A 144,179-nucleotide genomic window follows, 5' to 3' on the forward strand; every position below is an offset into this window, starting at 1 on the left:
GATAAGTTGGTCCTGTGAGATTGGGACCAATTCCTTAGCAGCCAGGCAAGGACAGGGATTAAGGGAAGGCTCCCCTGAGGCAGAGATGGGCCAGGTCTGACAGAGGGGTGGGAGATGCCAGGGTGAGCGGAAGGGCCAGTTCTTTACATTTTCTGCAGAGCAATCCCTTATCAGATATATGATTTGCAAATGTTTCTCCCATTCCATTGGTTGCCTTTGCACTTTGCCTTTGCTCTTAAGTGATCATTTCTCTGGTTATAAAATTTAGGGATATTAATTACTTTCTCTCAGCACTGAAAATACCACTTTGTTGTCTTCTGGCATCTGTTATCCCCGAGAGGAAGTCAGCTGCCAGTCTAGTTAGTGTTCCTTTGATTACCAAAGGAAATTTGATTTCTATCTCTGGAATCTGAAAAATCCTAAAGATTTTTCTCTTTATTCTAAATGTTTATAGTTTCACTACTGTGTGTCTAGGTTTTAAGGACTTATGTCTCTCTTCAGTTCTGGAATATTCTCATACTTAATCTTTTCAAAACTCATTTCTTTGACATTCCTCTCATCCTCTTCTTCTTCTTATCATAAATGTATGTTTAAGTCTGCCGGTATATCTTCCATGCTTTTCATATTTAAAAATTATTCTCTGTGTTGTGTTCTGGATGAATTAGAACCATCTTCTAACTTGCTAAGTCCCTCTTCTCCAGTGTCCAGATTAGAATCTGTCTATTCAGAGTTTTTAATTTGACAATATTTTAATATTCTGAAGATTTCTAAATAGTTACTTTTAAAATCCACCTGTTCTGGGGCTTCCCTGGTGGCGCAGTGGTTGAGAGTCCGCCTGCCAATGCAGGGGGCACGGGTTCGAGCCCTGGTCTGGGAGGATCCCACATGCCGTGGAGCAACTGGGCCCGTGAGCCACAACTACTGAGCCTGCGCATCTGGAGCCTGTGCTCCGCAGCAAGAGAGGCCGCGACAGTGAGAGGCCCGTGCACCGCGATGAAGAGTGTCCCCCGCTTGCCACAACTAGAGAAAGCCCTCGCACAGAAACAAAGACCCAACACAGCCAAAAAAAAACACCTGTTCTTTTCCCAATTTTTATTATTTTGTTTCAAATTTTTTTGTTCTTTTCAGATGGAAGTTATTTTTTCATTTACCCCTTTGGGCATGCCATATACTGTTTTTATTATTTTATTTTATTTTATTTACTTTCTGGCCACACCACACACCCAGGCCACGGCAGTGAAAGTGCTGGATCCTAATCACTAGACCACTAGGGAACTCGTGCCATATACTGTTTTTCTAAAAGCCTTTGTAAGACTGCTTCATAAAATTATTTTCAGTGAATTCAAGTTCTTTTTTTTTTTTTTGGCCACACCACGCGGCATGTGGGATCTTAGTTCCCCGGCCAGCCCTCCTGCATCGGAAGTGCGGAGTCTTAACCGCTGGACCACCAGGGAAGTCCCAAATTCAAGTTCTTATTGTTAATTTTTTTTTTTTTTGCGTTCTCTCTTAGTATTAGATTTGTGTGTGTGTTTTGGAATTGTGGTTTAATTCTAAATTTATGAGTCTGTGGGGGTTTTTCTTCTTCACTCTCTATATTTATAGCTACGTGGCCTCCGTAAACCGTGTCTAACGGTTCACAGCTACCTCTAGTTGCACTTATACTTCCCCAGCCCTCAGCTCGGAACCAGGACTTAAAATGGCATTTTGGAGTTCCTGGGTGGCGGTGACAGTGGGGACTCTGCAGACGCAGTCCTCAGGGCAGCTGCACACTTCCGGGACGGGGAGCTGCCCTGTGCTCTCCAGGCTCTGTCGAAAGCCACGGTCCTAAAGGAAGAAGCCGTCCTACAAGGCGGTATGGGGGAGCCGCCTTGGCTGGGACATGATTTGTCCCCTTTACATGAACTAGAACACCTGGCTTAGGGCCTGGCAAACAGGCGTTGTCCATCTGCTTTCGTCACTAAAGAGGAGAACGCGTATGGGGAGGTGAACGTCCACGCCCTGGGCAGGGATGAGTGCCTGCCCTTCCTGTGCTCCCTCCGCGGTAAGGTCCATCCCAGAGGCCAAGGTCACGGACTCACTCAACAGGGTCATCTGTCGCCCTTGAAATCTGCAAGCAGCAAAACTTGAAGGTTCTTTAATGATTACAGGCGTTAATGACTACAGCCGTTGTTACGGCCGTTGTTTAGATTCGCCAGGTATAAACAAATTCTGGAAATTTCAGTAGTTTTTGCCGGGCACGGAGAGGGTTGTTACCTTAAATTTGGGTTTCAACCTTAAATTTGGGTTTCAAATCAAACTGACACACTACACGGCTTCCATCCTAAATCACACGCACCTACGGTTTCCATCTCCGAAAACGGAGGGCTTCCGCCCTAAACACGAGCAAATTATTTCAAAGCGCGGGGGTCCCAAGAGGAGAGGCACGTGGGGCCCCTGAGGCCACAGCTCGGGTGGGCGCGGTCGCCCAGCAGGGAGCCTCCCCCGGGCGCCTCAGTCAACCAGAGCCGCGCCACGCCCTCGCCGGCCGCCAGGAGGCGCTGCGTACTGCGCCTGCTTGCTCCCTCCGCTCACTTCCGCCGCCCGCTACCCCGCCCCTTCCGCCGCCCGCCCAGCAGACCTCGCCCATTCAAGCCTCGCCCCACGGCGCGGAGACCCCGCCTCCGGCGGCGGTCGACGCGGACGCAATGCGGGCGGGGCGGGGCGGGGCCGGGCGCGACGCGGGGCGGAGAGGGGTCGGGGCGGAGGCGGGGGCGGGGCGTCGAGCCGCGGGGAGTGCCCGAGTAGACGCCGCTGCTGCTGCCGCAGCCGCCGTCGCCGCTGCCGGGGGTCTGGCGTGCCCCGCCACCCCGGGCAGCTGGGTGCCGAGGCCGCCGGCGGAACATGGCGCCCTGCACGTTCTGGCGCTGCTGCCAGCGCACCGTGGGCTGGGTGCCGGTGCTCTTCATCACCTTCGTGGTCGTGTGGTCCTACTACGCGTACGTGGTGGAGCTGTGCGTGTGTGAGTACCGGGCGGGGCGGGGCGAGGCCCCTCGGCGCGGCCTCCGGCGCCAGGCAGGCGCGCTCGGTGGGCAGGGCGCTCCCCCGCGTCCGCGTGTGTACGCCCGAGCCTGGCCGTGGGGCCCGGTTCAGCCCGTGTGTTTCGGGTCGGCGTCCAACCTCTTAGACACAATGTGCTTCTGAGGCGAGGGAGCGGCGGCCGCTGGGCCCGGCCTCTGTGTCCCGGCTGTTTGCGGAGTTAACGTTCCCTCCGCCTGGGTTCCGAGGGCGTTCTCCTCGGCCCTGGGCCCTGAGAACGGGCGGAGGGTCGCCGCGGAGGGCCCACGCGGGGGCCGTGGTCCAGCCGCCGCTCCCCGGACCCGCCGGCCTCCTCCGCGTCGCTCGGCGTGTCTGCCGCTTGTGTCGGTCCGTGCTGGGAGCTCAGGACCAGAGGCTCCGTGCTGTCGGTAAACCCGGTCCCTTGGTCCCCCAGAATGATGTCGTCTGGGTCTACGCCGAGTCCGCAGTTTTCTGAAGGGCCCAGCAGTGTATACCTTAAGCGGAGAAAAGGCACAGGAGGTAGATGCTAATTGTCTGAATGGGAATTAGTGGCACCACCCACTCTACTTGTAAGGGCAGAATCGGGACCCTCGGGTCAGGGCCCTGCGCTAGTACAGTTCGCGAATAAGTGCTTGGTTAAAACCGAGTTTTGCACGTGAAAGAGACCTCTTTGGCTCAGAAGTTTTGAGGGTAGGTTTTTAAATGAAAATATCCACCTTTGAGAAAGTTATTTTGTACCTATAAAACATTTAATTTTCAGGGAAACTATCCCTGCAAGTAGGTCCAGAATAAATTAGTTGTGGAATACGTTTCCAAATAATAATGGAGTTCATCTGTTGCATATGATTGTTTAGTTTCATCCTTTTGGATACCAAAATGTTTGCCGAAAATGCGTGCATCAATTAAAATTGACCAGATTCAGGTATTTCTTAAAGCTCCTTCCAGAAAGTGATCATGATCATGGGACCCTCAAGAGCTTGTGATGATACTTTACCTTCTTTTTTTGACCGCACCCCTCTGGCTTGCGGGATCTTAGTTCCTCCACCAGGGATGGAAGCCGTGCCCCCTGAAGTGGAAGCCCGGAGTCCTAACCACTGGACTGCCAGAGAAGTCCCATACCTTATTTACTCCGAAGTGGAAATAAGATTTATTCCACCAATCTCATTTAATTCTATCAGAGATTATTCCCTCCCTCTTCTAATTCCATAGTGGTTTTAAAGTAAAGGTTCTGAAGCTTTACTTGAAAATGTGCATTCATGTTGAAACTGCACATTTAACCTGTAGATGGTTATCATACATATCAAAAGGTGACATCAAACACGAAGGGAGGGACTTTCCTGGCGGTCCAGTGGTTAAGACTTCGCCTTCCAATACAGGAGGTGCGGGTTCCATCCCTGGTCGGGGAGCTGGGATTGGATCTCACATGCCTTGCAGCCAAAAAACCGAAACAGAAGCAATATTGTAACAGATTCAATAAGGACGTTAAAAAATGGTCCACATCAGGACTTCCCTGGTGGCGTAGTGGTTAGGAATCTGCCTGCCAATGCAGGAGACACAGGTTCGAGCCCTGGTCCAGGAAGAGCCCACATGCTGCGGAGCAGCTAAGCCTGTGCCCACAATGGCTGAGCCTGCGCTCTAGAGCCCGCGAGCCACAACTACTGAAGCCTGTGCGCCTAGAGCCCGTGCTCCGCAACAGGAGAAGCCACCACAATGAGAAGCCCGCGCATCGCAACGAAGAGTAACCCCGCTCGCCATCTTAAAAAAAAAAAAAAAAAGAAAACATGAAGGGAAAGGAACGTGCGTGTGCTAGTAGAGGGGAACATTCCATGGCTCTCCCCTTTACCCCTTTCATGCCCCTGAGCATAGGTGTCTCTACAGATGAAAGGAATGAGACTGGTCCCTTGGTCGGTTACACAGCTGAGTGGCTGCAGGGGTGTGACCCACATCTTTCCACTCTGCATTTAACTTTTCGTGAGCCAAGAGGGTCACTGGAACTGTAATTGTTCCGTCCACAATGGGGAATTGGGGCGGAGCTAAGTGGTTGCCCTCTTAGGGGATCAGTTAGGCTTTAGGCCCGTCATTTAGAGATCACACCCCCAGGATTTCATTAAGTTAAAACATTCTGCAACAGTCAGGGCCCAAATGCTTGGCAGAATTTTAAAATACTCAGTGGTGACAGGTCTTACATAGGGACTGCGTTTACTGCTTCTAAGTTATCAGACTTGAACTAGGGAGCGTTTGGGAGCCCTGCAGTGTCGCTGACCTACATGGTGGAGCATAAAAGCTCATTCACTCTCACATTAAAACTATCCTTTATGCTACTTATGTATAATTTATGTTTGTATAAGCACAGACCATCCTACTGAGATATATCAGTGTATAACTTTATAGGAGCTTTAAACTGAGTGAAGTGTGAGTTTTATTTAAAGTGCTGTTTCAATAATTTTTACAGAATTTTCTCAGTTTCTGGTGTTCTTTATCAAATTAGATGGGAGAGAATGATAATTGTATCTTTAGATATGTTAATTTATTTAATTCTCATAATAAAAAAAGTTAAGTGATTTGTACAGGGTCATACAACTAGTAAGTGGCATAACCAGAATTGGACCTCAAGTGGCTTGGCTCCAGGGTCCATGCTTTTATATTTAATTACTGTACAAGAGTAGTGTACTTGATTATCCAGATCTGGACACTAAGGGCAGATTTCAGTCTTATCTATAATTATTTATATAAGGTAATTTTTTCCTGAAAGGTAGTAGTAGCTGAAGGTTCCTAGATATCTCAGACGGTAAAAATGCATGGCCCACTGTAGGACATTTGAAAAAATAAATTGTTTATGAGAGGCCCTTGTTCCGGCCTAGCCTCTGTAACTTCTTAATTCTGTAATTACATACACATACACACATATATTCACATACACGTAGAAATATATATAATCAGCAACTCCTATTACTGGTAGGAGTAATATTGAGGATAAAGTTGAGTAAGAAGTAATGCATCTGAGATGGCCATCTCACGGGGTGAAAAGTGGAGAAGTAACTTTGGAGTAATTAGTAATATTGGTCCTTGATTTTATTTTATTTTTATTTTTTAATTTTATTTATTTATTTATTTTTGGCTGTGTTGCATCTTCATCGCTGCTCACGGGCTTTCTCTAATTGTGGCGAGCGGGGGCTACTCTTCGTTGCAGTGCGCAGGCTTCTCATTGTGGTGGCTTTTCTTGTTGCGGAGCATGGGCTCCAGGCACACGGGCTTCAGTAGTTGCAGCACGCAGGCTCAGTAGTTGTGGCTCACGGGCTCAGTAGTTGTGGCTTGCGGGCTCTAGAGCACAGGCTCAGTAGTTGTGGCACACGGGCTTAGTTGCTCCACAGCATGTGGGATCTTCCCGGACCAGGGCTCGAACCCGTGTCCCTTGCATTGACAGGCAGATTTTCAGCCACTATGCCACCAGGGAAGCCCCCTTGATTTTAAATTAAACAGCAATTCTTCATTTTTTTCCTCAAGGCTAATATTCAGACATATGAGTTTAGTTATGGATGGATTGACCGACTTTTCCAGCTTGGTCAAGCTGGTTATTGTTGGGGAAAGTGCTAGTACAGTTTCCTAGGGTTTTATCAGGTCATTGGGAGCTGTTAGTAGTAGATGTGTACCTCTTATTTGGCATTTAGATGATCTGAGACCTTAAAGAGATTTTGGAGATGATCTAATTCAATCCCTTTATTTTACTTCTGAGAAAACTATTACTTGGAGGATCTGTATGGTTTGTTCAAGGATGGATATGCCTTTTATCTTTTTTCAGAGAGGATATGTAGGATAGAACGGTAACCTCTGAATCTATGTATCTAGTAATTCCTATGTCTCCTGCATAGTTTCTTCAGATTTAGAAAGAGACAAGATAAATAGCTTAAACATCAACATTGAGCACACTGTCTTGACACAGTTGACTCCAGTGTATTTTATTGATTTCAAAAGAACCAGCTTTTGATTTCACTTATTTTTCTCTATTGTTTTTCTGTTTTCTATTTCACTGATTTCTTGTCTGATATTATTTCCCTTTCTCTTTTACTTTGGGATTAACTTGCTCTTTTTCTAGTTTCTCAATATGCAAATTGAACTAATTGATTTGAGCCCTTTTTAAAGTGTTTATCCTATATATCTACCCCAAATACTGCTTTATTCACATCCCATGAATGTTGATATATTGTATTTTCATTTAAATTCAATTAAAATTATTTTCTAATTTCATTTTTCATCTCACCTTTGACCCATAGGTTATTTTATAAGTATGCTATATAGTTTGCAGTTACTTGGGGATTTTTCAGATCTCTTTTTGTTACTGATTTCAAATGTAATTCCATGTGGTCAGAGAACATACCTTTATGACTTGTCCTTTAAAATGTATTCAGGCTTGTTTTATGGCCCAGAATGTGGTCTGTCTTTGAAGCGTTCCATGTGCATTTGAGAAAAATGTATTCTGTATTCAGCAGTGTATTTTGTTGTTTGTTGTTAGGTATTCTGTCATAATGCTCCATAAATGTCAGTTAAGGCAGGTTGGTTGATAGTGTCCGAATCTTCTGTGTTCTTGCTGATTTTCTGTTTGTTTTATCAATTAACTACTCAGAGAGGTATAACAATCATTGGATTTGTCTTTTTCTCCTAGTAGTTCTCTCAGCTTTTGCTTCATGTATTTTGCAGCTCCGTAATTAGGTACATAAAATGTTTAGGATTGTTGCGTCCTCTTCATGAATTGACCCTTTATCATTATGAAGTGACTTTCTTATCCTTGGTGCTATTGTTTGCTTTGAAATCTACTTTGGCAGATATTAACATGTCCACTAATCTTTCTTTTGATTAGTATTAGCATGGTATGTCCTTTTACTTTCACCTGTTTTTTATATTTAAAATGCATTTCTTGTAAGCAGCATATAGTTGGGTCTTGCTTTTTTAATCCAGTCTGAAAACATCTGCCCTTTCTTTTCTTTTTTTAAATTGAGCTTTAATTGACATATAACATTCATTTCAGGTGTCCAGCATGAGTCAATATATGTATGTATTGCAAAATAACCACCACAAGCAGATTAGTTAGCATCCATCACCACACATAGTTACAAAGTTCTTTCCTTGTGATGCAAACTTTTAAAATTTACTCTCTTAGCAACTCTCAAATACAACGATAGTCACCGTGCTGTACCATCTCTGCCTTTTAATTGGCCCGTTTTGACCATTTGCATTTAACGTGATTGTTGATGTGGGTAGCTTTAAGTCTTATCATTTGCTTTTTAAAAAATCTGTCCTGTCTGTTCTTTTTTCCCTTTTCCTCCTCGTCCTGACTTCTTTTGAATTAATCAATTTTCAAAAGGTTTTAAATTATTTTGTATGATTCTGTTTTCTCTCCTTTGTTGGCTTATTAGCTGTAACTCTGTTATTTTAGTGGTTGCTTTAAGGTTTATAGCATACATATTTAATCTATCATAATCTACCTTCCATTGATACACCAGTTCACGTACAGTACCCTATAAAAGCGTTGTTCCATTTCTTCCCTCATAGCCTTTATGCTCTTGTTGTCAGCATTTTATATGCTATGGAACTAACACTATATTGCTATCATTTTGTTTAGACAGTTTATTATCTTTTAAAAATATTTAAATAAGTAAACAAATCTTAAATGTTTACCTAAGTAGTTATCATTTCTGGTATACTTCATTCTTTTTTATAAATCCGTATTTCCAACTGGTGTCATTTTCTTCTGCCTGAGGGCTTTCTTTAATATTTATTGTAATGCAGGTCAGTTGGTGATAAGTTATTTCTGCTTGTGTATGTCTGTAAAAGTTTTTATTTTGCCTTTTTTTTTCAAAAAGCAGCTTTATCAAGGTATAATTTACATACCATAAAATTTATTTATTTGTAGTGATTTTTAGAAAACTTAACCAAGTTATGCAGTCATTACGACCATCCATTTTCAGAACATTTTTTATCACCCCAGTCAGACCCCTTGTGACCATTTGTGGTTAATTCCTGTTCCCATCCCCAGTCGCAGGCAACGCTAATCAGCGCTGTGTCTCTCTGCATGCCTTTCCTGGACATCTCACATAAATGAAGTCAAACAGTAAGTGGTCTTTTGTGCCTGGTGTCTTTCACGTGTTTTTGAGGTTCATCTGTATTGTAGCATATATGAGTATTTCTCCCTTTATTCTCTACTTCACATTCTAATTTGTATTTTTCTGTTTCTAAAATGCAGTTTTATTTAAGAATATATTTCTAGTAAGCCTCCACAGATCACTTGTGCATTGAATTAGAATATAAATAAAACTCATACACTTTATTACGTTTAAGTATTTTAAAAATCCCGCTTTTAAGATTTATAGTATGGTTGGGTCCAGTTCATCTTTGTATCCACTAGACTAGTTACTAGTAGACTTTCAATAAATATGTGTTGAATCAAATGGAATCATACTCCTGTAAACTCACTTGAATCATTTTTGAATATGTGGAACCAACATCCACAATAACAATTAAATTATAGTTACCAACATATATTTCAACATTCTTTGGGGTTAAAGGCTACATGATATTGCTTATTGGTTCTGCAGTCTCTGTTTTGGATTTTGAAACAATGATTCTTTGAAATTATGATGATCTGTTTTGAAAAAATCTGGCTCCCTAAATCTCATCCTCAATAGAGGACATAATTATAGGAATGACATGAATTAGAGTTTTTTTTAATGTTTTAATTTTGTTATTTCATATCTGTTTTTAGAGCTGGAGTGTAATACTTTTCTATGTAACTTGCCTTTTGAAAGCTATTGTTAAAAAAAAAAAGAAAGCTATAGTGTTCTGCAAACTTCATTATTTGCTTCTTCATTATCCTGGCCTTTTTCTTTTCTTTTTTTGAAGAACAATTTTTTTTCCTTATGACTGCTAGTGATTTAATCTGTCCTGGTAGCGTTTTCTGTTGATACTAGAAAGCAGATTGGTCTGAGAGAACTCTATAGATAATACCCAAAAAAACCCAAGCCCAAACGAACAGAGCTTTTATATTTTCTTCCATATAAACTGAACCTTCTTTGGGCCTTTACTGCTTTCTTATAAGTCAAGGAATATGGAGAGGTGCTGGACAACTTAGAAACCAGGTTAGACTATTTGGAAGAACAACATTATGCCCTAGTCACATGGATAAAACTTTTTTTCTCTGCTGGTCACTTCCACTTTGTGGCAAAGAAGACGTCGCATGCTAAACTCCAGCCTCTAATGTCTGTTTACTTGACATCTCTGCTCATATATCTTAGAAGCATCTCAGACTTATTGTCCAAAACAAAACTCTTTTGAGTTTTTTTCTCTCTGCTGAACTGCTCCTCCTATCTTAGCTCAGTAAATGGCAGTTTCATCCTTTCAGTTCCCTGGTTGAAAAGTCATTTTACATCCCATTAATCAGCAAATCCTGTCATTAAGTGTACCAAAATCCAGTTGCTTCTCACCACCACCACTGCAGCTATATTTCTTCAAGCCACCATGATCTCTGTCGTGTGTAGTAGATTGAAAAACATGGCCACAATAATTTGTACTTCCTCCCAAGAGGTGGAGTCTGTTTACCCACCCAGTGAATCTGGGCTGGCTTTGTACTTGTTTTGACTAATAGAACGTGGTGGGAGTGATGTGTGAGATCTGGAGCCTAGGCTCAAAACAGCATGCGTCTTTCATGTTAACTCTTCTGGAACGTTCTGGTCGCCGTTCAGGCTGGACCATATGGAGAGAGAGGCCAAGGCAGGATGAGCTAAGCACCAAAGTGCCTGACGTGTGGGTGAGCTCCTGCCCCAGTCTAGCTGCCTGTTGACTGCAGCTTGTAGAAAAACAGCCCAGCTGATCACAGCCTGAACTGCTGATGCACGCGATTGTAGGAAATAATAAATGGTGGTTGTTTAAAGTCACTAAAGTTGGGGGACTTCCCTGGTGGTCCAGTGGTTAAGACTCCACACTTCTACTGCAGGCGGTGCAGGTTCAACCCCTGGTTGGGGAGCTACGATCCTGCATGCTGTGCTGTGTGGCCAGAGAAAAAATGATCATAAAGTCACTGAGTTTGAGGTGGTTTGTTATGCCACGTTATCACTTATATTATTGTAGCACCCTTATGTCTTTTTTTTTTACACCTTTATTGGAGTATAATTGCTTTACAATAGTGTGTTAGTTTCTGCTTTATAACAAAGTGAATCAGCTATACATATACATCTGTTCCCATATCTCTTCCCTCTTAAGTCTTGTCTCTTCCTCTTTTCACCCCGATCTTCCCACCTGCACCCTGTCTTCCACAAAGCAGCCAGAATGATCCCTTTAAAGCTAATACCAGCTTTGTCACTCCTCCAGTGAAAGCCCTGGCTGGCCTCCTCTCCTGTTCCGCGGGGCTCCTCACGTCCTCACCGTGGCCTCTTCCCCTCATTACTTCTCTGACGTAATTTCCTTTCCACTCTTGCAGTTGTTCTGCAGCTGCCACACTGGCCTCCTTGCTGCACCTTGTTACTTGTTGAATGATCTCAATAACTTATTCAGCCTCTCTGAATTTGTCCCTATGGCATAAAGCGGGGTAATGCCTGTCTTACAGAATCATGTAACGTTCTTAGCAGGGTGAGCTTTCAGATGTTACTGGGGGTGGGGAGAAACGTAAATAGCCACGAGCATACTTTTCCTTGCCTTCCCTTTTCGGCAGGAAGTGTTTTTGTTTTCTAGTTCTTAGAGTTGTGTTCCCCCCCATGTCCACACACAGTCTTCTTAAGTGAGTGAAGGAGCACATTCTCACACTTTTTAAAAAACTGGCTGCATTTGAAGATCATATTGTAAAAGTGGGTTCGTGTTTTGCTATGAGCTTGTGGTAGTGTCAGTAGTGTGCATGTGGGAGAACTGTTGTCAAAAGGGGCAGCCCGCCACCCCACCGTCACGTGGGACTTTAAGAAGGTCAGTACCTGCTCCTATTCCTGGGAGCAGATAAGCTACACAGATTTACATACTGCTGCAACATGCAGCACGTCTTCTTGAGCAGATGGGCACCTACACTAAATAACTGAAATAGTCACAGGTAATGGGGATTATGGTTTTATGAAGAATAGATTTCTCTACGACAGAGATCCATAAGTCTTGATGATAAGCTTTTTTTTAATTGTTTTTAAAACATTTCTCTTCTCTCTGTTCTTTCACTCTTCCCGGTGCTGCATTATGCTCACTAACGTGAACTTTGGCCCACCCAGTTGGAATCATAGGAGGGACAGTGATTATTAACAAACTAATTGAACAAACATGAGCTTATTAAATGTGAAGTCTTCAGGGAAGCCTTTTAAACTAATTGCATGGAAAGGATATCATTAGCACCTGAAGGAAATAACACCAGCACACAAAATGTTAACAGTGTGTGTCAGTGGTGTCAGCGTTAAGATAGGAGGTGTGGCGTTGAGGCTGTGGCACGCATCGTGTACCCGTGTTTCCTGGCCTCCTGACGGCCCGCTCTTCCCCCACCCTCCAGAAAGCCGGAGCGAATCTCTTAAAGCCCAAGTCAAGATCCTTGGTCCTCAGCGTGCTCCGGGGCTTCCGCCTTTGCTCTTAATGAAATCCAGAGCTCTTTCCGTAGCCTGCGAGGGGCCCTTAGTGCCTGGGCCCGCCCCTGCGTCTGACTCATCTCTTCCTTCTCTCGTTCTGCTTCAGCCAGCCAGCCCTCCTTGCATCTCTCAGGCCTTGCATGGTCCCACCTGAGAACCTTTGTCCTTATCTTCCTTCTGCCTGGAATGCTTTCCTCCCGGATTTCCACAAGCCTAGCTCTCTCACTTCATCTAGATTTCTTTTGAGATATTCCCCCATCAAAGAGGCTTTCCTGACTACCCTATATAAAATAAGAACTTCCTGGGCTTCCCTGGTGGCGCAGTGGTTGAGAGTCCGCCTGCCGATGCAGGGGACACGGGTTCGTGCCCCGGTCCGGGAGTATCCCACGTGCCGCGGAGCGGCTGGGCCCCGTGAGCCATGGCCGCTGAGCCTGCGCGTCCGGAGCCTGTGCTCCGCAACGGGAGAGGCCGCAGCGGTGAGAGGCCCGCGTACCGCAAAAAAAAAAAAAAAAAAAAAAGTACTTCCTCTTTCACTTTGTCCTTACCCTGCTTTGTGGTTCCTCATAGCACTTATTAATTCTTGACATGTAGTTGTTTGTGTTTCTCTCCTGATAAGTGTGTTCACTGCTTTATTTCCAGAACCTAAAACAGGTCCTGTGTAATGTGTACTCAATAGATTCATTGAATGAGTGAATTAATTGTGTTTCTGCCACTTCCCGTCCTAGTACAAGAGGGAGAATTGGAATGTATTCACAGAGTAGATAACCCACAATTTCAAATACAGATACTCTCCTGACCTTAAAAACATCTCTATGTTTATTTCAACCTAATTAAAATGTGAATTTTGTTTAAGAAAAAAAATTCTCTATGTTATTTTAGTAATATAACAAACATGGAATGTTTACAGTGTTCCAGGTACTGTATTTGACACTGTGAATTCAAAAATGTATAAATACACATTGTCAGATTCATTTGGACTTTATATAATAGTCTCTATCATTATTTTCACAGTGCTCATTTGCACATTACGCATTTTAAGAAGCCCTGCTATAACTAAGTATGTAACTTTGTTTAATCCAGTATTTTTCTAAATTCTTTTTTGCCATAGAATTCTTTTTTCATGAAACATCTATTTAAATCCTTTTAGACTTAGACAGTTGTTGACCTTTGGGAACAAAGCTCCATTAGTGGTGTTGGGGGTGGTAAGTGATCAGAACTGAAGGGACTTGTGCCTCTGAAGGAAGTGGTGTTAGCAGTGGATGTAAAGGGTAATAACTAATTCCTTCTACTTTTGTTACTTGATTCATCATATTAATACATTTAGGAAGAAAAATCATTATTTCTATAGATGCCAAAAAGGTATTTGAAAAATCCAACATCCATACCCGATTAAAAACATAATAAAAGGGCTTCCCTGGTGGCGCAGTGGTTGAGAGTCCGCCTGCCGATGCAGGGGACACGGGTTCGTGCCCCGGTCCGGGAAGATCCCACATGCCATGGAGCGGCTGGGCCCGTGAGCCATGGCCGCTGAGCCTGCGCGTCCGGAGCCTGTGCTCCGCAACGGGAGAGGCCACAACAGTGAGAGGCCCGCGTACCGCAAAAAAAAATAAATAAATAAAATAAAATAAAATACGAGTAAATGGATACCTTTCAAACAAAATTGCACACACACAAAATACTTAATTTCCACTAACACCAGCAGTAAATACATATCACTATGTCCATTGCTATGTATTGAATAACATTGTATTGACAAAACCAGTTACCACATTCAATCGAGAGAATAATTAGAAGCATAAGACATTGGAAAGGAAGTGGGAAAGCTATTTCTACATGCAGATGACGTGATAGTGTATGTTGAAAAGCCAAGAGAGCCAATGACAACAGAACACCTAAAGAAAAGGAATGGAGTAAAATGGCAGGATATAGAATTAGCAAACAAAACACAATACTTTCTATACGTACACAATAAAGAAAATAATGAATAATTGAAAATATGGTAGAAGTCAAGTCTCCATTTCCAATAACATCAAAAAGATAAAATACTTGGGCTTCCCTGGTGGCGCAGTGGTTGAGAGTCCGCCTGCCGATGCAGGGGACATGGGTTCGTGCCCTGGTCTGGGAAGATCCCACGTGCCGCGGAGCGGCTGGGCCCGTGAGCCATGGCCGCTGGGCCTGCGCGTCCGGAGCCTGTGCTCCGCAACGGGAGAGGCCACAACAGTGAGAGGCCCGCGTACCGCAAAACAAAAAAAAAAAAAAAAAGAGAGAGATAAAATACTTAATAAACTCAAGAAAAATGCCAGGTCTATAGGAGGAAAACATTTCTGAAAAACAGAAATAGACTTGAACAAATGGAAAGACATTACGTATTTCATGTTCATGAATAGAATAACTCGGCATTACAAAGACTTCAGTTCTCCCCGAGTTAATGCATAGATCCAGTCCCAGTAAATGGTTTTTTGTTTTGTTTTGTTTTTTCTGGCACTAGACAAGTTGATCCTAAAGGTCACATGGAAAAATAAACAAGAAAGAGCAACCACGAAATCTCTGAAAGACTGATAAAGAGTGCAAAACCCCACCTGATTTTAAACCACAAATCTCTATAATTAAAACTGTGAGAGCAGGAGGTGTAAATAAGAACTCTCTCTACTTTTTGTTCAGTTTTGCTATGAACCTAAAACTGCTCTAAAAAATAAAATCTGTTATAAAAATTGTGTTATGGTATGATGTGTGGACAGACATATTGGCCAATGGAATAGAATAGAATGTCCAGAAATAGGCAGTAAATATAGAAATTTAGAATAAAGTAGCACCTCAAATCCCAGAGGAGAAGGTGGGACAACTGGATAGATATCTGATAAGAGATAAAATTGGGTCCATATCATACTGTATTCCAAGATAAACTACAAATGGATAAAATATCTTTTTGTTATATTTTATACTTTTTATTTTAAAATAATTTTAGACTTGTGAAAAATAGTACAAAGTATTTTCATATATCCTTCACCCAGATTCCCTAAAGGTTATCATTTGCTACACGCTTTATCATTTATTCATTCTCTCTCTGAAATATTTGAGAGTAAGTTGCAGACCTTATGTCCCTTTACCTGTAAATACATCAGTGTTTGTTCTAAAAACAAGAGTGTCTTAGTCTGTTCAGGTTCTTTAACAGAATACCATAGATTTATGTTGGTGGCTTATAAACAGTAGAAATTTATTTCTCACTTAGGGAGACTGGAAGTCTAAGATCAAGGTGCCAGCAGGGGTCTGGTGAGGGCTCACTTCTTGGTTCATAGATGGCCATCTTGTCACTGTATTGTCACATGATGGAAGGAGTGAGGGGGTCTCTTTCTTATTAGGGCACTAATCCCATTCATGAGAGCCTCACTCTCATGACGTAATCACTTCCCAAAGGCCCCACCTTCAAATACTATCACACTGGGCCTTAGGATTTAACATGAATTTTGGGGGAACACAAACATTCAGTCTATAGCAGAGAACATTCTCTTATATAATCAGAGTACAGATATCAAGATCAGGAAATCAGCATGATAAAATGCTACTCTCTAATCTGTAAGCCTTACTGGAACTTCTCCAGTTGTCCCCCTAAACCGTTCTGCTCCACGGGCCAGGCCAGGCTTACACATTGCAGTTAGCTCTCAGGTCTCTCTTGTGTCCTTTGAGCTGGAAGAGCTCCTCAGTCTTGTTTTGTGTTTCATGACCGTGACATTTTTGAAGAGTACAGGCTTCTTGTGTAGAATGTCCCTCAAGTTAGGTATGTCTGATGTTTCCTCATGTATACATTTTATAGCATGAATACCACAAAAGTAATGCTGTGTCATTGATTGTACTGTCTTGGGAACTGTTTACTTTGGTCACCACGTAAGCTGGTATCTGCCAAGTTTCTCCATTCTGTAAAGGTACAGTTTTCCTTGTAATTAATAAGTATTCTGGTAGACCCAGACAACCCATACGTATCCTCTTTGAGGAAGGACTTGCTCAGTTGTGGCACGTGAGGTCAGCAGACAGCTTCCAGCAGTCAGCTCTCCGGCTTGTTCAGTGTGACTCAGCTCACCCAAGGTCACACCCTTCCTGGGCGGTGTCATCCAGTGCTGAGTGAGAAGGGGTGGACTTCTTCAGAGCTCCCTGCCTGTGGCCAAAGCTTGGATAGGCCTGCACTACAGTGAGACGTCTACCTCTGCCCAATTCTGCTTCCCCCACTTCCTTTCACATGTGCTGATCCCTAGTGAGTATCTTGCACCCCAAACTGTCTCAGCACCTGATTCCAGAGAACCCAACCTGAGACAAGTATCTTTGTGGGAAAATCTGTTCATGATTACTTGCACTTACTCTTTTTTAGCATCTACTGAGGACTCTTGCTTGAAACAGTTACTGTGCTGGTTGCCAAATGGTGATTTTTTAAATTCTATGATTTCTTCTACATTTAATAATTAGAATTAAACTGAAAGGAAGAGCTTTCCCTCCTCCCCATTTATTTATTTATTCATTCATTTACATCGTCGTGCTCTCATGGATTCTTATTTTATGGGTTATAACATATCATTTATTTTTTATTATTTATTTATTTATTTATTTATTTATTTATTTTTGGCTGCACTGGGTCTTTGTTGCTGCACGCGGGCTTTCTCTAGTTACAGTGAGCAGGGGCTACTCTTCATTGCGGTGCGCGGGCTTCTCATTCAGGTGGCTTCTCTTGTTGAGGAGCACGGGCTCTAGGCACGCAGGCTTCAGTAGTTGTGGCTCATGGGCTCTAGAGTGCAGGCTCAGTAGTTGTGGCGCATGGGCTCAGTAGCTGTGGCTCACGGGCTCTAGAGCACAGGCTCAGTAGTTGTGGTGCACGGGCTAAGTTGCTCCATGGCATATGGGATCTTCCCGGATCAGGGCTTGAACCCGTGTCCCCTGCATTGGCAGGCCAGTTCTTAACCACTGCGCCGCCAGGGAAATCCCTGTATCGTTTATTTTGTTGCTCAAATTGTCCCAGATTTAGCCAGTAGGAACCCTTTCAGTTTGGTTTCTGTGTCCTTGTGACACGTCACCATCATTTTTCTTTCCTTATCTTCAGGCGCCAGGAGATTTTTTTTAGGCTTATCTGATACTTTTCCTACCCCTGGAATCTGCCATTTCAAAATGGACCAAATGTGAATATAAAAAATAAGAACCTTCCATCACTAAGAGAAAACATGGCTGGACGATCTTACAACCAGGGAGTGAGGAAAGCCTGATTTAAAAAAAAAAAAAAAAATGGATGTGACATAGTTCATAGGGAAAAAAAACCAAAAATGACTTATAAACATATGAGAAGATTCTTACCCTAATTTATTTAATGCAAAGTAAAATTACCCTGTAGTATCAAAAGTCTGAAAATATTTTATTGTAGAGAAATAAGCAGCCTCATGCATTGCTTGTAGGAGTATCAAAATGTTACAACCCCTATAATTGAGTTTGGGGAAAGCAGACAGATTTACTTTCAGTCCAGTAATCCCACTGTTAGAAATCTACACTGAAGATAAACTTCCACAAGTAAACAACACATGCATAGGGTTATTCATTGCTGCACTGTTTGTAACAGCAGAAGATTGGAGACAACCCAGATGGCTATCAATAGAGGCCTGGTTGTATCACTGGAACACCCACACAGTAGAACACCATGCAGTGCTTTACAAAGGAAACAATGGTTGTCTCTGTGTACTAATGTGTAGTGATTTCTAGGGTATAAGTGAAAAAAGCAAGGTGTAGACCAAGATATATAAAGGAAGAAATTAGAAATACATACTTACTTGCTTATTTTGCTAAAAGAAATAGTGGAAGGATAAAACAAACACTAATAAAAATGATTATCTGGGGTGAGGAGTGAAGGCCAGGCCTTTCTGAGTACCTGTTTACATAGTTTTAACTTTTAAACATTTATATTTGTTACATATCCAAAATAAAAATAAAACAGAGGGGTAAAAGCAAACTGTAAAATTTGAAATCATGAAACGAACTTAATTTTATGAAGTTGGTACTATAACTACACAGAGGAAAGAATTATTTCAAGTGAGTTTTGAAAGTAACACAGGACTCCTTAGTTGGATGTAGTTTAAAGCCAATACAGAATAAAACAAAAAAACTGCAAAGAAATCTTAAACTAGTATGTAGTTTTTAAACTGTTTTATGTATATTTTAGTTTAAACTGAATAAATAAGTAAATTACTTAGGAACTAAGATCTTCATTGTGAAGGTAAAGAGATACAAATATAATGCCAAGAAATTAAGGAAAAAACTCTGTAATGTTCTATTTGAATTGGAAATATCAGTGTGAATATAAATATAAATGTATAGGGCTTCCCTGGTGGCGCAGTGGTTGAGAGTCTGCCTGCTGGTGCAGGGGACACAGGTTCGAGCCCTGGTCTGGGAGGATCCCGCATGCCGCGGAGCGGCTGGGCCCGTGAGCCACAGGTACTGAGCCTGCGTGTCTGGAGCCTGTGCTCCACGGCAGGGGAGGCCGTGATGGTGGGGGCCCGCGCACCGCGATGAAGAGTGGCCCTGCTTGCCACGGCTGGAGAAGGCCCTCGCACAGAGGCAGGGACCCAACACAGCAAAAATAAATAAATTAATTAATAAAAACTCCTACCCCCAACATCTAAAAAAAAAAAAAAAAAAAAAGAAGCCCAGTGATATTAAAAAAAAAAAAAATGTATAATACTCCTTCTGTAACCCAAAGGGCCTAAAAGCAATGAAACTCCAGTAGCTGTGAGCACCCTGAGAATTCAAAGCTTGGTTTCTAAATATCATTAAAAGGAACCAGTGACCCTTGAAGAAGTGGCTAATGTCAGCTCCAGGGGAGGAAAATATAAAATGAGCCTGGGCCATCTTGTGCTGTGCAGGGAAGTGCTCAGAGACTAATGGGATGATCAAGACGCTACAGGAGTCAGCTGGAAGAGGCATTAGCCAAGTGAGACAATTTGAACATAAAAATAACGAGTGTACTTGATGACACATTGAGTAAATAAAATCCGTAAGTTTCTGTATTGATATTCAAGAAGAAAAAAACTAAATTTATTTGCTAACAGTGGAGGTGAATTTTTAAAATTAATCAGTTTACTTATTTATTTTTGGCTGCATTGGGTCTTTGTTGCTGCGTGTGGGCTTTCTCTAGTTGCAGCAAGCTGGGGCTACTCTTCGTTGCAGAGCGCGGGCTTCTCATTGCGGTGGCTTCTCTTGTTGCGGAGCATGGGCTGTAGGCACAGGCTTCAGTAGTTGTGGCACACGGGCTCAGTGGTTGTGGCGCACAGGCTCAGTAGTTGTGGCGCATGGGCTTAGTTGCTCCGCAGCATGTGGGATCTTTCTGGACCAGGGCCCGAACCCGTGTCTGCTGCATTGGCAGGTGGACCCTGAACCACTGCACCACCAGGGACGTCCTGGAGATAAATATTATACCAAAATCTTATTCTGAAAATGGGTAATTAAAGGGAAATAATTATATTTTTGTACTGCCTTTTTAGAATGACTCTAGTTCATCTCCAGTGAGGGAAAGCTCTTTACAGAAGAATGCCAGCTTAAAACTATGGAAGTAAATAATAGAGGGCTTTTAATGGTGATTTTCTAATTCTACGAAATAATAGATTCAGGCAAGGCATATCAGTGGATGCTAAAACCGTTAGGGGAAGAAGATATTCACATACCCTTAATGTTTTACTCCACAAAAGATTTCGTGATTGTCAAAGTGAAAAGTGGACCTTTACAAAGGAGACATTTGGTGGTCACTACCTTACCAAACGGCCCAAACGTAGCATCACTGATAGTGACAAACTTAAATAATGTGTCTCCTGAGTATCTCCTTAAATACTATACAGTGCCCAGATGAGTATTCTTGTCCATCCTCTTCCCCCTGCTCCCTCAAATTATACTCAAGACATTAGACTTTGAATGGAATGGTAGGAGGAGGAGGAGGTTGGGGTAGACGAAGAAGTGAAGGACACCAAAAAGAAACAAGTTCAGAATGTAGCACATTTCACAAGACATCTGGCCTCGTCTCTTCAAAAAGTCACTGTCTTTTGGGATTCTGGGAAGATGATGGTAACGGTTTATTATTTTTGAGTCTCCCCCAGATCACTGCATATAAACAGAACGACTTGAATTGTATCTACAGCAAAACCAGTTTGCTAGAGAATGAGGATGAGCTTTTAGACAACCCAAATGACTACAGAGACAGCAACTTAAACTATGATAGGAACATTAGTTATGTACATATGTTCTTATAGACCTAAGTGAGGAGGGTTATAAGGAAGAGAAAAATATAATTTGTAATGGTTATTTGCTCTAACAAAGTATATATGGTACAGCTATTAGAGAATGTAGAGCATATATGCAACAAGTTATTTAAACCTTTCAGTAATCATATTACAGGCAATACTAATGGTCTCATTGATTGAAATAATATCAGGCATCTTATCTGACCACAATACTATGAGACTAGAAATCAACTACAAGAAAAAAACTGCAAAAACACAAACAAGTGGAGGCTAGAAAATATGCTACTAAACAACCAATTGATCACTGAAAAAATCAAAAAGAAATATGGAGACAAATGAAAATGAGAACACAGCGATCCAAAATCTATGGGATGCAGCAACAGCAGTTGTAAGGGGGAAATTTATAGTGATAAAAGCCTACCTCAGGAAACAAGAAAAATCTCAAATAAGCAACTTAACCTTACGAGAAAGGATGAGAAAAACAAGAACAAAACCCAAAGTTAGTAGAAGGAAAGAAGTAAAAAATCAAAGCAGAAATAAATGAATTAGACACTTAAGAAAATAGAACAGGTCAATGAAACAAAGAGCTGGTTCTTTGAAAATATTTTTTTTAATTGATAAACCTTTAGCCAGACTCATAAGAAAAAAAGGGCCTGAATCAATAAAATCAGAAATTAAAAAGAAGTTAAAACTGACACCACAGAAATAAAGGAGATCATAGCAGATTATTATGAACAACAATATGCCAATAAAGTGGATAACCTAGAAGAAGTAGACAGATTACTAGAAGTGTACAATCTCCCAAGGCTGAACCAAGAAGAAATGGATAATATGAACAGGCCAATTACCAGTAATGAAATTGAATCAGTAATAAAAGAAATCCCCAACAAACAAACGTCCATGACCAGATGGCCTCACAGGTGAATTCTACCAAATTTGAGAAGACTTAATACCTATCCTTCTCAAACTATTCTAAAAAACTGCAGAGGATGGAGTGCTTCTGAACTCATTCTGTGAGGCCAGTATCATCACCCTGATACCAAAACCAGACAAAGATATCACAAAAAAGGAAAATCACAGGCCAGTATCGCTGATGGACATAGATGCAAAAATCCTCAACAAAATATTAGCAAGTCAAATTCAACAATACATTAAAAGGATCATTTACCATGATCAAGTGGGATTTATTCCAGGGATGCAAGGATAGATCAGTATCCACAAATCAGTGTGATACATGATATTAACAAATTGAAGAATAAAAACCATATGATCATCTCAACAGATGCAGAAAAAGCTTTTGACAAAATCCAACATCCATTTATGATAAAAACTCTCGGGGCTTCCCTGGTGGCGCAGTGGTTGAGAGTCCGCCTGCCGATGCAGGGGACACGGGTTCGTGCCCCGTCCGGGAGGATCCCACATGCCGCGGAGTGGCTGGGCCTGTGAGCTATGGCTGCTGAGCCTGCGCGTCCGGAGCCTGTGCTCCGCAATGGGAGAGGCCGCAACAGTGGGAGGCCTGTGTACTGCAAAAAAAAAAAAAAAAAAAAACAACTCTCCAGAAAGTGGGTATAGAGGGAACTTACCTCAACATAATAAAGGCCATATATGATAATCCCACAGCTAATATCATACGCAACAATGAAAAGCTGAAATCATTCCTCTAAGGTCAGGAACAAGACAAGAATGCCACTCTCACCATTTTTATTAAACATAGTATAGGAAGTTCTAGCCACAGCAGTCAGAGAAGAAAAAGAAATAAAAGGCACCCAAATAGGAAAGTAAGAGTAAAACTGTCACTGTTTTCAGACTACATGGTACTATACATAGAAAATCCTAAAGACCCCAGCAAAGAAACTACTAAAGCTCATCAATGAATTTGGTAAAGTTGCAGGATACAAAACAAATATCAGAAATCTGTTGCATTTCTATACAGTAACAACAAACTAACAGGAAGAGAAATTAAGGAAACTTGCATTTACCATCGCATCAAAAAAAAAAACACCTAGGAATAAACCTTCCTAAGAAGATAAAAGATCTGTACTCAGAAAACTATGAGATACTGATGAAAACAATTGAAGATGACACAAACAGATGGAAAGATGTATTATTTTCATGGATTGAAAGAATTAATATTGTTAAAATGACCATACTACCCACGCAATCTACGGATTCAGTGCAATCCCTATCAAAGTACCAAGGGCATTTTTCATAGGACTAGAACAAATAAGTTTAAAATTTGTGTGGAGACACAAAAGACCCCAAATAGCCAAAACAATCTTCAGAAAGAACAGAGCTGGAGGAATTACGCTCCCTGACTTCAGACTATACTACAAAGCTACGGTAATCAAAACTATGGTACTGGCACAAAAACAGACACATAGATCAACAGAACAGGATAGAGAGCCCAGAAATAAACCCACTCACTTATTGTTAATTAACCTACGACAAAGGGGGTAAGAATATATAATGGGGAAAAGACAGTCTCTTCAAAAGTGGTGCTGAAAAAACTGGACAGCTACATGTGAAAGAATGAAATTAAAACATTTTCTCGCACCATGTACAAAGATAAACTCAAAATGGATGAAAGACCTAAATGTAAGACCTCAAACCATAAAACTTCTAGAAGAAAACATAGGCAGAACACTCTTTGACATAAATTGTGTCAGTACTTTTTTGGATCTATCTCCTAAGGCAAAGAAAATAAAAGCAAACATAAACAAATGGGACCTAATTAGGGGACTTTCCTGGCGGTCCAGTGGTTAAGACTCTGCGCTTCCACTGCAGTGGGTGCAGGTTAGATCTCTGGTCAGGGAACTAAGATCCTGCATGCTGTGAGGTATGGCCAAAAAAAAGGAAGGAGGGGAACTAATTAAACTTACAAGCTTTTGGACAGCAATGGAAACCATTGATAAAATGAAGAGACAAGCTACTGCATGGCAGGAAATATTTACAAGTGATATGACCAATAAGGGGTTAATATCCAAAATATATAAATAGCTCATACAACTCAACATCAAAAAAAAACCTGATTAAAAAATGGGCAGAATGAGCCCATTAAAAAATGGGCACATGAAAAGATTCTCAGCATTGCTTATCATTAGAGAAATGCAGATCAAAACCACAGTGAGATATCACCTCACACTTGTCAGAATGTCTGTCATCAAAAAGACCACAAATGACAAATATTGGCAAGGATGTGGAGAAAAGGGGGACCCTGTACACTGTTGGTGGGAATGGAAATTGGTGCAGACACTGTGGAAAACAGTATGGAGGGTCCTCAAAAATTAAAAATAGAACTACCATATGAGCCAGCAGTTCTACTCCTGGGTATATATTCTAAGAAAATGAAAACACTAATTTGGGAAGATACATGCACCCCAGTGTTCATAGCAGTATTACTTACAATAGCCAAGATATGGAAGCAACTTAAGTGTCCATCAACAGATGAATGGATAAAGAAAATGTGGTATATATATTACAGTGGAATACCACTTCATCATGAAAAATAATGAAATTTTGCCATTTGCAACAACATGGATGGAACTGGAAGATATTATGCTTAGTGAAATAAGTCAGAGGAAGATACTATATGTTATCCCTTATATGGGGAATCTAAAAAAAAAAAAAAACTAGTCAGTATAACAAAAAAGAAACAGACTCACAGATACAGGAGAACAAACTAGAGGTTACCAGTGGGGAGAGGGAAGGGAGGAGGGCTAACAACTGATGGAGGATTAAGAGGTACAAATGACTATGTATAGAATAAGCTACAAGGATATATTGTACAGCACAGGGAATGTAGCCAATGTTTTATAGTAACTATAAATGGAGTATAATCTTTAAAAATTGTGAATCATTATGTTGTACACCTGAAACATATAATATTGTAAATCAACTATGCCTCAGTTTTTAAAATGCTGACTTATAATTGCATCAACAAATTAAATAAAAGGGATAAATCTAACAAAATATGTGCACGGTTTTGTATTGATCAGGTAAAATCTAAAGTGAAGAGATACACTGTGATCATGGAATGGAAGACAATATTATAAGGATATCAGTTCCTTCTAAAGTGATCTATAGAGTCAATACAATACCAGCCAAAAATCCCAGCAGGCTTTTTTTTTTTAATCGAAGATGAGCTTAAAATTTATATGGAAATGCAAAGGACCTAAAATAGCCAAAACACTTTAGAAAAAGAAGCTGGAGGAGTCATACTGTGTGATTTCAGGATTTTCTAAAGCTGCTTGGAATCAAGTCAGGGTGGTGTTAGAGTAGGAGTGGACTATAGATCAATGGCACAGACTAGAGACTTCAGAAATAAACCCTTACAAATATAGCTGATTAATTTTCATGAGACGATCCAAGGTAACTCAGTAGAGAAAGTATAGTTTTGTTGGCTAATGATATTGGAACTATTGTCCATCTCTAGGCAAAAAAATTAACCTCAATCCTCACTTCATACCATATTTTTTTTAAATCAGCATTTAAAATCTATTACAGACCTAAATGTAAAACCTATAAACCTTATAGAAGTGAATATATGAGAAAGTCTGTGAGACCTTCGGTTGGCAAAGATGTAGAGAAGACCCATCTTTAGAACTGGAAATTTTAGAACTGAAAAATACGATAGCCAAATTAAAAAACTCATAAAAGTCTGCTCAGTAGCAGAATGGAGAGGGCAGAGGAAAGAATCAGTGAACTTAAAGTTGGAATAAAAATTACCCAGTGTGAACAACAGAAGAAGTTAAACTGAGAAATAAAAATGAATAGATCATCAGGGACTTGTGAAACTATTAAAAAAAACATCTAAACTATGTGTCATCAGAGTTCCAGAAGGAGGGAAGAATGAGAGTGTGGCCGAAAAAGTACTTGAAGGAATAATAGATTAAATTTTTGCAAATGTGACGAAAGACGTAAACCTACAGGTTCTAGAAGCTGAGTGAATGCTAAACAAGATAAACAAAGAAGTCCATGCCAAGACATATCATAACCAAACTTGTGAAAACTAAAGACAGATAAAATCTTGAAAACAGTGACAAAAGCTTACCTTACCTATGGGGGAAAGTTAGAACAACAGCAGGTTTTTCATCAGAAACTGTGGAGGCCAAAAGGAAGTGCCCTGGCGTTTTTCAAGTGTTAAATGAAAAGAACTGTCAACCCAGAATCCTGTATCCAGCAAATATTCTTCCCTCAAGGTTGAACGTTGGCAATTACAGATTGTCAGCACATCCTTACATTGTAAGTATGCAAAGCAAAAACAGGATGAAGGCAGTAATATGGCTTTCTCCTCACATGCTTCTCACTTGTCAAGGAAGAAAAAGCTTTTTCCACCATAACTTTTCCTTTTCCAAAGATGTATCCATTATCCAAAACTGTATCACATGGCCACAGTAGATGCAAAGGATGGTGGTAAAGTGAGAGTGTCTGGGATTTTTCAGTCTCACTTAGTGGGGGGTGGGTGAGAAAAGGGGGCAGTTAAGTAGAGGAGAGCATGTGGCCAGCTCTCAGGTTCACAGAGAAACTTAAACTTAGATGAATATTATCTGCAAATGAGATACATCGTCACTGACATGATGGAAAAAAGGACATTCATTATACCTTTACAAGGCACATGTAACCATTAGTATGTGTAATGTTTTTTATAGTTCTGACTTTATCATCAAAAGAATTTTTAACACTATATTGGGATCCTCAGAAAACGGAATATCCCTCTGTGAGCCCAGAGGCTCTGCAGACGGCCCAGTGTTCGTTGTCCCTAACTATCCTTTGTCTGTGTAGTCGGAGGGGCAGCTAACAGATCCTGAGGGCTGGTTCCACTCCACCCTGTGCCAGGCATTGGTGACTCTGTCGTGTCCCTTCCTCCAAGAAAAATCTGGAAGGAACTACAGATTAGAAACTAGTGATTACATACCAGTGTCAGGAGTGTTAGGATAAGGGAATTATATAGTGCTGTGGGAACGTATGCTAAGGAGATTTATTTACCCCACTCCTGTGGTCAGGAAAGCCCTCTTGACGAAGTAGTTCTGGTCATTCTTGGTTTGTCTAGCTTTGTTTTTGGTATGGAACAATTTTGTTGTTTCCTGTAGTTGCGTGCTGTCTTAGTGGAAAGTTGGAAGAGGCAACCACCAGAAACTGTTAGCCAGATGCAATTTAAATCAGAACTCTGCTCTGACAAGTGTGATCACACAGTATGTTATCAACTTTTGATCTTTACTAATATGATTACTAAAAATGGTATCTTCATGTAGTTTTACTTTGGATTTCTGTTACGAATGAGGTTGACCATCTTTTTTATGTTTGAGATGTTTGTATTTCCTTTTCTGTGAAAAAGTGGGTTGTTTAAAACAAACTCTTATTGATTTGTAGCTACTCTTTAAACAGAGAAATTAGTTTTTAGTCCATAGTAAGAATTGTGAATATTTTTTCCTAGTTTCTTGTTGTCTTGTAGTGATTTTTTTCGAGTGTTTATTTTTACTTCTATGCAGTCAAATATATCAATATTTTCCTATGGCTTCTGTATTCTGTGTCTTACTCTGAAATACCCACTCAGCTCCAAAAGTGTATCTATTTTAAAATTTCCCTTGTTTCATGTAGTACATGCATGATTTTGTTTTTATTTTTAGTTTTTGCATTTAAATCTTTGATACATTTGGGATTTATCCTGACTGTGTTGTGAATCTCAGTGGCACCTTTTTTCAACATGGCCTCCCATGTATTCTGATGCTGTTTACTGGCTCTGTCCACACTGATTTGAAATCCCATGTTTATCATATAGTGAATATGCATTTGGTTCCATTTGGGAGCTTTCTGTTCTGTTCCAGAGATCTATTTATTCATGAGCCGGTACAAGTGTTTTAATAATTGGGGCATTTGTAATATTTTTAAAATACTGTGCTCTAGGATTTGACTTGACTAGAGCTACTTCATTATTCATCTCTTTCAGAATTTTCCTACTTCATCATGTAAGTTTATTTTTCCATAAATGAACTTTGGAATCTGACTGCTTAAAAAATAAAAGTACTTTTATTGAGATGACACTAAATTTATAAGAATAACCTCAGGAGAATTGTCATTTTAATAATGACTCTTCTATGTAAGAATATAAGCCTTTCCACTTGTTCAGATTTTTATCAGTGTCCCTCAGAAACATCAAAATGTTTCTTTTTGTATAGATCTTGCTCAATTCTTACATTTATTCCTAGGAACATTTTTTTAGGTGGCTTTTAAATAGAACTTTCTTTTATTATAACTTCTACATAATGATTACGTGTATATTGGGAATCTACTGATTTCTGTATATCAGTTTTTGTACACTATCACCTCTTATAATAGTTTTTCAGTTGGTTTTCTTTGAGTATAAAAAATGTAGTCATATAATCTACAAGTAGTGATACATATGTCTTCTTTTCAGTTTCTATACAATTACTTTATTTCTCTTTTATAATTGTGTGGCTGCTGTAGTGCTTCCCAATCATTTCATATCATGGCACGTAATGAAAATTATATTTTTAGTAGTGTACACTAGCATAAAGGGGAAATGCTTTGTGAGGCCAGAGGGGACCAGCCCAGGGTTTAACTACCCCAGACCATACCTGAATGACCTAAGATGGGCTGGAAAAAACCCTATGCCTCTCTGAAACAATGTTTAAAAAAAAAAAAAAAAGTAATGATCATGAACCTGCTTGTTATGTTCCTGACTTTAGTGGGAATACTTCTATTGTGTTTTCTCATTAAATTATGTTGGTTTGGGGATTGAGATAGATATATTTTAGTTTATTAAGGAAGTATCCAGATACTCCTATTTTATCAAGAGATTTTAGTCAAAAATGGATATTGAATTAATAAACATTTCTTAAGCATTGTTGCTGTATGCCAGGCTTTGGAACTAAAATACTGAATGAAATGAAACACACTCCAGGAAAGAATACAAGTCCAAGTAGACTTGAGTTCAGATTTTTTTTTTAATTAATTTTACTTATTTAGTTTTGGCTGTGTTGGCTCTTCATTGCTGCGCACGGGATTTCTCTAGTTGCAGCGAGCAGGGGCTACTCTTCGTTGCGGTGTGTGGGCTTCTCATTGCGATGGCTTCCCTTGTTGCAGAGCATGGGCTTCAGTAGTTGTGGCGCGAGGGCTCAATAGTTGTGGCTCACGGGCTTAGTTGCTCCGCGGCACGTGGGATCTTCCTGGAGCAGGGCTTGAACCTGTGTCCCCTGCATTGGCAGGCGGATTCTTAACCACTGCACCACCAGGGAAGCCCTTGAGTTCAGATCTTATCTACACAGCATGTACTAGCTCTGTGACCTCAGGGACGTCCTTTAATTATTTTGAGTCTTAGTTTATTTATCTGTAAGAGGGAACTAATGATAACTGTTAGGGTTGTTATTGTTCTAAGACATGATTCCACACTAATGCAGTCCAGCAGGGTGAGACAGACATGTCAACAAGTAATTGCGAAAAATGAGGTGGTATGGTAGGATGGAGGGGTGAGCAGCCCTGAAATAAAGGAGGGACCCGCTCTGCCCAGAGTGGGACTCAGGAAGGCTTTGCCAAGGAGGGATGTATACACCGGGTCTTGGAGGGTGAATGGGGGAGGCAGCAGTGTGGGAAACAGCTTTGATGTATTTAGGAAACTGCAGTTTTTTCCAGGATAATTAGACCGTGGGTGTGGGCAAATGACAAGAGACTGGAGAGGCGGACAGATTGTAGATCACAGAGGGCCTACAGTGTTTGCTACTCTGAAGACTGTGGACTTTTTTCTGTAAGTGACTGGTGGGTGTTGAAGAGTATTCCATCTTCAGATTTGCTGGTGGTGTGGATGTGTTAAACTGCGAGTCGAGTTGCTTTCAGCTATCGCATTTGAGAAGGTCCTACAACAAGGCAATGGGAGAAATGGGAGGGGGAGGCGGATGTGAAGAGACGTAGGTGGTAGAATCAACAGGACCCAGAGGCCACTGGACGATCCAGAGCGGAGGAATAAGGAGCAGTTCCCAGGGTTACAAACTAGGAAGAAAAGTGCTCTAAAAATCGCAGGATAAGTTCCTCTTTTTTTTTTTTTTTCTGTAGAAAAATAACAATGTGTTTTGTGTGTAGCTTTTACAAAAAGTTTGGTAAGTTACATCACAGACTACTTAATTAAGTGCCATATGAGTGCCATAGAGGAGAGTTCTCCTCATTCTGTAGGCAGCATTAAGAAAAGAGCTAAAGAACACATAACTATAACCATATTGATACACTTAAAATTAACAAAGGTCTGAAGAAAAATTTTAATGTGATTGCAATGTTTATGGTAAAGAAGAATTTGAATTTTAGTGTTTCCGTGGTTTTTGAGTGCGCAATTCTGAATTTGCATTATTGTTTACATTTTACAACTAAATTTTATGTTTATGAAAACGATATTAAGGTGAATAGTCAACCTGAAATAAAGTTTATATACAAGTGTTTAAAATATATTCACTGTGTTTTCTTCTATTTTAGTTACACTTTCTGGAAATGGAGAAAACGGTAAGGCACTTTTAACTTTCACTCTCAAGTTAAGTAGACTACTTATGGTATCTTAATTACAACCCATATACTTGTTATTTAGTGATGACTGTGTGTGTTTTGGTTTCCAGAAAGAAGATATATATTCTTAAAGCTTAAGTGATTAAAAGGAGATGCGTTATTAGATTTATTTTTATACATTCAGTATATTCTCATTTGTGTTACTTATGTAAATTGAAGTTGCTGTTATTTTGTAAGGCATCTAGTACCCAAACTTCTTTGATGTATTTATATACATATTTTTGCCTTGCATATTCTTTAGAACTCTTTATAGTAGTGGTTCAAAGATTTTTAATATCAGTTCTAGCTAAGTTTGAGGAGGAGGTGTTTCATGATGTCTGAATTTTATTGGTGGTTCTCTTGTTTATGCATTTGTTTAAAATAGTACTTTACTACTCATAGTCATTTAATTAAGTAACCAGACTCTGAATTTGTAAATTATATTACTAGTTCATTTTGAAATGGAATTAAAGTTTTAATGACTAGTCAAAGAGACAGTGCCTGGAGAGAAAAATCATTACTCAAAACTTTATTGAGATAAAAGAAAATTTTAAGTCCTTTGAGATCAAATTTCAAAAATAAAATTTGATTTGAGATATGAAAATCCAGAGGATTTCTAAAACAGTTGAATAGTTAGAAACTTTTTTTGTGGTGGTGGTTGTTTTTTTGGCCGAGCTGCATAGTTTGCAGGATCTTAGTTCCCGGACCAGAGATTGAACCCGTGCCCCCTGCAGAGGAAGCGCTGAGTCCTATCCACTGGACCGCAAGGGAAGTCCCTAGAAATTATTAATAAATATTCTTATTGTTGAAAATAGAAGGCGTTAAGCATGTAAATCTCAAGTTGACTTTGGATCTAATTTCTCAGTAACAGAACAAATATAGACTCAATCTTGGTAGGCTTGTTTTTCTTGCTTAAAATCAAAACTGTTTCCTGTGTGTTGAAAGCACAGATATAGAAAGCAGAGAATTTCTGAAGTTGTTATAAAAGAACTTTTAACTTGGATCATTATTTCTTGGGACTATTTTCCCCATGTCTTTCAGAGAGTCTTTCAGTAAAGTTTTTTGTTTGCTTATTTGTTTGTTTCTTAATTCAGTTACAGGTGATTTTTGAGTCAGACTTTTTTTTTCTTTTTTTTTTTTTTCTCCTTGCGGCACACGGGCCCCTCACCACTGCGGCCCCTCCTGTCGCGGAGCACAGGCTCCGGACACGCAGGCCCAACAGCCACGGCCCACGGGCCCAGCCGCTCCACGGCACGCGGGATCCCCCGGACCGGGGCACGAACCCACGCCCCCCACACCGGCAGGCGGACTCCCAACCACTGCACCACCAGGGAAGCCCGAGTCAGACTTTTTGATTTATAGGTTCAGGTTTTCTTTGAACTTTGATTTAATTTGATGAGTTAAGCTTTTACTTTAAGTATTACTTCTAACCAATAGTTTATAGCATATATATGGGATTATTAGTAATCACACTAATTTGAACTTATTTAAAAACAATATTTCCTGTTATTATTTATATTATAATTTGATAACTAACGTCTATTAAGTGCTTACTATATTCCAGGCAATATACTAAGAGATTTATTTTATCTTTTCTTTCTTTAACTGAAGGTTAAGATTTTTTTAAGGCAAAAACCATGTGCTTTTGTTCTTATGGAGAGCAAAAATATTCTAAAAAAATATTAAATGTTTAAAAAATGTTACAGTATATTGTTCTATATTCTAGCCTTAGTTGTAAGTAACTCAATGATTAAGAAGTTTAAAGTTAAAGTAACCAAGTTATGCAATAATACGTAGATGAGGATTGACAAACTTGATTGAATACGGGGGCAAAAGACGATAATATAAACAAGTGAAATGAGCTAGGTGAAGGTAAAATTGCAGACTTGATAAATGGCTTCAGTGCTGGTGTAACAGGAGACTGAGCTCCAGCCTGTTTTTCCAAAGGAGAAACAAATGAAGGGACGCTGTTGAATCCATTGGTTAGACCATGGGGTTTAGCCTAGAGGGAGCTGGAATGATAGAGAATGCAGATTTTGCGAAACCACAATTTTCAATGAGGATGACAATCAGTTTTTGTGAAAGTGAAAAGAAAGCATATTTGAGAATAGAAGGAAGTTGTGGTTAGGGCTTCATCTTACCACCAGATATTATCTCTGAAGTAGGATGTGACCACTAGATAATAATTTAAAAAGTGGAGGAAAATTAGTTTAGATATGACACAGTGAGTAAGACCTTGGGTGTTTATCAAGCATATATGGGTTTGAATTCTGGCTTTATCATTTAGTAAGTAAGTAACACTGGGGAAAATATTAAATTCTCTGAGCCTTCGATTTCACATTTGTAAACTGAAAGAATACCCACGAGACCATTGTGAGGGCTAGAAATAAGGTAACGTTATATGTCTTCTAGTAGACTTGCAGTAGGTGGAAGGGCTGACTTGAGTAGCTATAGTTAAAATAAATATGGTTACTAGGAAGTTCCAGAGTTTTAGAGAATGCATTCATTTGTCATGTAGATGGAGCTATTTCCCAGGAATTTCATAGTCAACGGGGATAAGAAACGGTGAGCCACATATTTTACGCTGGCCACTGAGATGGATTGGAAGCAAGAGACTGGAAGGCAAGGGCGCCCATTGGCTTGTGCAGTGACCCAAATGAGATGAGCAACAATGTAAGAACTATTGCACTAGCGGTGAAAAGAATGAGAAGTCTACTTTGAAAGAGATTTTAGGAGCTAGAAGTTGAAGTACGTGCTCCGTGCTGATTAGCCAGCCGTGCGTTGTGAGGGTCATCGAGCCCTGGCTTCCTGCATCAGTCATCTGTGTGTCTCAGGGTTCTGTTCTGTTAGACCAGGCATGGACCAGTATAATTGCAGAAGAAAATGCCAGGGTCCAGCAAGTTGTCAATTTTGTATCATTATTTTTATGTGAAAACATAAGGAAAAGTAACCTCAGACCAAAGGAAGGACAGTACTTCGAACTGAATACATGTTAGCTTTCTAAAAACGTCACTCCATTGTTCTTAACGTTTCTCATTTAACTGCAGACCAGTGAAAACTTTTATCAGTCTATATACTTGGGTAACACTGAAATAGGGAATGCACAAAAAGAACCAGTCTTTGAGAAGAAGGAACTGCTATACTTGGACAGCAATGATAATAGTAGCCAATATTTATTGAGGATTTATTATGTGTCAGACACTGTTGTAAGTGTTTTGCATTTATTAACTTATCAATATTAAGCAGCTAACTTAAAGGAAACACATTAAGTGCTTTAATTGAAGTCTGAGTAAATTATTTGGGGAGAATAGTATGAAGGGATAATAAATTCTGAAAGTAATGGAGGAGGCTTTTGGAAAAAGTAATATTTGATCCAAACTTTACAAATGAGTAGAATCTCAAACTTTTATGCTCATCTGTGCTTTGTTTTCTTCAGTGAGTTTGTGGTGCTGCATTCCAAACTGAAAAAGACTTTAATCACTTGGTAAATAATTCTGGCTTCTTAATGGAAACCAGTCCCACTTCTTACAGATAGAAAAACCACAGAACACAACAAAAAGTTTTTAGTTATATCAGTGAGTTAATATTTGGAGATAAAGATGTTGGAATGTTACACTAATCCACTTAGGAAACAGTTACGGCAGAAATTCAGAGTGGCTAAAATTTTTTCATTACTCAGTGTTGAAAACGACAGTGGAATTTAGGATACCTTTCCTGACAGTCCAGGAATTGAATTGTTTATTTTCAGTATATAGTTCCTTGGATTTAATGTTCATAGTGAACATTAAATATTAAATAATAATGTTCATAGTGAACATTAAATAATAATTTTTAAGTCATTTAAAATCTAGCTTTTAGGAAGTGCTTTTGAAGGAGGTGCTCATAAGATTTCAGCTTAAATCTTCAGCAACTTAATGAAATCAAATCTCATCTCAGAATACAGTCTTTACTTATAAACCAGGCCAATAATCCTTAGATGCAGGAATAGAATGTTTTTTCATATCTGTAGTGTTAACGTCATGCAGAAAAAGGAGTGTATATATTTGATGTTTTTAGTACATTTTAATTAAATTTTTTATTGGATCGAGCCTCCTGACCCTAAATATTGTGTTTTAATGTATAATGCTTTTTCCTGTTTTCACCTGGATTCAATGAAATGTTATTTGTTTTTATTTACCAGGAAAGGCCGTTGTTTACCTTGTGGCTTTCCATCTGTTCATTGTTATGTTTGTATGGTCCTATTGGATGACAATTTTCACATCTCCCGCTTCCCCCTCCAAAGAGGTAAATTTAATGTTGGTAAATTACCAAATGCTTTCACTAATTATGGGATTATTTTCCCTGTGTTACCTTTGTTAAAACTTTATTACATAATGCATTTGTTCTGTTTTCATTCATAAATTGCTTGGTAACTCTGCATTGTGAGTGTGAGTCATCAGCGTATCCCTCAGATCCAGCCCACTGACGCAGCGTCGTAAAAGATGGATAATGGCGCTAAGCTTTAGCTGTGCTAATATTCTGCTGCCATGCTATGTTTTCTTAAATTAAAGATGTACTTTATGTCACTGGAGTGAATAATGTTAAGGGACAGAATTGAGTTAGGAAAGTAGAGTTTATTTTTAGAAACTCTCAACATTTATTTTTTCTCAGGCCTGAACAAATAAGCTGCAACTAAATAAAGTGTTTTGATTGTGGGAAACAAATTGTCTATGCCGTGGCTTGTTACACCTAGCGTGGCTAGTGTTTCTTCTACTTGCAGGTTCCACTTGGAAATAATACGAGTACACATTTATGTGGAGTAAAGCTGAAGACCACTATGTCTATTCTGCCTTGATATGGCTGACTGAATTCTCTTCACCTTAAGTTTAGAATAGCTGGATAGATAAGAATATATCCTCTAGAGTTAGGACTGCCTGAGTTTGATTTTCTGCTCCAACACATTATTTAATGAGTCCAAGGCTTAGTTTTCTCTTTGGAAAGTGGAGCTAACAGTCATGCCCGTCTCTGTAGGATGTTTGTGAGGATTAGGTGAGATTCATTCATGTAAAGCTTTTAACATAGGACCTGCCATAAGGTTAGCACTCAAATATTAGATGATGGTAATAATGTAATTGTTTCCCTTTGTATTAAATTCATCAAAATCCATTAAAAATTATAGACGTATGTTTAAAGATACCAACTTCCATTTAACTTTTTATAGAACATACATGCCGAAAACTATACATGCCATAAATGTACACTTGACGAATTTTCACGAACTGGACACGTGAGTAACCAGCACCCAGTTCCAGAAGCAGAACGTGACTGGTTTCCCGTGAGCCCCTCACACTCCCTGCAGCCACTGCTCACGAGACACCACTGACCTGCTCCCACGACCCCTACCCACCCAGTAGCATCAACTGGCTTTGCCTGGTCTGCACTTCACGTGGATGGAGTCATACAGGACGTGTGCTTGCGTAGACGTCTGGCTTCTTTCATTAACGTTCTCTTCATGTGCGATTCATGCATGTTGTTGTGTACAGTTGTGGCTCCCTCCTCTGCTGTGTTATAAAACACAGTTTACTTATCTGGTCTACTGTTGATGGGCGTGGCCCATTGTGCAACTTGCAGTCTCGGGCTGCTACACATAGGACTGCCATCGACATTCTAGCACGTGTACGTACATACACAGTTCTTAGGGGCAGATGCCCAGGAGGGGAATTGCTGGGTGCTGCACGTACAGTCAGCAGTAGTGGGGAACGCCAGACTCTCACTGCCCATTGTTTCTACTGGGGGCTTTTCTTTTAAGGGATAATGTAAACCACTCATCAAGCTTACTGTTTCTTCAAATATATTCTTCAAACATTTGCTAATAATTAGTCAGCCCTTAAAGTTATATTACAAATTGCCATCCATATCTTAATCTCTTAAGTTGAAAAGGACCTAATTTTATCTAATCAATTACTAGTAGTGATGGCTGTTGGAAACATAGCATGTGTGAAAGTAAATAGTTTTTATTACAGGAAATAAAAAATATAATAAGAAAAACAATTGGTAATACTTTTGAGAAACAGGATAGTACAGAGGTTCAGAGCTCAGCCCCCAGCTTCAGACCCCCTCGTCTGCCTCATCCCTCTGCGTTTCTAGCCGCGCAACGTTGGACACACTCCTTAGCTGTCTCTACCTCGGGAACGTCCTCTGTAAAGTGAGGATGGTAGTCGTACGCACCTTGTTGGATTGTTGTATGGGTTAAATAAATTAATCATACGTACATGTGATGGATGGTATTTATAATAATATGTAATTAATGCTATAGGGAAAATGCTTAAAAGAATGCCTAGCACATTAGTGCCATCTAACTTATATTTTTCTTTTTTGTTTGTTGTATTTGCAATGTTGCACCCATTTAGCATTTAGCCCAGTGCTTAATTAAGCCTTTACGTCCACTCCATCCTTCATGCTCCCCTATTCCTGTAAGTGTAATTGTAAGTGTAACTGACAGCCTGTGTCCAGTGGCCCTTCTGTGGCACGATCCACCTTCCCTGTCAGGACCTTGTCATCTAGTACTGTAATTGCCTGCTTACCTGTATGTATCACCTTATTAAATTGTCGGTTGTTTAAGGGCAGGGATCATTTCTGTCATGTTCTCCACTATATCCCTCTCCCACTATCTGGCACATAGTGGGCATCAGTAAGTATTGAATGGATTGATTATTCAATCATGGAGGGCCAGCTAAGCTAGGCCGCAGTGACAGCCAGGAACAGGAATGTAAGATTATCTTTCTGAATAAGCTTACTCTGGGCTGCCTGAGTAGCTCTTGATAAGAAATTGCATAGTTGTGAGATAGGTGTTAATGGCCGCATTAAAAGGACTCTAAAAATGTAGAGGCTTGAGCAACACCTCGGGCTTGGATCTAGGGGGATTGGTTGGGTCTAAAAAGCAAAAACTATGCATTTTTAGGGAAGTTAAGTTATAAAGGTAGGCATTCTTTTTTCATTCTTTCAGGCAGCGAGTATTTACTGAGCATCTGCTCTTTGTCAGACTGTGGTGGACTCTGGGAATAAAAAGAACAAGACAAACATAAAATGTTATAAATCATGGTACATTTAGAAAAAGAACGCGATGATGTGGCAGAGCATAACGGTAAAAGCTATTAGGAAAAAAGCTGTTTTAGATAGTGTGATCAGAGAAATCTCTGGAGAAGTGGTGTTGAAGCTGAGACCTTCATAAGCTGTCTCTTCCACTAAAGGATAAGCTTTTTGAAGGAAGACTCTTTGTTATTTACGGCTGTGTCTTCATTGCCTAGAATCAGACCTAGTATATAATAGATTGCTAAATACTTGAATGAATGAATGGTAAGGAGGAAGCAGCATAAGAAAAGCTGGTAGGCATCTTCCATCACTAAGTGTCATCTTCCTAAAAAGAAAATATGGTTCCGTCGCTTCTCTGGCATTCCTGCAGAGGTTGCCAGTGGGCTGGTCATTTGCCTGGAACATAGACCCTTCATGAGCTGAGGTCTTACTTCATGTCCATTGCTTCTTCCTGGAACTCTGTTTTCAAGTAGTGTGTTGCCCTGAATATAGTATTCTCACCTCTTTGTGTTTTCCATATGCCGCTTCTTTCGCCAACATTTTCTTTCCTGCTTCGTCTTCCTGGATGATTCCTGTTTCTCTTTCTAAACCCCGTTTAGGTACCTCCTCTTCCAAGAAACTTTCATTGACAGCCCTCACCCCTCCTGAGGGAGCTTTGGTCACACCTTGCAAAGAATTGCTGATTTGTAATTCTGTGTTTACATGGTTAACATTCGTACTGAACTATAGGAATGTGTGTTCTTGAGGCAAAGGCTGTATTTTTATTCATCTTTGGGTCCCTGGTACCTGGGACAGTGCCAAGCTCTTAATTGGTGTGTAACAGATACTTAAATTGAACCATTTGAACACTAAATTTAAGATAATGGCATTTCATGGTTTGAATTCTGTTCAGTAGTATTTAATGAAAAATAGACAGGAATAATTTCAAAAATCTAGTTCATTTTAAGTTTTGTTCCATTCCTCATCTAAAATCCTGGTGTCTCTTGAGATTTTCATTTGGTTTAAGCTTTTCGTAATTTATAACCATAGTTCTTATGGAAAAGTAATGATTTTGAGGCCTGGCTAGAAACAGTTCAGCCCAGGAAAATTCTGTTCAGATTTGACAAGGAAACTGTAAAATTTGATTAGAGCATCTTTTTTCCAAATATATATTTAACGTTATACCATATGATTTTTATTCTCTGTTTTGAATGTTTCAGAGATGCATCATGTCAGGGAAGAACTTTCTAGCAAGTTACAGGTCTCTTAAAAGAGAATGGGCCGTCTTACAAAGTAGGAAAGTATTTTTGTACCTGACAGTATTCGAGGGGGTGGATCTCAGAAATGTCTGAAGATTCCAGCCTGCCTGGGAGTTTAGATAAGTGACCTCCAGAGTCTCAACTTCAAGCTTGTGTGTAATTTTTTCTGATTTTTTTCTGTCCTGTTCATATGTCCATGTTACTTCTTGTCCTTTGTAAGTAAATTGGGGATTTCTTGTGTGCCATCAAGATTTAGTTGTGGGAGCTAGGCTAGGTCATCTGAACGGACTCTTCCTGCTTCTTAAGCCATCGTGTTTGGGTCAGGTTAGAGTAACAAGTCTGTAAAAAGAAAGAACACGTATTTCACATGAGCAACACAGAGGGAAACATACTAGCGTAGAACTCAAGAGACTTGTGTTTTTATATCAGCTCTGCCAATAATTCTGCAGCCTTAGAAAATTCCCTGAGCTGCTTGGGATCACAGTTTCCTCACCCCAGAGCTCTTAATCCTGCCTGTGCCGCACTATCGCCCCGTTTGTAACAGAAGAGGCTGCATCAAGAAGGCAGTGCCGTTATTGACGAGGCATTGAGAGTGTGGAAGGCTTGGTACTTGAGTTTGCAGGTAGACCAAAATACTCAAATTTTAAAAGATAAAGTTTTAGTCATGACTCCTTAGACCTTTTCAAGCAAAACCCTGTAAGTAAATAAAAATTGAGGAACAGTATTATTAAAGTATGAACTATGATCAAGAGCATGTCTAGGCCATTTTTTTATTTTTAAAAACAATCTGTGAAATAAAGACCAATAGAAACTGAAAAAAAAACTCCTGGTTACGTAAAATAGAGGCATAAAACTGAGGTCCTTGAGATGCTGGGATGACATGAAAAGAAGAGCAACTGAACAAGTCCTTTGTAGGAAAATACTATTTAAAGAAATAGGCTGGAGGCTGCCCACACACGGGAATTAAAACTTCAGAAGTGGAAACTGGAAACAACTCTATAAAGGAATCTCTCCTTGAGACAAGTAGATTGTGCTTACCTTGGCAATCCTTAATACTTCTGGAGAAAGCACCCTGATTGATTAGCTTTTTAAAAGCAAAAGCAAAGTAGTAAAAGGAGGACTTGTTGTCCTCATTGAGAAATTTGGCCAGAAAATAGTAGGGCCCCATGCCTGTGATTTAGCCTGTTACGCAAAGCAAGTGACTCTTTGGACATCCTTCCAAATCTCTTGACCCTAACTTTCAAACACCAGAATTTTTACTAACAAAATATATATTAAGCCCTTTTTGATGGGCAAAGTTAATCTTCTCTGTAAAAAACAAAAATGCAAAAAATATTTAGTTCACGTTCTTTGCCATCATTAGTATGGAGGGCAGATATTTCTCAGTCTGTCAAAGATATGTGGTTTTGTTAAAATGTGCTTGATTTAGCTTCCTAAACAAATTCGAAGACAAGTTTTGCCTTTATAGAAGGAAATATTTTTGTTTTTTCTGTTCTGGATAAAACTTTGTTTTTCTGAGCCTGATAGTTAATAATCATGGGATTAAAAAGAATTAATAGTTATTTCTCCTTTTATAGTTCTGCTTGTCCAATTCTGAAAAGGAACGTTATGAAAAGGAATTCAGCCAAGAAAGACAGCAAGAAATTTTGAGAAGAGCAGCAAGGGACTTACCTATCTATACCACATCAGCTTCAAAGAGTAAGAAAAACAAATCTTAAGCTTTTCTTCTCAAAGAATTTTTAAGATATGGTAATTTTTGCCAAGATATATTTGCATGATTTGACTATTAAGTGGGTATTGTGGTTGCCACAAATAACATCTGTGGGAACAGGATTTTCATGTGTTGTGTACCTTACATGGTATTTCAGATAATAGTTATGTACATATGTTGATATAGATTTTTAAAATGAATTTATTTATTTATGGCTGCGTTAGGTCTTCGTTGCTGCACGTGGGCTTTCTCTAGTTGCAACGAGCAGGGGCTATTCTTCATTGCGGTGCACAGGCTTCTCATTGCGGTGGCTTCTCTTGTTGTTGAGCATGGGCTCTAGGCACATGGGCTCAGTAGTTGTGGCACGTGGGCTCGTAGCTGTGGCTCACGGGCTTAGCTGCTCCATGGCATGTGGGATCTTCCCGGACCAGGGCTTGAAGCCATGTCCCCTGCATTGGCAGGTGGATTCTTAACCACTTCTGCATTTCTTTTTTTTTCCCAACTCAATCTTCATGGCTAAAAATTTCATTTATAATTTTTAGTAAACCATCATTTGGAAATCCTGGTTTGAATTTGAACATTTTGTGTCATCACTGAGTAACTTTTTTAAAAATCAAGACTGTGCTAACTTAGAATGGGGAGAAATAGAAGACATCAAGGGGAAGAAGCTTGTTCAAGGTTATAAAGCTAGTATTCAGAGAGCCAGAATTTGAAGTCAGGTTTGTCTGGTTCCAAAGCTGTGTCTGTTCCACTGGCCCCCTTGACGTTTGTGCAGCAGCTTCCTTTTCTCAGGGGCAGAGCCTTACTGATAGGGATGGACCTGTGAGCGGCCAGACTGGTCATTTAAGTACAGGAAATTGTTTTAAATTATGTATTATACACCTCACTAATTCATGCAAATACCAGATAATGGTGATAGCTAACAGTTACTCTGACCTAAATTCTTTACACATACAGGCTCATTTAAACTTCACACCAGCCTGTGAGGGAGACACTGCTCTCTCCATTTTACAGACGAGGGAACGGAGACAGGTTAAGTAACTTGTTGAAGGTCATACAGGTAGTATGTGAAAAGGTGCTCTGCCTATAGAACCCCTATGCTTCTCAACTCTGAGGGGAAATAAAAGGAGCTTTACCTTTGTATAATTATGTACACATTCTGACTTAAGAAGATTTTAAATTTGTGCAAAATTTTAGGAGGGGATATTTGACCGACATTTAAATTTTTTCATGCATTTCATATAGGCACACCTTGGAGATACTGTAGGTTCGGTTCCAGACCAGTGCAATAAGGTGAATATCACAATAAAGCAAGTCACGTGAACTTTTTGTTTCCCAATGTGTGTAACCGCTATGTTTATACTGTACTGTAGCCTACTGAGTGTGCAGTAGCATTATGTCAGAAAAACACATACATACCTTAATTTAAAAATACCTTATTGCTAAAAAATGCTAACCATCATCTGAGCCTTCAGCAAATCATAGCAGTAATATCAAAGATCACTGATCACAGATCACTGTAACAAAATAATAATGGAGCTTGAAATATTTTGAGAATTACCAAAATGTGACACTGAGACACAAAGTGAGCAAATGCTACTGGGAAAATGGCACCAATAGATTTGCTCAATGCAGGGTTGCCACCGGGCTTCAGTTTGTAAAAACAAAAAAACACAATATCTGTGAAGCCCAATAAAATGAGGTATGCCTATACTATCCCTTTGCATAACCACTATATTACCGTATAGAATGAAAACATGGATTTCAGATCAAACCCCAGCTTTTCCATTGCTAGTGCAATGAGAGTCCCTTAAACTTCCTAAGCCCTGGTTTCCTCATTTTAAAATGAGAATAATAGTCTCTAAATCTCTGGAAGTATACATAAATGAGACAAGCACTTAGTATAGATCTCAGTGTACAATAATAAATTTTCAGTAAATGAGAGCTTATTTATTTATTTTTAACGTTTATTTATTTTTGGCTGCGTTGGGTCTTCGTTGCTGCCCACGGGCTTTCTCTAGTTGCGGCGAGCGGGGGCTACTCTTCGTTGCAGTGAGTGGGCTTCTCATTGCGGTGGCTTCTCTTGTTGCAGAGCACGGGCTCTAGGCACGCGGGCTTCAGTAGTTGCAGCACGTGGGCTTCAGTAGTTGCGGCGAGTGGGCTCAGTAGCTGTGGCTCGTGGGCTCTAGAGTGCAGGCTCAGTAGTTGGGGTGCACGGGCTTAATTGCTCCACGGCATGTGGGACCTTCCCGGACCAGGCCATGAACCGTGTCCCCTACAATGGCAGGCAGATTCTTAACCGCTGCACCACCAGGGAAGTCCGAGAGCTAATTTAAAATAATCCCTTTTTATATTCAATTATAAAATGTCTAGTTTACAACAGTTGTTAGTAGCTGCAGTTATGTAAATTAGATTTTTTTTTTTTTTGGCCGCGTTGCGGGGCATGCGGGATCTTAATTCCCTGACGGGCAATCGAACCCATGTGCCCTGCAGTGGAAGCGCGGAGTCCTAACCACTGGACCGCCAGGAAATTCCCTAGGTGTTTTTAATCCAAAGTCCCAAGATTTCAGAGAATTAATGAAACCGTGAGATTAAACGCAAAATTTTGGGTACTTTTTGAAATAGCCTGTTATTTTGATTTTCAGAGCAGTACCTATGCCCAAAGAGTTAAAAGCTGCTAATGTAAAGTCTTTACCCTTAAAGCTTTATTACCTTTCATTAAGTTTAATGGCTTTCCACTACTCTGAAAAATACCCTTCATCTGTTGAATAGTGCACCAGAATTTTGCTGAGCACTTTACGGTGATTATTTACACCCCACTGAGACAGTGCAGCACTTATCCCCACATTAGAGTCAGAGAAGTGAGACACAGGGAGGGCCCTGAAGTCCCCAAGTGGCAAGGTCTGGGATTTACACCTTATCTTCTGACTGCAGACAGAGTCCCTGCCCTTGAGCACCATTTTATACTGCATTTCTACTGCTTAGAATCCCAAAGAACATTGGGGGTTTTTCTTCTTTTTTTCTTATTATAGAAATAATATCATGCATTCTTTAGAAAATGAAGTTACAGAACCCCATGTTATAGAAAGTGGATCTTTCTTAGACCAGAGGTTAGTGGAAGTGACAGAGCTGCCCTCGTGGAGGGGCGTGGGGGCTGCACTGGGCTCCTTTTCGTGCTTTTCTGAACCATGTAGACATGTCATCTATTAAGGAAGCAAAATGAGTCTTTCTAAACCTCCGCCCTCCACAGTCTGGATACAACCAGTGTTTCTCTGTCTCCTGCTCCATTTCCCTGAGTCAATTCTGCTAAAGCTCTGTCCTTCGCCACCTTTTATTTTTATGTCTTTTTCTCTTCCTAGAATGATTATTTTCTCCTCCCTAAATCTACTTTAAAGTTTTAATCCACTGTCCAGCTCTCTTCAACCATTTCTATTCACTTAAACAAGAAGAGATTTTAAAAATCTTCTCTGAACTTCTCACACTCTTACCTTGTAGATCGCAGGTCACTGTCTGCGGGTTGTCTGTGCCCCTCCCTCCTTGACTCCGTCCTGAGGCTCTGGCACTGGGATCTCCATCCATGGCCCTGACACAGCCAGTGCGTCACCCCCCAGGCCCCCAGGAGGCGTTTGTGGGATGAACCTGTTCCTGGGTGTTCTCCATAATGGCTGCTTATTCACTTGAAAGATCTCCCCAGTTCTCTCCCCTTCACTAATTTTTCCCATCCTAGAGTCTCACTTTATGTTTTATCAAAAATAATAACATTATTGTAACGATAATAACTGCTTTACTGGGAATTTGATATGTTCCAGATTTTTTTTGATCTGCACAATAGTCCTTTGCGCTTGATATTATTTGCATTTACAGAAGAGGAAATTGAGGGTTTCAGAAAGTGAGTTACTGACCCAAGGTCACAAGCTAGTAAGTAGGAGAGAACGAGTATGAAACACGGCGGCAGAGTCCCAGCTGCTTCCGGGCTCGGGGCTGCCCCGCAGCTGCACACACTTGGCTGCCCCTCAGGGCCTCGCTGCCTTCTTGGGGTCTCTTGTCCTTTATGAGACTCGCGTGAAGATTGCTCACCTTCTTCTTCACTTCTCCCACAGTTTGCTCCTAAAAATCTTGCTTCTTCACTTAGTAATTCCCAACCCATTTCTTCCCTCTGCTTTCAGGTATACTTCAAGGTGTATCTCCTCCTAAAAACAACAACAAAAATTTGGTTCTGACGCGTTCCACCTACCGTTCTATTTTCTCTGCCCTTTGACTGTGGGTCCCCTCGTAAGTCGTCTGTACCCTGGGCCTCTTTTCCTTCCCAGCAGATTCCAGGCAGCTGGCTTTCATTCTTCCTAACCAGGCTCGGTGGCTTTTCCTTCTAACTGCTTGAAAAACTTTCTTCTTTGTGCTTTTCCATTCTAGTTGTTTTTGCATCTTTGAATGTTTATTCTTCCTCCTACATTTTTTTAACCCCGCTTCACAAGGGTGCCTCGTCCCAATTCTTTTTGTAATGTTCTTTCAGCTGTTTTTAACCATGGAATTCTGACACCACGATATTGTGATCGTTGGTTCACTGTGTCTCAAACAATTTGTTTGCTTTAATAGTTTTAGACTGAGTTATCTTTTCCTACTGTGAACTAGCAGATTGAGGGGTGTTGTCACCCGAGCATGCGCTTGCTGCCAAAAACCCTTTCTTGTTGTCAGGCAGAGGGCTGGACTGCAACTGCGCCTTCAGAGGGACGAGCCTGCCTTGCCCTCCCCCAGGGCCCTTGGAGACCCTTGTCGGGGCTTTGGCACTCCCCTTGGCATGTGCGCCCACTAGAGCTCCATTCTCATATCTCCACCTTCCGAAGGTTAGCTGTACCTGAGTGACCTGTTATCCCAATTCACGTCAAGCAAAACCTAACACCATGGGGGCAGGAGGGAAGTCTGTCTTGTTCAAGTTTATATTCTCAGCATGAAGCAGTGTTTGTCACAGGGCAGAGACTGAATATTTGTTGAATGAATGAACGAAAGAAAGAAAAACAACCTAACCCCCCTCCGATACCCACCCACTCCCTCCACCCACCACCATCAGGCTTGTTTCTGACATTGGCAGCATCATTCTTCTGGCCACGCCTCCCGGAAACCGCAGTTTTCTTTGCTGCTTTTATTTCAGTTCTTCTATCTACTCAGTCATCAAGACCCTTAAAAAGGCTTCTTGAAAAGTCTGTTTAGTTTCATCTCATCTCAGAGCAATGGCAGAATTTTGAGTGGAGGAAATGTAGAGGAAAAGGAAATAAGACACTGGGCTTCTGATCCCGACCTGACCACTCATTTAGAGAGAGGGAGATAATCTTGGGCAAACGACTTTTTTTCTCTTTAGGTTTTGGGGTGTTTCTAACCTAAAACATTAGAGGTTGAGTTAGGAGACCTCTAAGGTCCTTTATACCTGCTCTGCTTTTTCTACCTTACATGGTTTCACTTCCCTAGTGTCCAGTCTAGCCAAGGTACTACAGAAGGCCCTCAGTAAGGTATGGGTTATCCATTTAATAAGTGGATATTTGTATAAATTCCCTTCATCTTGAAGTTTGGTTTAAATTATAAAAGTAATACAGGAACATGATTTATAAAAACTTTTTGAGGATACCAAATGAGAAGTGTCTGCCTGCTCACCCTGGCACTGCTCACCAGAGGTTGCCACCCTTCTTGTATATCCTTGCAGAAATTTTTTATATATAACAGAATATTGCAAAACTTACATACAGTCAATCAACATTTTAACAATGAGAGTGGATAGGTATTAACCAGTACAGATTTGGTTACCTGGGTAGCTGCCTTCTAGCAGGTGTAACTCTTAACACTGCTTCAGAATAACACTTTGTGTCTCTCATATATGTTAATTCAAGTCTGAAGGTGGATGCATTGTATTGGGATGTGTAAAGAGAAAAATACATATATTCTTCTCCCCCTCAGAGATATGAAACATGCTGCATATCAAACTATTCTGCAATTTGCTTTTTTCTACTTAATATGTTTGCACTTTTCCAGTTTAGGGTATGTGTCTACTTTGTATGGAGAATTCTTGTTAAAGTCTACGTAGTGTATCATAAAATGCTTAACTATCTTCATAATTCGTTATTCCTAGTGTTTTGTTATTGAAACCATGTTGTGGTGAGAGCGTGTCTATAGAATAAATTTTCTAGCGGCAGAGATCCCGGGCAGAGAGTGTGCATGCCTTACGCTTTTATAGATATGGCCAAATTCTTTTCCAAAAACAGTAACACATGACATGGTCCATCTGCTTTTTAGAGGGTATGTTTAATTTAAATTTTTACTTGAACCTGTTTTCCGTGCTGTTACTATGTCTGTTAGCCCTAATGATCACAAGTAACAGACAACAGCTTAAGCTTTTTAACTCCCCCTTCCCCCCAAAAGAAACTACCATAACGTATGGGGTGGTGTGAGAACGTGGTGGGTGTCTCCTGTGCCCTGAGGGCAGGACTGCAAGAAGGGACTGGAGCTGAGAACTGGGGGCCAGAGGGGCTCCTGCAGCTGTCTCTGCTGCTCCCTGGCATCTGCTCACTTCCTACACTGTCGCCCTTAAAATGATTCTCCCTTTCTTATCCCGTCCACGTGGCGAAGCGTGGCCATCGCGTGTTACTCAGTTCCACCCCGCGAGATACAGCTCACTGCCCCTCAGCCCTGATTCGTAGGAGAGAGCGTGAACCAGAAGGGGGAGGTGGGTGGGTTCACACAGTCCAGGTAGAAGAGGGGTCTTAAGTCATTTCCTGGAAAGAGAGTGGCCTGTAGACCAGGCGGATACCCCCAAAAGAAGTCTACCGCATTTGCAGTAGATCCCGTAGAGTATTTATTAGTCAAATGCTCTAAATCTGTGAAAGTTTCAGCTCTAGTGAAAGACCCATAGTAATTTGTCTTGTTGCCAAGAAGCATTTGTTTGCTTTGGAGGCCATGATATGGAAAAAGGTTAGTATCTCACTGTAATTTTATTATTCTCTGTTCATCCAAAATAATGGTTTTAAAGCATTATTGATTTGTGAAGTCTTGGTACATTTTCCTCATAAATCTCAAAGAACTATTTTGTCACTTACTTAGATTTCAAAAACCAGAACCTCAGGTTCTGACTGTTCTGCAGATTCTGGTGGTGCTCTTCATTCAGTTGGCTTTTTGTTTCTGTGTGCTGTGTGGCACGCAGGATCCTCGTTCCCCGACCAGGGATTGAACCCGCACCCCTGCGTTGGGAGCGTGGAGTCCTAACCACTGGACCGCCAGGAAGTCCCCTCCAGTTGGCCTTTTTTCTCTCAGAGTACTTGAGCGGAGTGGGGAGGACAAGCCTGACCTGATCCGGCTTCTCTGACCCTGCCTTGTGTTCTCCTCCTTTCCTCTCTGCTCCAGGCACGCCGGCCCCTCACTGTTCGTGCACTCTGAGCACCCTCCCACCCGAGGCCTGTTCCCTCTCCTCAGATTCCTCTTTTCCCACAGACCTATGTGACTGACCAGCTCCCTTCTTTAAGTTTCAGTTTTCTCAAATGACTCTGAAATTACAGTACCCCAACACCCCTTCCCTGCTTTAGTTTTCCTGTCAGCACCTATCCCTAATATTACTACTTATTTTGTTGCCTTGCCTTGCTTATTACTCCCCGTCTTTTCCACTAGAGTGTGAGTTCCGTGAAGGCGGGGATTTATGCCGAGAGCAATATCTGGCCCCTAGTAGGTGCTCATTATGTTTTGAATGAATGAAGATACAAGCTATATATTAGAATTTAGTGGGAAGAAGTTTAGAGTTCTTTCGCAATAGTATGTTGGCAATTTTGCTATTTATCTGGGATGGGGTGGGAGATAATTGAGAACGTTTGTTTTGATATTTTACTACAGACATCATGGTACAGTAGGTCTTAGTGTATCTGAGTTTTGCCACTAAACTGCATGTTTGACTTGATACCAGCTCCTTATTTCCTTGGATCTCCTTATTGATCTGAACATTGCTGGGCCAGCTACATTTCTGAGGTTCCCTTCTGCCTCTCGACATTAGGATTTCATAAGCTCTCCAATGAACTTTGGTATTATTTTAAAATTATTGGTTGTCAGTTTCCTAGAGTTGTTTATAAGAAATGAAAGCAGATTTTACAGTCAAATTAAACTCAACTCTAAACATACCTTCTTCAACAACTTCCTTTTAATTCTTAAATGTAGCCGTCAGATATTGTGAAAGATGTCAGCTGATTAAGCCTGACCGTGCGCATCACTGCTCAGCATGTGACACGTAAGTGTTTCTCTTTGGCTTTCATTTAAAAACCCCAGTACTGGAACTGGAGATGGGAGAACAGAAAGTGAAGGAACTTAGCAAAAATACTGCATCCTCTCCCATTATTTGCTCTGTATGCAGAGCTCACATAAATGTGTATATAAGCTAGAATATACTTTGAAGTAATCTTTGATAACAGTTCCTGTACCAGTTGTTAGAATTTTCTTTAAGTATGTGTACTTCTTGTGCATATGCTTAATGTAATATTGATGACCAAGTAAGTAATAACCCCCACCCTGAGAAAGATAACTTTAATTCCTGGATTAAAAAGACCATCATGACACTTTTGTTGTTTTTATTATTAATGTTGGTATTAAAGCCTAACAAACCACAATAATATTACTTTCCTTTTAAAATATTTATTTATGTATTTATTTGGCTGCACCGGCTCTTAGTTGCAGCACACAGGATCTTTAGTTGCGGCATGTAGGATCTAGTTCCCTGACTAGGGATCGAACCCTGGTCCCCTGCATTGGGAGCGTGGAGTCTTAACCACTGGACCACCAGAGAAGTCCCATTATTACTTTTAGTTACCACCTCTGAAGTTGTTCCCCAAAAAATTTCAAAGATTTTATCCCTTCTGCTCTTGTGAGAAGGTAGTGTGTTGAAAGAAAGACCCCTAGTATGGGAATTCCAGTGAGTCCTTGAACTTGAGTGAGACAAGTCATTTAACCTTTTGGGTATCAGTTTACTTATTTGTTGTATTACTTGAAATGATCCATTGTCTAACTTTATGCAAATATACATTACGTATACTGGTGGGGAGGCAAATTTGGGGTTTTTTCCTTCTGATTATAAAAGTACAGTGGTTCTTATACATGGGATAGAATTGTATAAAATCTGTGGAAAAAAATAACCACCGACAAGCCCATCAGTGTTAATATTTTAACAATATTTGCTTCTAAAGTTTTATCACTTGCACATGTTTAAAATAACTTCAATTTTACTTTCCCTAGCTGACTTTGCAAACTAGATCTACCTAATGTACCAAGTGCTATATGCACCATATCTGTATATTAAAATGTTGTTTGATGTGGTCCAAGTCAGCTGGCTATGCTCAGCTGAATTCTCAGTGTGAAAAATCATTACTTCTTACCTACGAAAGTATTTGTGGAAATAACAGAAATTGTCTCTAACCTAATGTCTACTGGGTTGGTTTTTCTAAGATGTATTGCTAAAGGGAAAATTTTAAGTTAAAAAAAATTTATCAGAAATTAGAATCAGGGAAATTTTTCTACATGGATTTTCTTATGTTTGTTTCTTAGGTGTATTCTTAAGATGGATCACCACTGTCCTTGGTACGTATAAAACACAGAGGAAATGACATGGGGGTGGAGAGGTGGGAGGGGAGTATTTGGAGTGATTTACCTCAGCATTCCTAAATTTTGAAGGTCAATTTAATTACTCATAGATATCAAGATTGATCTAGTTTTATGTTTCTGCTACATGTTTTCCTTTAAAAATATATTCTGATGTTATTAACCCAAATAATTGTCTACTAAGAACTAACATTGAAATTCCAAATTCCTTACAGAATTTATTTAAAACACACATCCATAATTAAGACACTGCTCCCGACTTCCCAAATGACCCTTTTTCTAGTTATAGTGATTTTAAGTTTTTTCATTGTCCTATTTGTTATTATTATGGTAAAAAAAACATTAAATTTCCCATCTTAGCCTTTTTTTTTTTTTTTTTTTTTTTTGTGGTACGCGGGCCTCTCACTGCTGTGGCCTCTCCCGTTGCGGAGCACAGGCTCCGGACACGCAGGCTCAGCGGCCATGGCTCATGGGCCCAGCGGCTCTGCGGCATGTGGGATCTTCCCGGACCGGGGCACGAACCCGTGTCCCCTGCATTGGCAGGCGGACTCTCAACCACTGCGCCACCAGGGAAGCCCTGTCTTAGCCATTTTTAAGTGTACAGTTCAGCAGTGTTAAGTATGTTCACATTGTTTTGCAACCAGTGTCCAGAACTTGTTCATCTTGCAAAACTGAAACTCTGAACCCATTAAACACCCCCCACTCCCCTCCCCTCAGCCCCTGGCAAACACCATTCTAGTTTTTGTTTCCGTGAGTTTGTCTTATTTTTACAGTGTGATTTTCTTTATTCTTCTAGGGTGAATAACTGTGTGGGATTTTCTAATTACAAATTCTTCCTGCTATTTTTATTGTACTCTCTATTATATTGCCTCTTCGTGGCTGCAACAGTTTTACAGTACTTTATAAAATTTTGGACGGTAAGTCTTTTTTTCTATCTTAGAACATATATTTAGGACTTTATAAGTTGCTATTTCATAAATAATTCCTTCATTCTTTATTATAAGTAGACATACTTAATTTTACTAGTTAGAGTTTATAATGGCTCAGAAGACAGATGAGGTTAAAATTTACCTTCATATATACATGTTTGTAAATAAATGAATATTAAACAGGATATAGTGAGCTTCTTTTAGTAATCCAAACTGTTTCCAACCATAGTATCAGTTTTAGGGAAGTAATTACTTTTATTTCAGATGATGAGACTTACTGCAGTTTTACAGTAATAAAAGTGAAATCCCCAGCCCCAGGTAACCACTAATCTGTTTCCTGTCTCCGGAGATATTAATACTTTTTCTGTTGTGAGTTGCAAATGTTTTTCCACAGTTTTGATCGATGTCTTGTAACCCTGTTTGCTTTTGTTTTTACTAAATCAAAATTTTATATTTTTAAAGCAGTACTTTTAAATTATGATTTCTGGCTTTATTCTGTTCACAGTAAATTTATACAGATATTTACCCAGCTTTTCTTCTGGCATTTTTATTGTGGTTTTTTTCCTCCCTCCATTTAAGTCCTTGATTTTGAAGGTGGGGGTTATTGTGGTTAAAGGTACTTTTGTATTTACTCTTCCTAAAAACCCTATGAAGGTATTTTATTTTATTTTATTTATTTATTTTTGGCTGTGTTGGGTCTTTGTTGCAGTGCGCGGGCTTCTCATTGCGGTGGCTTCTCTTTGTTGCACAGCATGGGCTGTAGGCGTGTAGGCTCAGTAGTTGTGGCTCGTGGGCTCAGTAGTTGTGGCTCGTGGGCTCAGTAGTTGTGGCTCGCGGGCTCTAGAGCGCAGGCTCAGTAGTTGTGGCACACGGGCTTAGTTGCTCCGTGGCATGTGGGATCTTACCGGACCAGGGCTCGAACCCGTGTCCCCTGCATTGGCAGGCGGATTCGTAACCACTGAGCCACCAGGGAAGTCCCTATGAAGGTATTTTAAAATGTAGGTTTTATTATTCTTCAGGTATGGTGAAGCTGACAGATCAGGAGATGATAACCATTGAAAAGATAGTTTGTTACTCACAGCTCCAAGGGAGGGTTCATGCCACCCCGTGCAGGGCCACACAGGGAAGCACCAGAGTTGCTCAGGAAGCAGAAGGCACAGGGCCCATGGGAAAGCATGGTGACGCAGGGTAAATGCACCTAGGGTTAGCTGGTTTGAATCATTTCAGTGGTCGCTGAGGATACAGGCTGTCCCTGGTTGTCTGGTGTGATGAGGGCAGGGTAGTATTGCCCACTGGCATGTGAGAGCCAGAGAAAGGAGGTGTTTTGGAGATGGGCTCTGGATTGATGAGTTTGTATGTGAGAGGTACATTCCTTGCTATCTCTGTAAGAATTGGATGGCCCTGGGAGGGGCACTCTCTCCCCAGTCAGCAAGGCTCCAGATGCCAGAGCATCAGGAATACAGAAAGGTAGAAAATATAATGAATGCAGAAGGAGCTATTATTATTCCAGTTTTCAGAGTTGGAAACTGAGGTTGGAAAAGTTAGGTAACTAACAAGGCCACATACTTAATAGTATAGGAAGCCAAAATTTTAACTTAGATCTTTCTCTTCCAACATCCAGATACTTGAGTCATCAAACAGAATTAATTTTCCAGGAAATGTCTAATACATTTTAGAAGGATTTTCATTAAAACATCATTAGACTTTTAAAGTTTGGGTGTTCAGAACCAGGGTATGCTAGCACTTGCTGTCCCTTTGTGCATATTAGAAACGAGCACCTCAGTTCTGTGTGGTATCAGCCTAATGAATCTTAGCCTCTGTTGTTCCCCTAGTTGGGCAGCTTTGTTCAGTTTACAACCTACTTCACCATACTCAGTGGTCCTATTTAAATGAAGATGAGGGAATTCCCTGGTGGTCCAGTGGTTAGGACCGCTGCTTTCACTGCTGTGGCCCAGGGTTCAGTCCCTGTTTTGGGAACTAAGATCCTGCAAGCTGTGCAGCACAGCCAAAAATTTTTTTTAAATAATAAATGAAGATGAATCTGTGCCAGATGAATGAAGTCCAAATTGTAGAATTTCCCATTTCTTTATCAGAAACTTATGTTTGCATGTAATGATTTATTAATTAAAAAATAAATATTTAAAAACTTTCTGAGGGCTTTCCTGGTGGCGCATTGGTTAAGAATCCGCCTGCCAATGCCGGGGACACAGGTTCAAGCCCTGGTCTGGGAAGATCCCACATGCTACGGAGCAACTAAGCCCGTGTGCCACAACTACTGAAGCCCGCGCGCCTAGAGCCCGTGCTCCGCAATAAGAGAAGTCACTGCAATGAGAAGCCTGCGCGCCACAACAAAGAGTAGCCCCTGCTCGCCACAACTAGAGAAAGCCCGCGCGCAGCAACAAAGACCCAACACAGCCAAAAATAATAACAAATACATTTAAAAAAAAACAAACTTTGAGATTCATCATGAGTAAGGAAAGACTAATAAACTTAAGTCTACTTTTTTCTCCATTCTTCAACAATTACTATGTGCCAGGCACATATGTTCTAGGCACTTGGGATATATCAATATACAGAAGAGACAAAGAGATCTGTCTTTGTAGAGTGTACTTTTGAGAAAGGGGAAACAAATAATAAACATAATAAATAAGTAAATTATATTGTATATCAGAAAGTGAATGCTGTGAGGAACAAGCAGAGCAGAGAAAGGGATTTCGCACGTGTGTGTGGGGGGGTGTGACGGGCGCAGCCTATGGCACTAAAGGGGGTGATCACGGCAGACCCCCGTAAGAAGAGCAACGTTGAGCAAGACTCGAAGGAAGTTGGTGGACATCTGAGAGAAGAATAGTTATGTGGGATTCCTCTGGCATTCCAGTGGTGAAGACTCCACGCTTCCAATGCAGGGGGCATGGGCTCGATCCCTGGTCAGGGAACCAAGATCCCACATGCCACACGGCACGGGGTGGGGTGGGGTGGGGAAAGAACATTTATGCACCCAACAAAGGAGCACCTGAATATATAAAGCAGATATTAACAGAAGTAAAGGGAGAAATAGACAGCAAGACAATAATAGTAAGGGACTTTAATACCCCACTTTCATCAATGGATGAATCATCTAGACAGAAATGAAATAAAGAAACATTGGACTTAAATGACACTTTAGTCCAACTGGACTTAACAAGTTTATACAGAACACTTCATCCAAAAGCAACAGAATACACGTTTTTCTCCAGTGCATATGGAACGTCCTCCATGATAGGTTACGTGTTAGGTCACAAAACAAGTCTTGCAAATTTAAGAATATTGAAATCATAGCAAGCATCTTTTCTAATTACAGTGATATGAAACTAGAAATCAATTCCAAGAAAAAAAACTGGAAAATTCACAAATATGTTTAGATTAAACATGCAACTGAACAACCAATGGATGAAAGAAGGAATCAAAAAATATCTTGAGACAAATGAAAATGGAAATACAACATAACAAAACACATGGGATGCAGCAGAAGCAGTTCTAAGAGGGAAGTTCATAGAGATAAGCCTGTATTAAGAAGGAAGAAAGATCTCAGGTAACCTAACTTTACACTTCAAGGAACTAGAAAAAGAGCAAAGCCTGAAGTTAGGGGCTTCCCTGGTTGTCCAGTGGTTAAGACTCCGTGCTTCCACTGCAGGGGGCTTGAGTTCGATCCCTGACTGGGAAACTAAGATCCCACATGCCGTGCAGAGCGGCCAAAAATAAAATTTTTTAAATAGCCCTAAAAGGAAGGAATTAAAGATCAGAGTGAAAATAAATGGAACAGAAACTAAAAAGATAGTAGAAAAGATGAGTGAAACTAAGAGCTGGTTTTTTGGGTTTTTGTTTTGTTTAGTTTTGGCTGAGTTGGGTCTTCGTTGTTGCACGCAGGCTTTCTCTAGTTGTGGTGAACGGGGGCTACTCCTCCTTGTGGTGTGCAGGCTTCTCATTGCGGTGGCTTCTCTTGTGTGGAGCATGGGCTCTAGGTGTGCGGGCTTCAGTAGTTGTGGCACGCGGGCTCAGTCATTGTGGCACGCGGGCTCAGTAGTTGTGGCTCGCGGGCTGTAGAGCATAGGCTCAGTAGTTGCAGCGCACGGGCTTAGTTGCTCCATGGTATGTGGGATCTTCACGGACCAGGGATCGAACCCATGTCCCCTGCGTTGGCAGGCAGATTCTTAACCACTGTGCCACCAGGGAAGTCCTCCTCTTTCATTTCTGATTTTGAGTCCTCTCTTTTTTTTCTTGGTGAGACAAGGGAAAGGCCTGTCTATTCTGTTTATCTTTACAAGAAACCAGCTCTTAGGGCTTCCCTGGTGGTGCAACTAGAGAACCTAGAGAAAGCCCATGCACAGCAATGAAGATCTAACACAGCCAAAAATAAATATTAAAAAAAAAGACATTACAACTGATAAATATAAAGGATCAAAGAGATTTCTATGAACAATTATATGCCAAATAATTGGATAACCTAGAAAAAATGGATAAATTCCTAGAAACATACAACCTACCAAGACTAAATCATGAAGAAGTAGAAAATCTGAACAGACTGATTAATAGTAAGGAGATCGGGCTTCCCTGGTGGCGCAGTGGTTGGGAGTCCACCTGCCGATGCAGGGGACACGGGTTCGTGCCCCGGTCCGGGAAAATCCCACATGCAGCGGAGCGGCTGGGCCCATGGGCCATGGCCGCTGAGCCTGCGTGTCTGGAGCCTGTGCTCCGCAACGGGAGAGGCCACAGCGGTGAGAGGCCCGCGTACCGCAAAAAAAAAAAAAAAATAGTAAGGAGATTGAATAAGTAATCAAAAACCTCCAAACAAACAGAAGTCCAGACCAGGTGGCTTCACAGGTGAAGAGTTAACACCTGTCCTTCTCAGACTTCCCAAAAATGGAAGAGGGAACACTTCCAGACTCATTTTATAAGGTCAGTGTTACCGCAATAGTAAAACCAGACAAGGTCACCACAAGAAAATTACAGGCCAGTATCCTTGATGAACATAGATTTAAAAATCCTCAACAAAATATTAGCAAACCAAATTCAACAATACATTAAAAGGACCATACACTGTGATCAAGTGGGATTTATTCCAGGGATGCAAGGATGGTTCAACATCTGCATATCAGTCAATGTGATACACCACATTAACAGAAGGAAGGATAAAAATTATATGGTCATCTCAATAGATGCAGAAAAAGCACTTGTCAAAATTCAGCATCCATTTATGATAAAAACTGTCAACAAAATGGATATAGAGGGAACGCACCTCAGCTTAATAAAGGCCATATATTGACAAGCCTACAGCTAACATCATACTCAGTGGTGAAAAGCTGAAAGCTTTTCCTCTAATACCAGAAACAAGACAAGGTTGCCCATTCTCACCACTTTTATTCAACGTAGTATCGAAAGTCTTAGCCAGCCAGGACAGTTAGGCAAGTAAGAGAAATAAAATGCATCCAGATAGGAAAGGAAGAAGTAAAACTGTCTCTGTTTTCAAGTGACATATTAGAAAACCGTAGAGTCTACAAAAAACTGTTAGAACTAATAAAGTCAGTGATGTTGCAGGTTACAAAATCAATATACAAAAACCTGTTGCATCTCTATACACTAATAACAAAGTGTCAGAAAGGGAAGTTAAGAAAACAGTACTATTTACAATTGCCTCAAAAAGAATAAAATACCTAGGAATAATTGTAAACAAGGATATGAAAGATCTCTACACTGGAAAGTAGGAGACACTGATGACAGCAAATGAAGAAGAGACACAGATAAATGGAAAGATAACCTGTGATTATGAATTGGAAGAATTCATATTGTTTAAAATGTCCATACTACCCACAGCAATCTACAGAGTCAGTGTGATCCCCATCAAAATTCCAATGCCATTGTTCACAGAAATAGAACAATCCTAAAATGTGTATAGAACCACAAAAGAGCCAAGTAACCAAAACAGCCTTGAAGAAAAAGAACAAAGCTAGAGGCATCTCACTTCCTGATTTCAAATTATATTACACATCTGTAGTAATGAAAACAGTATGTTATTGGCATACAAACAGACACATAGATCAGTGGAATAGAATAAGAGAGCACAGAAATCAACCCATGCGCATATGGCCAGTTAATTTATGACAAGGAACCAAGAAGATACAGTGGGGAAAGGACATTCTCTTCAGTACATGATGTTGGGAAACCTGGGCAGCCACATGCAAAAGAATGAAATTGAACCTCAGTCCTACATCATAGGCAAAAATCAATTCCAAATGGATTAAAGACTTGAACATGAGACCTGAAATCATAAATCTCCTAGAAGAAAATACACGTGGTAAGCTCCTTGACATCAGCCTTGGCAATGATTTTTTGGATTTGACATCAAATGCAAAAGCCACAGAAGCAAAACTAAACAAGTGGGACCATGTCACACTAGAAGCTTCTGCACAGAAAAGGAAATCATTAACAAAACGAAAAGGCACCCTACTGAATGGAAGAAAATATTTGCAAATTATGTGTCTGATAAGGAGTAATATTCAAAATATATAAAGAACTCATACAACTTAATAGCAAAAACAAAACAATCAGATTAAAAAATGATCAGAAGATCTGAATAGACATTTTTCCAATGAAGACATGCAGATGGTCAACAGACACATGAAAAGATGCTCAACATCACTAATCATCGGGGAAATGCAAACCAAAACCACAGCAAGATACCACCTCACACTTTTTAGAATGGCCATTATCAAAAAGACAAGAAATAACAAGGTTTGGCAAGGATGTGGAGAAAAGGGAGCCCTTGTGTGCTGTTTGAGGGAGTGTAAATTAGCGCGGCCATCATGGAGAATGGTACAGAGAGTCCTAAAAAAATTAAAATTAGAACTATTATACAATCCAGAAATTCCACTGCTGGGAGTATATCCAAAGGAAAGGAAAACACTAACTCAAAAAGATATCTGGGGCTTCCCTGGTGGCGCAGTGGTTGGGGGTCCACCTGCCGATGCAGGGGACGCGGGTTCGTGCCTCGGTCCGGGAAGATCCCACATGCCATGGAGCGGCTGGGCCCGTGAGCCGTGGCCGCCGAGCCTGCGCGTCCGGAGCCTGTGCTCTGCGAGGGGAGAGGCCACAACAGTGAGAGGCCCGCGTACCGCAAAAAAAAAAAAAAGAGAGAGATCTGCATCCCTGTGTTCATTGCAGCATCGTTTATAACAGCCAAGACCTGAAAACACTCTTAAGTTTACATTGGTGGATGAAGAAATTGTGGTATAAATATGCAACAGAATTTATACCGTTGCATAAATGGTATAAATTCTGCCATAGAACAAGAAGGAAATCTTGCGGTTTTTGACAACTCAGATGGACCTTGAGGGCATTATAATAAGGGAATAAAGTCAGACATAGAAAGACAAATACCATATTATCTAACTCTTATGTGGAATAAAAAAAAAAACCCATAGATACAAAGAACATTTTGGTGGTTGTCAGAGGTGTTGGGTGGGGGATGGGTGAAGTGGGAGAGGGTGGCAGAATAAGCCTGGGGCTGTGATGTACAACCTGGTGACTATGGCTAATAAGTGTATTTGAAAGTGTCTAAGAGTTAGGTCTTGAAAGATCTCCTCACAAGAAAAAAGTTTTTGTGACTCTGTGTGGTGATGGATGGTAACTAGACTTATGGTAGTGATCCTTTTGCCATATAGACATATATGGAATCATTATGTTGAACTCCTGAAACTAAAATAACATTATATGTCAGTTACATCTGAATTTTTTTTAAGAGTGACTGTGGTAGGCCTCGGTAAGAAGGTAAAGCTGAGCAAAGACTTGACGGGACTTAGCGGATACCTGAGAGAAGCGTGTCTCTAACAGAGGAGACATCTGACCTTTAGAGTAAAGGCCCAGAGGAGGAGCACCATGCCAGGCAGCTGGCAAGGCTGGAGTAGATAAGCAGGGGGAACGGGTCCAGGAGGCGGCCAGGGTTGCAGGGTCGTTGTGGGCGTTGCAAGGGCCGTGGAATGGGGAACAGGGGTAACGCCATCAGCCTTATTAAGGGTCCCTCTGGCTGCTGTGTGGAAAGTAGACTGGAGGGGAGGAGATGGCACCCCTTGGAAGGCTATTGCAGTACCATTGAGGCAGGTGAGAAATTATTAGATCTAGTTTTTAGAAACTACTTATCCGAAGTTTTTAAAAAGCTGTTTGCTAAAAAAATCAATTTTATGCTTTCCTAGATACAAATCTCTGTTTTAAAAACTTTGTGGAAAGGTGTGTAAAGTGTACCCTAAACGTGCTTGGAGAGCGGAATGTTCTTGTCTTTTGTGGTTTTTGAGAAAACGTTGTTGATGACCTTTAGAGAGCCACATCTTAGTGGTCCTTCCAAACATGAAAGGTTTATAACAATAGTGCGCAGGATAATTTTGTATAAAAAGTGGTTTCTTAATGCGTTGTCTCTATTTATACAAGCTTTGCCACAGGAAATCTACAGAGAGTTGTCCAAAGGTAAAATACCTCATTGCAGGCTTCCCTGGTGGCGCAGTGGTTGAGAATCCGCCTGCCAATGCAGGGGTCATGGGTTCGAGCCCTGGTCTGGGAAGATCCCACATGCCATGGAGCACCTAAGCCCGTGCGCCACAACTACTGAGCCTGTGCTCTAGAGCCCGTGAGCCACAACTACTGAGCGCATGTGCCGCAACTACGGAAGCCCGCACGCCTACAGCCCGTGCTCCGCAACAAGAGAAGCCACTGCAATGAGAAGCCCGTGCACTGCAACAAAGAGTAGCCCCCGCTCTCCACAACTAGAGAAAGCCCACATGCAGCAACGAAGACCCAACGCAGCCAAAAATAAATAAATTTTAAAAATTAAAAAAAAAATACATCATTGCCATGACATTCTTGCCATCTTTTTTGTGACATTGATAGATGTATAGTACCCATTTGTTTCACAAGATGGGGAGATAGAAGAATCACTTGATGTATTTAAAAGGTATTGCGGTTACTCTGGAAGAGAAGAGAAGATAGATGTCAGAATCACCTAATGCTAAAAACCTTCCTGTTGGCCTGTAAACAGTGTTTAAATCAAGCAGGAGCCGCTCTTGTTCTGTGAGGCTGTGGTTGGCTGTGCAGCTTTGTTGCGAGAGCGAGTGCTTAAAGGCTTCCTTGTGATCCTCTTGCTAGAGACTGACTTCTTCTGGGTTAACACTTGCTTCTGTTGAGATGAATCTAGCCGTTAGAATGGGTAACAGAAGCTGTTTTCGTTCACTAATGCCTTGTGGCAAATTGACAAACCAAAATCGGTGATGACCGAAACAGGCTCTGTAGGAAGGGAGCAAGGATTAAAGAGGGGGGAATGGAAGCAGCTGAAGGGATGACTGTGCAGTGGTGTTCCGAAGATACAGACTAGGGAAGTCCAAAGATAAATTTATCACAATTAGTTTCTGGTTATATAATTAAAACAAGCAAATAGTAGCGTAGATGGAGAAAACCCTCATGTATCCTGGATGTTGGGGAAAGCTTGAACATATGTATAAAGTACAAAAGAAAAACGTTGGGTAAAAATGTCCATCTTTTTATTTATTACTGAAACTATTGCTAAAATTTAAGAGCAGTTTTTAAAGTGACTCTTTCTGACATGTTCTGTAAGCAAGCCCCTCTGATAATACCAATTCTCTGCTTTGGGAAATGTTGCTTTTGGATGTATTACCTAATTTATTTTTTTACTTCTCATATCTGGCAATTTTTTGGCGAATTCAACAATCTTCAGGAAGAACCAAATTTGTAAGAGTATATTTTGGAGGTTGACTATTCTGAAAAGTAAGTCTTCTTTTTCCTTCCCTCAGAATGAACTCTCAGATACACGTGCAAAATTCCACATACTTTTTCTATTCTTTGTGTCGACAATGTTCTTCATCAGCGTATTGTCACTTCTCAGCTACCACTGCTGGCTCGTTGGGAAAAACAGAACAACCATAGGTAAGTAGGTTAAAATAAAGCATAATTATTTAGGAAAATGGCCACAAATGAACATGAAATCTAGAGAAGAACAAAAGATGATAAAGATAAAATAATTCTGTATTAAAATTAACTTGGACTGGATAGGAACAATGGCTGTTTAATAAACGTAAAGGTTCATAATTTTGAGAAGGTTGAGGAAGTAAGATTGACTTTTATATATTTTTTCAGTAGTGTGTTGTATATAAAAGTAGAGAACTGACTATATTTTATAAATTTTAATAAAAGCTGTTTCCTGCATTTGTTGTATCACTAATGTTAGCACTTATGTCCCTTTTTTGCTCTTTTTTTTTTTTTTTTTTTTTTTTTTTGCGGTACGCGGGCCTCTCACTGTTGTGGCCTCTCCCGTTGCAGAGCACAGGCTCCGGACGCGCAGGCCCAGTGGCCATGGCTCACGGGCCCAGCCGCTCCGTGGCATGTGGGATCTTCCCAGACCAGGGCACGAACCCGTGTCCCCTGCCTCGGCAGGCGGACTCGCAACCACTGCGCCACCAGGGAAGCCTCCTGCTCATTTTTTTAAAATGAAAACATTGGGGAAGAATTCAGTAAGGTATTCCAATAATTGGACACACACTTCTTAAACAACAGTGGTGTGGCATTGCTCAGACTAAACCATTGGCATGTAAGCAGCAACACCAGCCATAACTGGAATATTGAGGTATTGGCTAACAAAATAGGGATCTGTCACAGTGTTTCGAAAGAAGGTTAAACACTCCCTGCTGTCTAAAGGAGAGTTGGACATACTTTAACATAGAAAGATGCAGACGTTGTAGGGAGATTCTTAGGTATTTACATTTGGATCACTTTAGTCTCATGTCTTATGGAGTCCTGTAAACCAGGACGGGCTTCCAGGGTAAGGGTTTGGTGCCCTGCCTTCCCCAGCTCACTCTGCTGTTGCGCTCTCCTCCAGTTCCCACGCCTTCATCCCTCTTCCATGTGAATAAGCTTCCTTATGTCAATTAATTTATCATCGTCACAGAATATCCTGTCATCTCTTCACCTTTAACCCGAGGTCACAGAAGGCAGCCCACATGCAAAGCCTAGCTCTTCAGACCTCCCAAGCAGCTGGACACTGAGAGATTTCACACAGAAAAGGAGATTTCTTCTTTTCAAAACTGACGACTCTGGTGGCCCTATTTTCCCACCTGGTGTCATTCGGTAGGAGCTCAGTAGTGGCTGACTTGCTTCGGTGGCCACGAGCATTTAATTGGCCGTGGTTCCCACCCTGCTTCACTTGTTTCCCACCCAAACCCTGTAGGTGTCTGAGAGGTGAGTGCTTCCTGGGAAACACATTGTTCTCTTAAAAACAATCTTTTTCAAACGTTTTTACCAGTGATTACAGTAAGAAATGCATCATTTTATATCACTACCTAGTGCATGCACACACATTTATAAAATTATGTAATTAGAATAAGCAAAATCTTCGTAAAACATCATTAATGTCTACTATGTCCAATATACTCTGATATTTTCTGTTCTAGATCTTTAAAAAGAAATGCTGGTTTCAAAGCACTGAATTGATTCTACAGCCTATTCAGATGTTTAAACCCACACTTTGAAAGACCTTCCCCTAACACACCACTCCCCGCACACCCTGGTGTTACCCAGCTCTCCACTGCTGCTTCCAGATGTCCTTTGGGGCATCACTTGTACCTTTCTCATAGCTGTCACCGCCCTACCTTGAATCATTTCTCGTGTTACAGAGTTTCTATTAATACATTCAAACTGCTGCTGTCACCCCAGACAGGCTGGGTGGTCTCTTTGATCCTGATAGCCAGTCATTCCTGTACCCAAACACTGAACCTTTCATCACTTGAAACTGAAGAGGTCTCACATTTTCACCTTGAAGTCTCCATTCTCTGACCACAGTCTTTATGTGTTCAGCTCTCCCTTTCCGTGTTCCAGCGTGCGCCCTTTTTAGCTTACTGAGTCCTCCACACTCCACCACTTTTCTCTCACGTTTCTTTCCCTTCTGGTTTTGTTTCTCACCCTTTTCCATTCTAGATCCCATAATAAATGCCCTCAAGCTCCCAGCAGCACCCTCGCACTACACATGCCCCTAAGTGCCTCTTCTCCCATGACGCCTTTGCCAGTCCTTTACCCAGGTTATTCCAGCGATGCGTTCTTCTCCCAGTGCGATGGGGCTGGAGAGAGCTGGTGAAGGCCGTCTCGCTCCCACAGCGGTGGTCACAACTACAGATTCAAAGTCTCAGACCTTACTTAGGCCCTCAGCTCTGTTTGGCAGTAATGTCATGTGTTTCTGATCAGGTTTGCCACCTTATTACTCACAATAGGTATTCCAGCCTTTGATCATTCTCCCTAATTTCCTTACCTATTTTGTGAATGCTTCATAGAAAAATTAGAAGTTATCACAAGTAAATTCTTATCGTCTCACCTTTATAACCTCACACAAACATTTCTACTTTCAAACCCATTACTGTCACCCTCTTTCTAATTTCTGCGGACACGATGTCTTTTCTGGTATCTATGGTTAATCTTTAGAACCTTTTCTGAAGGCCATCCCATTTCTTCTAGAACTTTCTTCCATCAGTTTTTACTTCACTTTTCTGTGTCATCAACCTTTCCCAATCCATCTCTCCCTGGCTCCTTCTTATCCATAGCTTATAAAACGTTCTGAAATGCATTTTGTCTTTAAACAGAGATCCTAGGCGCTGGCCGCCATCAGCTTCCTCACTTGTTATTATTCATAGCTCAGGATCGAGCTCAGGCGTCACCTCCTGCATATTTCACCTTCCTTGGCCACCACCCCACATGTATCCGTATCACACTGTCATTCTGATAGACTTTTGTTAGACTGTGGGTTCTTTGATCAGAATTTCATCTACTTTACCTTGGGATCCCAAAACCTGGTGCTTTGCCATAGGCACGTAGTAGGAAGTTGATAAATAATGAATGAGTGAAGTTGCAAGAGATAGAATATTTTTAAAAAAAAAGAAGAAAAAGAAAAAGGCTAAGGTGTATTGAACATTCTTCAGTCGATTTTCCTTAATATCACACAATTATCTTGACATTTTCGTTTTATAAGGGTGATGAAATATTCAAGAGGTTATATTTTTTTCCCAAAAAAGTTTAAAAAGAAAAAAACTGGTACTTTCCTTCCCTCCTATAATTTTCGAATAGGTTAACTCTTCTTTTTTGTAATATATATCTGTAACAGAATCATTCCGTGCACCCACATTTTCATATGGACCTGATGGAAACGGTTTCTCGCTTGGATGCAGTAAAAATTGGAGACAAGTCTTTGGTGATGAAAAGAAATACTGGCTACTTCCAATATTTTCAAGGTAGTTTATAAAACGCACGTCTCAGAAATTATGGAACCTGTGATAGTCTCCGTCTCTCTGATTAAGTGACTCAGAGAATATAGTATATTATGACATTATGAGCCTCAAGAATGAAAACTCAGAATACCTTGATTACATGAAGTATTTTATTTTTCATGTTTTTTATACGGGTGAAGGAGAGTTTGGGCATATATTTGAATGAGAAAAAAAGATGATTCATAGGAAATAAGAATCACTCTTTTTTTTTCAAAATGAAAATAAGTTTGTGAAGTAAAGAATCATAAGAATTTATATTTATTAGCCATATCTTCAAAGATTTCCAATACAGGTTATGTATTCTGTTGTGTCTTAAATCAAAGAAGACCCAACACATAATGCAGTTTTTACCTGCATTTAAATTTAAATGAGAATATATGCTCAAGATGATTCATAATTTCCTTTTCTCCCAAATTCTCAGCCATCCTAGGCCATCTATATACCAAAAGTCATTATAGAGAAGGAAAAAGTATTTGAAATTCAAGTACCATATTTGTAAGTGTTGTGGGGTTTTTTCCTTTTTTCCCTTAACAGGGAACTGTATTGCTTGTTATTTTGTCTGAAAATGACATATTTGCATTCTTTTTTTTTTGGCCATGCCACATGGGATCTTAGTTCCCTGACCAGAGCTTGAACCCAGGCCCCAGCAGTGAAAGGTCAAAGTCCTAACCATTGGATGGCCAGGGAATTCCCAATTGCCTTCATTTTTGAAAGACATTTTGCTTGGCATAGAATTGTAGATGCTGCTTGCATTTTTTCTGATAAGAAGTTTGTGGATATTATGTTTATTATTATTTCTGTAATATGACATTTTTCTCTGGCTGCTTTTAAGATTTTGTTTATCACTAGTTTCTTGCAATTTGATTATGCCATGCCCGGTGTCGTTTGCTTCATGACTCTCGTGCTTAGGATCGTTGAGCTTCTTGGATCTGTACTTTTTAAACTTTCATCAGATTTGGAAAGTCCTTTTAACCACTGTCTCTTCAGGTATTTCTTCTGTCGCCTCCCTCCCCTTGTCCCTGCAGGGACCCCAGCTACATGTCTGTGGCTCCTCGGGAGGCTCTGCCACGGCTCACTGGTGGCTACTCACCTTCTGTTCCGTCTTTTTCCTGAGTTTCATCTTCAAGTGCGCCAGTCTCTTCTGTGAGCCTTATCTGTTGTCTCTTATATTCAGGTGCTTCCACTGCGACTGGTTGGAACATAGACTATTATTTTTAAAGGTTATTTTCTCTAAACAGAAATTTCAATGTTGGGAGTTGGGTTTGTTTGTTTGTTTCTTGCGGTACGCGGGCCTCTCACTGCTGTGGCCTCTCCCGTTGCGGAGCACAGGCTCCGGACGCGCAGGCTCAGGGGCCATGGCTCACGGGCCCAGCCGCTCCGCGGCATGTGGGATCTTCCCGGACCGGGGCACGAACCCGTGTCCCCTGCATCGGCAGGCGGACTCTCAACCACTGCGCCACCAGGGGAGCCCGGCAGTTGGGTTTTTTGTCTTTGTTTTTTTTTTTTCCCCTTCTTTGAAGATGTTGTTCCATTATCATCTGCCTTGTGTTGTTTGTATCAATAAATCAGCCTCTCTTATCTTTATTCCACTGTTTGTACAGGCACACCTCAGAGATTATTGCAGGTTTGGTTCCAGACCACCACAATAAAGCACATATCATAGTAAAGAGAGTCATACGAACTTTTTGGTTTCCCAGTGCATATAACAGTCTATAACCATAGACTGTTAAGTGTTCAATAGCATTATGTCTTAAAAAAAAAACAATGTACATACTTTGATTTAAAAATACTTTATTGCTAAAAACTGCTAATTGTTATGTGAGTCTTCAGCAAGTTGTAATCTTTTTGCTGGTGGAGGGTTTGAAATATTGTGAGAATTGCCAAAATGTGACACACAGATGCAAAGTGAGCAAATGCCATTGGAAAAATGGCACCGATAGACTTGCTCCATGTAGGGTTGCCTCAAACCTTTAATTTATAAAAATCACAGTATCTGCAAAGCACAGTAAAATGAAACACAATGAAATGAGGTATGCTTGTAAATTACTATGTCTATTTTTTCCCCTGTGGCTACTTTTAAGATTTTATCTTTATCACTGGTTTTAAGTAGTCTGATGATGATGTTCCTTAGTATGGTTTGCCTTGTGTTTATCCTCTTTGGAGTTCATTATGGCTGCGTTGGGTCTTCGTTGCTGTGCGCAGGCCTTCTCTAGTTGCAGCGAGCAGGGGCTACTCTTTGTTGCGGTGTGCGGGCTTCTCATTTAGTGGCTTCTCTTTGTTGCGGAGCACAGGCTCTAGGCACACGGCTTGCAGTAGTTGTGGCACATGGGCTCAGTAGTTGTGGCAGACGGGCTCAGTAGTTGTGGCTCGTGGGCTCCAGAGCGCAGGCTCAGTAGCTGTGGCGCACGGGCTTTGTTGCTCCGCGGCATGTGGGATCTTCCCGGACCAGGGCTCTAACCTGTGTCCCCAGCATTGATTGGCAGGAGGATCCTTACCCACTGGGACACCAGGGAAGTCCGATCTGAGTGGTTTTGAAATGCGTTTCGATCGTTTCTTCTGCCTGCGTCCTGTCCCGGTGCCCCTCCCCCACTGGCTTTTCCGGTTCTCGTCGATCCACGTCACGACCCGCTGGCCGGTGCTGTTGCCCCTCCGTTCTCCCCCTCCATCTTCTTTCTCTCTTGGCCTCAAATGGGACCGTTTCTATTGTTACATCTGTGAGTTCACTTATCTTTTCTTCTGTAATGTCTACTGTTAAGCTCATCCAGTGAATTTCTTATTTCAGATACTATATTTTTCAGCTCCAGAAGTTGTTTGGTTCTTTTTTTATATCTTACATTTCTGTTTTCTTTATATCCACTTTTTCCAGTTAATTCATGGACATATTTGTAATCACTGTTTTAATGTCTTTGTTTCAAGTGTTCATGGTCATTTCTAAATCTTTTCTATTGACTTTTTGTCCTCTCAGTTGTGATCACATTTTCCTGCTTTTTATGCTAGTAATTTTTGATTGGATGGTGGACATTTTGAATTCTGAGTGTTTAAATTTTGTCTCCCTTTAAAGAATGTTGAATTTTGTTTTGGCAGACTTCTGTTTCAACTTAGTCCTCCTTGCTGAAACCTTTGGTTGGGTGTAGGTAGCATTTTCTCTAGGGCAAGTTTATTCCTACCGCAAAGGTGAGAGCCTGGTTTATTCCTACCACAAAGGTGAGAGCCTGCTGCGGTCTCTGCCATATCCACATGTTCAGTGAGGTCTCTCTACTCCGGCAGGTCGAATGCAAATGGCTTCCAGTGCTGTGCAGGCTCTGAATTGTTCAGCTTACACTCCCCAGTTGTTCTTTCCCCAGATTCACATGTGTGGCTTAGTATTCATCAGAAGACTCAAGTAAAACCCTGTGCAGATTTCTGTAGCCCTTTCTCTGCACATATCCCCCTTCCTCAGCTCTGTCCGATAGAAGCAAGCCTCCTCATCTTCTCGAAACTCCCATCTCTCTCACCTTAATTCAGTGAGACCACCTTGCTCTGCACATCCCCCTGTTGGTGCTCAAGTTCTGGCAGAAGCTGCAACTCCTTGGTTGGTTTCTCTTCTTTCAGACACCACAGTTCTGTGCTGCCTGTTTTGAAAAGAGTTGTTGTATGTACTGTTCAACAGGAGGTCAAATGTACCAGTCAGTCCATCTTGGCTGGAAGTGGAATTCCCTGCGGTACACAGTTTTGATGTTTCTAGAATGTGGAAGGCATAGCTGTACTTTCTTTTAAGTTGTGAACTTCTTGAAGGCAGAGATTTTCTTTTCTTTTGTTCAGTGGTATACCCCTAGCACTTCAAATGGTACTCGGAACATCCAGTATACTTTCATTTAATGAATGTTGTTGAATAAATATGTGGAACTTACATCTTGAATTTCAGTTTGAGCATTTATGATATCTTAAATGATTGTGATAAGCAGTCAGTTACCCAAATATTTGAATATGTATGTTTATCATGACTTTAATAGACATGATCATTTTAATAGTCATGGAAGATACTGTTTTTAACTATATGTAAATTATAAAAGAAAAAGACGTATTTCCTCAGTGGAGTCTAATAACCCTCTAAATTAGAAATCTTAGAAATCATTCTCTGAAATGACAAGTTGTGATAATTTTATACCATGCTTCTGGAAAATAGGTGTTAAATTTGACCACTTTGATTTAACTGAACATGATTAAATTATTACTGATATTTTTCATTATGCAGTCAGGGTGATGGCTGCAGTTTTCCGACTCGTCTTGTGGGGACGGATCCAGAACAAGCTTCTGTTTCAAACCACAGTGAAAATACCAGAAGGTGTGCTTCTTGTCATTAAGTTTTTCAGAATTCATTATAGAGCAAACTGTGTGTGTGTGTGTGTGTGTGTGTGTGTGTGTGTGTGTGTGTGTGTGTTATACATAGATAAATACAGTAGTAATGTAGCAAGCCAGCATAGATAAAGAGAAATTCTATTCAGTTTTTTTTAACTGAGGGTTAAAATGTGGATATAGCTGATATGCTCAGGATAACCATATTTTTTATCATTCAAACCAGAACACTTTTGAGAGTAAGAAAGTGAACGCTTGCTATTAGTAGTTGAAGCAGGACAGTCTCATGTCACTGGACGCGTCTGGCAGGGTAGGAAGCACGGCTACCCTGCCTGCGCTGCGTCTTCCTAGAAACGAAGACTCTTTCAAGATTTGATTATGTTGGTTTATATCAGTTATATTTTCAAAGAAGTTAGTCATTGTACTATTCACCATTTTATTTTGATAAACAGATTTTAACTGCAGCGTGAAAATAATATTAATGAGGATTCAAAAATACAAATACAAAATTTTTCTTCTTCGTCTTAGAGGATATTTTCTCAGAGTTTGTATGGCGAGCACACTGATTCATAAATTCAGAGAAATAGTTCATTTTAAATGAAATTTTAAAGGAGATAGAGATGCTTCTGTCAAAGTGAAACACTTGAAACCTACTTACTACAGAAATAAGTTGTGGGGGGAGGAGGGATTATAAATTCCAAGCTAGGGGATTAATTTTGGAAGAGCATAGGCCTTAGAATCTAGGACCTCAGAGCTCGAAGAAGTTACTTAAACTGTCTGAGCCTCAGCTGCCAGCTCTATGAGAGGAGGATTTGTACTCCCTTCGGGGGTTATTGTGAAGATTGCGATGGCGTGTAGAAAGCACCCAGCACAGCGTCTGCCCATAGTGGGTCCCCAACAATACTAGTTCCCTTTTCCGCCTTCTTTTTTTCCTCCATTCCCTCCCTCCCTGGATGTCTTAGCTAGAAAACTAAGTCTACGCTAAATCACTAAATCATTTTTTCCCCTTAGATCTATACTGCAGAGGTAGAAAGCAGAAAACTTGGGAAATGACAGGTAATCTTTTTGTCCTGGCCACAGACGTAGATCCTCACCTGTCCTTGTGCTACCTTATGGCTCTTGATTAACATGTTAAAAATGTTTCAGATTGGCCTCTGAAGCTGTTTTTCTTTTATCTAATTGTTTTCATTGGCAGTGCTGAGTACAAATTCTTGGGTCTAGAGAGCCATTTAATGCGGGGGGGTTGGGGGCACATTTTCTCTTGAAGATGGAGTTTTTACAGAGTGCTGAGATCTCATGAGTTGCCCTCACATTTAGGAGAAGGAATACTAATTTGCTTCTTATTAATTAAGTATCATTAATTGAGCATTAGACTATTTACTAAATTATTTGCTCCTCTTTCAGTATTGGCTCAAATCCACCCTTTCCTATCAAACCGCTTAGTGAATCAAAAAACCGCTTGTTGGACAGTGAATCTCAGTGGCTAGAGAATGGATCTGAAGAAGGTGTTATCAGATCAGGTAATGCTCGTCATCTGAAAACATTGCTTTGTCTGGTTAAAATGAAAATCACCAGGTTTAATAAATGTGGAAAAAGTAAAATACACTATGTGCTATTTTAAAATACTAAAATATTTGAAACTTTTTAATAAACTATCTTATACGTGGGCCGTTAGCATTTACTGGTAGCTTTCACGGAGGCGAAGGGTGAGTGAGGAAGTGTAGTGGCTGCTGCTGTGTTTTTTTCTGTTCATGATTTTGTTTTTCCTTGTTGTTACCCAGCCATGTATTTTGTCACCTCAGATGTAGACAATTCTTTTGGCATAATATTTTGGATAATGCTTAAACAAGGTTATCCTTTGGGGTCATAGCTTTTGCTTATTTGAAAATAATTTTGAAATGCCTTGTACTCTTTGGCTGTCTTGTCTTAGTATAAAAAGAGTGCACTGAATGTATTTGAAACATGGTGACTTAATCATTTCATGAATTGTGGTACATTATACAACAGTTGATAAGATAGAAGTGCGCTTTTGAATCAGGCCTTGGTTTATAATATAGTCTGGCCGCTCGCTAGCATTACAGCTTAAATCACATCTGTGGTGGTTCTTAATACTAGTAATAACATTCTTCTTGCACTGTAGGAAGATGGTTTGGTACTAACTCTAGGAAATAACCTAAAACTTGAAAGCTTGCTGTCACAATTTCTGATTTGTTGTTAATTGTCATTTTGGCTTTCAGTAGCATTTCAATTCTCTTAAATTAGTTTCATTGAGACCTTCATTCAGGGAACTTACTTGGTGGCCCAGGGGTTAGGAATCCACCTGCCAATGCAGGGGACACAGGTTCGAGCCCTGGTCCAGGAGGATCCCACATGCCACGGAGCAACTGAGCCCATGTGCTGCAGCTGCTGGGCTTGTGCTCTGGAGCCCGCGAGCCACAACTACTGAGCCCGCATGCCACAACTACTGAAGCGCATGTGCCTGGAGCCCATGCTCCGCAACGAGAGGCCACTGCACTGAGAAGCCCGTGCACCACAACAAAGACCCAACACAGCCAAAAATAAATAAAATAAATATTTTTAAAAAGACCTTCATTCAGGTCATTAGACCCTCAGTATAAAATCAAGGGGAAAATCCATTTGTGGACTTGAAAGTATTGCTCCTGAACATCTTTAGAGCCAGTGGACGTTTTTACAAAGATAAGCATAAAACCAGACTTTCAGATTTTAGCACTGCTTTCCTTCCTTCTGGGTTCTAACAGAAGGCAAATGGTTGGCACCAGAAGCCTATTTAGTGCTTACATAATACTTGCTTTTACTGTAATCATCAATTTTACCATTTAGCCAGAAACTTAATATTTCTTTTTTTGTCATGTCATATATAATTATGTGCTTACAGGGACAAATAACCATGTAACAGTGGCAATAGAAAATTGAGTATCACTTGTTCATAACTAACCAGTTGAATAAGAGCAAGGTAAGACAGTATAAAGGTAATTTCTCCAAAAATTAGTTTATTTGCATGTCATAATCTCAAAACAATTTGCAATTCAGTCTTTTTTACTCTTTCCATTATGTCGGCAAAATCAGGTAGTTCAGGAGAGATTGGAAGGTAACATCTGCCTAACTCCCATTTTTCTTACCACTCCTAGCATGATCTTACTGGATATTTGTTGGTAGATTAATGAGGAAACTAGTAAAAATTGTTAGGATTGGTATATGGGCAACTAACCTTTTCACTGAACGGTACCTTATTAGTTTAAGGAAAAAAGGTGACTTTTGCCCACTACTGAAGAAATTTGATCCAGACAAGAGTGACTAAGATTAAAGACTGAAAAAAAGACTTAAGAGGTTCACGATGTTATTTACTTGGTAAAAGATACAGCAGAAGAGCAGTTTACTGTAGCCAAGTACATGGATCAGTGATGCCTTATCTGTGTGCCCAGAGGCAGTAGCCAGAGGAGGTTGATTGAAGTAGGAACAGAAGCCCTTCCCGATGGACCAGCAGGAGCAGTGAGGGCAGTGCTAACACTGACACTGAACCGCAGGGATGTAGTGAACTCTTCTGCTGCTTAAAAACAGAGAAGACAGCTGTACACGTTCAAGTCAGAAGCTAAGCTCACTGGCTCAGCAGCATCATGCGCAGCTATTAGAGTTTTGAAAACCTACATGTAGTGTTTCTTGGTTACCTATTGCTACCTAGCAAATTGTCACACACTTAGCAGCTTAAGACAACACACCTTTATTACCTCAGTTGCTCTGTTCTCATCTGTAGTCTCATCTAGGGGACATCTGCTTCCTTGCTTGGTGTTTGTCATTAGCATTCAGTTCCTTACAAGGACCTGGAGTCCATGTCCAAGTCACAGCCAGAGCCTAAGACTCAGAGAGCATCAGAAACAGCCCCCAGTGGGGCTCCGGGCAGGCAGAGGGCAGCAGGAGCTGCAGGCGGTGATCACGTGTCATTGGCAGCCCCACCCAGAGCTGGTCCTCAGACAGGGCTCCCGGGTCCTGGCTCCGGGCGTCTTCTCAGTGCAGGCGGAATAATGGCTGATGCTCGTGGTGGTTGAGAATCCTCACTGAAATTCCCATAAACTTCTGATAGCAGTCTTCTCAGATGATGCCCAAGTTAACACTAAGGGAAAAGTGTAAGGATCTGCCTCTGTTAAAATAAATGCTCACTTAATGGCTTCAGGGAAAGTCAGTGATCCGTCCCTTACTTACAGCATCTAAAAACCTTTATTATTGTTAGAATATTAGTAATATTAAAGTATTTCTTTCCTTTTGTGTTGTATTAGCAGCTTTATACCTTAGTCCAAAGAACTATTTAATAAATCTTATTTTCAGAAATATAAAATCAAGTTTTAATCAATAATTCCATTGTTTCTGGTTTTATAGGTTTGTAAAAACATTATGGACTGAATATTTTCAGTTTTATACGCAAGATGATGATCAGTGGAATTAAATAATTGAAGTATAAATGAAGATATATTTTTTAAAAAAGGAAACCTTTGTACAGATTGTTGGATCCACAGAAGCACTACTCCAGAACTGGAAGATGCCTTAATCTTAAATGAGCCCATCTGTTCAACACTGACTTACAGTTACAAAAGTGACTTAATTTTACTTTGGAAATAACATTTACTCATAACAACGTATTATGATATGCTATAATATGAGCTGTCAGGTCACATGTTAACATGGCGTATGTATTCTTTTGATACCTGAGTTACATTATTAGAGTTCTTAGTATCCATATAAATTTTCACTCCAGAAACACAAGGTAGAAACTTGTTTTAAGTGAAGTACATCTAGGTCAGTATGGTGGCTGAAAGTGCTTGCACTGTGTAAGAAAAAGAAAAGAATTGCTTTAAAAACAACTTGGTGTTTGCTAATTTATAGTTACTGTTTTATACTTTTCAACATTTTTACTAAAGATTTTTTTTTATTGTTGGCTATAAAATAACACTCAGAAGGATTTAGATACCTAATCATTTAAAACATGGAGCATACTTGTATAATTCATTGAAGGCTTAGTTCTAAGCATTAATTAAACCATGTGCAGTGTTGTGCCCAAGGCTTAAAGAAAATTTGGCAGTATAAGAAATTATCTTGTTTCTGCTTTCAATATACTCTTCTGTTGAACTTTCATGGGTATTTATACAGGTAGGGAAACAAAGGTTACGTGTGCTATAGAAATACTGGATACAGTAGGATTGGGTAGAAGTGGCTAAAAGAAAAATAAAGCGAAAGACAAGCTACAGAAAGCTGTTCAAGTATGTTCTCAGAGTGCTGCCTGCTGCTGAGTTGACTTTCAAATTTCAATTTAGGTAATGACTGAAATTTGCTTTGAAACTTTTTACAGTAATCCTATAATAGCTTAAACAGCAACATAAAAGACAGTTTGAACTAGGGTAAAACTGTTTAGCGTAACACTGCTCTCAAGAAGGAAATTCTCACTTGAGTTGTCATTCAAAACTTCCATTCTCTGAGAGGCGGATTCCACTCTTATATCTGACTTCCTAACAGCAACCCCTTTCTGCCTAGACACTTATCCCCCTTTTCCTTTTGAAATCCAATCTAAGTGACAGGGATAGTTGCATTAATTCTAAAGAAAAATAGTGTCCTATAGCGGAGAAACAATATACAGATGTCACTCCTCCTTTATACTCTGCTTAGTCAGCCACACACAAGCTAAAATGACTGACTGCTTCCAGTAGTGGGTGGAGATCAGTTTTAACCAGCGTCTGTAAAAACATGTTATAGTTTCCTTGTCTATAACATGGGGTTGGGGAGAGGGGTGTTAAGAATGATTTCGACTGGACAACCTTTAACATTCTTCAATTTCTAATTTTGCACAATACCTTACTTAACATTCGTCCAACAGGTATATTTGGAGTTGTCTTCTGGACGCCAAACAATATACTAGGGATAGCTCTATAATCTCCTAATGTAGCATAAATTTTATAGCCTACTATTCCAGGTTTATAATTTATAGGATTTGTTTAATTCCATGGGCTATATTAATATTAGATGTTAAAAGCAAGTAATTTTTTTCCCCTTTGAACTAGAGGAATGAGTTAGCTTTGAAAATAGTTTGGAATACTATAATACAGTTTCTACCTTTATTTCAATGCTGTAGTCTTAATAATCTTGATTCTAGAAAACTTATGAGAGTTAAGGGATGTCGATTTACCAAGCAGAAACATCACTTCAGTTTGGCAGTTTGAGCGTTATAAGGAAGTAGTGAATGTTTAAACGTAAGTGACTGCTTTCAGAAATGTCCTGGTACTTCTTGTGGGTATTTTTATATTCAGGTCAAAGGATTTGCAGGCACCTGATTAACAACTGAGGAAGCTTAATTTTCCCTTTAACCTATTTGGGTGCTTTTGTGGTGTTTCTTTTTCCGTTCTTTCAGTATGTTAACATCATCTTAATAGCATTAGTAAACACCTTTTCAGGAATTTTCAGCTAAAGCTTTTTAATTTAGTTACCTTTGGTTTAATTAATTTATGGCCAACATTTGCCACGTTCTAAATATTTGGCTTCATTTAGTTGTACATATTAATGACTGGCAAGGGCCTACACGTGGTGGGAATCAGGAAAAGGCTGACTCTTCGGTATTTCTCTGGGATTGATTAATGCTGCCAACCTTTGCGGAGAAATGGTCAAAATGAAGCCCTGTCCAAATTTATTAGTACTGTCTTTGTTCCTTCAAACACTTGAACAGTTGTGATAATATTTAAGGAAAATAAAAGTTGAATTTCAGGTCTTGCCATTGCCATTAAAATCAAATTAGACAGGAACTTGGTTTTATGTGGGTACAAACTTACTTGAATATTCAGTACCTGAGGCATCTGACCACTGTCACTGTGCCAAACCAAAGAGCAGCTACAGCTTAGTGGTCACTGAACTTGCACCGCTTACCTAGTATAGTTTCATCTTTGCATATGGATGATTTTTTTAAATCCTTTTACAGATTTAGTGGTTATGATCCGAAGTGTCATAAGTTAATTTAACTTAGTTTAAATCAAATATGCAATGTTTACTTGAATTTATTTCTATTAATAGCAGATTTTGACTGTAGGATTTTCAGATTTTCAGTCATGTGAGATTTCCTTTCAGTCATCTTTAAAGCAGATGCATATTAAGGGCTTAATGTTAGGATCTGCATATTTGGGGCGCTGATAAGACAACTGACTTACAAATATGTTTTGCTTACATTTTGTTCTAGGACTAGCACTGCTATCAATGGAAAGTATTTTTAACTAATCTGTTAGAGAAATCAACCATATTTTTGCATTTCAGCCAAAATAAAGACCGTATCTCATATTCTGTAAGATACAGCGAATATGTAAATCTAAAATTCATGTGTTTCTTATGATCTGAACTATATTTTCCAACTTAAATTAAAAATGCAAGGTAGATTCAGCAAGGTCCATATTTTTCTAACGACTTCACTTTATATTATTTTGTTGAGTTGCATAAAGCAAGGAATTGTATTTGTATTAATAGCTTCAGAAAGGTGTTGAGTTTATCACATTTGTACATGATTGCAGGTTAGTCTATGCCCATTTACAGAAAAGGTGGACACTATTTCAAAGTGATCTTTAATATGTTTTTATATAAACAAATTTGAAATACAGTTTACTTTGGTTGTTTTTACATATGTCCTGTAAATCTTGTATTTGTTTTTCATAAGTGTGACCCTGGACCATGACTTAATGTTATCTTTGCTTTGTCTTTTGGGTGGCCTAACCTATATTAACATGAAGGCTGAACATTTTAAAACTTGTTTTTCCAAAAATCATAATGATTACTTAATAAATAAATAAAGTCCTGTATTTGAACAGCTGCTGTTGTTGTTGTTAGGGGATGACTGTTGCTTTAGTCACCTGGCAGGTGTGGCAAGGTACAGTGTTGCCTTGGGAAAGCGATGGGGCTGATCCTTAGGGCAGCCACGGGGACTGAGTGCGACGACACTGTGGTCTACCTACGCCAGAGCACACGAGGCTTTACCAAAAAGGTTTTAATTTAGCTTTTATTGAACAATTTTCAATTGTCCCCTTCATCAAACCTAAGAACTTCCGTTCTTTGAAAGACAGACATTCTGTTAAAAGAATGAAAAGTCGAACACTGGAAAAAGAATACCTGAAAAAGGACTCATATCCAAAGTACATAAATCATCCTTAAATTTCAATATTGAGGTGACAACCTGATTTTTTTTAAATACACTTGTTTGTTTGGTTGGTTTGTTTTTTGGCTGCGCCGCCTGGCTTAAAGGGTCTTAGTTCCGGGGGAAGTCCTCCAAAATAGACGATGTCCAATTGTCCACTTTTAGGAGCAAATCTCACCAGAAACCGCTATTTTTAGGAGCGCGTTTAACTGGAAAAGTAGACTTTTTTTCATGTCCGCTTAGGCAAGACCTGTCGGCAGAAGGTAAGTGAGCATGCACGGCAAAGCCCCCGGGCAGAATCTCGCACCGAGGCCCAGATGCCAGAGCGCGGTCGGCAGCTTTATTGCAGCTGCGCGCAGGTTGCGTTCCGCATCCCGTGAGACGCGGGCGCCGCCCGGTTCCGTCCTCAGGACAGAGAAGCGAGACGCGATCCGACCGAGACACACGGCGGGCGGTGGGGAGCGCGGGCCCGGGGCCTCCGTCGCAGGCACTCGCTCGGCTTGGCCGGGTCTCCGTGGGGCTCGAGCTAGAGACTCCCGCTCGTCGCCGCAGGACGCACGCGACGTGGCACGGGTCAGGACCACTTCCCGGTGACCTTGAGATGGCCGAGCTGGTCCTCCAGCCGCCGGGGCGCGGGGAACTTGGCCGCCTGCGCCGCCTTGAGCGCCTGGAAGGCGGCCGCCCGGCGGGCCGCCGCGTGGCCACGCTCCTGCTCGACAGTGAGGAAGGGCCGGCTCAGCCAGTAGTGGTTCTCCGCCTCGATCTCCAGGCGGCGGACCATGTTCTGCTTCGCCTGCGCCGACACGGGTCGCGGCCTCCGGTGCTTCCCGATCCACTGCCGGCCGGGGATGCGGCCGCGGCGCAGGAGCGCGGTCAGGAACATGGCGCCTGCCGAGGGCACAGAAGCGGGAGTCGGCAGCGCGCCGGCCGCGGAGAGAAGGGAGAGGGGAGCCCCGCCGCCGCCCGCAGGACACCCCGACCCGCGCCCCAACACTCACCAACCGCGCCTCACGACCGCCCTCCGCACGCCAGCACACGCGCCGGAAGCCGGAAGCGCGCTTTCTCGACGCGCCGCCCGTCTCCTCGCGCGAAGCTTCAGCTCTCGCGAGAAGGGCCTTGCGCGAGTCGCGGAACCAATGGCGTTTCCGGCGCCGGGATTCAAACGTGCGCGGGCGCTGAGGACGAGCGCGGGTCTCGTCCATGGATCTGATCCGGGGCTTCTGCGGGAAGCTGCGGTCTCTGGCCGTCACCCTGGACGGCGAGACGGCCCGGCTGCAGCGAGCGCTGGACGGAGAGGACAGCGGTGAGTGAGCCGCGTGAGGGACGCTGGCGCGCGCACTGGCCGACCGACAGGCGGCTGACTGTGAGGAGCCCTCCCGGGGGAGGCGGCGGCGCCCTTCGCCCCAGGCACCCCCGGGCCCGCCCAGCGCTGCGCGCAGCCTCTGCCCCACCAGGGACGCGAGGCGGAGAAACAGCCGCACTTAGAAACCCTAATCGAGCCGGCAGGCTGGGCTCGCGATGCACGCGCTCATTTACACACGACGAGCTTTCAAGTGCACGTAGTGGGGGCTTATCAAGAATAATACGACCAAGAGAAGATGAAACGTTTCTTCTAACAGCAGCCGCTCAGCCCTGTTCTTGACATGTAGAGTGACTTTAGTCTCACCCAGATGGTCCACAGTTGCAGTGTCAGTATTTTTCCCAACAAACCGTAGTGCCAAAACGAAAGCTAATACGCAGTACTGCTTTTTAAAATATAGGTAAAGCAAAATTCTCCACCACTAACGTTTGTATTAAGAGACTTTTTGAAGTTGTTGCAAGAGTAGTGCAGATTTTGAGATTATTTTGTGCGTCATAACTGTAATCCGCCTTAAAATATCGCACCCTGCAGACGCAGACTCATTTTCCTTTAACTATATTATAAGTTTTCCAGCCATTTAAAAATGTTTATGCTTGTGCCTGTGAAAGCAATATTATGTGCACGGCAAAAAAATTTGAGGTAACAGAGAAGTAGAAAGAAGAAAATAAGTCTTTGCTATAACTTCATCGTCAGAAGACACAGTTATTAATAGTTCAGTAGCTTTTCTACCATCCTTAATTTTAGCGTTGCCTTGACTTTGTTTACGTAGTTGAGACAACGCTATAAGACACAAAACTGTATTAATGGTTTTGGATTTTTTAGACATAGCTGAATAGTTTTCCATAAAGCTTGTGCTAATTTACCTCCTTACCAATCTATTGCCTGGTTACACACATTCTTTCTTTTCTTTTGGTTTTACAAGAAAAAGCTGGAATAATTTTTTCAGTTCCTGGCCTGCATGTATTACAGAAAATATGGAATTGTGATAATTAGAGAAAATGAACATCCCCTAAATTCGCCTTCTATGATCAGTTATGAATCTCATAAAATTCACCATGTTAAAGGATACAATTCAGTGGTTTTCAGTATCTTCACAGAGGTGTGCAACCATCATCACACCGAGTTTAGATTTTCATAAGCCCCCGAAACAAACCCCGGTCACTGTTGACAGCCACTGCCCGGAATCTTGCTCCCACCTACCGCACTGCTTTATGCGGCCGCTGATCTGCTTTCTGTCTCTCCAGATCTGCCTATTCCGGACATCTCCTATAAATGGAATTGTACAATCTGTAGTCTTTTGTGACTGACATTTCACTTAGCGAAGTGTTGCAAGGTTCATCCCTGTCATGGTAGCATGTATCAGTATTTCATTACATTTTATTGCTGAATAATATTTCATTGTATGGATTTACCACATTTTGTTTATCCATCAGTTGATGAACATTTGGGTCGTTTCTACTTTGGTTATTATGACTAATGCTGTTGTAAACACTCGTGTGCCAACGCTTTATGTGAACATAATGTCTTCAGTCCTCTTTGGTATGCATTTAGAAGTGGAATTGCTGTGTCATATGGTAAATCTGTGTTTTGCTTTTTGAGGAACGACCAAATTGTTTACCAAAGTGCACCACTGTACATTTCCACCAGCAATGAATGAGGGATGCAATTTCTCCACATCCTCATCAACATTTGTTATTGTCTGTCTTTTAATTATAGTCATTCTAGTGGTATGAAATACAATATCATTGTGTTGTTGATTTGCATTTTTCTAATGAAAACTGGTCAACTTTTTTTTTATGCAGCAGGTTCTTATTAGTTATCCATTTTATACATATTAGTGTATATATGTCAATCCCAATCTCCCAATTCATCCCACCACCACCACAACCCACCCCCACTTTCCCCCCTTGGTGTCCATACGTTTGTTCTCTACATCTGCGTCTATTTCTGCCCTGCAAACCAGTTCATCTGTACCATTTTTCTAGATTACACATATATGCGTTAATATACGATAGTTGTTTTTCTCTTTCTGACTTACTTCACTCTGTATGACAGTCTCTAGGTCCATCCACATCTCTACAAATGTGAAAATTGGTCAACTTTTAACAGGTGGAAGGAGATAGTCTTGAAAGGAGGCATATTTTAGAAAAGAGAAATCTTTTTAAAAACGGCTTCTATGTTAGGTATATGACAAACTGATTAATAAGAAAGGTGATGGTACAGTGGGTAAAGGATGTCTTTTCAGTGCCAGGTCAATTGCACACTCATATGGAAAAAAAAGAATGGATCTTGATCCTTACCTCTTGCCATACACAAAAATCAATTCCTGATGGATTGTAGCTCTAAATGCAAAAGGCCAGGACTTCCCTGGTGGTGCAGTGGTTAAGAATCCACCTGCCAATGCAGGAGACACGGGTTCGAGCCCTGGTCCCAGAAAATCCTACATGCTGTGGAGCAACTAAGCCCAAGCACCGCAGCTCCTGAGCCCGCGTGGCACAACTACTGAAGCCCGCGTGCCTAGAGCCCATGCTCCACAACAAGAGAAGCCACTGCAATGAGAAGCCCGCACACCGCAATGAAGAGTAGCCCCTGCTCGCCGCAACTAGAGAAAGCCCGCGTGCAGCAACGAAGACCCAATGCAGCCAAAAATAAATAAATTAATTAATTTAATTTAATTAATGCAAAAGGCCAAACAATAAGGCTTTTAGAAGAAAACCAAAGGATTGTCACTGGCAAAGATTTTAAAAATAGGAACCAAAACGTGCTCACCATAAATGAAAAACAGCTAAGTAGGACTACATTCCCTCTTCCTTCCTCCAGTCCCTGATCTGAGTGCTGATTACATAGGTATGTTCACTTTGAAAGTTCATCAAACTATATACTTATGATTTCTATACTTTTCTGTATGTATGTTATAGTTTAATAAAAATTTTAAAGAAAAGTCTTAACACTTTTCTTTGCAAATGACAGGATATAAATTATAAATAAGTACAAGGATTTTATAAATCTAAGTAACTATACTAAATTACATTTTCTTTCTTTTTCCTCCTTTTCCTTGTTATACTGTTTTCTTTCAATATTCATATTGAAGACTTTGAAGATTATCCAATGAGAGTTTTACATGACCTTCATTCAGAAGTCCGGACTCTAAAGGTATCAATCCTACAATATTAATTTATCATTTTTATGTGGTAATTTAAAAAAACTAACTAGACTTAGTCAAAAGTTAAAATGTACTTTCTTTCCTCATAAAAGGATGATGTCAATATTCTTCTTGATGAAGCAAGCTTGGAAAGTCAAGAAAGCATTGGTTTCATAAAGGCAACAAAAGTACTGATGAAAAAAAATTCAATGGATATCATGAAAATAAGAGAGTTTTTCCAGAAGTATGGATATAATCCACGTGCTAAGGAAAATTCAGGTGTGAATAACTTGCATTTTGTAGCATTTGTTTTAGCATTAAAGAAAGAAGTCAGCATGATTAAGACTACTATAGGCTTGGCCATTGTTTCTAGTTCTGACTCTGCCATTATGTGATAGTCCTTTGATCATGTATTCAGCAGTCACTGTGTTCTGGATGCAGTGCCGATCAGTGGTGCAACATAAAGACAGTTCTTGCTCTCCTTTGCAAATGCTGGATGAGAACCAACACAATGCTAGATGAAAGAAGGGTACAAGATAAATCTATGTGACTTGAGGATAGTTGGTTTCTGGTCAGCTCTGCCAGTAAACAGCTGAGAGACCAACCTTAAGGCATGCTATTTCACTTTTCTCGTTCTCGGTTTCTTCTTCCATAGAATGAGAGATTTTGGGCTATATAAATTCTTAAAGTCCTTTTTAGTTCTAAAATTCTAATGAAGGGTAGGATAGCATGATGGTTTAGAATTTAGAGTCAAACTGCCTGAGTTCAAATCTCTAATTTCACCACTTACTAGCTGTATTAATCTTTGACCAGTTACTTAACTTTGTACCTCACTTTCTCATCTATAAATGAGAGAATTTTTTTTGGTTTTGGCCGCGCCGCATGGCTTGCAGTATCTTAGTTCCCCGACCAGGAACTGAGCCCAGGAACTGAGCCCAGGACCACGGCAGTGAAAGCACCGAGTCCTAACCACTGGACCACCAGGGAAGTCCTATAAAGTAGATATGTTTAATAGTATCTACCTCTGGGGCTCTATAAGGATTAAATGAGATAAAATTTGCTTAGAACAGTACCTCGTATGCTAATCACCCATTGTTAACTATTATTATTATTATACCCATAATTGTGAGTAACTAATTTCAATGTGCTTCAGTGTCTTCATTTCTGTTATGAGAGTCTTTGTACATAAATAAAACATTAATTAGATTCAACAAATATGTATATATCGAGGATATATATGAAGGTGTATTAAATAATCCGCATGGTATAATGGAAAGAGTTCAGTTGACTTTGGTGTGGACAGGTTGACTTTGGTTACTCAGAAACTGGTTCCACCAGTTACTACGTGTGTGTGTGTGTGTGTGTGTGTGTGTGACCTTGGATAATTTCTCTAAATTGCTTTTCCTCACTAGTGAACTAGAGGTGCTAATACCTTCCTAAGAGGTAGTAATAATGGTGATAACTTTATTTTATTAAACTCATCAGTGACAGCCTTGTAATAAATTCAACAATAGGTTTTTTGGTAGTTCTTATAACATTTCTCAAAATTAACAGAAAGCACAATGCCAAAACAGCTCTGAATCAGCAGCTCTTCCAAGGGCCAAAAGCCACAAAATCAAAATTTATTATAACTTTTTTTTTTAATGGTGCATCCTTCACATTTAACATGTCGTGGCTTATCATGCACAAAAAAACAATATCCTATCCTAGTTCATTTCGGTTGCCAATCAAAACAAGGAAAGTAATATCTTCATAGAAAAAGTGTGTACCTCCTTCAATCCCTCACTTCCTTCAATCTGTAATGACTCCTAAAAAATAAAAAAGTATAAGTATTTTCTTTTTAATATTTATTTATTTATTTATTTATTTATTTATTTGGCTGCGTTGGTCTTAGTTGCAGCGTGTGGGATCTAGCTTCCTGACCAGGGATCAAACCCGGGCCCCCTGCACTGGGAGCACAGAGTCTTAGCCACTGGACCAACCAGGGAAGTCCCTTCCCGGTATTTTCTTAAAAAGGATGCAACAAACAGGAAATTTTCGAAAATTTTATTTCCCATTTCTTTCAATAAATATGTGTGTTTGTTACAATTAATATTTCATTTAGCAACCAAATGTTATCTGTTCAAAATCATCTAAAACAAATCTCTTTATTAACTGCCTCCGAATGCTTAAACATATGGCAGCATTTAGAATCAAAAGATGTGGGTTCAGATCTTGGTTCTTTAAATTCTATCAGCTGAATGTTCTCCAGAATGTTGTTAAGTACCTTAATTTTTTAAATGAGGAAAAAATATTCAAAGATTTTTTTGTGTTTGGAGCAGTTAATATGAAAATTAAATGGAGTAAAAATTAAATATAAAAATGCTTATCCCGGGCTTGCCTGGTGGCGCAGTGGTTGAAAGTCCGCCTGCCGATGCAGGGGACACGGGTTCATGCCCCGGTCCGGGAGGATCCCACATGCCGCGGAGCGGCTGGGCCCGTGAGCCATGGCCGCTGAGCCTGCACGTCCGGAGCCTGTGCTCCGCAGCGGGAGAGGCCACGGCAGTGAGAGGCCCGCATACCGCAAAAAAAAATTGCCTATCCCATCGCAGATTCTAAATACATTTTAGTTTCTCTTCCTTCATCTCACCCTCTCCTCTGTCTCTTCTTTCTATCAGCCCTTTCCAATTACTGGTTAATTTTCCTTCTCTACTTCATACTACATTTCTTTAATACACATTTTATATTTGTCATTCTGCATTTTCTTCCACCATTCCATTCTCTACTTTATACCTTTATACCTTGCTGTCTCACTGTCTCACCGAAGCCCTATCATTTGTTAAATTAATCTCTGCCCAAATCCTGACCAAATCCACTTACCTTCTTTCTACGTATCCTCTTTCACTTTCTGTTGTCTCTCACACCAAAAACGTATTTCTCCTTCTTGAACTCTTTCTTGGCATTGTAAGTGCTATCCTGGATCCAACCTAAGTTCCACACCAAACTTATTAACCAGTGGTATACCCAGGAAATGGCAGAGGACTGTGGGAAAAAGTATAGTTGTTAGTAAAGTTATTTAGTCTGAAATGTACAGTGTAGTGGTTAAGCATATGGGGGTCTGGAGTCAGATGTAACCTATTAAAGATTGAGAAACTACTTGTCTCACTAATTTCTCCTCTGATTTCTCTCAACTAGGTTTTTGATACAGGTGTTCCAGACTGACTTAGGTTAAAAATTTATATTTGTGTAACAGTCTTTCCTTTTTACCTTAGGCCATCTGTAAGTTAGAAATCTAAAATAATATTATTTTACTTTGTGTTAAATCTAGATTGTAGTTAACTCCACACTGTAATTAAATGTCATTACATGATAAGATGGTTTCATAATATGTTAAGAAAGACTGGTAAATCACATTAACTGAGAAAGTAAGGAAATTACACTTTTATTTGTGGGTATTGTTTTTTCATCTTTTAACATTTTAGTTTACTCTCCTTCTCTTATGTATCCCCTAGATGAGATATGGGTGGACAAGGCGGTACATGTCAGAAATTTAAGGGGACAATTGAAATAAAACCTTAGAAAATAAGGAGAGAGTCAGGGCCTTTGCTGATTTGGGACATTTCAAATGGAGCTGTTTTATGTGGTTTTAGTATATGACTAAACATCTAGTCTGATGTTTGACCAGAATATGACCTTGATTTTTCCTCCCAGTGGATGAGCAAGAAGTCATTGACTCTAAACCAGAGTCCAATAAACAGGAAAATCCTGAGAAGCCTGATGAGAAGGGTGATTTGTCGGATTCTGCTCCTCCAAGCAGTTCTGTTTCTGAGAAGCCTCCACGTAGTCCACAACTTTCCGATTTTGGACTTGAGCGGTACATCATATCCCAAGTGCTGCCAAACCCTCCCCAGGCAGTAAACAACGAGAAGGAAGAGCCAAAAATTTTAACTCCGTTTTCCAAATGGCCACTAGTAAAAACTCCCAGATGTGCACTAAAGATGGATGATTTTGAGTGTGTGACTCCTAAATTAGAACACTTTGGTATCTCTGAATATACTGTGTGTTTAAATGAAGATTATACAATGGGACTTAAAAATGTGAAGAATAACAGGTAAGCAGCTTTCTTAAAAGGAGCATTTTATCTAACTTCCTAAATCTTTTGTATTTATTGATTTTTTTTCCCCTAGAAGAAATATGTTTCAGACAGTATCTTTCCTTCAGAGATTTTCAGATACTTCATATTTCAAACTTCTCTGAATCACCAATTCCATCAGTGAAGTGTGAGCTATTAGTTTCCTCAGGTTATAAGATATAGAAGGAATGGTAAGAGCCTGAAAACAGATGGTATATGGTAGGATAGAGAAGAAGGGAGAAAATAAAAGTAAAATTATTAAAAACTTATGACCCAGGCTTCCCTGGTGGCGCAGTGTTTGAGAGTCCACCTGCCGATGCAGGGGACACGAGTTCATGCCCCAGTCCAGGAAGATCCCACATGCCGCAGAGAGGCTGGGCCCGTGAGCCATGGCCACTGAGCCTGCGCGTCCGGAGCCTGTGCTCCGCAATGGGAGAGGCCACAACGGTGAGAGGCCCGTGTACCGCAAAAAAGAAAAAACAAAAAAACGTATGACTGACTTGGTATGGAGACTTGGGAACAGAAGAGGATCTTGGGTAAATCACAGATTTCTGTTTTGTTGCCTGAAGTGATGCTAGGGAACTAAAATAGGAATATTTGCAGCTTGGGTTGCAGTAAAGCTGATGAGTTTCCTTACATGTTGGTTTTGAGGTGCTCTTAAGCTTAGGTATTTTAATATGAATTTGAAGCGCAGTGATGAATTCCATGCTAGACTAAAGAGATGGGGAGTGATTAGTATGGAAGTGGTAATTAATTAGTTACAATGAAAATGAAAATACCACATATCACAGTACCACATATAAATCCATACCTTTAAGAACTATAGTTATTAAAGAAGGAAAATAAACATTCAACTCAAAGTGTCAGAAAAAAACCCCACAATTGTGGGGAAAAGTGAAGGGAGTAAACACTAAAGATAAAATGTCATTACAAAATATTTTCAGAAGGGTAAAACTGATACGTTGAAGAATTGGTTTTTATTTAAACATTAATGCAAATGGCAAAATTAGGAACTATGGGCTATATTTTTTACTTTTCAAGCTATTAGAAATACTATAGGGTATAATACTATACATGTTAAAATCCCAATTAAAATACTCATAAATTAGGGCTTCCCTGGTGGCGCAGTGGTTGAGAGTCCGCCTGCCGATGCAGGGGACGCGGGTTCGTGCCCCGGTCTGGGAAGATCCCACATGCCGCAGAGCGGCTGGGCCCGTGAGCCATGGCCACTGAGCCTGCGCGTCCGGAGCCTGTGCTCCGCAACGGGAGAGGCCACAACGGTGAGAGGCCCACGTACTGCAAAAAAAAAAAAAAAAAAACTGATAAATTGTATTCTACAGAATAGTAAAACTATAATGCATAACTTCCACGTTAAGCTTATCCCAGGAATGCAAAGATAGTTTAATATTTGGGAACTCATAAAATACACCATTTCTATGATTCAACAAGGAAAAAAAAAAAAGTAGAGGACTTAACCTGGTGGCGCAGTGGTTAAGAATCCGCCTGCCGGGCTTCCCTGGTGGCGCAGTGGTTCACCGTCTGCTTGCCGATGCAGAGGACGCGGGTTCGCGCCCCGGTCCGGGAGGATCCCACATGCCGCGGAGCGGCTGGGCCGCTGAGCCTGAGTCATGGCCCCTGAGCCTGCACGTCCGGAGCCTGTTCTCCGCGGCGGGAGAGGCCACAGCAGTGAGAGGCCCGCATACCGCAAAAAAAAAAAAAAAAAAAAAAAAAAAAAAAAAAGAATCCGCCTGCCAGTGCAGGGGACACGCGTTCGAGCCCTGGTCCGGGAAGATCCCACATGCCGCGGAGCAACTAAGCTCATGCATGCACCACCACTACTGAGCCCGTGAGCCACAACTACGGAAGCCTGTGCACCTAGAGCCCGTGCTCTACAACAAGAGAAGCCACCACAATGAGAAGCACATGCACCACAACGAAGAGTAGCCCCTGCTCGCCGCAACTGGAAAGGCCCGTGCGCAGCAACAAAGACTCAACGCAGCCAAAAATAAAATTAATTAAAAACTAGGATAGTCTCAGTAGATTATCCTATTATTATTCCTCAGTAAGGAATTTTATGAAATTTGACACCTGTTCTTCATTTAAACTGGTCAAATTCTAAGTGGAAAGATACTTCATTAACATAATAAACAATATAAATATCTAACTTAATAGTGAAGCTATCTGTTACCACCATTAAACATTTTTTTTTAATGTCATTCTTGATGTTCTGGCCAATGTAATGAGATAGGAAACAGAAATAAGTATTACTCTAATGTATTTCTAGGCCATGTTTTGTGCCTGGGCAACTCGAGAAAGTCACATCTAAAATTTATAGAAATAATAAAAGTTCAAGAAAGAAGCTGATATATTGATAAGATATATTTTATATAGTTATAACTATTTAAAGTAATATGCTTTCCTATATTTTATTAATAACTAATTGGTAAATACAGGGGGGGAAATCATTCAGATATGAAACAGAAAGGTAAAATACTCATGCCAATTGTATGTGAAAGACCTATATGAATAAAACCATTAAATATTTCTGAGTTACATAAAGGGAAAATTAGGATGAAAAAATAGACCATATTCCTGAATAGAATGACTGAATATTATTAAGATGTTCAATCATATCAACTTAATTTATGGATATCATACAATTACAATAAAACCTCCTTGGGATTTTTTTTTAAGGTAGAAAGTGAGGGATATTTGACAGAATTTTTCTAAAATTATTTGGAAGAATAAAAAGTAAGGATAACTAAGAAAATAATGAAAAATAACAGTAATGAGGGGACTTAACCTACTGGTTATTAAAATATATAAAGCTGCAGCAAGTACAGCAGTATAAAATTGTGACAGAATGGACCTATTGCAGGAACAGAATAGCCCAGAAACAGCCTCTAATTTACATAAGAACTTAATATATACTGAAGGTGTTTTTGAAGTAAAGATTATTCAGTAAATTATACTAGGACAGTTGGTTAATTGAACCATCTTCTAGTATTCAGTGATATTCTTCTTTATAACTGTATTTCAGACATCTGGGTAATTGGCTAGAACTACCTTAAGATAGCAGGATCAGTCTTCTTAGTCTAAAAAAAATGTTCTTAATCTCTATCTGTATACTGGTATAAAATTCCACTTTATGATTTTTGAAGCCATGAGCTATACAATTCCTATGTTTGAACTAATGAGTTGAACTCATAGCTTTCCTTTAAGTCAGAGTTGTTTTTGATTTTTTTTTGGCCACACGGCATGTTGGATCCTAGTTCTCCGACCAGGGATTGAACCTGTGCCCCTCTGTAGAGGAAGTGCAGAGTCCCAACCACTGGACCACCAGGGTTGTCCCTACGTTAAAAACTTTGAACCCACTTCTAAGTCAAAACTGTCAATACAAAATGGTTCTTAACCTTTGTTTGAGGCATGGATATACATTTAAAAACAAAAAAACAATTTGTTCCGTGGGACTACTGTTCCATAAAACATAACTGAATATTTGTCCAGACTTGATGGTATATAGTAAGATTAAATTTTTTTCCAGAGGTTAAATATTCACTTTTTTTTTTACCTTATTATTTCCTTATGAATCATGCCAGTAAGGGGGCCATAGAAACAGAACCAGTGACCAACAATAATATCTTTGCCACTCCTGGCCCCATAACCCAGCCATTGGAAAAAAATGGTAAGTGTGAAAATCAAGTTACTTCTCAGCTGTACTCTTTTCAGACTATCTTTGTACAAAAAAAAGTTTCTATCACCTTAGACATTCTAACAGCCTTCTGCATCTTTTCAGTTCATAATACTGAATTATAGGAAGTGCCATTGCATTCAGGTTCAGCATGATTTCATACAAGAGAAATATAATTTTCTGGAATGCTTTTCATACTCTTCCTGATTGTATTCAGTATTTTTCAGCTTGTTTGTTTGTTTTTAACACTTTAACTTAAAACATATAAATATATATTCATTCACCAATCTTTTTTTTTTTTTGCGGTATGCGGGCCTCTCACTGCTGTGGCCTCTCCCGTTGCGAAGCACAGGCTCCGGACGCACAGGCTCAGCGGCCATGGCTCACGGGCCCAGCCGCTCCACAGCTTGTGGGATCTTTCCAGACCGGGGCACGAACCCGCGTCCCCTGCATCGGCAGGCGGACTCTCAACCACTGCACCACCAGGGAAGCCCCATTCACCAATCTTTTGATGTAGAGCCAATAATACCTTTTTTTGTTTTAGTTTAGCTTCAGCCTATTGATTAGATTTCTACATTATCTTCTTTATGTAAACCACTCCCAGAATACATCAGCTACCGTTTCAAATTTTGGGTTTTTTTAATAGTACAAAAACTTAAAATCATATTCATGTAGTGTTTTCATATTTGTCCCAGCAAACATGAAAACACTGGTTTTCACATAATATAAAATGAAAAATCCTAGAGTTTTATGATTTCTCTGAATAATTATTTATAATCATCTGGTCTATACCAAATTTATTGGAAAATTTTTTAAAGTAACTTGTCTATCAGGTCTTTCCAAAGTTTTGGACATGTTTTCAGAAAAATTCTTTTTTTGTGCTATTTGCACTGACTTGTTATTAAATTAACAAATATTGCTGACATAAACAGGTTAGAAAAAATACAACTGGGGGCTTCCCTGGTGGTGCAGTGGTTGGGAGTTCGCCTGACAATGCAGGGGACACGGGTTCGAGCCCTGGACCGGGAGGATCCTACATGCCGCAGGGCAACTGGGCCCGTGTGCCACAACTGGTGAGTGCGCGCTCTGGAGCTCGCAAGCCACAACTACTGGGGCCCGCATGCCTGGAGCCCATGCTCTGCAACAGGAGAGGCCACCACAGTGAGAGGCCTGTGCACCACAGGGAGGAGTGGCCCCTGCTCGTCACAACTGGAGAGGGCCCATACACAGCAACGAAGACCCAAAGCAGCCAAAAATAAAAATAAATGAATTAAAAAAAAAAAATACAACTGACTCATAGTAAGCTGAGCTCAACTTATAAGAGCATGATTATATTGAATAGAGGCCTTTTTTTTAGAAAGAATGAACCACTACCTCCTTCACATCATACTCAGAAATCAATTCCCAATGGACTATAAACTTTTTAGAAAATGATAAAGGAGAATATCTTTAGGCCTTCTGAAATGGGATGGATTTTCTAAAGAATAGCTTACCAACTAATATCCTTTAATATACCATCAGCAGTATATTTCATGGAAGGAACAGAATGCTTACGTTTACCCATTAGTAATTTGGTTAAGTGGAGGCTTGTTAGAGTTTCTACTGTATTTAGTTTGCCCCTATTTTTATGGCACGAAATTGTGATTACAGCTTTTATAGTCTCTACTTACTAAAATTTAGTAATTTGTTTACCATTGCTTCTTTTATCCCACTCATTCCTTCTGGGTTTAGATTTCCCTTTTTTTGTGTCACTCATTCTTTTTTTTCCCCCCCTGTGCTATCATTTATGTTATTTACTTATTTTAAAATTTTTATTGAAGTATAGTTTATTTACAATGTCGTTGCTCATTCTTGAATGATAATTTAGCTGGATATAGACGACTAGATTGACAGCTTATTTTTCTTGAACGTTTTAAAGAAAGTATTCCATTGTGACCTGGTGAGCTGCTGGTGAGCAGAGTGCTATTGGTCTGATTAGCTTTCTTTTGTGGAAAATCTGTCTTTTTTCCCTGGTAGTCTATAAGATTTTTATATTATGTTTAGAATTTAGTATGATTTTTCTTTTTTTTTTAACATCTTTATTGGAGTATACTTGCTTTACAATGGTGTGTTAGTTTCTGCTTTATAACAAGTGAGTCAGCTATACATACACACATATCCCCATATCTCTTCCCTCTTGTGTCTCCCTCACTCCCACCCTCCCTATCCCACCCCTCTAGGTGGTCACAAAACACCGAGCTGATCTCCTTGTGCTATGCGGCTGCTTCCCACTAGCTATCTATTTTACATTTGGTAGTGTATATATGTACATGCCACTCTCGCACTTCGTCCCAGCTTACCCTTCCCACTCCCCGTGTCCTCAAGTCCATTCTCTACTAGGTCTGCGTCTTTATTCCCATCCTGCCCCTAGATTCTTCATGACTTTTTTTTTTTTTATTTTTAGATTCCATATATATGTGTTAGCATACAGTATTTGTTTTTCTCTTTCTGACTTACTTTACTCTGTATGACAGACTCTAGGTCAATCCACCTCACTACAAATAACTCAATTTCGTTTCTTTTTATGGCTGAGTAATATTCCATAGTATATATGTGCCACATGTTCTTTATCCATTCATCTATCAGTGGACACTTAGGTTTCTTCCATGTCCTGGCTATTGTAAACAGAGCTTCAGTGAACATTGTGGTACATGACTCTTTTTGAATTATGGTTTTCTCAGGGTATATATATGCCCAGTAGTAAGACTGCTGGGTTGTATGGTAGTTCTATTTTTAGTTTTTTAAGGAACCTCCATACTGTTCTCCATAGTGGCTTTATCAATTTACATTCCCACCAACAGTGCAAGAGGGTTCCCGCCTCTCCACACCCTTTCCAGCATTTACTGTTTGTAGATTTTTTGATGATGGCCATTCTGACTGGTTTGAGATGATATCTCATTGTAGTTTTGATTTGCATTTCTCTAATGATTAATGATGTTGAGTATTCTTTCATGTGTTTGTTGGCAATCTGTATATCTTCTTTGGAGAAATGTCTATTTAGGTCTTCTGCCCATTTTTGGATTGGGTTGTTTGTTTTTTTGATATTGAGCTGCATGAGCTGCTTGTAAATTTTGGAGATTAATCCTTTGTCAGTTGCTTCATTTGCAAATATTTTCTCCCATTCTAAGGGTTGTCTTTTCGCCTTGTTTATGGTTTCCTTTGCTGTACAAAAGCTTTTAAGTTTCATTAGGTCCCATGTGTTTATTTTTGTCTTTATTTCCATTTCTCTAGGAGGTGGGTCAAAAAGGATCTTGCTGTGATTTATGTCATAGAGTTTTCTGCCTATGTTTTCCTCTAAGAGTTTGATCGTGTCTGGCCTACATTTAGGTCTTCAATCCATTTTGAGTTTATTTTTGTGTATGGTGTTAGGGAGTGTTCTAATTTCATTCTTTTACATGTAGCTGTCCAGTTTTCCCAGCACCACTTATTGAAGAGGCTGTCTTTTCTCCATTGTATATTCCTGCCTCCTTTATCAAAAATAAGGTGACCACATGTGCGTGGGTTTATCTCTGGGCTTTGTATCCTGTTCCATTGATCTATATTTCTGTTTTGTGCCAGTACCATACTCTCTTGATTACTGTAGCTTTGTAGTATAGTCTGAAGTCAGGGAGCCTGATTCGTCCAGCTCCGTTTTTCTTTCTCAAGATTGCTTTGGCTATTTGGGGTCTTTTGTGTTTCCATACAAATTGTGAAATTTTTTGTTCTAGTTCTGTGAAAAATGCCAGTGGTAGTTTGATAGGGATTGCATTGAATCTGTAGATTGCTTTGGGTAGTAGAGTCATTTTCACAATGTTGATTCTTGCAATCCAAGAACATGGTATATCTCTCCATCTATCTGTATCATCTTCAATTTCTTTCATCAGTGTCTTATAATTTTCTGCATACAGGTCTTTTGTCTCCTTAGGTAGGTTTATTCCTAGGTATTTTCTTCTTTTTGTTGCAATGGTAAATGGAAGTGTTTTCTTTTCTTTTTTTTTTTTTTTTTTGCAGTACGCGGGCCTCTCACTGTTGTGGACTCTCCCGTTGCGGAGCACAGGCTCCGGACACGCAGGCTCAGTGGCCATGGCTCACAGGCCCAGCCACTCTGCGGCATGTGGGATCTTCCCGGACCGGGGCACGAACCCGTGTCCCCTGCATCGGCAGGCAGACTCTCAACCACTGCGCCACCAGGGAAGCCCGGTTGTGTTTTCTTAATTTCACTTTCAGATTTTTCATCATTAGTGTATAAGAATGCAAGAGATTTCTGTGCATTAATTTTGTATCCTACTTTACCAAACTCATTGATTAGCTCTAGTGGTTTTCTGGTAGCATCTTCAGGATTCTCTAGGTATAGTATCACATCATCTGCAAACAGTGACAGCTTTACTTTTTCTTTTCCAATTTGGATTCCTTCTGTTTGTTTTTCTTCTCTAATTGCTGTGGCTAAAACTTCCAAAACTATGTTGAATAATAGTGGTGAGAGTGGGCAACCTTGTCTTGTTCCTGATCTTAGTAGAAATGGTTTCAGTTTTTCACCATTGGCGACGATGTTGGCTGTGGGTTTGTCATATATGGCTTTTATTATGTTGAGGTAAGTTCCCTCTATGCCTACTTTTTGGAGGGTTTCTATCATAAATGGGTGTTGAATTTTGTCGAAAGCTTTCTCTGCATCTATTGAGATGATCATATGGTTTTTCTCCTTCAATTTGTTAATATGGTGTATCACATTGATTGATTTGCATATATTGAAGAATCCTTGCATTCCTGGGATAAACCCCACTTGATCATGGTGTATGATCCTTTTAATGTGCTGTTGGATTCTATTTGGTAGTATTTTGTTGAGGATTTTTGCATCTATGTTCATCAGTGATATCGGCCTGTAGTTTTCTTTCTTTGTGACATCCTTGTCTGGTTTTGTTATCAGGGTGATGGTGGCCTCATAGAATGAGTTTGTGAGTGTTCCTCCCTCTGCTATATTTTGGAAGAGTTTGAGAAGGATAGGTGTTAGCTCTTCTCTAAATGTTTGATAGAATTCGCCTGTGAAGCCATGATTTTTCAAGCTAAGGACTCATGTCCTTAATTCTGGAAAATTCTCTGATATTACCTCTTTAATAATATTACTTCTCTCCTAATTCCTCGATTTTTTCCCTCAGATTCCTGTAAGTTATATTTTAGAATGTTATCCTTCAGCCTCCTTGGTTTTCTGTTTTGTGTTGTTTTTTTGTTTTTATAATTTTATTTATTTATTTTTGGCTGCATTGGGTCTTCATTGCTGTGTGTGGGCTTCCTCTAGTTGCAGCGAGCGGGGGCTACTCTTCGTTGTGGTGTGCGGGCTTCTCATTGCGGTGGCTTCTCTTGTTGTGGAGCACAGGCTCTAGGCACGTGGGCTTAAATAGTTGTGGCATGCAGGCTCAGTAGTTGTGGCTCACGGGCTCTAGAGCACAGGCTTAGTAGTTCTGGCACATGGGCTTAGTTGCTCTGTGGCATGTGGGATCTTCCCAGACCAGGGCTTGAACCTGTGTCCCCTGCATTGGCAGACAGATTCTTAACCACTCTGCCACCAGGGAAGTCCCTATTCATTTGTTTCTTAAGGGATAGTTAAATTGGTTTTTTTGTTTGTTTTTTTGTTTACTATTACAGGCAGTGCTCTAGTTAAATTGTCCTTTGGACACATGTCTCTCACATCTTGGAGTAGAATTTCTAGATCAAAGGGGATGCACATCTTTACTTATTCTAGAAAAGGCTAAATTGCCACTGTAGAGTGGCTATTGTGGTTTATTCTCACCAACAGTGTTTGAGTTCCTGTTTCTCCATCTTTTTCAGCACTTGATGATTAGACTTAATAAACTTTTGCCAGTTTGATCATTTTGCTAACATGTTTACTTTTTCTCTTTGGTATTTTTAGGGTGCTTGCATACTTTGTTACAGATAGCAAATGTCCATATACACATGTTCTTGTTTCTAGGTTCTCTCTTCTGTTCCAATAGCCAGTTCTTCCATCCTTGGCCAGTGTTACACTGCTTTTAGTTACTACAGCTTTAGAGGAAGTCCTTATATCTTGGAGGGCAAGTGGCCTTCCTTGCCCTCTTCCTCCTCCTTTTTTTTCTTCAGGAATTTGGTTTTCCCATAAAGGTCTTACACAGCTTTTAACAGATTTATATGTAGGTATCTTATCTTTTTTGTTGCTATTGTGAAAAATATTCTTTTTCAAATATATTTTTTATTGTTTGTTGATCTTATACTAGAACTTCATTTTTGTGTATTGCATTTGCAACTTGCAACCCTGCTGAACTTTTATTAGGGCTAATGATAATTAGATTGTGAATATGACAGTTTTTTCTTGTCCAGTCAAGTACACAAGAGTTATAATTTCTTAAGTTATTAAAAATAAAGTGCACAAATTAAACTGACAAAGATTATAATATAAAAGTTAAAATCTTTATTTCAACCTTATTTTCAAATATGTATTTCATGCCATTGTATGTGTCTTCTAGATGCCGAGCATACACATTCTCCCGTGGCACCTACATTCTGCACTCCTGGTTTGAAAATCCCTTCTACAAAGAACAGCACAGCTTTGGTAAACTTCCATAAAATTGAAAGTGCTAATCTTTTCCCTAGTGAATCCGATACACTATTTCCAGACTCAAACAGTCTGTTCAAAAAACGTAGACTGGGGCTTCCCTGGTGGCGCAGTGGTTGAGAGTCCGCCTGCCGATGCAGGGGACACGGGTTCGTGCCCCGGTCCGGGAGGATCCCACATGCTGCGGAGCAGCTGGGCCCGTGAGCCCTGGCCGCTGAGCCTGCGCATCCGGAGCCTGTGCTCCGCAACGGGAGAGGCCACAGCAGTGAGAGGCCCACGTACCACAAAGAAAAAGAAAAAAACGTAGACCGTTGTAGCCTTTAGGAGTATATTTACAGTGTTTCCGGAGGGTCATTTGGGCAGCAAATATCAAGAGCTTTAAAATTTTTCCATACCGTTTAACCAGAATTTATTCTAAGGCACATTGGGACAAAGATTTATAACCATGAAGTTATAGAGGGAAGAATAGCATTATTTATAAGAGCAGAATATAGGAACAAACTAAATGTCAAATGATAAACGGAAAGCAAAATATATTACGGTAAATCCATAAGAGCCAGTGTCATGTGACTAGGATGTTTTGAAAAACAGATAAGAACATATAGAAAGAATGTCTTCAAGAAATATTTAATGTTATGGAAAATGATATGTATGTGTATGTATATACACACATACACATATATTTTATTTTAAGGAATAAGAATGGATAGAAACACACCAGAAAGTGGTTATCTATGGGTGATTTTTATGCCTTTTTTTCCAAATTTTTCCCATTGAACAAATTTACAGTGTAATCAGAACCTCATCCCTGTTTAAAGTTGGTATGAATACTTAAGACAACCAATATGGTAGATTGGGCCGTCCAGTGGATCTTCCAGCAGTGATGGAAATGTTCTGTAATCTGTGCTATCCAGTGTGGTAGCTAGCTGCTGAGCAGGTAAAATGTGGCTAGTGCATCCGAGGTGCTAATTTTCAGTTTTTTAAATTTTATTAATGTATAATTAAATTTAAATAGCACCATGCGACTTGTGGTAATCCACTGCTTATGTTCCTGGCCTCATTGCTGACTCTGCCCTAGGGAGACGGGGCGGGTTGGCATGAATGGGCTTTCTCCCTGGCAGCAGTGAGGGCGTAGCCCATCCTCCTACGACTCTTACCTGGCCCAGGATAGTGTTGCCTGAGTCTGGGTGGTGAATCCATCTAAATCTGGGGTTCAGCCAACAGGCCTATTTAGATTTCACATGAAGCTCTTGCTCAGCCGTCAGTAATGACGATGGTACTTTTTCCTCCATATGCCATTTCTTTGTGTCCTTGATTTTATTTAGTTCTCGGTCAGGGAAGAGGGGGTCATTTTGGGGCCTACTTAGAGATCACAACAGAACTAACAATTGACTAACAATTTTTATTTACTATATTACTTTATACCACCATAATTTAATTATTTCTTTTTATTCTATAGGTATCCACAAATTATCCATTATCAAAAACAAATAGTTCATCAAATGACTTGGAAATGAAAGACAGTACATCGTTAGTTTTAAATTCAGACGAGTGCTTTGAGAATTTTGCGGATCCCTCTTCTCCTACGATTTCTTCTTATGAGAATCTGCTCAGAACACCTACACCTCCAGAAGTAACTACAATTCCAGAAGATATTCGCCAGGTTATTTTTCTAGGCTATTGTTTGTTTGTTTTCTGCGAAAATACCTGAAAATGATATGTAACTGTGTTATTTATCATTGGGCTAATGTGCTCGTTTGGGTCTAAATCTAAATTCTGGGCTGTTAAGCCTGTCTAAGACCACCTGGCTAAGGCTCTTCAGAGGTGAGCACAAGCTAGTGATGTCGTCATGCCTTTGTACCCTCATGAGGCATTTTCTCTTTAACTTCATGTTCTGAAATGTATTCTTATAATATTTTCTAATCATTGTTCAAATGTGATCACCATGGTGACCATTGTTTCCACTGGTGTTTCTAGCAAAGTCAGAAATGTCATTTACCCTCCAGTTTTCCAGAGTTGGAGTATCATGAATAACTTGTATCACTGTTTCTTGAACTTGAGATGTCTTGGGCCTCAGTTTGAGAAACATTTGTTTAAATATATTAGAATATCTGATTCTTTTTGGGTTTTTTTTTTTTTTTTTTTTTGGCCACCGTGAGGTTGGTGGGATCTTAGTTCCCTGACAAGGGATTGAACCAAGGCCCCAGCATTGAAAGCGCCGAGTCCTAACCAGTGGAACGCCAGGGAATTCCCACAGAATATTTGATTCTTTAGTACAACATAATTTACCAGTAGTCTGTTACTGGTTTATAGCAACTACTGACTCTACTAAATAACCACCAGCCTGATTCTTTGAGCATCCCCTCTTGATAAAAGTTACGGTGTTGGGGAGTTATTGCTTAAGCAAATGGAATTCTTAATAACCATTCTAGAGACCTTCCTAGCTTATGGAGAAGGATAAAGCTACTTGGGGAAATACCCAAGGGAAGGGACTCATACTAAGATATCAGTAAAGTATTTGTTATCCTTCTTTCTCTGTCTTTTCTGCATTCTTGGCCCTATAATAAACTGACGGAGAAAGGAGCATCTTCTGTCTATAGGCATTATATACAGTTTCCAGTTTGCCATAGTGATCCTTCTCTCTTCATTTCTGTGTTAAAGGAGGGAAACCTTGCATTTAATGTATTACCTCTTTGTGAAAAAATCATAGTTGAAGGGCTTCCCTGGTGGCGCAGTGGTTGAGAGTCCGCCTGCCGATGCAGGGGACACGGGTTCGTGCCCCAGTCCGGGAAGATCCCACATGACACGGAGCGGCTAGGCCCGTGAGCCATGGCCGCTGAGCCTTTGCGTCCGGAGCCTGTGCTCCGCAACGGGAGAGGCCACAACAGTGAGAGGCCTGCGTATCTCAAAAAAAAAAAATCATAGTTGATATTTCAGATTCTTGTTTTTATTATCTTTATAGCTGATGATCTTTCTTTTGAGCATTTATTTCACCTCTTTCCTATACAGATTTCCCTAATGTCTTTGTAAAGGCCTGATTTGCTCTCAGGGATGCACTGCTGCTTGCTTCCGTTAACCCAGCAGTACATTTAGAAGTTTTAGAAATCCCCGCTACACCCAGGTTAAACTTCTGATATCTCCATCTCTGTGCCATTGAACGTCTGTGCTAAATATTCTGTTTTTTTAGATGTTGCGGGCAGGAGTTTATTAAATTTTTTTTGCTGTGTTGCGTCTTAGTTTCTGTGCGAGGGCTTTCTCTAGTTGTGGCAAGCGGGGGCCACTCTTCATCGTGGTGCACGGGCCTCTCACTATCGCGGCCTCTCTCGTTGCGGAGCACAGGCTCCAGACGCGCAGGCTCAGTAGTTGTGGCTCACGGGCCTAGTTGCTCCGCGGCATGTGGGATCCTCCCAGACCAGGGCTCGAACCCGTGTCCCCTGCATTAGCAGGCAGACTCTCAACCACTGCGCCACCAGGGAAGCCCTCTGACTGTTTTAAATAACCCAGATCTTCAAATTTTCCTTGGTTTTTCTTGAATGTTTTATAACAGCTTCGAAATTTATATTATGTTGTTCATATGATTTGGTGAAAGGAGTTTGCTTTCTTTTAGATTTTATCAAAATACAACTCAAACCTAGCTACTCCGGTAGCAGTTAGAGAAGTGCCACCCAGCAAAGTGTTCCTTCCTCGATGTGAAGGACAGCACGTCCGAGACGCTGGCAACAGAGAAAACTGGTGAAAGTGAGTATGTTCCCATCCTAAAGGGACTAGGTTTGTTATCTGAGGAGAACACTGGAATGTTAATACACACTTGTAATTGACATCCACCAGCTAGGTAACAGCCCATCTCTCTTTTGGTCCAGAATTCATGATCCCTGCATCTCAGGCTCCCACACTACCATGTTTTACAATGTCACTGGGAATCTACTCCCAACCATATTATGAGTGTAAAAATAGATGGCTTCGGTGTCGTGTCATTTGTTTCGTTGAAGGCTACTGGTTATACCTAATTGATATTTTCTATTTGTATCTTTCTACAGAAATTGTAGTGGATCCATCCTTCCATTATAGAAACTGAACAGAATGAGATGAAAGCAAATCTGCTCTTACTTTGTTTTTCACATTCCCCGACATCTTTCCCCTTTTGAAAATCCAACTCATATTAAAGATGAGCATGGACACTGATGTCATAAAATGCTTTTTATTAAGTTTGATTTAGTCTAACCTCAGTCTTGTTGACATGTAGTTCAGTTACTCAGTTTTGAAAGATCATTACTATTTCACTGATTTCAAATTTACCCTGCCTAATGGAAGAGTATGGTTTAAGTAATACTAGGAAGCAGGATAAATAATTTTTGAAATTTAAACGTTACTGTTTGCTACTCAGATAAGGCCACTTTCAGTCTTCTTGGGCTACTAGACAGTTGTTGCTGGACCTGGGCTTCTTCCTTGGGTCTAGCTCTGCCCGCCCTTCTGTGTCCTATCATGACTATCCCAAGCCTTTTACACCTTTTATTTCAACAATGCTCTTTTAAGGCACTGTTGTTTACAAATGACAGCTTAAATTAATTTAGGGAGAGAGGAATTTACAGGCCTAGGTAACTATACTGAAGTAGGTGTCTCGGACATTTGGAATTAGACACGTGCCTGCTGTCAGGACAGATGTTTTGTTTTTACTTGTCAGTTTCATCCTTTCAAATCACCTGTTACCAGCACATGGCTGCAACCTCTCCAGGTCCCCTTCCAGCTCGGCAGCCCAACAGAGCCTGAGCCTCACTCTGTGGAGGGTCCTAGGACTCCTGGCCAGGTGCTCATCTCTGGACTGTCTAGAGATGCCTCTAGAGCTGTCTGAGAGCTCCAGGCTGCCCTGTCCATGGAGCCCAAGATCCTTCCGGTCTAAGTAAAGTTGATGCAGCAAAGATTATCCTCTTTTATGGTTGGGGCTTGAAAGTCAAATGTGAAGACCTGTCACATTGTGAATCTTTGTTTTGTCAGAAAATTGCCACTAAAACAAAACAATTTATTCTTTGTTCTAGGAACTACTGTGTAATAATTTTTGCTAAATATTGATACAATGTAAAATTCAAGATATTTAGTTTTATTTTTCCAGGTAAGCTCTGGTCAGCCTTGTATACGATGGTGACTCCCAAATTATATCAGCCTTTTATACACTATTTACCACGGCTTTGTGTACCTAAGTCCACAGAGTGGACAGATTGCTTGAGGGAGGGAGTATATTCAAAGTGCACGCAGGGCTGAGTCCTGGAGTTCCGTTTCAGAAGATGGAAAGAGGCAGAAAAATCTAGCAAAGGAGATGAAGAAGCAGCTGGTGAAGTAGGAAGGAAATATTTCAAGCCGAGTGATCGATTCTATCAATATTGCTGAGAACCCAAGACAAGACAGAATTACCACCGGACTTGGCAAATTGCTGTTACTGACAGCACTGCTTAATCCTGACAGAGTGCTCCGGACGGACGTCTGGAGTGGACTGGAAAGGTCGGAGGTGAGGAAGCAAAGATCACGGACTGAGACGGCTCTTTTCATGAGTTTTGCTCAAGAAGGGAGAAAAGAAATGGTGCTGCAGCCACAGGGGGTGTGAGTGAAACCAGGTTTTTGAAGATGGGAAATAAAGAACGTTCCATTAATCATTTCTGATGGCCTGCTGGGTGTCTCCACCTGTCCTGTGATGGCCCCTCAATTCAGTTTGACCAGAATTTCTCTTTCCCTGGCCCTTACCACTCTCCTCCTGTGATCTTAGTTTCTGTTCCCTAGAACTAGGATGCTTCCGGCTTATCAAACTTCAAAAGTTACCCTTCAGTGTCTTCCCACTGCTCTCAAGATGAATCCAGGGTCCCAACGTGGCCTCCAGGACCGCCCCCTGTGACTGGACCCTCAGCTGCCCCTCCCTCTTGTCTCAAAACCTGGGCTCCAGCCGGCCGCCGGCCTTTCCTCTCCTTCCCTTCCTTTCTGCCCTGGGCTTCACACGCGCTGCCTCTGCCCAGATGGCTTCTCGCACCCACTCTGCTCAGCTGACTATCCCTCACATCCTTATGCAGTAGATAATTGACGTTTTTGTCTGCCCACCACTCCTACCCCCTTAAAGGAAAACGCTCCGATTTTCCCTGAACTCAGCCCAGTTCCAAGACCAACCAAGCAGGGTCACAGTCCCTGACCAGTTGGTACTGGGCACGTGACCCACGTCATATCCAAGAGAGCCAATTCTGAGACTTTGGGGAGCTACTAGGAAGAGCAGCACGTTTTCCTGGATGTGCAGAGATATGCGCCCAGAGCCACGGAGGGGGAGGCCGGAGGCGGAGCTGCCATGGAAGTTCCAGCAGGAGACGTGGGAGAGCTTGGAGGCCAGCTCTAACCCCAGTCTTTCAGGTAAATGATTCATAAACTCCTTGTTTTCTCGTTACGTAAAGCTCTTAACAGTCCTGCTTCATCTGCTTCAGGTCTCAGATTAAATGTCATTTTATCAAAGATTTTACCGATTTTCCTAGTCGGCACCCTATTCTCACCCTTTATAGTACTTGGTAGAATCTCTAACAGAATATTTGAGTGTACGTTTATTTAATGTTCATTGCCCCACTGGACCATAAGGTCAATGTGGACAAGGACCTCATCTGCTTGCCTTGTTCATTATTACACTGGTACCTGCCAACTTAAAATATTTATTGGTCAGTGATAACATCAAACACTTACTGAGGTCTTACTATGCTAGGCATGGTTCTAAGTACATTCATTAACCCATTTAATTCTTAAAAAGTAACTCTTAGCAAATAGGTGCTAGCATTTCGACTTTTCAGATGAGGAAATTGAGGCTTTAATGATGGACTTCTCTTTCCACGTCCAGTTTCCCAGCCCAGATCTTGCTGAGCGCCTCTGGGCTGTGTTCCCTCCCCCCCATCCTCCACCACACCCCCGCTTGTCACCTGTGGCAGAAGCATCTCATGGTCCTCTTCATCCGGATCTCTGGCCAAACTCCCGGTGAGGGCTCCGGTGTTCCTGCCGTTCCTGCTTCAATGCATTTGTTCACGCCACACCCTTTATCTACTGGGAGCCTAAATCCAAACCCTGTGGGCCGGCGCTGAACAAGGTCACATGCCATCCTCAGCAGCAACTTGTCTTCCTCATGACACCTAATCCGCCTTTGATCATCGGCATTTGCATGTTTCGTTACCAGACTAAGGCTTTCCGAGGAAGGGTCTGTGTGTCAGGTTTGTCTGCACCCCCAGGCCCACGGCATTCATCCCGTATTTTATTCCCTGGAAGTGTGGAAGGAGCTAGTAACACTGCAGATTCTGACAGTTTCCAATAATGTATGAAGATTTTGGAAATGCCTCAGGTGGTTCACCTCATTCATAGTTTAAACTGCCTTAATTTCACCCTCTCCTGGATACTTTCTGAGGAGTCGGCTGCAGCCGGGCTGGCCCGCTAGCGTGGGCAGGAGCAGGAAGTTCTGACAGCTGAAGGCGTGAAGTGAGGGGGCTACAGATGCCTTTTTTCTCTTTGTTTTTAAAACAGCTGTTTACTGAACATTCCCTCTGTACCAGGCCCTCCTCTAAGCCCCCTTCATTTGGCTCCTCTCAACAATGTGCTGAGGTAGGCGTGTGATTAGAACACCTTTACACAGCAAACTCCTCACGACATTCCCAGGCTGATGGGTTTTGCTTATTAAAATTATTTTAGCATTTACTCTTAAAATTGCTTTTTAGGTTTCAGCTTATTCCTCCTAGGGATTATGGGGGTGGGGGGGAGAGATCAATGACTGTCTTCATAGAAGAGTTGCCTAGTTCATGATTAATCCTAACAGAATAAATATGCTTCCTTCAAGCTTGTTCCATTACAGGTTCCAAGAAACTGTAGCAATTTGTAAGAACAACCTATATCTAAGCAATACAATACACACCAGAACACTCAGACCTCACCTGGCTGCTCTGACACTCAACCTGGAAACCATGACCATATCATTTCCTTAAGACAGGTGTTTTGGTTTGTACCAAAACTGAAGCATGCCCACATACTCTGGATGATGGTCCCCTGGCACAAGTCTGTAATGCAGAGGACAGCTTCACCGCAAGAGCAGTACCAGTGCGGCGAGTGGAAGCCAGCCGGCAGTGAGCTGAGGACAACACACTATTTTTGGAAACGTATGTTTCAAGTCATCTATTGTTGTCTCCCTAGAGGTTCCCAGCCCACTTGCGAGCTGTTACTTAAAGCAGGCCTCCACTTCCGCTGAAGTGAAAATGGTAGACACTGCCTGCACCTCAGTGCTGAAGGTTACATGAGGTCAGGTACCACCCCAGCTCCTCAGCACAGCTCAGCACTCAAATTATAAGCTGCTCAATTTCACAACAGCTAAGTTTGGAGTTTGTGATAGGATAGAAACAGGTAGGCTGAGTTCTGCTCTATGTAAGAGGAACAAGAGTTTGCCTAACAGTTTAACAGCTTTCTTTCCCCTTCACAGCTGCCCCTACGTGCACACACAGAGTTGATATCTGAAACATCCCCTGAGCCAGTGCCCAGGATGGTAATGAAAATTTAAGTATAAACTTAACATCGACTCCCTACCCGGGATCCGGTAAGTAGCTGAAAATGCCAAGATCTGCTGTACGCTGTGAGAAAACCGAGGATACCGACCTCCGAAGGGAAAACACTTCAGGAGCCTGTGAGGCAGTCAGGACACTGAAGGCTGAGCACGTGCCGTCACGGTGACCGTGAAACATCTCAGCTGCTCACTCAAAGCCGTACTGTCACAGCCAGAGGTGAATAAGGACCAAGTACAAGTCTTTTCATTCTTAGCATTATATTCAATGATAAATTCACTAGGTATTCTTTAACTGTACTTTTGGTGGAAGATTGCAATCTTTAAAGGAAAAATTCCATGTTGGGACATAGAGGTGGCCGACAGACACATGGAAAGGTGCTCAACGTCACTCATCATCAGGGAAATGCAAATCAAAACCACAAAAATATCACCTGACACCGGTCAAAAAGACGAGATAAGTGTTGGCAAGGGTGTGGAGAGCTCTCTGCACCCCCATGTTTACTAAGGAATTATTTATAATAGCCATGGTATGGAAACAACCTTAAGGGTCCGTGGGTGGATGAATGGATAAGAAAGTTGTGAGATACATAGACACGTATATACATGCAATGAAATATTACTCAGCCATAAAAAAAGAAGGAAATCTTGCCATCAGCAACAACTTGGATCTAGAGGGCATTATGCTGAGTGAAATTAGAGAAAGATATCAAGTACCACATGACCTCACTTAGATGTAGAATCCAAAACACAAAACCAACCAACCAACAAGACAAAACCAAACTCACAGATACAGAGAACAGATTGTTGGTTATCAATGGTGAGGGGGGCGGGGTGGGCAAGAGCGTGAAGGGGGTCAACTGTATGGTGGCAGATGGTGACTACAGACCTGTGGTGGTGGTCACTTCGTAGTGCATACAAAGAGTGAAGTACGCTGTACACCTGGGGCTAATATATTGTTATGTACCAAGTTTACCAAAAAAAAAAAAAAAAAATCCAGGTTGGAACCAAGCAAATAAACTGCTTTATTTTCAACTCGCCTGGAATTACAGGCGAAGCCCCCATTGTAGGAGTTCACACCATTAAGAAAGGTTGGCTTTCAAAGTCCTTTAATGAGTTCCTGCCCTCTTGACCTGCAGAGTACAGACCGTCTCCACAGACAGGAAGGTCATCATGGCTCCTCTTCCCCCAAAAATTAGGTGTAAGTTAACTGTGTGACTGAAGGAGCTCAAGCCTACCTAGTGTGAATGAACAAAGAATCTAAGGGTTTGCGCAAACTTCAGTGGAGAGGAGGCCCTAGATCGGGGTTCCAGGCTTGCATCTGCCACCTGCTGACTGCACCAGGGACCCCAATCCTACAATCATTAGATTTCAAAGGCTGCTTTTCTATGTACAAGATCAAATGACTGCAATTTTACTTTGCTAGTACATTTTTTCAAATTTTGGAATACACATTTTCAAAATTTTCTACTGCAGTAGACTAAAGGTGACTGGCCTGATCACATACTGCACACTGTGTATAAACTTCAAAATGAGACTGTAACAGTGCCGTGGAAGAGACGGCACCCGTTCTGACTGAACTCTATAGTTAACTTTGTTTCTTACGTGTCAGGGACTATTCTAGGCCCTTTGCAAACATTTAATTAGTCTTCACAATCCTGTGGGCTGTTACCTCCGTTTTACAAATTTTAAACAAACAAAAAAAACAGGTTCAAGTAACTTGCCCAAGGTTGCTATTAGTGTAACCAGGATTTAAATGTTCAGCCCAGCCGGTTATAACCACTGTGCATACTGCCTCTCAAATCAGACACGAGTCAGCCCCAGCACTGAACAGGGCGTGTGAACATCCCCTACTTAACTTGACCTCATCCCTGACCTTCTCCCTTGATCTTAAGATTCTTCTTTCATTCCTCCCTGCATTTTCAGATCTTCAAGGTAAACCTTTCCATCCTTATCCTAAGTTCTAACCCTTGTTCCTCTGTACTACTTCCTGCCCTCAGAATGCCCCATTCTCACCATTTTTAAAACATAAGAAGGCCTCACTGTGGCACCCATTCTCCTTTTCTCTAACTTGTCATCACACCTTAATTCAGGCAGGCTGCTCCCTTCAAACACAGACAGCTTCTTCAACTCGCCTCAGCTCAGACTGTTCCAAAATGCCTCAGCTGCCCTCTCACCTTCCCAAAGGTCTTCTTCCCAACTCTGTGCAACCTTCTGGGCGACAAACTCCTGCTCTATTTAATACAATCTCATGGCTTTCCTGTTCTGCCCCATTTGGGCTTAAACATACCATTACTTAGCATAAACCCCCAATACTAAATTAAACCCTGAACCCATGCCCCATTAACTGTCACACTCAAAGTGACTGCAACATATGTTTAACAATACAGTTTTACATATAATGCTAAGAGCACTTTTCATATTTTACAGAAGAACGTGAAACATGGACTTTCTATTAATATTCATACCACAGCAAAGCCAAGTCTAACTCCTAAATAGATGCATTACAATTTGTTTAGAGTTTAAAGGCTTAATGGCAGTAAGGGGAGGAGGAAAAAGCAAAAGTTTATTTTACATAATTGAATGGAAAATAAATTCAAGAAATAGTAAATAAAATTCAGTATGGCCTCATGCGCCCTGAAGGAGGCGGTGCCCGATTTGGAGGAGTGATTGCTATGTCCAGATAGTCTCCGATTTGGAACTTCTGCGACTGCAGCGTCATGGAGTCGTCAGTCCCCTTTCTCCCCGACATGGTGCTGCCAATCTCCTTTACTCTGCGGGGAAGGAGACCAACTGTTAAAGGGTGGCTGGTCAATGCCAGTGTGTGCTACAAAGTGACCGTGGGGCCGGACTTGCTCCATTATCTTACAGCACAGTTAAAATGTAAGTTAATCTAAACCAGATATTAAGATGTATAAATCTGTAGTTCCCCCCTTCACTAAAGAGATTCGTTGAAGGGATTATCCCTATCAGTTAAAACATACTGAAATCAAAGAGATTATCGGAATTAAGAATGAAAAGTTACCTACCGATAGCCAGGCCTTTTAAGATCTGTAAAAACAATTGCAAAATTGAAGTGTGTGCCCTTCTTTCTGGCTTCTGGGTAGACTTCTTTTACTAAACTAGTCAGTTCTTTCAGGGTTGCATCCATCCTGAATTTTTTTTTTTAGAAAAAAAGACATTACATTTGATTAATCAGCAATGATGTAACCAAGGATACTGGCACACAGTGAGTTAATTACATGTGTCTCAACTGCAACTTTACCTTAGAAACTGTCAGGGTCTTACAACTGAGTTAATTTTAAAGCACCTACTAATACTATTTGCCCCCAAATATTCCCCTTACCAGCCTCAGGGTTTGAAATTTTCATGAATTAAGGTCAGACTGGTAATATGCTGAAAGGGACTTCAGAATTACATATGCTACCTTTTGTTGCTATGTAACATCTCACTGGCCTAGGGATTTGCCCACTTAAGGATAACTAGTCCAAATTAATCCAAATTCTTAAAATAATTGTTTTTCATTATTTCAAAGACATACTTTTCTACATTTTAGCATCTCCTTTCTAAAATTAAATGTTGTGATGAGTTTTACAATAGATGGACTCCTAAAGCTAATGAAACCTATGGAATTTTCAAGACTAAGCATAGGCTCCTTTCACAATATATATTCTTGCCCTGCCAACTTCTATTTGAACTCAGAATTTAATATAGTCCCTTGAGCTAATATGGCACAATCTGGAAAAACCTTTTTTAAAATATAAGCACCTTGTATTTAAGCAACAGTCTAAGTTTCTGAATTGTTTTCTTCCGTGACAACTGGGAACATGAAACGGAGGACATGGAACTTGAAGCAACACGGCCTGCAGAGTGCTATACAATGACCCTGGACACAAGGCCCCTGTAAAGATGAGAACTCCAATGGACAGCATCGAGCAGGGACTCAAACACCCAAGACATCATCTAGTTTTCACTCTGCACCCTATTTATACCATCTCTACCACATCATCCTCAAGTAGAACCGTGGCTTCAAGTGCAGTGAGAACAAAAACATCCACGATGACCACATCAACGTCTGTTCTCTACGGCTGCTGAATCCTCCTCAATGTGCCCGTAACAGAACTCAACAGTGTCCCCCGCAAAACATGCCCTTCCTCTCGTACTACCCTCAAAACTACCATCAACCACTTAGATGCCCAGGTCACAAACCTAAGCATTGTTCAGTTCTTCCCATCTCTATCTTGTTTCTACCTCCTAAAGACAGATCAAACTGGACTTCCCTGGCGGTCCAATGGTTAAGACTCCACGCTTCCACTGCTGTAGGTGCAGGGTCAGTCCCTGGTCAGGAACCTAAGATCCCACATGCCACGTGGCACAGCCAAAAGACAGATCAAATCTATTTTTTTCTCCATCTCCACCATCACAGCTTTATTCCAACCTCTCATTCAAATCTCTGTATGTTGCTTCCAACTCATCTCAACTTTTTTTTTTTAACCTGACATTCTAATGATGTTTATTCTGTGTCAATTATTCCCTGGTATGTACAGTGTATACTTATGTACCAGAAAGGACTCTTTCTTCCTTTCCAACAGAATTTCCCACATATTGTCGTCTTGCTCATAATGAACGTGGGGAAATTCGTTTCACACCTTTTGTCCTTAACAGTGTGATTCCTCCACAAGCTTCCCACCTGCTGAGGACTATCCCCAGACCAACAGTTGGAGTGCCAAGTGTTGCTTTCTGATTAGCAGTCTAAAAGGTGAGTACACAGGCGACAAATGCAAGAGCTCTCTCGGGGTTGAAGCCTTTGCTAGGTGACTGTGAGGGTCAGTTTTATGTGTCAATTTCGAGAAGCTACAGCCCCTAGTTAAACACTAAGGCAGGTGTTGTGTAAGGTGTTCTTTAGATGGGATTAAAGTCTATAATCAGTTGACTTTAAGGCAGATTATCCTAGATAATCTGAGTAAACCCGTTCAATCAATGAGTGGGCCTCATGCAACCAGTTGAAAAGGCCTTCAGAGCAGACTTCCCTGAAGGAATTCAGCAGCTTATGCTGCAGAGTTCCAGCCTACCCTTCATCATAACCTGCACCACAGGTTATGCACCACGGACTAGGGACTTAGGTACCTAAGCAGTCCCCACAATTGTGTGAACCACTTCTTTGCTATCAATCTCTTTACATCTCCTATTGGTCTGTTTTTCTGATTGAACCCTGTTACAGTGATCTACATAATTCTCTTCCAATAACCTGTCTAGTGGTCACCCAAGCACAGGATGCATCACTCCTGTGGTGTGTAGGTATTCCCACAGCTCCACACAGCGCCTTGGACTTCAGCAAACTCAACTAGCTTCTGCTGGGCTCCTCTGGACCTCACTCCTTTCTCCTTGACTTGTCTTAAGACCTCCTACTTTGGCCCCTCAGTCTACTTCTACAAATTGAGAACTCCCAGTCTTCCCTCATTACTGCCTCTGGGAGTGGCAGCAGGGCTCTGTGCTACCCCTCACCAACCATCCTGTCTTTCTTTGGCCACCATTTTGAGGTATAACATAAGGTTGTCTTTCCTAGTTTGGTTGCAGTTTATGGACAGGACAGTTTAGGATAGGAAATTTTTGTAATTTCTTTCTTGATTGAGAGTAGAGAGTCTGTGGAACAATCTCACCCTGCCATCTCCACCCTAAAGTCTTAATTAGCATTTATTTCATCTGCTTTCTCTCTGAGATTGTGTTTACTCTAGAGAGGGGCAGTACCCTCTTTATACCCTCTGGGTCTAAGCAAAGCACCTGGCAAATAGGAACTCTTAATTTGTTGGAGGAAATACAGACTTTTAACATCTGAACAGAGGTGTTCATCAGTCTGTTGATAACAGTTCTTCCCTATAAGTTAAATCAACCTTCCTGAACTTTTATCCTGGAACAATACTGAACTAGAATCATACTACATAAATTTGGCTGAAAGGTGGAAATAACCCCTGAAGTGTGCATCAACAGACAAGTGGACAGACAAAATGTAGCACATGCTTCCAATGAAATATTATTCAACCCTAAGAAAGAATGGCTTTTTGTTATATACTAAACCATGATGAACCTTGCAAACATAAGTGAAATAAGCCAGACACAACAGGACAAATCCGATATGAGAGCACTTATATGAAGTACTTAGAATAGGCAAATTCATATAGACATAGAGGAGTGTCTACCAGGAACTGGGGTAAGGGAGGAATTCCCATTGTTACTGCTTACTGGGTACAGAATTTCTGCTGGGGGGAATTTAAACGTTTTGTAAATAGTGGTAATGGTTGCAAAATGTGAATATATTTAACGCCATCAAATTGTACCCTTAAACAATTAAAATGGCAAATATCACATATATTTTACCACACTAGATGTATTTTTTAAAGTTATACACCTTTTACTGCTACTAAAAAGCCACGATAATGTCCAACCAAGGAGCTGCATGCAGCTTGCTGTATGTGATGCTCCTAGTCAGACGCGGGGTAGGAAAGGTACGCTTGAGGGGAAAACGCTCAGGGGCAGGTCTTCAGGAAACACATCAAAAGCTTCTCCATTAAGCACCACAACAAAAACCACCCAGTTCTGTTTTTTTCCATGCTACGACACCTAAGGCTTAGTATTTTGTGCAGACGCTCTACGAGGACGACAAATATCACCCAACAGCGCCGCTCCCCCTCCCCATGTTATTCTAGCACCACAAACTCCACCAAGTTTAGGGGCGGCTACCGCACTGAACGACCTACGTGTCACTTTCGTACCAAGCAGCCACGGCAGTGACAGCAACCTTGGCTCAATTCTTTACAACCCAAAAGTTTCAACCTCAGACGTAAAAGCGCCACAAGATAAGCAAATACCCATTTCTCCAACAGCTGAGACCCCGACTTCCCGCGAGTTGCGCCCAGAGGCCCCGAGCGCTGGAGGAAGTGAAAACGCGGCAGGCGGGCCCCCAGCGACCCCCGCCCCGACGCCAGGCCCTGACTCACCAGGTGTAGATCTGCAGCTCGCTGGACGGCACGTTTCCGCGGGAGAACTCGTCCATGCGGTGGTGGCGGCCGTTGTTGGTGGTGAAGACGCGCAGCAACAGCGGGCAGGTCTGGGGGCGGGAGAGGCGAGAGTCAGGCGGCGGCGAGCGCGGCCCCTTCCTTCCCCTCCACCCGCGCACGGCCGCCCCCTCCCGGCCGCCCCTCCACCCCGGGGCCCCCTCTACCTCTCCAGACCCGCACCTTCTCCCGATCGATGGGCTTCTCGGGCTCCTTCTTAATCTCCTCCTGAGTAACGCGCGACTCCACCGCCATCTTTCTCCTGCGGCCCGCGAGACGCTCGCCCTGACCTCCGACCCCAACAGCGAGCATGAGAACCAAAGCTCTCGCGAGGAGACGCTAGAGAATTTATCGACGACCGGTGTGGGGGGGCGGGGCGTCTCTCAGCGCAGGCGCACTAGGCGGTGCGGGGGGCCCGGCGGGCGCGCCTGCGCGTTGCGTCCCGGAAAAGGGCGGGCGCCGGCGTAGCGGGATAGACGCTGAGGGGCGGGCGCGCGCGGAGGGGCTGCTTGAGCGAGGCGGACGCCGGACTACGGAAGGTAAGTGTGAGCGCGCTCTCGGAATAACCGTGGGCCGCCTTCACGGCCAAGAGGTGGGATGCGTGGTACTACAAGTGCTAACGGGAGAAAGCTGGCAAATCTGACTAAAGTGAAAAAAAAAAAAAAGAAAAACACTTCTCAGAGAAACAAGCCGCAGGCCCGGAGGAGACGCCCGAGAGGCGTGTGGTGGCTGGAAGGCTAGTATCCGGGAGGCCCAAGGACTCCTGGAGAAAAGCACAGACATCCCGGTGGGAAGTGGGCCGAAGCGTTGGGCAAGTGCTTTAAAACGGAGGAATCCAGGTGGCCGGTCAACACAGAAGGCGTTCGGGCGCAGTGCTAACCCGGGGACGCGTTAAAACCACAGGGACCGGCTTAGGCTGGTTGGATTTTAGACACACGCACCCGCTGGCTTGGCGGAAATGAGACGCTCTGACCTGCGCCGTGGGTGGACCGCGGGGATCCTCTGACGCTGGCGGCGGCGTAGGCCGTGCGCCCACCCTGGGCGGTGGAGGGTCGTGAAGCAGAGGTGAGGGTGCGTGTGCTTCCGACCTAACAGTTCCGCCCTGTGGTATTTACTCTACAGAAAACCTGGATCGAGGACACCCGGAGACGCTACAGGAATATCCCTGGCGGCGTCGTTAATAAAGACGAAGTCTGGAACCCCCCCAAGTGCCCAAGGCGCCGGCACTTCGGTGAATTGTGGTAGACCGTGCAGCAGCACAACTGGCCGGCAGCGGTGGGTGGCATACGGCAGCCAGGATGGACGGCCAAGACGTTCGTTCGTTTTTTCCGGTAAGTTGCTGTCTTTCACTTCATTGGAAAGTTTTGTTAGATTGTGTGTGACAGCTATCATATCAGCGTGCATTAAAAAAAAAAGACATAAAAATGGGTGAATTTTTGTGTAGCCATCTTAATGTTGAAGGTGGAAGGAAAAGAGCAGTATGTTCGGCATGTTATGCTTTATTATTTCAAGAAAGGTAAAAATGCAGCTGAAACGCACAAAAAGATCTGTGCAGCGTGTGGAGACGGTGCTGTGACGGATCGAACGTGTCAGAAATGGTTGGTAAAATTCCTCGCTCGGGTTAGACCAGTTGAAGTTGATAGCAATCAAATCGAGACATTAATGAAGGACAATCAGCGTTATACCACGCGGGAGATAGACAGCATATACTCACAATACCCAGATCAAGCGTTGAAAATCCTTTGCACCAGCTGGGTTATGCGAATCGCTTTGATGTTTGGGTCCCGCATAAGTTAAGCGAAAGACACATTATTGACCATATTTCCGCGATTCTCTACTTAAAGATAACGAAAACGTTCCGTTTTTAAAACAAACTGTGACGGCTGATGAAAAGCAGGTAATGTACAATAATGTGGAACGGAAGAGATTGTGGGCTAAGCGAAATGAACCACCTCCAACCACACCAACATCACTGGAGTTCATCCAAAGAAGGTGATGTTGTGTATGTGGTGGGATTGGAAGGGAGTCCTCTATTATGAGCTCCTTCCAGGAAAACCAAACAATTTCAACAAGTACTGCTCCCGTTTAGACCAACTGAAAGGAGCACTCGAAGAAAAGCAGCTGGACTTAGTCAACAGAAAATGCAGACTCTTCCGTCAGCATAATGCACGGCTGCATGTATCCTAGATGACCAGGCAAAAACGGTTACAGCTTGGCTGGGAAGTTCTGATTCATCCGCTGTTTTCACCAGACATTGATTGCACCTTCGGATTTCCATTTATGTTGGTCTTTACAAAATTCTCTTAATGGAAGAAATTTCAATTCCCTGGAAGACTGTGAAAGGCACCCGGAAAAGTTCTTTGCTCAAAAAGATAAAAAGTTTTGGGAAGATGGAATTACGAAGTTGCCTGAAAAATGGCAGAAGGTAGTGGAACGAAAGGGTGAATAGGTTGTTCAATAAAGTTCTTGGTGAAAATGAAAAATATGTCTTTTATTTTTGCTTAAATACGAAGGAACTTTTTGGCCAACCAGTAGCTACATGAAGCAGCATGAAATTCGCAAACATAGTTCTGGGTGTAAGAAGCCAAAGGCAAAGGAATATTTACTGTGGGAATCCATTTTAACATCCAGAAGTAGGCGGTACTAAACTATGTTGTTCAGGATACATTTCCAGGTGATGTAATTATAAAGAGAAAAGCAATGAAGTAATTACTACAAAAGTCAGAATGGTAGTTACCTCCGAGCAGAGAAGGGGACTGTGATCGTGGAGGGTCAGAGGAGGTGCTTCTGGAGTGTTGAGAACATTCTGTTTTTTGACCTACGTGGTGGTTACTCAGTTGTTTGCTTTAAAATTATTCTTTAAACAGTGCTTTCGTGTTGTGCATACTCTTCTTCTCCGTGAATGTTATTTCTTGCTATTTTAAAAAATAGCACCTTAAAGAAAAAACGAATGCCTATGAATCAGGCAGGAAAAGACAATCCAATAGAAAAGTGGGAAAAGACATGATAGGCATTTCATAGGAGAGAAAACACAGATTACATGGAAACGTGGAAAAGATGCCCAACCTCATGAATAATCATAATGCACATTTAAACCACAATGAGATAACATTTCACTCTACTAGATTGGCGAGAATGTAAGAGTCTGATGACCAAGTGCTGGCAAGGATTTGGAGGAAAGGGAATTATTATGGACTACTCTCATCCACTTTGGAAAAACCAGCATTACCTAGAAAGACTAGATATGTGCACCCCTTAAGACTCATCTATTGCACTCCGATTAGTATACCCTAGGGGAACTGTTACACTTGAGCACCAGGCAACATGTTGAATAATGTTCTAACATCTTTATTCATAATAACTAGAAACAATCTGAATGTCTATCAAGACTATTTATAAAGTGGAGTACCATAAAGACTTGAAAGTGAACGAATGAATCAACATGCTTTTTGAAAAGGTAGAATAAAAAAAGCAAGTCACAGAAAACACAATAAGATTCAATTTATGAAAAGTTCAAAAATAGGAACAACTGCCCCCCCAAAAAAATACTATATAGGGAAGCAAACACAAGTGTTAAAACTATAACGAGGCTTCCCTGGTGGCGCAGTGGTTGAGAGTCCGCCTGCCGATGCAGGGGACACGGGTTCGTGCCCCGGTCCGGGAGGATCCCACATGCCGCGGAGCGGCTAGGCCCGTGAGCCATGGCCGCTGAGCCTGCGCGTCCGGAGCCTGTGCTCCGCAACGGGAGAGGCCACAGCAGTGAGAGGCCCGCGTAACGCAAAAAAATAAAATAAAATAACGAGAAGCAAGGGGATGAAAACACTAGATTCAGGACAGTGTTACCTCTGAGAGTAAGCTTCATGCAACTTATGAAGGGCATCCAGGGAGTTTCTAAGGCACTAGTAATGTACTCTTTCTCACTAAAAGCAGTGTGGTTTTTCATTCTTTACATTGTAGCTATACATTTTAGATTGTCTTTTATGCATGTGATTTACATCACTGTAAAAAAAAAATTTTTTAAGGTGGTTAGGGATGGGACCTTGCATGCATTCAACTTTTTAAAGGATGATACTTAAATTTTCTCCCCAGTTCTGATTCCAATATTAAATCTTTCAAAACCACCGTAGTATAAAAATACAGACACATGAGGGCACTCTAGTCAATCAGTTAAAGGGAAAACATTGAAACTGTGAAAATGAAGAACCTCACAACCTTTTATTGGTGATATTGGGGAGGTTTAGTTTCTTAGATATAAGCTCTCATTTTGAACCTTTCCAAATAATAAGCTCTCATCAAAAACAGAATTTCCCAATACCTTGAGTCAGTGGAACTATAGTTTTATTATAGATCAGTTAAGGTAGCTTTTCAGGCATCCCTCAATCCACCCAACTTGGCCTTCTAGGTCCAGCTCTGAACACACGTTTTAATATTTAAGTGTATGCATCTGTTCTCTTTTTCTTTAGAATTTACTCAAATGAGTATTACACTTCTAGGTATATAACGAAAAGAATTGAAAGCAGGGACTGAAACAGCTATTTGAACACCAATGTTCATAGCAGCATTGTTCACAATAGTCAAAAAGTGGAAATAACTAAGTGTCAACAGATGAATGGATATAAATACTATGGAATATTATGCAGCCTCAAAAAGGAATGAAGTGGACTTCCCTGGTGGCACAGTGGTTAACAATCCACCTGCCAATGCAGGGGACACGGGTTTGATCCCTGGTCCAGGAAGATCCCACATGCCTCAGAGTAACTAAGCCCGTGTGTCACAACTACTGAGCCCACACGCCACAACTACTGAAGCTCTCATGCCTAGAGCCTGTGCTTTGCAACAAGAGGAGCCACTGCAAGTGAGAAGCCCGTGCACCAAAATGAAGAGTAGCCCTTTTTCTCCGCAACTAGAGAAAGCCTGCGTGCAGCAACGAAGACCCAACACAGCAAAAAATAAATAAATAAATAATTTTTTTTTTTTAAAGGAAGTAAGTACTGGTACTTGCCACCATACTGATGAACCTTGAAAACATTATGCCAAGTGAAATAATCCAGACACAAAGGAGCAAATATTGTATGATTCCACTTATATGAGGCACCTATAATTGACAACTTCATAGGTACAAAAAGTAGAATAGAGGTTACCTGGGCCTGGCAGGAGATGGGACTGAGGAGTTATTATTTAGTGGGTACAGAGTTTCTGTTTGGGACAATGAAAATTTCTGGAAAAGGACAGTGGTGAGGGTTGCACAACATTATGAATATACTTACTGTTACTGAATTGTACACCTAAAAATAGTTAAAATCATACATTTTATGTTATATATATTTTACCACAAAACTTTTCTAAAGAGTGAACATTTGAGGTATGTGAAAATAGGTCATCAAGCTGTCTTCAATTCTCCTTTTCTCCCTCTTCTTTTACATATTCCGGCATTTCAAATTGAGAGAAAGGTAAATTATCCTAATTAAAACTAGAAATATGTAATGTAAAGTTTTACTGAATACTCCTTAGGCAGTGACTATAGCTCCATGGCTATTTCTGATGCTGAGGTTAAGGACAGCTTCTGGTGGCAGGGAAATAGGCATTCATGAATATGTACAAAACATGTTTCTGGAAAAGATTTAATAGAATATATTTCTTATAGAATTTTCTGACTCTTGATAAAAGTTGTGGATTGTAAATTTGAACCTCTCTGGGGGCGTTATTAAGCTTTTCAAATTTTTCCTTCATGTGCATCTGTGGGAGACCAGGTGTATGGCATTTATAAGCACAATATTTATTGATGGGTTTCTATTTCAGAAAAAGGTGTATGTAAACACTCTCAGTAAAGCATCTGCTTGTTACCAAGAGTAGAAAAAAATATATGCATTTCCATAACCATTCCTAGAAGAATTAAGCCTAGAGGCAGTATAATTATTACTTAGAAGATAGGTTGTTTTATATTACCCTAAAAAGTGTATTTTTTACAAACGAGAATACGTGCCTGCTTGGCATTAGCACTACAAGCAGTGCTGCCGTGAACCAGTCCTGATGTTCCTAAGTGGTCTTGCTGTGTCATCTCTAGTCATTCTTTGCATTACAGCTCGGGGCAGTTGGTAGCGTTTTTTAAAGGCTACTCCCGCTACAACACACTCTGAGGTACGGGATTTGGGAGTCCATTTTTTAAGCCCTTCCCTGGTTCTCAGAACCATCTCATTTACAGTACATTTTAAGCCAATGGAACAGAATGACGGGTCACATCTGCTTTTCAGAGAGTTGAAATATCTCTCACTTTTTTAAGTGACCCCCTGTTTTAAGCATTTAAATGATTAGATTGAAAATTATTTTTTATATAAATCTATTTTATTTCTGGCTGTGTTGGGTCTTCATTGCTGCACGCGGGTTTTCTCTAGTTGCGGCGAGCAGGGGCTACTCTTCATTGCGGTACGTGGGCCTCTCACTGCGGTGGCTTCTCTTGTTGAGGAGCACAGGCTCTAGGTGCATGGGCTTCAGTAGTTGTGGCAGGCGGGCTCAGTAGTTGTGACTCGCAGGCTCTAGAGCACAGGCTCAGTGGTTGTGGCGCACGGGCTTAGTTGCTCCGCGGCATGTGGGATCTTCCAGGACCAGGGCTCGAACCCTTGTTCCTGGCATTGGCAGGCGGATTATTAACAACTGTGCCACCAGGGAAGCCCCCTGAAAGTGATTTTTAAACAGATATGCTATTCCTCAAGAGTCTGCAGAGTGTCAACAGTGTATTTACCAGAAGCAAGTTGTGGAAGGCAACTAAAAAGCTTAATTAATGGTTAAAAAGCTTAGGCTTTGAAGTTAGATAGATTTTAAGTTTAAACTTCAGCTCAGTCAGTTGCTAGCTGATTAATCTTGAATCACTTAACTGCTCCAACTCAGATTCCTGATCCATATTAGGATAACAGAATACCAAATAACCTGTTATGAGGAATAAATGCATCTAAAATAGTTGGCATAGTGTCTGCTGTATATACTAAGCACTCAACAAATGTGAGCCATTGTAATCACCATCATCATCTTGTAGATTCTGTTTCATTTTGCAATGAGGCAAGAGGGACAAAATAAGAGGCTAATTTCCCGTCAACTCCCTCTATTGCCCAAGGGTAGCTGATTTCATGAAAACTTCATGAAAAAAATAGCATTGCTGCCATAATTACTTAATTATACATTTCTGCCAATTCACTACCCTGCACATTCAAATAAAGATGTACTAATCTTGGTGTTAAGATGGTCCGGTGGTTAAGACTTCACGCTTCCACTGCACAGGGCGTGTGATCAATCCCTGGTTGGGATCTTCACGCCTGGAAAGTGGCACAGCCAAGAAAAATAAAATAAAATTTAAAAAATATTTTTATTTTTAATTTTCATGTGGGAAATGGTGTTTTTTAAAAATATTTATTATTTTGTTTATTTGGCTATGCTGGGTCTTAGTTGAGGCATGCAGGATCTTTTAATTGTGGCATGCAGGATCTAGTTCCCTGACCAGGGACCAAACCCGGGCCTCCTGCATTGGGAGCGTGGAGTCTTAACCACTGGGCCACCAGGGAAGTCCCAAAAAAATATTTAAAAAAAAAAAAGGTTACACATGAAGAAAGATCTCCAGTAATTTATTTGTTAGTTCTTTGGGATTAGGAAATGTATGTGAATAGATTTATTTGTGGTATTGATGTCCACCATGGCCTGAATATTAAGACTCTGCTTTATATATACGAGACAGTAAAATATGTGTTGAATGCTTAAAGACATTTTAAAGTGCTTAGATAAGTATCCCAGTATCATAGTCTCACCTTTTAGATTTATATGGCGGTAATAATAATAATATTTAATCATCACTGTATCAGTTATCTTTTTATTGCTGTGTAACAACCACCTGAAAACCTAGAAGCTAAAGTAACAACCATTTTATTTGGGCTGGTCTCAGCTAGGCAGTTCCGGTCTCGCCTGGTTTCCCTCATGTAATTGTGGTTTTCTGAGAGCTCAGCTTGGAGGAAGGGGGTTAGGTGGTCTAAGGTACTTCACCTCCCTATCTAGCTGATGGCTATGGCTGTTGTCTGGGCCATGTGTCTTTCACATTGTGGTCTCAGGGTTCCAGTAGAGTCAGACCGGAAGCTGCAGGCATAGTAAGCACTTGGCTCATTAGCTACACAACTTCATTTTTGCCACATTCTGTTGGCCAAAGCAAGTCACAAAGCCATGCCAAGAATCAAGGAAGTGGAGAAATAGACTTTACTTCCTGGTCAGTTATAGCTAAGACACACTACAAAAGGGCATGCACATAGGATGGAGGAATTTATGGCCATTTTTAACAATCTACATGCTAGGCACTTTGCACATGTTTGCATGCATTATCTCATTTATTTTTCACAACTGTCCTATGAGATATGTATATTATTGAACCTCTTTTACAGATGAGAAAACTGAAACACAGAGGTGTTATATAAGTTAACATTTCTATTTGGAAAATGTTTATTAAGAGTTCTTAATGGGGCTTCCCTGGTGGCGCAGTGTTTAAGAATCCGCCTGCCAATGCAGGGAACATGGTTTCGAACCCTGGTCTGGGAAGATCCCACATGCCACAGAGCAACTAAGCCCGTGCGCCACAACTGCTGAAGCCCGTGTGCCACAACTACTGAAGCCTGCACGCCTAGAGCCCGTGCTCCGCAACAAGAGAAGCCCGCACACTGAAACGAAGAGTAGCCCCCGCTCACTGCAACTAGAGAAAGCCTGCGCACAGCAACCAAGACCCAACGCAGCCAATAATAAATAAATAAATAAATTCATTTATTTTTTAAAAAGAGTTCTTAATGACTAAAACTATGCTGGTAATAGAATGTTACATTTAAAGGAAGCATAAAATATTATAAATAAAGTAATTCAATTATGTTTTTAAAGTATATGCACACATACACACAGACATTCTGGGAGGACATATTCAAAAATATTAACAAATTCTTCTGAGTTGGAAAGTAATGGATAATTGTGATTTCCATCTTTTTTTGCTTTCCACATTTTTTATGAGTATATATTTACTTTTAGAAATTAAAAGTAATGTTTAAAAAGTAAATCTCTATGAAAACTCACAAGAAGAAATACATGATCTGAATAAACCTTTGTCTATTATAATGAGTTGAATCAATAATTAATAACCTTCTAAAACAGAAAGCACCAGGCCCACATGGGTTCACTGGTGAATTCTACCAAACACTTAAGGAAGAAAGTATACAGATTCTCTACAATCTCTTCCAGAAAATAGAAGAGAGAACACTTCTTAACTCATTCTGTAAGGCCAGCATTACCCTAATACCCAAACCAGACAAAGACATTACAAGAAAGAAAAACAACAGACTAATATTTCTCATAAGCATAGATGCAAAAATCCTTAACAAATAATAGCAAATCAAATCCAACAATGTATAAAAAGTTATACATTATGACCAAGTGGGATTTGTCCCAGATAGGCAAATCAGGGAGCATGATGCCTCCAGCTTTATTCTTCTTTCTCAAGATTGCTTGTCTCTTCAGGCTCTTTTGTGGTTCCATACAAATTTTAGGATTGTTTGTTCTATTTCTGTGAAAAATGCCATTGGAATTTTTATAGGGATTGCTTTTAATCTGTGGATTGCCTTGGGTAGTATGGATATTTTAACAATATTAATTCTTCTAATGCAGGAGCATAGAATATTTTTCCATTTAGCTGTGTCTTCTTCAATTTCTTTTCTGAATGTCTTACAGTTTTCGGTATGTAGGTCTTTGACCTCCTTGGTTGAATTTATTCCTAGGTATTTTATTCTTTTTGATGCAATTGTAAATGAGATTGTTTTCTCAATTTCCTCAATGTCTTACAGCTTTCTTTCCAGCTTAAAGAAGCCCCTTTAACATTTCTTTTAAGGCTGGTTTAATGGTGATGAACTCCTTGAGCTTTTGCTGTCTGGAAAACTCTTTATCCTTCCATTCTGAATGATAACTTTGTCAGGTGGAGTATTCTTGGTTGCAAGTTTTTTGCCCTTTCAGCTCTTTGAATATATCATGACACTCCCTCCTAGCCTGCAAAGTTTTTTTCTGCTGAAAAATCTGCGGATAGTCTTATGGGGGTTCCCTCGTATGTAACAAGTTATTTTTCTCCTTCTATTTGCTGCTCTGATTGAGTGAGTTTCACTGCCTTGTCTTCATGTTCACTGATTCTTTCTACTGCTTCATCTTGTCTGCTGTGGAACCCTTAAGTGTATTTTTCAGTTATTCTTCAGCTCTGTTACTTCTGTTTGGTACTTTCTTATATTTTCTATCTCTCTGTTGAAATTCTCACTGTGTTCATCTATTCTTCTCTTCATTTCAGTAAGCATCTTTATGACCATTAGTTTTAACTTTTTATCAGGTAAATTACTTATCTGCGTTTCATTAAGTTTTCTTCTGAGATTTTATCTTATTTTTTCATTTGGAACATATTCCTCTGTTTCTCCATTTTGCTTGACTTTTTGTGTTGGTTTCTATACAGTAGATAAAACAACTACCTCTCCCAGTCTTGAAGGAGCGGCCTCGTGCTGGAGGTGAAATTTGTCATTCAACCCTGCCCCAGCTCTTGGTTGTCTCTCAAATCTTGTGCTTGTCCAAACAGCTTATTATTTTTTTTATTCAAGTGTAGTTGACTTACAGTGTTGTGTAAATTAATTTCTGCTGTACAGCAAAGTGATTCAGTTATACATATGTATACATTCTTTTTCATATTCTTTTTCTATTATGGTTTATCACAGGATATTGAATATAGTTCCCTGTGCTCTACAGTAGGACCTTGTTGTTTATCCATTTTATATATAATAGTTTGCATCTGCTGACCCCAAACTCCCAAACAATCCCTCCCCCCCCACCCCTCCCCCTTGGCAACCACAAGTCTGTTCTCTATGTCTGTGTGTCTGTTTCTGTTTTGTAGATAAGTTTGTTTGTGTCATTATATGTGTCATACCACATATAAGTGATAGCGTATGGTATTTGTCTTTCTCTTTCTGACCTACTTCACCTAGTATGATAATCTCTAGGTCTATCCATGTTGCTGCAAATAGCATTATTTCATTCTTTTTTATGGCTGAGTAGTATTCCATTGTGTGTATGTACCACGTCTTCTTTATCCATTCATCTGTCAATGGACATTTAGGTTGTTTCCGTGTCTTGCCTATTGTAAATAGTGCTGCTATGAACCTTGGGGTGCATGTATCTTTTTGAATTATACTTTTGTCCAGATATTTGTCCAGAAGTGGGATTGCTGAATCATATGGCAACTCTATTTTTAGCTTTTTGAGGTACCTCCATACTGTTCTCCATACTGTTTTCCACAGTGCCTACACCAATATACATTCCCACCAACAATGCAGGAGTGTTACCTTTTCTCCACAGCCTCTCCAGCATTTGTTATTTGTAGATATTTTTTTTTACTTACTTATTTATTTTTATTTTTGGCTGCATTGGGTCTTCATTTTTATGCGCGGGCTTTCTATAGTTGCAGCAAGAGGGGACTGCTCTTTGTTGCAGTGCACGGGCTTCTCATGGTGGCTTCTCTTGTTGCAGAGCATGGACTCTAGGCGCACAGGCTTCAGTAGTTGTGGCACATGGGCTTAGTAGTTGTGGCTCACAGGCTCAATAGTTGTGGCGCACAGGCTTAGTTGCTCTGCAGCATGTGGGATCTTCCCAGACCAGGGCTTGAACCCGTGTCCCCTGCATTGGCAGGCGGATTCTTAACCACTGTGCCACCAGGGAAACCCCTGTAGATTTTTTAATGATGGCCATTCTGACCAGTGTGAGGTGGCAACTCATTGTAGTTTTGATTTACATTTCTCTAATAATTAGCAATGTTGAGTACCTTTTCATGTGCCTGTTGGCCATTTGTATGTCTTCTTTGGAGAAATGTCTATTTAGGTCTTCTGCCCATTGTTTTTTGTTTTTTGTTTTTTAAGGCCTGCTTAGAAAATGCACAGGCAAGAACTAAGTAGATGAAATTTTTGTGATTTTTCTTTTTAATAAAGGAGGGTTTTCTATTTATTTGTTTGTTTGTTTGTTTATGGCTGCGTTGGGTCTTTGTTGCTGCACACAAGCTTTCTCTAGTGGCGAGCGGGGCTACTCTTCTTTGCGGTGCACGGGCTTCTCATTGCGGTGGCTTCTCTTGTTGTGGAGCACGGGCTCTAGGCGCGCAGGCTTCAGTAGATGCAGCACGTGGGTTCAGTAGTTGTGGCTCACGGGCTCTATCGCCCAGGCTCAGTAGTTGTGGCACATGGGCTTGGTTGCTCCACAGCATGTGGGATCTTCCCAGACCAGGGCTCGAACCCGTGTCCCCTGCATTGGCAAGAGGATTCTCAACCAGTGCACCACCAGGGAAGCCCTTCTGCCCATTTTTTGATTGGCTTGTTTGTTGTTGTTGTTGTGTTGTTGTTGAATTGTATGAGCTGTTTGTGTATCTTGGAAATTAATACTTTGTCAGTTGCATCATTTGCAAATATTTTCTTCCAGTTTGTAGGTTGTCTTTTCATTTTGTTTATGATTTCCTTTGCTGTACAAAAGCTTGTAAGTTTGATTAGGTCCCATTTGTTTATTTTTGCTTTTATTTCTATTGGGTTGGCAGACTGAACTAAGAAAACATTGGTACAACTTGAATGTTTTGCCTATGTTTTCTTCTAGGAGTTTTATGGCGTCATGCCTTATATTTAAGTCTTTAAGCTATGTTGAGTTTATTTTTGTATAGGGCCTGAGGGTGTGTTCTCAGTTCATTGATTTACACGCAGCTCAAACAGCCTATGATATTTTTACTTGCTCCCCGTAAAAGGTGTGTGCCAAGATCTGTCAGTGTCCCAAAGGGGAGGGTCTCAGCACCTGGATTCAGGCTGATTGGAAGCCAGACCCTCAGGCAGCAGCTTTTAAAAGAATGCAATGTATACAGCCCTGTGGGACTGCAAATGTAAGCCCTGCTGGCCACCAGAGCCAGGCTATCTGGAGGTGTCCCCTGGGCAGCAGTTGCAAAAACTGGGGCTCCAGACAAGCGTATGAGCTCTTCTCTGGGAGATACCAGTGAGCTAGAGAAAGGTAGAGGGAGCATGCCCAAATGATCCACAGCCCATGTTCATTTCGTTTTGTTTTGTTTTGTTTTAATAGTGGTCACCCACTATTAAAGTGATATCTTATTATGGCTTAGATTTTCATTTACCTAGTGATTAGTGATGTTGAGCATCTTTTCATATGCTTCTTGGCCAGGTATCTGGGTTTTAAACTGTTATAGAGTGCTAAATTGTAGCTGTTTTCAGCCAATCCTCGTGTCTTTTGTAAGACTACATAACAAAAACAGCTCACAAACAATCTAGAGACCAATGAGCTTTTTAAGGTGCCTCAGAAGTTGAGCCCCTGTCACTTCAGTTGGGTTCTAACACTGTTGGGTTGGAGACCTTCAGTGTGGCCCAAAGCATGTAGCAGTTCTAGTTCAGTCACCGTTTAAGTAAGCGGATGAATACTCACTTAGAAGGATATAAAAGCCTCTTAAAAGAGAAGGAATGTCTTATTACATATAGAAAACTCTAGGCCTACATGATTCCACTGCTGTATTCTTCCATCCATTTAAGGAAGAAATAAGACCAACTCTACACAGATGTTTCCAGAAGGTAGAACACTTCCCAACTCTTAACTATGAGGCTGGCATTGCTCTGATCCCAAAGCCAGACAAACGCTCTCTGCAGAGGGCCCTCAGACCTCCTTCCTAAAGCACACTGACTGGTACCAGTGGGAGTGTGACTGGTGAAGCTGGGCCTGGAGCTCAGTGCTGGAAAGGGGGTGGGGAGGTGGTACAGGCTGGGGTGCTGTGGGAGTTCAGTCACGACGAGCACCCTGAATGGAACTTTACAGAAGCGCAAGTTCTCTGGGTCCTGTGTGTGCCGCAGCGGGAGGGGCCTCCTTCAGAAGCAGCTCGCTCATGCTGTGCAGGGTCTTTTTCCTTCTTTAAAGTTTATTTCTGTGTCCCGTTGAGTGAAATGCACCTTCCCACTGTACGGAACAGAAGGAATAGTTACTCTGCTTTTTCATCAAATGAGAATTTTTCTGGCAGTTTTGCAGTGATTGACATGGCTTAGCCATTTTCACACAATTCTTCCCCATTCTTTTTACGCCTGTTTTGTCCTGAGTCCTTAGGTTTCTGTGGTCCCCAAGGTCCATGCACTTGGCCTGCTCCCCTGGCTGTGGAAGAAGAGGGGGCTCCTGCTGTCTCCCCCCAGCTCCGTCTGCTGTGCTGCCTGCTGGGTGGAGTGAAGGCCACGTGGGACCATCAAAGCCCTTTCCATCATCTTAGATCCTGACCTTCCCATGAAACCTGCCCAGGAGGAGGGGGTGACACCAAGAAGAGGGAGAAAAGCTGGAACTGGAGTAAATGCTAAGACCTGCAGGTGAGCTTCGAGGAGAGATGTGGGCTGGGACACGGCAGGGACAAGCCCGGAGGTGTGGGCGCCAGGTGCTTGGCCCTCCCTGCTCTTAGCAGCTGGCGGTTAGGCAACCACAGGGCTGGGATTTCTGGCAAAGTTTTCTCCATTTCACTCATCTGTGAGGGCTCAGCACTTCTCATGAATTAGTGCATGGAAGACGCACAAAAACCTTGCGAAGTTATACAACTCTTCCTTTTTCTTTCAGGTGTGGCGACCCTGAGGCCTGGCTGGGAGCCCAAGGATTCAGGCAGAGTCCCAGCGAGGGCGGCTCAAGACGCCTTCCCTTGGCATCCTTGTCATCGCAGCTCAGGAACTGCCCAAGAGCACACAAGGCAGGTCCAAACCCGGACCTAATGCAGGACTCACCCCGCGGGGCACCCACAGGCCCTCAGCGAGGAGCGTGTGCCCCACGGAAGGCTGTGCCATGCTTGTCAGGACTGGAGAGGCTGCCTGGAAACACTTTTGTTCCTGCCTTTAGAAATCTGCTTGCACTTCCTAGAAAATATACATCATATATATATTTTTATACATAAAAATATAAATACACACACGTATTCAGATGTCTCCCTTGAAACTGTGACGCCCGCACGTTAACATTCTCATCTTAAACAGAGAACACTTGGCTTGGGGTAGAGCTACCTGTGTGCTAAATCAGCAGCTGTGGATTGTCCTGCCCCTTAGGTTTCAGATCTACCTGGCCCTGTGATGCACGAGGCTCCCCTGGGCTTTGATGTCAGAAGAACTTGAGGTGCCCTGTCCCTCCCTCAGGTCCCCGCAGTCTGGAGCCTCAGCTCCTCCATCTCTGCGTACCTGGCACGAGATGCAAAGTGCCCGGAGCAGCTTGGCACCAATGGACAGAAACTCCTTTAAGCAGCTTCCAGCCTTGGAGGACCCGACAGATCCAACTTTTTCAATTTTACACTCATTGTGCAAGTATATTGAACATGAATTGTATTCATTTATCACCCAAGTGAGAAAACATGGATCTTTTAAAAACCTACCAAATGTAAACTTTTCCTAAGACCTCATCTATACAAAGAAGTAACTACTAGTTGGACTGATCTTTCAAGACCTCTCTTTATGATTACTTATTTCCTGAAATGTTTTATTTTTTATTAAAATAACATGTATTGCACAAAATTCAGAAGAAAATATCAAAGTGAAAGAAGAAATTTTTTTAATTATCCATGACCCTGTCAGGTAGAGTGATAACAACTATGAATATTTTGGTGTTTTTCATTCATTTTGTGTGGATACACATATATATAAATAAATACGTGCCAATGTGGAATGACATGGTAACATTTATTTGATAATCTTTTTCTAAACATTTCATCAATATATACTACAGAAAAATGCACAACCTCCTTTTTTTTTTTTTTTTTTTTTTTTAATCTTTGCGGTATGCGGGCCTTTCACTGTTGTGGCCTCTCCCGTTGCGGGGCACAGGCTCCGGACGCGCAGGCTCAGCGGCCATGGCTTACGGGCCCAGCCGCTCCGCGGCACGGCCCGGGGCACGAACCCGTGTCCCCTGCATCGGCAGGCGGACTCTCAACCACTGCGCCACCAGGGAAGCCCATCCTTTTATATGCAATACATGACAATCATCTTAACCTAGCATTAAATCCTCTTCTATAGCAGAGTGCAGGTTTCCTCTGTGAACCTGCTGCCTCTCCGGGATTCCGGAATTGCCTGAGGTCAAACAACCTTCCGATACGAGTTTCAGTTCTTCAGTAAGATTTTTTTTTCTCTTTTTTTTTTTTTTTGGCCTTGCCACGCGGCTTGCAGGATGTTGGTTCCCCGACCAGGGACTGAACCTGCGCCCTCAGCACCTCAGCGGTGAAAGCACAGAGTCCTAACCACTGGACTGCCGGGGAATTCTCCAGTAGGACTCTTATTTCAAGGTCCTGCACACTCTCCCAGGTCATCTATGGAAACTCATGGGCCTTAGGACCACCTGTATCAGGACCCTGGGGCTCTTGATTAAAATGCAGATTCTTGAGTTCCCACCTCAGCCTTGCTGAATAAGAATGTCTGGGTTTGGGGTCCAGGAATCTTCATTTTAAATAAGCCCATCTAGAAATTCTTAGGAGCATTAAAGTCTGAGTGACCCTGGCCTTTGGCCACATTAATGTGAACATTCCTTCTTGGGGTGTTGTTTTCCAGAATGGTTGAGGAGGTATAGTCCTCGCATTCTTCATTAAAGGGGCTTTGTGTTCCTCAGTGACGCCTAGATTGTCGGGTCTCGGCTTAACAGGAGGTTGTGTGGAGATGAGATGCCTTGGTGGTGGGGGAGATGAGCCGGCTGCATTACCTACTCAACCACTTTCACCCCCCGGAGCCTGGATTTTCTCACTGCAAAACGGTGGTGAAGATAATTATCTCATGGGGTTGCTCCAAGGACTGCATGAGATCATGTTTGGGAAAGTCTCTGCAAACCAAAATCTGCTCTACAATATTATTCTCGTTATCCACAGCTCAACACTTTTCCCTCTCAGCCATGGGGGGTCCTGGGTAACCATTGCTCCTACACGTGTGATGCCCTTATACGGTAGCCACTAGCCACATGTGACTTGAACATTTAAAATGTGGATAGTCTGGGGAATTCCCTGGCACTCCAGTGGTTAGGACTCTGCGCTTCCACTGCAGGGAGCCTGGGTTCGATACCTGGTGGGGCAACTAAGATCCCACATGCTGTGCAGTGTGGCCAAAAGGAAAAAAAAGTGGCTAGTCTGAATATTGTTAGTTTTTTCTTATATTTATTTTTTTTTATTTTTTATTTTTTTTGTGGTACGCGGGCCTCTCACTGCTGTGGCCTCTCCCACTGCAGAGCACAGGCTCCAGACGCGCAGGCTCAGCAGCCATGGCTCACGGGCCCAGCCGCTCCGCGGCATGTGGGATCTTCCCGGACCGGGGCACGAACCCGTGTCCCCTGCATCGGCAGGCGGACTCTCAACCACTGCGCCACCAGGGAAGCCCCCTCTTATATTTATTGAAATAGAGTTGATTTACAAAGTTGCATTAGTTTCGGGTGTACAGCAAAGTGATTCCGTTATACCTATATATATATATATGTTCTTTGTTAGATTCTTTTCCATTGTAGGTTATCACAAGATACTGAATAGCGTTCCCTGTGTGACACAGCAGGTCCTGGTTGGTTCTCTGTCTCATACACAGTACTTTGTATCTGTTCGTCCCAAACCCGTACTTTATCCCTCCCCCCTTCCCCGTTAACCATAAGTTTGTTTCTATGTCTGTGAGGCTATTTCTGTTTCATAAATAAGTTCATTTGTATCATTTCTTTAGATTCCGCATATAAGCGATATCATATGATACTTGTCTTTCTCTGACTTCACATAGTATGATAATCTTTAGGTTCATCTCTTGCTGCAAATGGCATTATTTCATTCTTTTTTATAGCCGAGTAGTTTTCCATTATATATACGTACCACATCTTCTTTATCCATTCATCTGTCAATGGACATTTAGGTTGCTGCCATGTCTTGGCTATTGGACATAGTGCTGCTATGAACATTGGGCTACATGTATCTTTTTTTTTAAATTTATTTTTGCCTATGTTGGGTCTTCGCTGCTGCCCACGGGCTTTCTCTAGTTGCAGCGAGCAGGGGCCACTCCTCGTTGCAGTGCGCAGGCCTCTCACTGCAGTGGCCTCTCGTTGCAGAGCACAGGCTCCAGGCGAGCGGGCTTCAGGAGTTGTGGTGCACGGGCTTCAGTAGTTGTGGCTCGTGGGCTCTAGCGCACAGGCTCAGTAGTTGTGGCGTACGGGCTTAGTTGCTCCGCGGCATGTGGGATCTTCCGGGACCAGGGCTCAAACCCATGTCCCCTGCATTGGCAGGCGGATTCTTAACCTCTGCGCCACCAGGGAAGCCCTGTCTTTTCGAATTATGGTTTTCGCCAGATACATGCCCAGGAGTGGGATTGCTGGGTCATATGGTAGTTCTATTTTTAGTTTTTTAAGGAACCTTCATACTGTTCTCCATAGTGGCTGCACCAGCTTACATCTGCACCAACAGTGTAGAAGGGTCCCCTTTTCACCACACCCTCTCCAGCATCTGTTATTTATAGAGTTTTTGATGATGGCCATTCTGCCCGGTGTGAGGTGATACCTCATTGTGGTTTTGATTTGCATTTCTCTAATAATTAGCAGTGTTGAGCATTTTTTCACGTGCCTGTTGGCCATCTGTATGTCTTCTTTGAAGAAATGTCTATTTAGATCTTTTGTCCATTTTTTGATTGGATTGTTTGTTTTTTGGGTTATTGAGATGTATGAGCTCTTTGTATATTTTGGCAATTAATTCCTTGTTGGCTGCATCATTCGCAAATATTTGCTCCCATTCCATACGTTGTCTTTTTGTTTATGGTTTCCTTTGCTCTGAATATTATAATAGATATACTGTAAGTTAAAGTACACATCAAACTTTGAAGACTCAGTGCAAAAAAACAGAAAGTAACTATCTCAATAAATTTTTAATATTGACTACCTGTTGAAATAGTATTTGGAGTTAAGAAAAATATATAATTAAAATCTATTTCACTTTTTTTCATTTTTTCTAATGTGGCTAACTAGAAAACATTTAATTGCATGTGTGATTTGCACTATATTTTTGTGGGTAATGCTTTTCTAGAGACCTTTTCAATAAAATACGTGCAGTAAAATTCACAAGTAAAAAAGAAGGATGTCAATAAGTAAGAAAACAAACAACCGAAGTTTAAAAATGGGCCAAAGACCTTAACAGACATCTCAGCGAAGAAGACATACAGATGGCAATAAGCCTATGAAGAGATGGTCCACATCACGTCATCAGGGAAATGCAAAGTAAAACAATGAGACACCACTCCACCCCTACGAGAAGGGCCAAACTCCAGAACACCGACCACACCCAGTGCCAGCGAGGCTGTGGGGCCGCAGGCGCTCTCGTCGCTGTGGCGGGAACGCAGGGTGGTGCAGCCCCTTTGGAGGACGGTTTGTGCCCCCCTCCTCGAAGCTGCCGGCCCGGCCGGGCTCCCAAGTGGCGGTCAAAGTGCCACATTCAGGAACCTGCACACAACAGGCCTGACTGGCTGGAAGCGGGACTGACCAGGGGCACCTCTGTTCTCTGGTGAATCTGTCTCATCAGATAACGAAATGAAGATGTTTCAGAGGATTTAAAAGTGGGCTGGAGTAACCTTGAACTACTAACACAGCACGCTCTGTATAGTGATTGTAGTCGTCCCTCTGGATTCACCAAGCTGTTGAGTTGTAAACGTGAGGGAAAGAGTTCCACGTGAGTGTGACAAGTCAGCATTTGTATTTTACACAATTAAAGGGACAAAATAAATTTTTAAAAAGTCTTTAAAGGTAAAGAAGAATGTATTGGCCTGAAGGAGTAATTGGCCTAAGAGTAGGGTAACGTTATAATTTCACATTCTCAGCCCTTCCGGCCACCCGTGGAATCACAGAGCACTCTGTCCTGAGCGTTGTTAGGAGGAGGCCGAGGGAGGGGACCGAGACCCAGGCTTCATGAAGTCACTTTAAGGAAGTGATAGCTACAGAGTAGAAAACATGACTGAGGCCCAGGGAAGGTGAGGTGCGGGTCGTGGCTAAGAAGGCCAGAGTCTAGCGCACAGCATTCTCTCGAGGGCGGCTGTTAAGATATTTTTTTATTATTTAATTAAATAATTTTTGGCTGCGTTGTGTCTTCGTTGCCGTGTGCGGGCTTTCTCTAGTTGCGGCGAGCGGGGGCTACTCTTCGTTGCGGTACACGGGCTTCTCATTGCGGTGGGTTCTCTTGTTACGGAGCACGGGCTCTAGGCACGCGGGCTTCAGTAGTTGTGTCACGTGGGCTCAGTAGTTGTGGCTCACAGGCTCTAGAGCGCAGGCTCAGTAGCTGTGGCACACAGGCTTAGTTGCTCCGCGGCATGTGGGATCTTCCTGGATCAGGGCTCGAACCCGTGTCCCCTGCATTGGCAGGCGGCTTCTCAACCACTGCGCCACCAGGGAAGCCCCGTAATTCACCTTAAAATACTCCAGTGCAGCTGGTGTGATATCACGTGTGTGCCAATCAGCTTCACATCTAATTCTGAGAATGTGCAGCCAACCGCCTGCTACCAGCACTAAAACACAGCTCAGCCATCACCGGAGTGAGCCGCCCACAAGGCAGCTCAGTCTCCGTTCTGTGTGCTCGGGGAGACGGCTGCACAGCACCTAGGGCCTTCCGGAAAAGGCGACTCATAGGTAGATCAGTGCACAAATGGACTTATCCACCAAACAGAAACAGAATCACAGACACAGAGAACAGACCTGTGGTCACCAAGAGGGAGGGGGTTGGGGGAGGGACAGACTGGAAAGTTGGGGTCAGCAGATGCAAACTAGTATCTACAGGATGGATAAACAACAGGGTCCCCCTGTACAGCACAGGGAACTACATTCAATATCCTGGGATAAACCATCATGGAAAAGAATATAAAAAGGAACGTATATAGAGACTTTCCTGGAGGTCCAGTGGTTATGACACTGTGCTTCCACTGCAGGGGGCACAGGTTTGATTTCCAGTCAGGGAACTAAGATCCTATGTGCTGCACGGTGCAGCCAAAAACAGAACTAAAAAAACCAAAAAAAACAAAAAAACAAAAAATGTATATATGTATAACTGAGTCACTTTGCTGTACAGCAGAAATTAACATTTTAAATCAAACTATACTTCAATAAAAGTTAAAAAAAAAAAACAGATCGGTGGCCACCCGGGGCTCAAAGTTGCTACGAACAGGCTTAACAAACGTTTTATATCATAGGAAAAGTTCTATATCTTGTCTGTGGTGCCCAGCTTAGATATTTGTCTAAACTCATAGAGGGGAGTTCCCTGGTGGCCTAGAGGCTAGGACTTGGTGCCTTCACTGCCAAGGGCCTGGGTTCAATTCCTGGTCGGGGAACTGAGATCCCGCAAGCTGCATGGCCAAAAAATTAAAACAAACAAACAAACTCATAGAACCCTATACTGAAAAGGGAGGTTTTTGCTATATGTAAATTACATTTCAGTAAACTTAAAAAGACTGCACAGTCTACATTTCACTGTAAATTTTCAAAAAATCCATTTTGGAATACTGGCGTCTAGTTGATGTCCTGTTGGCACGTTTAGGGGTGCTGGGCTGAGGCCTGCCACCTGCCCCGAAATGTAGCAGAAGTGAGAGGGAGGGCGGGAAGGTCAGACACAGATGTGCACAGACGTGCAACAAAGTAAATGTGGCAAAACTTTCAGGTAGCACCAAGGTCTGTGGTTCCCTAAGTGCTGTGCCAGACCGGCAGCATAGCCTCACCTGGAAACTTGTTAGAAATGCACATTTTCAGCCCAGAGCCACTGCTGAATCAGAACTGGAGGGAGGCCCTGCCCTGTGGGTTTTCACAAGCCTCGAAGGTGATTCCGACGCAGGCTGCAGTCTGAGAACCGTTGATTAGAGGCTGGTGTGTTGGTGTTCGTCGTACGGTTCTTCCGAGTTTTCTGCATGTTTGAAAATCTTCATGACGAATTGTTGGGGCAGAGACTGTGTACGCCTGGGAGCTGGTCCCCCCCAGCACTGACCCAGGAAGGGACACCCTCAGGGCGGGGCTCTCGCCAGCCCTCCGCTCTCCCGACTCCATCAACAGCCTGGGCTTCTCTCATCAGCATCCTGGCCGTCCAAAACGGGGTTTTGTGGGTAGAAGTGGTGTCTTGTTACTTAGCGCAATAAATGCCAAAAATGGGCTCGTGTTGGTGAAATTAAAGGTATTTAAGTAGGGATCGGCCAAACTGCCAGAGCAGGCATGCGAGTGTGGAGGCCCGTGGCCTGTGCCCCCTCAGGCTGGGCCTGGGGCGGGGCCTCATGGGGGCTCAGCCTTTGCATCTCAGGAATGTTGCATCTGCGGGTGTGGGGCAGACAGACTTATGGGCAGAGGACTGAGAGCTGGCACTTCTTTGAGCCTCCAGAACAGGTTGTAGGAACTATTCTGTGCCTGCGTTCTAACCAGTGTCTCATAAATGCCTGTTTGTATCTGAATCCAGTCTGAGACTCACTTTCATTTTGACCCAGGGGTGAGATGTGGGTGGGCCTCACTACAACCACTTCAAAATTCTGTGTCTGGGGCTCCCCTGGGGGCGCAGAGTTTGAGAACCCGCCTGCCAGTGCAGGGGACACGGGGTCGAGCCCTGGCCCGGGAAGATCCCACACGCCGCGGAGCAACAAAGCCCGTGCGCCACAACTACTGAGTCTGCGCTCTAGAGCCCGTGAGCCACAACTACTGAAGCCCGCGTGCCGCAATAAGAGAAGCCACTGCAATGAGAAGCCCGCACGCTGCAACAAAGAGCAGCCCCGCTCGCCGCAACTAGAGAAAGCCCGCTCGCAGCCAAAAAAAAAAAAATGTTCTGGCAGCCGTCACCCCCCAGAGGAACAGAGGGGCTGTGTGTGGCCACGTGAGCTCAGACCAGGCGTAGCAGCAGCGGCCAGATCACTGGATAGCTGGAGAGGTTAGGAAATGTCACGTGGTTGCCTGACCACAAGTTCAGCCATTGGCCGTCAGTACTTCAAGAATTCCTTCTTAATTGGTTATTGCAGGCATCTATGGCTTCTAGACTTTCTTTGATTCCTGGTTAGCCTTCATTACAGCCTTCTTTTGTTAGCAGGACTTGTCCTTTTTCCCCAAATTTTGCAAAATAGTTACTGATTACTCCAGAAAGCTCATTCCACATGGAAGGAAATCTAATGACGTGAGATGTACTGTGATCACCCCTAACATTTCACTCTGCATTGAGCCTCTTTCCAGGCTGGCCCTTCCTGCAGGGGATACTAGTCCAGGGCTCATCACCTGAGGGTCACAGATCCCAAAAGTCTGTGGATCGAACTCAAGAGGCTTGTGAACTTGCACGGGGAAAAGTTAGTCTTTATCTTCTCCAACTTCGAACTGAAACTTAGCATTTCCTTCCAGTTACAAATGTGGGCAGCACGATACAGGCAGGCTAGCAGAACCTGTGCCTTTGTCTCCAGTAGAAATCAGAGATATTTTCACATCACATGACAATTTTGTAGTTATTCTTGAAAGACCATTTATGGTCATCACTGCTTCAAAACTAGGGAAGTTGTCAGATCTGCCAACCTATCTTAATGCATGAATGAAGAAACACATATATTACTATATCATCAGATTTCTAAAATATTTGATCACTGTATTTCAATAAAACTGGTTTCCTTTGGAATCATATGTATTTTATTTTATGCCTTAGAAAATATTCTGAGAAGGAGTCCACTGGCTTCCCCAGACTGTTAAAGAAGTTCCTGGCTCAAAAAAGATGAAAAAAATCCTGCTTAGCCAGATTGAGAGATGTTATTTATTTCTGAAATTTATTTCTGAAACATGTGAGGGTTGGAAACCCACCCCCACCATGGCTCTCAGGGCACTGCCAGCCCGACTTCAACAATTGCTTGGAATTCAAAGGAGCTGACGGGAGGGGAGGTGGCCAAGGGCAGGGCAGTGGAAACAACACTTGCTTAGGGACCAGCCCTCCCATCTGGGCCTGGGGATTTGCTGGTATTTCATCATCACGGTGACAGCCTTTGCTCTTAAAGATAATAATCTTCAAATTCCTCAGTTTTGGTGTGAGCCTCAGTATTTTCAGTGGCTCCAAAACAAAAGTAGATTTACTGCAAATGTACTGCATAGTTTTCAGTGAAGCTCAACCTTGGCCCGTCGTACAGAAACGCATGAAACGGCCCCTGCTTTGCTGGCTATAAAACCCAACTGGAAGCTGTTCCAAGCTCAGGAGGAAGATGGTTGTTTAATAAAGAGGAACAGGAGGAGAGAGCCCTGTCAACTCTCTTAGAGACGGTGAGAAGACGGGCACTGGCCACCGGCACGCTCTGGTCATAGTACACAGGGAGCCAGATCTGGATTTGAAACCTGGCTTAGCCACTTACTAACTAGACTTGGGGCAAATTAAAGTCTTTGAGCCTCCTTTTCGTCTCTGTGAAATGCAGTTTATCAGTGGATATTTTAACTTTCACTGATTTCCGCTCAACTACACCACTTCCACCAAAAAAAGGCTGTGAAGCCAAGCATAAATGGCTGAGCCCGTTTTGAAACCAGTATTCCACTTGTTAATGCCTTTTGTCCTATCATGTACCACGTGTTTAAGAATAAATTGTCTTCAAACCAAATGTCAGTCAACTGTGCAACGTCACACAAACCAATTTTTTGTCTTTTACATGGAAATAACAGTTCAATAGTAGCAGATACTTTTTTTAGAATACAATAAGAAAAAATATTTAATTCTTCCTTCTAGATCAGGGGGGTGAAATGATAGGTCTCTGAGCCTAACTCTCGGGAACTATCTTAAAATCGTGTTTCCAAGCCCCCAGGCCTCTCACCAGAGCGGGCCCCCTAGCACCTCTTTGTGTTTGCCACAGCTGCCCGCATTTGAACTTCAGATTCCAGCTGTGATACCCCGTGAGCATTCAGCCCTTGCTCTGTTAGTCTATTCCTTTGAACTCCTGTCCTGATGCTGCTCTGTAAATAGCGCCCCGTTATGATTCCTCTTCCACGCGGGTGGCGGGGTGTCCCTTCATCAGTCCTTTGTGTTCATTCTCTTCGAGCCCTTGGCACAGAAGTGCTCAGCGGACACTACCGGCTGCCACGCAGTCCTGTCCCACCATAGTCAACAGCGCACCCACGGAAACGGAGTGTTACACGACTATGGGATCCTGGGCCTTTTAAACAATACAGTAACCTGCGTCACCCAGACCTGTGCTCAGTGTTTAGCATTGGAATCACAAAGGTAACTTCAAATATGAAACCTATTCTCAGCTGAGCAGAAAAGTACTTGTTTTTCACACAGATGAACCCCGTGCACCAGTGTTTTGCCAGCTGTGCTCTTTGCGGCGCTTACGTGTGATGACCTCACTGCACAGGAACGCCCAGCACTGCCAGGGAATTATCAGGGCTGAGCCCCTTGGACTGGTGTCTGGGCTCAGGTGGCCCACGTGGCACTTTAGACCATGCCCGTTAGGAGAGCTGTTTCCTGGAAGCGAAAGGGCAGCTTCCTCCACGCAGTCCTCACGGTGGGGGTATTGCTCCTCTTGGGGAAGAAACTGAAGTCAGCTGACCATCTCTCTTCACCCCTAGTCTCAGGTTCCTGACATTCTGGGAGGTTTTCAGTGACACATTCCGATGGGCGTGTGACCTGCCCACACGGGGTGTGGCCTCGGAGTCCCCCTCTGAACCAGCCTGACCTCCGTTTCCAGCTGAGATCAAGGCCATTTTGTGTGTGTGCACGCGTGCGTGTGTGTTTGGCAGACGATAGGGCTCGACTTTGATCAATTCAGCTAATTATGCAGTGAGTGTAAAAACCCTCAACAAAAGGTGGGGTGGTGACGAAACACTCTCGGATGTCAGGAAGTCCAAAGTCGTCTGCAGACTCCCCGTCTAACGTGTAAACCCCACGTTTCTTCTCTTTGCATAACAGCATTGAAAGAAAACGAGGACTGTCCCTGAACCAGAGCCCTGAATTTCAGAGGCCGTCCGTAACATGTCGCTCTGCTTTCACCAACCAAAATACTTGTCAGGCCTTAAAATGGCTGAGAATTAATTCCACAGCTGGCAGTTGTGATGTCCACCCTGCGGTATTCCTTCCTGAGGTTAGGGAAATTCCATTCAAAGTCCCCAGATTCTTCTGTTTTTTTCAGTATGTACAGCATGTAGAATTTAATATAGCTCAATAGTTTTACAAAACAAAATTCACTCTCTATAGGATGTTGGTCACAAAATCATCATAAATGCCTTTTTTAGATTTTCTGATCATGATTCCTAAGAATGCACAGCTATGGGCTGTAACTGGGAGCAGACGGCGCTGTTACCTTCTGTCGAAATTCACTTCCCTCCCCAAATGTGACATTAAGAATTTGATTCATTAGATGGAAAACTGACAGAAAGATTATTGGCTTTACCCTCCCTTCTAAATAAGACGTTCTTTTCCCTCTTGATATTTGGTAAGCTCCAGCTCTTCAGGATTTTTCCTTGGATAAAAGTTTCAACGAACACCTGCCGTACGCTGGGGACTTCACACGTATGTCTCTTTCATTTGGTTCTCATGACACCATGGGACAGATGTGAATCCCTACTCTGTAAAGGAGGAAACCAGGGCTGTGAAAAGTTCCAAGAAACTGGGTCAAGATCTCATTACTGACCAGAGCCGTTGGCTCCAAAGGCTGGGTCTTTCTAGTCCACTCAGCTGCCTCCTGGACCAGAGGTCATGTGCTTGCAATCCAGGATCAGGGAAGGCTTCCCGGAGGAGGTGGCGGGATGGAATGAGCTGATTCAAGATCAGGGTGATGGAGCTTTCAGAGCAACGAGTGGGAAAAAGAATTAAGGATCAGAATCACAAGGAAAATAATTAGAAACACAACGTACACATAGCATTCCTGGGCACCTGCTAATCACCCCGTTGGACAGCAGTTAACTGAAATCGTTCTACCACATTTGTTGGTCACTGCCCACGTGCCAGCCCCTGTTCTCGGCGCTGAGGATGGAACTAAGGCTGAATGGTTCCAGCGCTGTTGGCCGCAGTGGGGTAAGGCCTCTCCTTCCTTCGCCTTCACCCACTAATCCATCCACCCCTGCCTTTTCCAGGAGCCTCGGAAGCACGTCCGGAACGCAAAGCTCAGACAGAAGCCTGGCAGTGGAGCAGCGCGAGGAGGTCTGTCTGTCCTGAGCTGTCACGTGGGGGGGGTAGGGGGGGTGGGGTTGGTGGGGGGGGTGTTGCGGGAAAGGACCCGCCGGCGCCTGACCAGATCCCGGTCCACTGGTCCACTGTCTGCGCCTTTGACCGCGCCTGGCCGCCTAGGCCCGGCCCCGGCTCCGCGCCCCCGCACCCGCCTTGCCCACATCCCATTGGCATCCCGTCCCTGGGGATGGGGGAGGGCTCTTCCCAGCTACCTTGGCTCCACGCGGCCCGGGAACAGGCGCCCCAGGGTGGGGACAGAGCCCGAGGGGCCACCGGCCGCGGAAGGAGCGGGCGCCCGCGACTCTGGCCCGTCCCCTCCCTCTACGCCTCGCTGGCCTCCGCGCACCGCCCCGTCGGGTAAGACTCGGAACCAGCCCGCCCGCCAGAGTTTGGTTTCCAGATGGGTTTTGTTTCCTCAGCAAAGTGTTTTCTCAAAAACGGACTCTGCAAATTTCTAGGCGAGTCGCGCCTGCCGCCGCGGGTCAGATATGGTTCCTTCCTCGGGGGGCCTCACCTGGTGGTCCTCGCAGGTACCTGCACCTCCTGAGCCGCTTGGCAACCCTGAGGCCAAGCTGGGCCCATCGCCCATCAGCAGCCCCCTCGTCCTCCGAGCCCGCAGCTGTGGTTGGCGGAGGCTTCCGACAAAGGACGCGACAGCAAATACCGGGGCTCTGCGGGCGACCCCATGTCCCTCACAACTGCTGCCATAGGGCAAAAGCAGCCACAGACAGCACCAAATGGGTGCGCGTCACTGTGTCCCCCAAAAGCTTCATTCACAGACACTGAAATACGGATTGCATATAATTTTCACGAGTCATGAAATATTCTTTTTCTGATTTTCTCCCCCAATCATTGAAAAATGCAGACACCATTCTTAGCTCACGGACCACATAAGAACCTGTGGTGGGACAGACCTGGCCCGTGGGTCACGGTTTGCTGACCCCTTGTACAGAGTGAGCTGTGTTCCTGCAGAATTCCTGTTGGAGTCCTCAGCCCCAGGACCGCAGACTGTGACCTCGTTTGGAGAGAGGGTCCTTGCAGAGGAAGTCAAGCTGGAATGAGGTCTCTAGGGCGGGCCCTAGGCCACATGATTATGTGTCCGTACACACAGGGGAAGTCTGAACACAGACACAGAGGAAAGTGCTGTGGAGACCCCTGCGGCCACTGAAGCTGGGAGAGTGGCCTGGCACACACTGTCCCATGGCCATCAGTGGGACCCAGCCCTGCGGACACCTTGATGGCACACCGCCAGCCTCCAGGACTGAGAGCCAGGAATGTCCGTCGTTTGAGCCCCCAGCGCGTGGTGCTCTGTTAGACGGCCCCGCAAACCGCTCCAGCCCTGGCCTCCACTCTTCCCCACCAGCCCTGCCATCCGCTGTCCACACAGAGGTGTCCAGAGGCCATGTCCCCCCTCAGCGTGGAACGTCGCAGTGACTCCCGTTGCTCTTGGGTACATGAGCCGCACCGCCTTGCCCCTCCTGGAGGCCCAGCGGCACTTGCGCTTCCTCCACGGCACCTCTCAGGGCTGTGTGATGACCACTCCTTCCTGGGCCCCTTCTGCCGTAAAAATTACACTTCTATTTATACCTGAGTATAATCCAGGCTGGACTTACTGTTATACATTCATTGTTAGTACATTCACATTTTTCTTCTGATTTTTTTTCTTTTTTTTTTTGCGGTACGTGGGCCTCTCACTGTTGTGGCCTCTCCCGTTGCGGAGCACAGGCTCCGGACGCGCAGGCTCAGCGGCCATGGTTCACGGGCCCAGCCGCTCCGTGGCATGTGGGATCCTCCCGGACCGGGGCACGAACCCGTGTCCCCTGCATCGGCAGATGGACTCTCAACCACTGCGCCACCAGGGAAGCCCTTCTTCTGATTTTAAAACAGTCAAAATTAAAACATTTCTGTGGGCCCTGGGCCTGAGGGTGAGGCTCACGGGGGATGTGGGGGGATCCAGGTCACCAGCGTCCTCCCTCATGCTGGCCCCTCCAACTAAACATACCGCTCAGTGAAAACAGTACTGCTCTGCAAAAGCAGCTTGCGGATAAGTCCCCACCCTTACTCAAGCCGACTGGGGGTCCCACCAGTGCCACCAAGAGGGAGGCTGTTTGGTGAAGAAAATGGAGGGGTGCCATCCAGCAAGAGCGGTGAAAGCTTCCCCCCTAGGCATCCTGTCCCCCAACCCCAAGCAGACTCTCCAGCCTCAGGGCCTAGGATGCTGCGTTTGCCCGCCCTCCCTGCCCTGTGCCTGGCTAGCGCCCCTCCCTCTGGCGCTCAGAGGCCACTTCCTGGGGAAGGCCAGACCCCACGTGATTTGGTTGGAAGTTCACCACCTGGAGGCTGTAAATTCTACGATGACAGGGTCCTGTCTGGTTTGCTCACCATTGTGATCTCAGCATCCAGCACTGTGCCTGGAATTCAGCACACATGTGGTGGATGAATGAACGAAAAAATATTTATGATTCCTGAAATTCCACCTAAAGAGATTCAGTCTTTTGAACCTTAAAGGCTTTCCATCTCCTGGGTTCCCTCTAAAGCACAAGTACCCAGCGGTTATCAGTTACAGAGGGAATGTAGTCCAGAAGGGCCAGACGTGGCCTCCTAAGCGACCACACGTGGGATGTAGAGAACAGCATCTCCGTCCGTGGGAATCAGGCCAGGACTTCAAAGGGCATTTTCAAGGACTCTCCTCTCTTACTTTTGCCCCCCTCTTAGGGCCCGCTAATAGAAAGGACCTGGGGGGCTTGCCTGGTGGCACAGTGGTTGAGAGTCCGCCTGCCGATGCAGGGGACACGGGTTCGTGCCCCGGTCCGGGAGGATCCCATATGCCGCGGAGCGGCTGGGCCCGTGAGCCATGGCCGCTGAGCCTGCGCGTCCGGAGCCTGTGCTCCGCAACGGGAGAGGCCACAGCAGTGAGGGGCCTGCGTACCGCAAAAAAAAAAAAAAAAAAAGAAAGGACCTGGGCTTGGGAACATATGTGATCCTACACTATTTTTATTGTATTTAGTAATTAAAAATTAGTCTGGAGAAGAGACTGGTAAATGTGTCCAGAACGGTTCCCTAGTCGGGGGCGGGGGAGGGGTGCGCAGGGGGAGGCGGGGCGCGTGCAGCAGCCTGTGTTTGCAGGAGCAGTTCCGGGCACCCAGCCCCCTCACAGCCGGTTCCCTCCCAGCGTCCGCCCCCGCCAGCTGCACTTCTTGGCTTCTCCCTCTGTATTCTGCCACTTGTTCCCTTCCCAGCCAGATTTCTTCTACAATTTCGCCAGGTTTCTGTAGCTGTGTTCAATATTTGAGTTGTTACACATTTGTTAGAGGGCTCTTCAAGATGCTTCACGTCTCTGCACTTTTAGTTGTGTGTAGAATAGGTGGAAGTGAACTTGCCCTTTTTTTAAAAAAATTAATTTATTTATTTTTGGCTGCATCGAGTCTTCGTTGCTGCGCGCGGGCTTTTCTCTAGTTGCGGTGAGCGGGGCTGCTCTTTTTTGCGGTGCGCGGGCTTCTCATTGCGGTGGCTTCTCTTGTTGTGGAGCACGGGCTCTAGGCGTGTGGGCTCAGTAGTTGTGGCTCGCGGGCTCTAGAGCGCAGGCTCAGTAGTTGTGGCGCAGGGTCCCTGAACATGCGCCTTGATCTGGGGGAAAGCTTTTTTTTTTAATCTATTTTTCTCTTTCTAGATCAAAGTACAACTTATATTCACCATCATCATCTTTCCTCCATCATAATTTCACCCTGGAAGAGAAACATTAAAATGCAGTCTTGGTTCTTCAGGATAAGCCAAGTCCTGTTTTGTGTGAATGTAACTTAGTATTATCTATTATCAGCAGTATTGAGAAAAATAATTCCTTGGTGGTCAGCAGCCATTTACAAGAGAAAGTGTCTCTTCATCCATTCTTGTTTAGTATTAATTCCTTAAAGTTCCAAAGTCCTCCTCTGAGGAAAGCCATGAAATGGAACTGAATTAAAACTAATTACATGGGACTTCCCTGGTGGCGCAGTGGTTAAGAATCCGCCTGCCAATGCAGGGGACACGGGTTCGAGCCCTGTTCCGGGAAGATCCCACATGCCGCGGAGCAACTAAGCCCATGTGCCACAACTACTGAGCCCGGATGCCACAACTACTGAAGCCCACGCACCTAGAGCCCATGCTCTGCAACAAGAGAAGCCACCGCAATGAGAAGACCGCGCACCACAACGAAGAGTAGCCCCCGCTCGCCTCAACTAGAGAAAGCCCGTGGGCAGCAATGAAGACCCAATGCAGCCAAAAATAAATAAATAAATTTATTTAAAAATAAACAAATAAAACTAATTACCTGACAAGAATAATATTTCTTGTTAACAGAAAATATTCACATGGTTTTGGGGCCGCCGACTAAGGAATGGCTTCTAATTTCAGAGAGATTCTGTTTCACCCGAGGGAAATGAGGTGAGAAAGGCCCACTTACTGTGGTTATTTTGTTTCTGCCATGTCCATGGGGACTTCCGTGTGCTCATTTATTATGTAAAAAAAATTACTGAGTGACTTCTACGTACTAGGCAAGGGGCTAGATAGTTTGGCAGCTACTGTACCCACCCAAACCCTGGGCCCTCACCTCAAGGAGCTGAAAATCTAACAGGAGAACTAGGACGATTCTGGAATAAACACTTCTCAGCAGGTGCCACTGGGAACTCAAAGGAAAGGAAAGTGGTCCTTTCCAACAGAGACCATCAAGGACAGCTTCTGCGGTAGAACCAGGCCATGACAGAGGGTGTAGTATTGACAGTTTCCTCTTGCTGCCATAACAATTCCACAAACGAGGCTAAAGCATCACAAGTCTATTATCTTCCAGTTGCAGAGGCCAGAAGCCCAACACGGGTCTCACTGGCTAAAACCAAGGCATTGGCAGGGCGGCCTTCAGCCTGGAGACTCTAGGGAGAGTCTGTTTCCTGTCCATTTGGGTTGTTCTTTGTGGTTGTAGGACCCAGGGCCCTGTTTTCTTGCCGGCTGTAGGTTGAGAGCTTTTCAAAGCTTCCGGAGGCTGCACGTAGCCTCTTCTGACCTACCTTCCCATGGTCAGGGAGTAAGCGTAGGCTTCTTTAAGTCACTACTTTGTGGTAGTTTGTTACAGCAGCGCTAGCAATCTCCCATTAAAAATAAAAATAAACCCTCCCCGTGAACTCTCATTATCCTCCAGCTGCTACTTGATCACTTTCCTCCCCTTTCCAACTGTATGTCTCAGAGTTTTTTGTCTTTTGCTACTGTGCTCATCACAATATCTCCCATCTAGCAGCTCCTCTACCAAAAGAGCTCTTTGCTAAGATTCCAGTGGCTGCCACGTCTTTAAATCCAGGGGCCACTTTCCAGCTAGCATTTTACTTGCTTCTTAGTAGCCTGTATCTCGGTTGATCCCTCCCTCCTTGAAACACTCTTCCTTTTGTTTCTGAAAAGCCCTGTTTTCCTCCAGCCCCCGGCAGCTGATCTGTTTCCTGTGCAGACTCCCCCTCCGCTTCACCATGAATGTTGCATTTCCTCAGCGTCAGGGCCCCTCCCATTCCATCTACGCTGTCGGCGAGGCTCTTCCTCCACACCTTATCCACGGTACCTGTAGGGCAACTCACATGTTCGCATCTCCCCTGCTACAAATCAGTTGTCCACGACGGCCTTCGTAACATCTCCGTCCACTCCACAGCGGCTCA

The 144,179-nt window shown here is 42.1% G+C and overlaps 4 protein-coding genes across 5 annotated transcripts; 2 read left to right on the forward strand and 2 right to left on the reverse strand.

The window, feature by feature from the left end:
- Nucleotides 1-2,880: 2,880 nt before the first annotated feature.
- Nucleotides 2,881-71,582, forward strand: ZDHHC20 (zDHHC palmitoyltransferase 20; the record flags this gene model as incomplete). Of its 2 annotated transcripts, XM_079721886.1 has the most annotated exons (13): nt 2,881-2,998; nt 30,347-30,373; nt 34,593-34,696; nt 40,299-40,419; nt 48,614-48,683; nt 49,991-50,023; nt 50,841-50,961; nt 59,428-59,463; nt 60,801-60,933; nt 64,151-64,277; nt 68,548-68,637; nt 70,053-70,168; nt 71,545-71,582. In XM_079721886.1, 13 exons carry the CDS (start codon nt 2,881-2,883, stop codon nt 71,580-71,582), a joined length of 1,134 nt encoding a protein of 377 aa, XP_079578012.1. The 2 variants fall into 2 exon arrangements, with proteins under 2 accessions (XP_079578012.1, XP_079578013.1); XM_079721887.1 differs by lacking the exon at nt 59,428-59,463.
- Nucleotides 71,583-76,662: 5,080 nt separating this feature from the next.
- Nucleotides 76,663-77,799, reverse strand: MRPL57 (mitochondrial ribosomal protein L57). Its single transcript, XM_079721775.1, has one exon. The coding sequence runs from the start codon at nt 77,699-77,701 to the stop codon at nt 77,393-77,395; it is 309 nt and encodes a 102-aa protein (XP_079577901.1). The 5' UTR covers nt 77,702-77,799; the 3' UTR covers nt 76,663-77,392.
- A 219-nt stretch (nt 77,800-78,018) lies between these two features.
- Nucleotides 78,019-99,459, forward strand: SKA3 (spindle and kinetochore associated complex subunit 3; the record flags this gene model as incomplete). The annotated part of the gene is made up of 8 exons (XM_079721805.1): nt 78,019-78,121; nt 81,270-81,331; nt 81,434-81,599; nt 85,011-85,410; nt 89,031-89,116; nt 95,635-95,720; nt 97,183-97,386; nt 99,331-99,459. 8 exons carry the CDS (start codon nt 78,019-78,021, stop codon nt 99,457-99,459), a joined length of 1,236 nt encoding a protein of 411 aa, XP_079577931.1.
- A 7,355-nt stretch (nt 99,460-106,814) lies between these two features.
- Nucleotides 106,815-111,632, reverse strand: SAP18 (Sin3A associated protein 18; the record flags this gene model as incomplete). The annotated part of the gene is made up of 4 exons (XM_079721914.1): nt 106,815-107,042; nt 107,298-107,420; nt 111,264-111,373; nt 111,504-111,632. 4 exons carry the CDS (start codon nt 111,630-111,632, stop codon nt 106,886-106,888), a joined length of 519 nt encoding a protein of 172 aa, XP_079578040.1. The 3' UTR covers nt 106,815-106,885.
- Between the last annotated feature and the right edge of the window lie 32,547 nt (nt 111,633-144,179).

Source organism: Hyperoodon ampullatus (genome assembly GCF_949752795.1).
Source record: "Hyperoodon ampullatus genome assembly, chromosome: 16".
In the NCBI taxonomy this organism is placed as follows: Eukaryota; Metazoa; Chordata; class Mammalia; order Artiodactyla; family Ziphiidae; genus Hyperoodon; species Hyperoodon ampullatus.

Bases quoted from the DNA above. Each gene is read 5' to 3' on its own strand.
- MRPL57 (XM_079721775.1), bottom strand. From the start codon at position 77,701: ATGTTCCTGACCGCGCTCCTGCGCCGCGGCCGCATCCCCGGCCGGCAG.